Source organism: Rhinoderma darwinii, chromosome 1, assembly GCF_050947455.1.
Source record: "Rhinoderma darwinii isolate aRhiDar2 chromosome 1, aRhiDar2.hap1, whole genome shotgun sequence".
In the NCBI taxonomy this organism is placed as follows: Eukaryota; Metazoa; Chordata; class Amphibia; order Anura; family Rhinodermatidae; genus Rhinoderma; species Rhinoderma darwinii.
The window spans coordinates 1,559,153-1,672,783 of NC_134687.1; the positions used below are offsets into that span (position 1 = coordinate 1,559,153).

Here is a 113,631-nt window from a genome sequence, read left to right on the forward strand (position 1 = left end):
GCTGCCTTCACACAGTATAATGCCCCCATAGCTGCCACCACACAGTATAATGTCCCCATAGCTGCCTCCACACAGTATAATGTCCCCATAGCTGCCTCCACACAGTATAATGCCCCCTTAGCTGCCTCCACACAGTATAATGCCCTCATAGTGCCCCCATACAGTATAATGTCCCCATAGCTGCCTTCACACAGTATAATGCCCCCATAGCTGCCTCCACACATTATAATGTCCCCATAGCTGCCTCCACACAGTATAATGTCCCCATAGCTGCCCCACACAGTATAATGTCCCCATAGCTGCCCCCACAAAGTATAATGTCCCATAACTACCCCCACACAGTATAATGCCCCCATAGCTGTCTCCACACAGTATAATGTCCCCATAGCTGCCTCCACACAGTATAATGTCCCCATAGCTGCCTCCACACAGTATAATGCCACCATATCTGCCTCCACACAGTATAATGTCCCCATAGCTGCCTTCACACAGTATAATGCCCCCATAGATGCCTCCACACAGTATAATGTCCCAATAACTGCCTCCACACAGTATAATGCCCCATATCTGCCTCCACACAGTATAATGTCCCCATAGCTGCCACCACACAGTATAATGTCCCCATAGCTGCCTCCACAGAGTATAATGTCCTCATAGCTGCCTCCCACACAGTATAATGTCCCAATAGCTGCCTCCACACATTATAATGCCCCCATATCTGCCTCCACACAGTATAATGTCCCCATAGTTTCCTCCACACAGTATAATGTCCCCATAGCTGCCTCCACACAGTATAATGTCCCCATAGTTTCCTCCACACAGTATAATGTCCCCATAGCTGCCTCCACACAGTATAATGCCCCCATAGCTGCCTCCACACAGTATAATGCCCCCATAGTGCCCCACACAGTATAATGTCCCCATAGCTGCCTCCACACAGTATAATGCCCCCATAGCTGCCTCCACACAGTATAATGTCCCCATAGCTGCCTCCACACAGTATAATGTCCCCATAGCTGCCTCCACACAGTATAACGTCCCCATAGTTTCCTCCACACAGTATAATGTCCCCATTGCTGCCTCCACACAGTATAATGCCCCCATAGCTGCCTCCACACAGTATAATGCCCCCATAGTGCCCCCACACAGTATAATGTCCCCATAGCTGCCTCCACACAGTATAATGCCCCCATAGCTGCCTCCACACAGTATAATGTCCCCATAGCTGCCTCCACACAGTATAATGTCCCCATTGCTGCCTCCACACAGTATAATGTCCCCATAGCTGCCCCCACGCAGTATAATGTCCCCATAGCTGCCACCACACAGTATAATGTCCCCATAGCTGCCTCCACACAGTATAATGCCCCCATAGCGGCCTCCACACAGTATAATGTCCCCATAGCTGCCTCCACACACTATAATGTCCTCATAGCTGCCTCCCACACAGTATAATGTCCCCATAGCTGCCTCCACACAGTATAATGTCCCCATAGCTGCCTCCACACAGTATAATGTCCCCATAGCTGCCCCCACACAGTATAATGCCCCCATAACTGCCCCCACACAGCATAATGTCCCCATAGCTGCCCCCACACAGTATAATGTCCCCATAGCTGCCTCCACACATTATAATGCCCCCATATCTGCCTCCACACAGTATAATGTCCCCATAGCTACCTTCACACAGTATTATGTCCCCATAACTACCCACACACAGTATAATGCCCCCATAGCTGCCTCCACACAGTATAATGTCCCCATAGCGGCCTCCACACAGTATAATGTCCCCATAGCTGTCTCCACACAGTATAATGCCCCCATAGCTGCCTCCACACAGTATAATGCCCCCATTGTGCCCCCACACAGTATAATGTCCCCATAGCTGCCTCCACACAGTATAATGCCCCCATAGCTGCCTCCACACAGTATAATGTCCCCATAGCTGCCTCCACACAGTATAATGTCCCCATAGCTGCCTCCACACAGTATAATGTCCCCATAGCTGCCCCCTCACAGTATAATGTCCCCATAGCTGCCTCCACACAGTATAATGTCCCCATAGCTGCCTCCACACAGTATAATGCCCCCATAGCTGCCTCCACATAGTATAATGTCCCCATAGCTGCCTCCACACAGTATAATGTACCCATAGCTGCCCCCACACAGTATAATGCCCCCATAACTGCCCCCACACAGCATAATGTCCCCATAGCTGCCCCCACACAGTATAATGTCCCCATAGCTGCCTCCACACATTATAATGCCCCCATATCTGCCTCCACACAGTATAATGTCCCCATAGCTACCTTCACACAGTATTATGTCCCCATAACTACCCCCACACAGTATAATGCCCCCATAGCTGCCTCCACACAGTATAATGTCCCCATAGCTGCCTCCACACAGTATAATGTCCCCATAGCTGTCTCCACACAGTATAATGCCCCCATAGCTGCCTCCACACAGTATAATGCCCCCATTGTGCCCCCACACAGTATAATGTCCCCATAGCTGCCTCCACACAGTATAATGCCCCCATAGCTGCCTCCACACAGTATAATGTCCCCATAGCTGCCTCCACACAGTATAATGCCCCCATAGCTGCCTCCACACAGTATAATGTCCCCATAGCTGCCTCCACACAGTATAATGTCCCCATAGCTGCCTCCACACAGTATAATGTCCCCATAGCTGCCCCCACACAGTATAATGTCCCCATATCTGCCCCCCCACAGTATAATGTCCCCATAGCTGCCCCCACACAGTATAATGTCCCCATAGCTGCCACCACACAGTATAATGTCCCCATAGCTGCCACCACACAGTATAATGCCCCCATAGCTGCCTCCACACATTATAATGTCCCCATAGCTGCCTCCACACAGTATAATGTCCCCATAGCTGCCTCCACACAGTATAATGTCCCCATAGCTGCCCCCACACAGTATAATGTCCCCATAGCTGCCCCCCCCCACAGTATAATGTCCCCATAGCTGCCCCCACACAGTATAATGTCCCCATAGCTGCCACCACACAGTATAATGTCCCCATAGCTGCCACCACACAGTATAATGTCCCCATAGCTGCCTCCACATAGTATAATGTCCCCATAGTTGCCTCCACACAGTATAATGTCCCCATAGCTGCCTCCACACAGTATAATGCCCCCATAGCTGCCTCCACACAGTATAATGTCCCCATAGCTGCCTCCACACAGTATAATGTCCCCATAGCTGCCTCCACACAGTATAATGTCCCCATAGCTGCCCCCACACAGTATAATGTCCCCATAGCTGCCCCCACACAGTATAATGTCCCCATAGCTGCCCCCACACAGTATAATGTCCCCATAGCTGCCACCACACAGTATAATGTCCCCATAGCTGCCACCACACAGTATAATGTCCCCATAGCTGCCTCCACACAGTATAATGCCCCCATACCTGCCTCCACATAGTATAATGTCCCCATAGCTGCCTCCACACAGTATAATGTCCTCATAGCTGCCTCCCACACAGTATAATGTCCCCATAGCTGCCTCCACACAGTATAATGTCCCGATAGCTGCCCCCACACAGTATAATGCCCCCATAACTGCCCCCACACAGTATAATGCCCCCATAACTGCCCCCACACAGTATAATGCCCCCATAACTGCCCCCACACAGTATAATGTCCCCATAGCTGCCCCCACACAGTATAATGTCCCCATAGCTGCCTCCACACATTATAATTCCCCCATATCTGCCTCCACACAGTATAATGTCCCCATAGCTACCTTCACACAGTATTATGTCCCCATAACTACCCCCACACAGTATAATGCCCCCATAGCTGCCTCCACACAGTATAATGTCCCCATAGCTGCCTTCACACAGTATAATGCCCCCATAGCTGCCTCCACACAGTATAATGTCCCCATAGCTGCCTCCACACAGTATAATGTCCCCATAGCTGCCTCCACACAGTATAATGTCCTCATAGCTGCCTCCCACACAGTATAATGTCCCCATAGCTGCCTCCACACAGTATAATGCCCCCATATGTGCCTCCACACAGTATAATGTCCCCATAGCTACCTTCACACAGTATAATGTCCCCATAGCTGCCTCCACACAGTATAATGTCCCCATAGCTGCCTCCACACAGTATAATGTCCCCATAGCTGCCTCCACACAGTATAATGCCCCCATCGTGCCCCCACACAGTATAATGTCCCCATAGCTGCCTCCAAACAGTATAATGTCCCCATAGCTGCCCCCACACAGTATAATGTCCTCATAGCTGCCCCCACACAGTATAATGTCCCCATAGCTGCCACCACACAGTATAATGCCCCCTATAGTTGCCTCCCACACAGTATAATGCCCCCTATAGTTGCCTCTACACAGTATAATGCCCCCTATAGTTGCCTCTACACAGTATAATGCCCCCTATAGTTGCCTCCCACACAGTATAATGCCCCCTATAGTTGCCTCCCACACAGTATAATGCCCTCTATAGTTGCCTCCCACACAGTATAATGCCCCCTATAGTTGCCTCTCACACAGTATAATGTCCCCTATATGTGCCTCCCACACAGTATAATGCCCCCTATAGCTGCCTCCCACACAGTGTAATGCCCTCTATAGCTGCCTCCCACACAGTATAATGCGCCCTATAGTTGCCTCCACACCGTATAATGCCCCCCATAGCTGCCTCCCACACATTATAATGCCCTTTTAGCTGCCTCCCACACAGTATAATGCCGCAATACTCCTGTAGATAATCCCCATATAGATGGTGCCAGTGCCCACTGTAGATAGTGCCCATATATTGCCACATCCCCCCTGTAGATAGCACCATTGGGGCTCCCTCTGGTAGTAAAATCCTCAGCCAGAGCATCAGCCATGCTATGGCTGGGGACTCCATAGTTGAATGCTGAAGCAGGAAGCTGAAGGCACCTTGCTTCAGTATTGCATTCAATTGTATCTGCGTCCTGATGACGCAAATACAGTTGACAGCGGGACACTGCCCGCAATCCGGGACTGTCCAGCCGACTCAAGGACGGTTGGGAGGTATGCAATCCCTTTGTAATATCACACATGTAATACAGACGCTCCCAGTGTCATATCAGGCATGTAATACAGACGCTCCCAGTGTCATATCAGGCATGTAATACAGACCCTTCTCGTGTAATATCAATATGTAATTCAGACGTTGCTTCCCGTGTAATATCAGACATGTAATAAATTCGCTCCCCGTGTAATATCACACATGTAATAAAGACTCTCCCTGTTTGTATTATACATGTAACATCAGACACTTTCCGTGTAATATCACATGTTTAATACATACATTCCCCCATGTAATATCACCCGTCCCTCTTGCAGTGATTAAGTAGACATATAACATGCCATATCCTGCCGTCAGGCTTGTAGAGGGCGGTGTTGTGTGGGGGCGGCACTGGAGGCTCCTCCCTGTATAAATATAATGTGCCTACATGCACCCCATACACATGGAGAGAGGGTGGACGGGCAGGTACGAGGTGAGTCCCGTGGGGAGGAGAATTGAAAGTCACAGGCTTGAGGAGGGGGCGGCAGCCGACGTCCCTGCACGGAGCTCCGAAGCTGTAATCCCTTCAGGAATTCCCGGGAATATCGTACACAAGTTTGGATACTGAACGTCCCTCGTCCTGGGTCACATCATGTTCTGTCGCAATCACCGCAGTCGTGTTACGGTGGCGCGATGCTCTGCGCTGGAGATGGAGATCCGGAGGGGGCGGTTTCGGAGGAGCATGCTGGTCGACACCCCACAGGTAAGTGCTCAGAAGTCTGCGGTGCCCATGATCGGTACCACCAATATGGGCGCTCGTGGCGATTATCTCCAAAGCGCAAACATATCGACTCGGTGACCGGATCAATCAGTGGGGGGGGGCGACTTTATAACAGTGTAACGCACCGGAACGTTAACCCTTACACTGCATCAAAGTATACAGGATAGAATTAACCCCTCCACTGCTGAGTCGTCATCCACTGCTCCAGAAACGTATAATGTGATCCGAGGAACAATCCCAGGGTCTGTGCAGGAAGCGGCTCTCACCCTCAGGGGTCTGCGGGATTCTCCCCGGTCACGGTGCATGAAGCGTACAATGACTTTCACATGACTCATACTTAACATGTGACGTCCATCACCCCCACACAAGTCCCAGATGGCTTCTACCAGAGTGTATACAGCGGCTTAGATACAGTGGCTCAGCAGACAGTATCACACGTGATTGGATTAGATACAGTGGCTCAGCAGACAGTATCACACATGATTGGATTAGATACAGTGGCTCAGCAGACTATCACACGTGATAGGATTAGATACACCGCTCAGCAGACAGTATCACACGTGAGAGGATTAGATACAGTGGCTCAGCAGACAGTATCACACATGATTGGATTAGATACAGTGGCTCAGCAGACAGTATCACACATGATTGGATTAGATACAGTGGCTCAGCAGACAGTATCACACATGATAGGATTAGATACACCGCTCAGCAGACAGTATCACACGTGAGAGGATTAGATACAGTGGCTCAGCAGACAGTATCACACATGATTGGATTAGATACAGTGGCCCAGCAGACAGTATCACACATGATAGGATTAGATACACAGCTCAGCAGACAGTATCACACATGATTGGATTAGATACAGTGGCCCAGCAGACAGTATCACACATGATAGGATTAGATACAGTGGCTCAGCAGACAGTATCACACGTGATAGGATTAGATACACAGCTCAGCAGACAGTATCACACGTGAGAGGATTAGATGCACAGCTCAGCAGACAGTATCACACATGATTGGATTAGATACAGTGGCTCAGCAGACAGTATCACACGTGATAGGATTAGATACACCGCTCAGCAGACAGTATCACACGTGAGAGGATTAGATACAGTGGCTCAGCAGACAGTATCACACATGATTGGATTAGATACAGTGGCCCAGCAGACAGTATCACACATGATAGGATTAGATACACAGCTCAGCAGACAGTATCACACATGATTGGATTAGATACAGTGGCCCAGCAGACAGTATCACACATGATAGGATTAGATACAGTGGCTCAGCAGACAGTATCACACGTGATAGGATTAGATACACAGCTCAGCAGACAGTATCACACGTGAGAGGATTAGATACAGTGGCTCAGCAGACAGTATCACACATGATTGGATTAGATACAGTGGCCCAGCAGACAGTATCACACATGATAGGATTAGATACACAACTCAGCAGACAGTATCACACATGATTGGATTAGATACAGTGGCCCAGCAGACAGTATCACACATGATAGGATTAGATACACAGCTCAGCAGACAGTATCACACATGAGAGGATTAGATACAGCGGCTCAGCAGACAGTATCACACATGATTGGATTAGATACAGTGGCTCAGCAGACGGTATCACACATGATTGGATTAGATACAGTGGCCCAGCAGACAGTATCACACATGAGAGGATTAGATACAGTGGCTCAGCAGACAGTATCACACATGATTGAATTAGATACAGTGGCTCAGCAGACAGTATCACATACGATAGGATTAGATACACAGCTCAAAAGGCTGTATCACACACAATAGTATTAGATACACAGCTCAGAAGACTGTATCACACACAATAATATTAGATACAGCTTGTGTGTGTGTTATTAAATTCTGTATCAATGTCCTGAATGTGTCCGTCGTGTAATATAATACAGTGATACAGCAGTGTGGTGCGGGCTACTATAATCTGCTCCATCTCCGCTCCCGGCTGATACATGATGTATAATTGCAGGTATATGCCTGAGGGTGGAGTAATAGTTACTAATAATACCACCTAATAATTATAGCAGAGAGTTTATAAGAATACGAAGCAGTAATTAGCCCATGGCCGGCAGCACCAGGAATCTGGGGGATTATGGAAAGGATCACACGCCCAAAATTACAACACCTCTCACTGGATATTATAGAATGTGCACATAAATCATACACAATCGCCAGAAAGGACCTGCAAAGACACCAGGGATGTAATGTATGAACATGATAGACAGCAGGGATGTAATATGTGAACACGCCAGACACCAGGGATGTCATGTATGAACCAACCAGACACCAGGGATGTAATGTATGAACCCACCAGACACCAGGGATGTAATGTATGAACCAACCAGACACCAGGGATGTAATGTATGAACCCACCAGACACCAGGGATGTAATGTATGAACATGATAGACAGCAGGGATGTAATATGTGAACACGCCAGACACCAGGGATGTCATGTATGAACCAACCAGACACCAGGGATGTAATGTATGAACCCACCAGACACCAGGGATGTAATGTATGAACCCACCAGACACCAGGGACGTAATGTTTGAACCCGACCAGACACCAGGGATGTAATGTATGAACATGATAGACAGCAGGGATGTAATATGTGAACACGCCAGACTCCAGGGATGTAATGTATGAACCTGCCAGACACCAGGGATGTAATGTATGAACCAACCAGACACCAGGGATGTAATGTATGAACCAACCAGACACCAGGGATGTAATGTATGAACCCACCAGACACCAGGGATGTAATGTATGAACCCGCCAGACACCAGGGACGTAATGTATGAACCCGACCAGACACCAGGGATGTAATGTATGAACATGTTAGACACCAGGGATGTAATGTATGAACATGATAGACACCAGGGATGTAATGTATGAACATGATAGACACCAGGGATGTAATATGTGAACACGCCAGACTCCAGGGATGTAATGTATGAACCTGCCAGACACCAGGGATGTAATATGTGAACCCGCCGTACACCAAGGATGTCATGTATGAACCCACCAGACACCAACAATGTAATGTATGAACCCGCCAGAGACCAGGGACGTAATATATGAACCCACCAGACACCAGGGATTAATGTATTAACCCGCCAGACGCCAGGGATGTAATGTATGAACCCACTAGACAACAGGGATGTAATGTGTGAACCTACTAGACACCAGGGATGTAATGTATGAACCCGCCAGACGCCAGGGATGTAATATATGAACCCGCCAGAGACCAGGGATGTAATGTATGAACCCACCAGACACTAGGGATGTAATGTATGAACCCACCAGACGCCAGGGATGTAATGTATGAACCCACCAGACGCCAGGGATGTTATGTGTGAACCCACCAGACGCCAGGGATGTTATGTGTGAACCCACCAGACACCAGGGACGTAATGTTTGAACCCGACCAGACACCAGGGATGTAATGTATGAACATGATAGACACCAGGGATGTAATGTATGAACATGATAGACAGCAGGGATGTAATATGTGAACACGCCAGACTCCAGGGATGTAATGTATGAACCTGCCAGACTCCAGGGATGTAATGTATGAACCTGCCAGACACCAGGGATGTAATGTATGAACCAACCAGACACCAGGGATGTAATGTATGAACCCACCAGACACCAGGGATGTAATGTATGAACCCACCAGACGCCAGGGATGTAATGTATGAACCCACCAGACGCCAGGGATGTTATGTGTGAACCCACCAGACACCAGGGATGTTATGTGTGAACATGATAGACACCAGGGATGTAATGTATGAACCAACCAGACACCAGGGATGTAATGTATGAACCCACCAGACACCAGGGATGTAATGTATGAACCCGCCAGACACCAGGGACGTAATGTTTGAACCCGACCAGACACCAGGGATGTAATGTATGAACATGATAGACAGCAGGGATGTAATATGTGAACACGCCAGACTCCAGGGATGTAATGTATGAACCTGCCAGACACCAGGGATGTAATGTATGAACCAACCAGACACCAGGGATGTAATGTATGAACCAACCAGACACCAGGGATGTAATGTATGAACCCACCAGACACCAGGGATGTAATGTATGAACCCACCAGACACCAGGGATGTAATGTATGAACCAACCAGACACCAGGGATGTAATGTATGAACCAACCAGACACCAGGGATGTAATGTATGAACCAACCAGACACCAGGGATGTAATATATGAACATGATAGACAGCAGGAATGTAATGTATGAACCAACCAGACACCAGGGATGTAATGTATGAACATGATAGACAGCAGGGATGTAATATGTGAACACGCCACACACCAGGGATGTAATGTATGAACCAACCAGAGACCAGGGATGTAATGTATGAACCCACCAGACACCAGGGATGTAATGTATGAACATGATAGACAGCAGGGATGTAATATGTGAACACGCCAGACACCAGGGATGTAATGTGTGAACCCACCAGACACCAGGGATGTAATGTGTGAACCAACCAGACACCAGGGATGTAATGTATGAACCAACCAGACACCAGGGATGTAATGTATGAACCCACCAGACACCAGGGATGTAATGTATGAACCCGTCAGACACCAGGGATTTAATGTATGAACCAACCAGACACCAGGGATGTAATGTATGAACCCGACCAGACACCAGCGATGTAATGTATGAACTTGCCAAACATCAGGGATGTAATGTGTGAACCCACTAGACCCTGGAGATGTACTGTATGAACTTATCAGAGACCAGGGATGTAATGTGTAAACCCGCCAGACGCCAGGGATGTAATATGTGAACCCGCCGTACACCAAGGATGTCATGTATGAACCCACCAGACACCAACAATGTAATGTATGAACCCGCCAGAAACCAGGGACGTAATGTATGAACCCACCAGACACCAGGGATTAATGTATTAACCCGCCAGACGCCAGGGATGTAATGTATGAACCCACCAGACACCAGGGATGTAATGTGTGAACTTACTAGACACCAGGGATGTAATGTATGAACCAACCAGACACCAGGGATGTAATGTGTGAACCTACTAGACACCAGGGATGTAATGTATGAACCCGCCAGACGCCAGGGATGTAATATATGAACCCGCCAGAGACCAGGGATGTAATGTATGAACCCACCAGACACTAGGGATGTAATGTATGAACCGACCAGACGCCAGGGATGTAATGTATGAACCCACCAGACGCCAGGGATGTTATGTGTGAACCCGCCGTACACCAATGATGTAATGTATGAACCCACCAGACACCAGCAATGTAATGTATGAACCTGCCAGACACCAGGCATGTAATGTATGAACCCACCAGACACCAGGGATGTAATGTGTGAACCTACTAGACACCAGGGATGTAATGTATGAACCCATCAGACACCAGGGATGTAATGTATGAACCCACCAGACGCCAGGGATGTTATATGTGAACCCGCCGTACACCAAGGATGTAATGTATGAACTCACCAGACACCAGCAATGTAATGTATGAACCCGCCAGAGACCAGGGATGTAATGTATGAGCCCACCAGACACTAGAGATGTACAGTATGAATCCACCAGACACCAGGGATGTAATGTATTAACCCGCCAGATGCCAGGGATGTAATGTATTAACCCGCCAGACACCAGGTATGTAATGTATCCCTGGTCTTTCCTAGTCGATGGACATGTGTCTTTTTTTTCAACTATACTAACTATGTAACTATGTATGAACCCACCAGACACGAGGGATGTAATGTGTGAACCCACTAGACACGAGGGATGTAATGTGTGAACACACTAGACACCGGGGATGTACTGTATGAACTTACCAGAGACCAGGGATTTAATGTTTGAACCCACCAGACACCAGGGATGTAATGCTTGAACCCACCAGACACCAGCGATGTAATGTATGAACACAGCAGACACCAGGGATGTAATGTATGAACCTGCCAGACACCAGGGATGTAATCTGTGAACCCTTATACACCAGGGATGTAATGTATGAACCCACCAGACACCAGGAATGTAATGTGTGAACCCACCAGACACCAGGGATGTAATGTATGAACCCACCAGAGACCAGTGATGTAATGTATAAACCCACCACATACCAGGGATGTAATGTATGAACCCGCCAGACACCAGGGATGTAATGTGTGAACCCGCCAGACACCAGGGATGTAATGTGTTATCCAACCAGACTCCGGGGACATAATGTGTGAACCCACCATACACCGGGGATATAATTTGTGAACTCGCCAGACGCTAGGGATGTAATGTGTGAACCCTTAAGAAACCAGGGATTTAATGTGTGAACCCGCCAGATGCCAGGGATGTAATGTATGAACCCACCAGACACCAGGGATGTAATATATGAACCCACCAGCAATGTAATGTATGAACCCGCCAGACGCCAGGGATATAATGTATGAACCCACCAGACACCAGGGATGTAATGTGTGAACCTACTAGACACCAGGGATGTAATGTGTGAACCTACTAGACACCAGTGATGTAATGTATGAACCCATCAGACACCAGGGATGTATCGTATGAACCCGCCAGACGACAGAGATGTAATGTATGAACCCACCAGACACCAGGGATGTAATGTGTGAACCCGCCAGACGCCAGGGATGTAATTTGTGAACCCGCCATACACCAAGGATGTAATGTATGAACCCACCAGGCATCAGTAATGTAATGTATGAACCCACCAGGCATCAGTAATGTAATGTATGAACCCACCAGACACCAGCAATGTAATGTGTGAACCCGCCAGAGACCAGGGATGTAATGTATGAACCCACCAGACACCAGGGATGTAATGTATGAACACGCCAAACACCAGGGATGTAATCTATGAACCCACCAGACGCCAGGGATGTAATGTGTGAACCCGCCAGATGGCAGGGATGTAATGTATGAACCCGCCAGACTTCAGGGATGTAATGTATGAACCAACCAGACACCACGGATGTAATGTATGAACCCACCAGACACCAGGGATGTAATGTGTGAACCCACCAGACACCAGGGATGTAATGTGTGAACCCACCAGACACCAGGGATGTAATGTGTGAACCTACTAGACACCAGGGATGTAATGTATGAACCCACCAGACACCAGGAATGTAATGTATGAACCCACCAGACACCAGGGATGTAATATATGAACCCACCAGACACATGGATGTAATGTATGAACCCACCAGACACCAGGGATGTAATGTATGAACCTGACAGACACCAGGGATGTAATGTATGAACCCACCAGACACCAGGGATGTAATGTATGAACCCACTAGACACCAGGGATGTAATGTGTGAACCCACCAGACACCAGGGATGTAATGTATGATCCCACCAGACACCAGGGATGTAATGTATGAACCCACCAGACACCAGGGATGTACTGTATGAACCTGCCAGACACCAGGGATGTACTGTATGAACCTGCCAGACACCAGGGATGTACTGTATGAACCTGCCAGACACCAGGGATGTACTGTATGAACCTGCCAGACACCAGGGATGTACTGTATGAACCTGCCAGACACCAGGGATGTACTGTATGAACCTGCCAGACACCAGGGATGTAATGTATGAACCCACTAGACACCAGGGATGTTATGTATGAACCCACTAGACACCAGGGATGTTATGTATGTACCCACTAGACATTAGGGATATTATTTCTGAATTTTGTATTTTCCGTGGATTTTATTAATTAACCCCCCCCCCACTCTCCAGGGATGGTATTTATCAACCAGACGGACTGTATATTAGTTTAATCATTCCCAGCATCTCCTGGCATAGAGTATATAAGAGATGATGTCCTGCCATATAACAGTAGGGATACAATGTGACATAATCCGCATATGTGTAGATGTCTTGTATGGGGGGAGCTGCTCGCTGGTGTATCTTGTCACTTTTATGTCTCTCTTTATTCTGGAGCACAGGGAATGAGTGAGGAGCTGAAGGACATTGGAGGAGATTTCTCATAACTGGTGCAAAGGAAAAGTGGAGTACTTGCTCATGGCAACCAATCAGAATCCACCTTTCGTTTTTCAGAATCTTTTTTGAAAATGAAAGCAGCAACCTGATTGGATGCAAATCATTTCCTTTGCATCAGTTATGATAAATCTCCCCCATTATAATGTCCGACTACTCCCATGTGCCTCCGTATGGAATCGTAGGGATACGGAGCAGTTGTCTGGGGCCGTAATATGGTAGTGTGTATGAGCCCCATATCTGGACAGTTCCTGAAGTCAGGGTTGTAATGCTGCGCATGGACACTAGTTGGCGCTGTGCTTCAGACATTGTGCTGCTTGCTGCCTCTAGACTTTGGTTAGCGCTGTTGTTCATCAGTGTACTGCGAGTTTTTATCCCCTTCCTGCACAACGCTGTAAATGTACGGCGCAGGCGTCATTGCCTTCAACGCACCATTAGCAGCAGGCTGTAATAACCATTCATGGAATATTGGGCCGGATGATGGAATATAGGGGCAGGTGATGTTATATAGGGACGGATGATGGAATATAGGGCCGGATGATGGAATATAGGGCCGGATGATGGAATATAGGGGCTGATGATGTTTTAAGAGGGCTGGATGATGGAATATAGGGGTGAATCATGGAATATTGGGCCGAATGTTGGAATATAGGGGCAGGTGATGTTATATAGGGACGGATGATGGAATATTGAGCCGGATGATGGAATATAGGGGCAGGTGATGTTATATAGGGACGGATGATGGAATATTGGGCCGGATGATGGAATATAGGGCCGGATGATGGAATATAGGGGCTGATGATGTTTTAAGAGGGCTGGATGATGGAATATAGGGGTGAATCATGGAATATTGGGCCGAATGTTGGAATATAGGGGCAGGTGATGTTATATAGGGACGGATGATGGAATATTGAGCCGGATGATAGAATATAGGGGCAGGTGATGTTATATAGGGACGGATGATGGAATATTGAGCCGGATGATAGAATATAGGGGCAGGTGATGTTATATAGGGATGGATGATGGAATATTGGGCCGGATGATGGAATATCATCCTACACGTTACCCAAACACTGGAACTAGACTTCAGTTTGTGTGATTCTTCTGGTACTGTGCTGACAATGTAGTCATTAAACTCTCTATAATCTGCCTTACTATCCACATTTCTTATATGAATATACTACTATCAATCATACTTGGTATTTGCTTCAGGTTCCCCCCAGGCTACAGCTTGGTAAGCGACATAGCGGCGGTTTGAATATTTTGATCACTTATAAGTCACTGCGTTTCTTTATGAGTCACTTTGATAGCCACTGACTCTGAATGCCTGGTCTCTACTAAGCCCGATGAGTGTAATATCTCATACCTTTTATCTATCCATAGATATTTTTGTATTATTCTGTATACTACTTATATCGCTGTCTGACATAAATGGCATTCTTACTATGCCGTTCTGGTACACCTTTGCGCGTATATCTCTGGTATTTCAGCGTGTATACTTCTATACTCATTTGCAATGCCTATCATGAATCTGCTCATTTTGATTTACCCTAGTTTATTAGCGCATTGATCTATTAGTCCACTGATAACCTTCCCAGATCACAGTAACATCTTTTGTGCTGCTTACAGTAATTGTAACATCACCTTTAATCACCTCACAGCGCCAGCGTGTTAAATTGTATTATTATTGTATCACTCTGTTCACATTGTGCGTTTGTGCACCGTTTTACAAACTCTCCAGTAAACCCTTTTTTTTTGCACAATCACAGTGTCCCGATACTGTGTATAGCGATTATCTTGCTGTCCGGCATATACGGCGTTCTGATTCAGTCATGCCAGTACACCAGTGTGTCTGTCTCCGTGTGTAGACTCGTACACTTATCTACACTGTCCGTGATAACTCTGCCTATTATGTCTACCCTATAAACGTATTGATCTATAAGCCCACTAATAACTTCTTTAGATCATAGTAATATTGTTGTGCCGCTCACATCAACTATAATATCGTCTATAATCAGGGCACAGCGTTTGTACCTAGAATGGCACTATCACTAATCCCATCCGTTACTATCCCATCACTTTCCTCACTTTGTGCCTCGGTGCACTTATCTATAAACTCATCGGTGACCTCTTTCTTGTATTATAGTAATGTTATAATTCTATGTACAGCGATTACCATCAAGCAGCCTGGTGTGCTCGAGTGCTGTTCATTGGTGGCATCTAACTAGTAAGTGATTGGTGGCAGAATCTGTCAATCACCGGAGGAGGAGGAGGCTCGGTCCTCTATGACTGATTGTGGACACATGTTCAGCTAGTTGCAGTGAATACTTAGACTGCCCCTGCCGCTCGCTGTCATTGGCCCCGATACCCCTGAGGACGCTACATCGTAGCGAAACATGTCGGGGGGGGCTTCTACCTTTAAGGTTCACTGAAATGACAACTGAGTAAAAGGATATCTTTAATAGTAACTAGTTTAAAAACAGGGGTAACACACCACTGTGACATAAGCCCCACCGTGAAAATTAAAAAATGTATTAAACAAAAAAACACTGAGTAATTATGATACCTATATCTCTGTGTTTAAACGATATTTGTAGGAATCAGCATATACCCAGGGCACAACAGTAGTACAAGCCCTAGTTGAAGCATAGGTGTCCGACAAAATCGGATCTCCTAACGCTGGGTGTAACACAATATAATTGTCCCCAATGCACACATTCCATAGACATTAAACGACCCTACGCGTTTCAGATACTCATCCTCAGGGGTCCGTATCTTGGTAACTCTGGCCTCATCACCAGCGATATTAGTATTCAACAGCGGATATTCCGCTGTGCGTCACGGGAAGATGCACGTATCGATGTCAACGGCATACTTCATTGCAGGCGCTAGGTTACTATAAACGCTAAACTCCACCCATCGTATTCGGCGGCAACACATGAATTGACCAATCACAACACCCTCTCGATTCGTGACACCTGCCCATGTGACCCCCCGCCGTCAGCTGACAGCCAGGGGTCATCATCGGCCGCATCATACCGAACGCGCAGGCGCAGTGGAAGCCAAGGACGTATCGCCCGAACTGCCAAACACGAGGAGGTAAGCGCTAAAAGATAATGTGTTATAAGTATATCTTGCGGGACAGTATAACACCGCAAGTGGGCTACCTTTATTTTAATAATTGTCCTATTGACATCTTTGAATCTAACTAATAACTAACTGCATGTAGCGCTCTGTGGTTGTGGTACTTAACCCTTTCCAGACAGAGCTCCCACGTCTGCCACTGCGCTGATCGCTGTCAGAAATGGACATTAACTTTTACATTTCATGTGGTCTGTCCTTGTTGCAAATTGAATAAAGACTTTTTGGAATTTAACTGTTGCACGCCCACCAACTATTGAGGTCCGCTCCATTGTATTTTTTGGATGATGGAATATAGGGGCAGATGATGTTATATAGGGACGGATGATGGAATATAGGGACATTTGGCAATACTGAATTGAGAAGCTGCTGAAACTGCGCTTGATTCCCCTTTTATGAATATTTTTGCCTCCACAGCTCCAGTTATTTTTAATAAGGGTATGTTCACACGGCGGGGGTCCGTTACGGTTGAAATTACGGGGATGTTTCAGCCTGAAAACATCCCCGTAATTTCAGCCGTAGCGGCATGTGCAGGCGCTTGAACGCCGCGTCAATTACGGCCGTAATTAGCGCTGCTATTCATTGGAGTCAATGAATAGCGGCTCCAATTACGGCCAAAGAAGTGACAGGTCACTTCTTCTATGCGGGCGTCTATTTACGCGCCGTCATTTGACAGCGGCGCGTAAATATACGCCTCGTGTGAACAGACAAACGTCTGCCCATTGCTTTCAATGGGCAGATGTTTGTCAGCGCTATTGAGGCGCTATTTTCGGGCGTAATTCGGGGCAAAAACGCCCGATTTACGTCCGTAAATAGGCCGTGTGAACATACCCTAAGGCAGATCCTTTCCTTGGGTTACAGTAGACATGCGGGGGCACCGCCACTATTAAGCCAATTCTATTCATTAGAGCAGCTCATGGACATTAGAGGAACCTCTGTGGCTCTCAGACAGCCAGTCATTCATACAACACCCCAAGAACATGTCAGACTGGGGTGTCCTACAAAGACACTTTGACCAAAACAGGTCACAGTCCCCAAGAAAATTAGACAGACAAGAACGACCCTGCAGATGCATTCTCGGCAGTTCACTGTTGATTGTCAGCCTTTGGAACAAGCTCGTCATAATTTCACCTACATATTAAATGTAATGGTTAAAACTGTCCATTCAGCAGCTCGTCATGTCTATGGCGGCTTCATGAAGAGTCTCCTGACGTCTCCACATTCCTTACATCGCTGCTATCCATAACTGTCCCCACTAAATAACCATCAGGATTGATCATGTGACCTCTATAGCCTGACCAAGACCATTCATGAAAGGTTCTCCATAGTCCAGTAAAGCATGACCTGTATAGAACAGACCATTATAATCTATATTGTACTGATCATTGGGTCCCTCCCATGTGATTATCCAGTGGTAGGAATCTACCTTCCCTTTCCCTATAAATCCTAACAATGAAGCATTCATGTAGCCGCTCCCGCTCAGGGAGATTCCAGATAAGTCTGCTCCAGTTGGTGCTTGTCTCAGAGATAGGGCACAAATTCTCCATAGTAGTTGGACCTGCTCCAGCTTGCAACCCACACAGGTAACAGTCAGGTTCTACCTGTCTTTTCTCCCCCCCTCAACCTGTTGCCCCACACCTGTGTACACAATCGTTCTCCTTCCCATCAACCCAACATCACTGGAATTCTCCAACAATGAGGTCACCCCCTCCCGAGAGAGACCACAACTGCACTACTCACTCTGCACCCAGAGGTGGCTGGCCCCGCTACTCACTCTTCATCACTCTACAGTCCACATCTATCCCTCTCCTCCTCCACATCGTTACTCTCCTCCTACACGTCTGAACCCCCCTACTTCACTGTCCACGTCTGTCCCTCGACACTGTCCGCGTCGATCCCTCTGCACCGTCCGCGTCGACCCCTCTCCACCGTCCGCGTCGATCCCTCTCCAGCCCGCGTCGATCACTCTCCACCGTCCGCGTCGATCACTCTCCACCGACCGCGTCGCTCCCTCTCCACCGTCCGCGTCGATCCCTCTCCACCGTCCGCGTCGATCCCTCTCCACCGTCCGCGTCGATCCCTCTCCACCGTCCGCGTCGATCCCTCTCCACCGTCCGCGTCGATCCCTCTCCACCGTCCGCGTCGATCCCTCTCCACCGTCCGCGTCGATCCCTCTCCACCGTCCGCGTCGATCCCTCTCCACCGTTCCCGTCTACCACTCTCTTCCTCCACCGTTCCCGTCTACCCCTCTCCTCCACTGTCTCCGTCTACCCCTCTCCTCCACTGTCTCCGTCTACCCCTCTCCTCCACCGTTCCCGTCTACCCCTCTCCTCCACCGTTCCCGTCTACCCCTCTCCTCCACCGTTCCCGTCTACCCCTCTCCTCCACCGTTCCCGTCTACCCCTCTCCTCCACCGTTCCCGTCTACCCCTCTCCTCCACCGTTCCCGTCTACCCCTCTCCTCCACCGTTCCCGTCTACCCCTCTCCTCCACCGTTCCCGTCTACCCCTCTCCTCCACCCTCCCCGTCTAGCCTTCTCCTCTACTGTCCCTGTCTATCCCTCTCCTCTACCGTCCCCGTCTATCCCTCTCCTCCACCGTCCCCGTCTATCCCTCTCCTCCACCGTCCCCGTCTATCCCTCTCCTCCACCGTCCCCGTCTATCCCTCTCCTCCACCGTCCCCGTCTATCCCTCTCCTCCACCGTCCCCGTCTATCCCTCTCCACCGTCCCTGTCTATCCCTCTCCTCCTCCTTCACCGTCCCTGTCTATCCCTCTCCTCGTCCACCGTCTCCGTCTATCCCACTCCTCCACCGTTCCCGTCTATACCGTTCCTCCTCCACCGTCCCCGTCTATCCCTCTCCACCGTCCCTGTCTATCCCTCTCCTCCTCCTTCACCGTCCCTGTCTATCCCTCTCCTCCACCGTCCCCGTCTATCCCTCTCCTCCACCGTCCCCGTCTATCCCTCTCCTCCACCGTCCCCGTCTATCCCTCTCCACCGTCCCTGTCTATCCCTCTCCTCCTCCTTCACCGTCCCTGTCTATCCCTCTCCTCGTCCACCGTCTCCGTCTATCCCACTCCTCCACCGTTCCCGTCTATACCGTTCCTCCTCCACCGTCCCCGTCTATCCCTCTCCACCGTCCCTGTATATCCCTCTCCTCCTCCTTCACCGTCCCTGTCTATCCATCTCCTCGTCCACCGTCTCCGTCTATCCCACTCCTCCACCATCTCCATCTATCCCTCTCCTCCTCCACCGTTCCCGTCTATACCGTTTCTCCTCCACCATCCCCGTCTATCCCTCTCCACCGTCCCTGTCTATCCCTCTCCTCCTCCTTCACCGTCCCTGTCTATCCCTCTCCTCGTCCACCGTCTCCGTCTATCCCACTCCTCCACCATCTCCATCTATCCCTCTCCTCCTCCACGGTTCCCGTCTATACCGTTCCTCCTCCACCGTCCCCGTCTATCCCTCTCATCCTCCTCTACTGTATCCGTCTATCCCTCTCCTCCTTCACCGTCCATCCCTCTCTACCACAACATCTATCCCTCTACTCCTCCAACGTCAACGTCTATCCCTCTACTTCTCCAATGTCCACATCTAACCCTCTACACCACTGTCCACGTTTATCCCTCTACCTCTCCGCAGTTCACGTTTACTCCTTTCCTTCCCACCATCCACTTCTATCCCCCTACTTCTCCACCATCCACCTTTATCCCTCTACTTCTCCAAAGTTTACCTTTACCTCTTTCCTTCTCCACCGTCCACGTCGATCCCTAGACTCTTCCTCCATCGTCTATCCCTCTCCTCCACCGTCCACGTCTATCTCCTCTACGTCTATCTCTCTCCTCCACCATCCACGTCTATCCCTCTTCTCCACCGTCCACGTCTATCCCTCTATTTCTCCACCGTCCACGTCTATCCCTCTACTTCACCACTGTCTACTTTTATCCCTCTAATTCTCCACTATCTAGGTTTATCACTCTCCTCCACGTCTGTCCCTATACTCTTCCGCCATAGTCTATCCCTCTCCTCCACCGTCCCCGTCTATCCCTTTACTTCTCCACCATCCACGTTTATCCCTCTGTTCCTCCTCCATCCATGTCTATCCCTAGATTCTTCCTCCATCGTCTGTCTCTTCTCTACCGTCCACATCTATCCTTATGATCTTTTTCCAACGTCTATTCCTTTCTTCCTCCTCAGTCCACGTCTTTCTCTCTCCTCAACCGTCCACGTCTATCCCTATACTCTTCCTCCATCGTCTATCCTTCTCCACCATCCACATCTATCCCTTTACTTGTCCATGCTTATCCCTCTCCTCTTTCACCATCCACAGCAATGCCTATAAGCCTCCACGTCTATCCCTTTACTTCTGAACGACCACGTCTATCCCTACACTCTTCCTCCATCATCTATCCCTCTCCTCCGCCACCGTTCACATCTATCGCTCCACTCCACAGTGTACATCTATCCCCCTCCTCCAACTCAATCACTCTCCTCCAATGTTCACGGTGAGATGTGCGTTATCTCCAAGCCTGATTCCACAGAACTCTCTTTGAGGCTTCACAAAGAAGGTTCTAGATGCCGAAGAGTCTAGCGATGGATTTATAAAGATACCAAACAATTGTCATCAAACCTTTAACTGTCCCAAAAATAATCTACAGGTGGAGGAGATGTCAAATAAATTCTCTAGCCATCCCAACAAGATCAGTCGCAGAGCAGAAGTTGTTGGAAGACATCTCTAAGAAGCCCAAAACTTTATCCAAGAGCGTAGAGGAAGATCTCACCACTACGGAGCGGGCCAACCATTAGAGAAAGGCTGCACACATTACATCAACGTGGGAGGTGACAGGAGGAGCTCATCAATGTCCAGGAAGAACATCACGACTAAAGATTACCTAAGAACACCTGGGACACAGCAGGACTACTTGACATCGTGCTCTGGACAAATAAGGCAGAGCTAGATTTATATGTCCACAGAACCAGAAGAACCTGATGCCTACAGTGTAAAAGGAGGGTGGAGATGTTCTGGTTTGGGGCTAGGCAGCTCACTATCACATAGGAATTCTTCATTGGACCAGAGACGGATGGAGAAGAATGTGGGACTGTCTATCAGAAGATTGAAGCTCATCAGAAAGGGGACATTTTAACATGACAATGACCCTCAACATCCAAGCGAATCCACCCAGGAATGGCTAAAAATAAGAAATGGAGTGTCCCTGATTATCAGGGCCTAATATACTTCCCAATGAGATACTGTGCGGATGGGAAACGGGTCATACGTGGAAAATCCCCCTCAAACATCATACATAGAGAACAAGAGAAGTGGTACTGTGCAGGGCCATACATAGAGAACAAGAGAAGTGGTACTGTGCAGGGCCATACATAGAGAACAAGAGAAGTGGTACTGTGCAGGGTCATACATAGAGAACAAGAGAAGTGGTACTGTGCAGGGCCATACATAGAGAACAAGAGAAGTGGTACTGTGCAGGGTCATACATAGAGAACAAGAGAAGTGGTACTGTGCAGGGTCATACATAGAGAACAAGAGAAGTGGTACTGTGCAGGGTCATACATAGAGAACAAGAGAAGTGGTACTGTGCAGGGTCATACATAGAGAACAAGAGAAGTGGTACTGTGCAGGGTCATACATAGAGAACAAGAGAAGTGGTACTGTGCAGGGCCATACATAGAGAACAAGAGAAGTGGTACTGTGCAGGGTCATACATAGAGAACAAGAGAAGTGGTACTGTGCAGGGTCATACATAGAGAACAAGAGAAGTCGTACTGTGCAGGGCCATACATAGAGAACAAGAGAAGTGGTACTGTGCAGGGTCATACATAGAGAACAAGAGAAGTGGTACTGTGCAGGGCCATACATAGAGAACAAGAGAAGTGGTACTGTGCAGGGTCATACATAGAGAACAAGAGAAGTGGTACTGTGCAGGGTCATACATAGAGAACAAGAGAAGTGGTACTGTGCAGGGTCATACATAGAGAACAAGAGAAGTGGTACTGTGCAGGGTCATACATAGAGAACAAGAGAAGTGGTACTGTGCAGGGTCATACATAGAGAACAAGAGAAGTGGTACTGTGCAGGGTCATACATAGAGAACAAGAGAAGTGGTACTGTGCAGGGTCATACATAGAGAACAAGAGAAGTGGTACTGTGCAGGGTCATACATAGAGAACAAGAGAAGTGGTACTGTGCAGGGCCATACATAGAGTACAAGAGAAGTGGTACTGTGCAGGGTCATACATAGAGAACAAGAGAAGTGGTACTGTGCAGGGTCATACATAGAGAACAAGAGAAGTGGTACTGTGCAGGGCCATACATAGAGAACAAGAGAAGTGGTACTGTGCAGGGTCATACATAGAGAACAAGAGAAGTGGTACTGTGCAGGGTCATACATAGAGAACAAGAGAAGTGGTACTGTGCAGGGTCATACATAGAGAACAAGAGAAGTGGTACTGTGCAGGGCCATACATAGAGAACAAGAGAAGTGGTACTGTGCAGGGTCATACATAGAGAACAAGAGAAGTGGTACTGTGCAGGGCCATACATAGAGAACAAGAGAAGTCGTACTGTGCAGGGCCATACATAGAGAACAAGAGAAGTGGTACTGTGCAGGGTCATACATAGAGAACAAGAGAAGTGGTACTGTGCAGGGCCATACATAGAGAACAAGAGAAGTGGTACTGTGCAGGGTCATACATAGAGAACAAGAGAAGTGGTACTGTGCAGGGCCATACATAGAGAACAAGAGAAGTGGTACTGTGCAGGGCCATACATAGAGAACAAGAGAAGTGGTACTGTGCAGGGTCATACATAGAGAACAAGAGAAGTGGTACTGTGCAGGGTCATACATAGAGAACAAGAGAAGTGGTACTGTGCAGGGTCATACATAGAGAACAAGAGAAGTGGTACGGTGCAGGGTCATACATAGAGAACAAGAGAAGTGGTACTGTGCAGGGCCATACATAGAGAACAAGAGAAGTGGTACTGTGCAGGGTCATACATAGAGAACAAGAGAAGTGGTACTGTGCAGGGCCATACATAGAGAACAAGAGAAGTCGTACTGTGCAGGGCCATACATAGAGAACAAGAGAAGTGGTACTGTGCGGGGTCATACATAGAGAACAAGAGAAGTGGTACTGTGCAGGGCCATACATAGAGAACAAGAGAAGTCGTACTGTGCAGGGCCATACATAGAGAACAAGAGAAGTGGTACTGTGCAGGGTCATACATAGAGAACAAGAGAAGTGGTACTGTGCAGGGCCATACATAGAGAACAAGAGAAGTGGTACTGTGCAGGGCCATACATAGAGAACAAGAGAAGTCGTACTGTGCAGGGCCATACATAGAGAACAAGAGAAGTGGTACTGTGCGGGGTCATACATAGAGAACAAGAGAAGTGGTACTGTGCAGGGCCATACATAGAGAACAAGAGAAGTCGTACTGTGCAGGGTCATACATAGAGAACAAGAGAAGTGGTACTGTGCAGGGTCATACATAGAGAACAAGAGAAGTGGTACTGTGCAGGGCCATACATAGAGAACAAGAGAAGTGGTACTGTGCAGGGTCATACATAGAGAACAAGAGAAGTGGTACTGTGCAGGGTCATACATAGAGAACAAGAGAAGTGGTACTGTGCAGGGTCATACATAGAGAACAAGAGAAGTGGTACTGTGCAGGGCCATACATAGAGAACAAGAGAAGTGGTACTGTGCAGGGCCATACATAGAGAACAAGAGAAGTGGTACTGTGCAGGGTCATACATAGAGAACAAGAGAAGTGGTACTGTGCAGGGTCATACATAGAGAACAAGAGAAGTGGTACTGTGCAGGGTCATACATAGAGAACAAGAGAAGTGGTACTGTGCAGGGCCATACATAGAGAACAAGAGAAGTGGTACTGTGCAGGGTCATACATAGAGAACAAGAGAAGTGGTACTGTGCAGGGTCATACATAGAGAACAAGAGAAGTGGTACTGTGCAGGGCCATACATAGAGAACAAGAGAAGTGGTACTGTGCAGGGCCATATATAGAGAACAAGAGAAGTGGTACTGTGCAGGGTCATACATAGAGAACAAGAGAAGTGGTACTGTGCAGGGCCATACATAGAGAACAAGAGAAGTGGTACTGTGCAGGGCCATACATAGAGTACAAGAGAAGTGGTACTGTGCAGGGTCATACATAGAGAACAAGAGAAGTGGTACTGTGCAGGGCCATACATAGAGAACAAGAGAAGTCGTACTGTGCAGGGTCATACATAGAGAACAAGAGAAGTGGTACTGTGCAGGGCCATATATAGAGAACAAGAGAAGTGGTACTGTGCAGGGCCATATATAGAGAACAAGAGAAGTCGTACTGTGCAGGGTCATACATAGAGAACAAGAGAAGTGGTACTGTGCAGGGTCATACATAGAGAACAAGAGAAGTGGTACTGTGCAGGGTCATACATAGAGAACAAGAGAAGTGGTACTGTGCAGGGTCATACATAGAGAACAAGAGAAGTGGTACTGTGCAGGGTCATACATAGAGAACAAGAGAAGTGGTACTGTGCAGGGTCATACATAGAGAACAAGAGAAGTGGTACTGTGCAGGGTCATACATAGAGAACAAGAGAAGTGGTACTGTGCAGGGTCATACATAGAGAACAAGAGAAGTGGTACTGTGCAGGGCCATACATAGAGAACAAGAGAAGTGGTACTGTGCAGGGTCATACATAGAGAACAAGAGAAGTGGTACTGTGCAGGGTCATACATAGAGAACAAGAGAAGTGGTACTGTGCAGGGTCATACATAGAGAACAAGAGAAGTGGTACTGTGCAGGGTCATACATAGAGAACAAGAGAAGTGGTACTGTGCAGGGTCATACATAGAGAACAAGAGAAGTGGTACTGTGCAGGGTCATACATAGAGAACAAGAGAAGTGGTACTGTGCAGGGCCATATATAGAGAACAAGAGAAGTGGTACTGTGCAGGGCCATATATAGAGAACAAGAGAAGTCGTACTGTGCAGGGTCATACATAGAGAACAAGAGAAGTGGTACTGTGCAGGGCCATACATAGAGAACAAGAGAAGTGGTACTGTGCAGGGTCATACATAGAGAACAAGAGAAGTGGTACTGTGCAGGGTCATACATAGAGAACAAGAGAAGTGGTACTGTGCAGGGTCATACATAGAGAACAAGAGAAGTGGTACTGTGCAGGGTCATACATAGAGAACAAGAGAAGTGGTACTGTGCAGGGTCATACATAGAGAACAAGAGAAGTGGTACTGTGCAGGGTCATACATAGAGAACAAGAGAAGTCGTACTGTGCAGGGTCATACATAGAGAACAAGAGAAGTCGTACTGTGCAGGGTCATACATAGAGAACAAGAGAAGTGGTACTGTGCAGGGTCATACATAGAGAACAAGAGAAGTGGTACTGTGCAGGGCCATACATAGAGAACAAGAGAAGTGGTACTGTGCAGGGTCATACATAGAGAACAAGAGAAGTGGTACTGTGCAGGGTCATACATAGAGAACAAGAGAAGTCGTACTGTGCAGGGTCATACATAGAGAACAAGAGAAGTGGTACTGTGCAGGGTCATACATAGAGAACAAGAGAAGTGGTACTGTGCAGGGTCATACATAGAGAACAAGAGAAGTGGTACTGTGCAGGGCCATACATAGAGAACAAGAGAAGTGGTACTGTGCAGGGTCATACATAGAGAACAAGAGAAGTGGTACTGTGCAGGGTCATACATAGAGAACAAGAGAAGTGGTACTGTGCAGGGTCATACATAGAGAACAAGAGAAGTGGTACTGTGCAGGGCCATACATAGAGAACAAGAGAAGTGGTACTGTGCAGGATCATACATAGAGAACAAGAGAAGTGGTACTGTGCAGGGCCATACATAGAGAACAAGAGAAGTGGTACTGTGCAGGGTCATACATAGAGAACAAGAGAAGTGGTACTGTGCAGGGTCATACATAGAGAACAAGAGAAGTGGTACTGTGCAGGGTCATACATAGAGAACAAGAGAAGTGGTACTGTGCAGGGTCATACATAGAGAACAAGAGAAGTGGTACTGTGCAGGGCCATACATAGAGAACAAGAGAAGTGGTACTGTGCATACATATATGGGAGGCAGAAACACTAATAGTGACCACAGGCTGCACTACTGTCTATGGGAGGTAGAAACACTAATAGTGACCACAGGCTGCACTACTGTCTATGGGAGGTAGAAACACTAATAGTGACCACAGGCTGCACTACTGTCTATGGGAGGTAGAAACACTAATAGTGACCACAGGCTGCACTACTGTCTATGGGAGGCAGAAACACTAATAGTGACCACAGGCTGCACTACTGTCTATGGGAGGTAGAAACACTAATAGTGACCACAGGCTGCACTGCTGTTTATGAGAGGCAGAAACACTAATAGTGACCACAGGCTGCACTACTGTCTATGAGAGGAAGAAACACTAATAGTGACCACAGGCTGCACTACTGTCTATGGGAGGCAGAAACATTAGTAGTGACCACAGGCTGCACTACTGTCTATGAGAGGCAGAAACATTAGTAGTGACCACAGGCTGCACTGCTGTCTACGGGAGGCAGTTATACTAATAATGATCACAGGCTACACTACTGTCTATGGGAGACAGAAACACTAATAGTGACCACAGGCTGCACTACTGTCTATGTGAGGCAGAAACACTAATAGTGACCACAGGCTGCACTACTGTCTATGGGAGGCAGAAACACTAATACTGACCACAGGCTGCACTACTGTCTATGGGAGGTAGAAACACTAATAGTGACCGCAGGCTGCACTACTATCTATGGGGGACAGAAACACTAATAGTGACCACAGGCTGCACTGCTGTCTATGGGAGGCAGAAACACAAATAATGACCACAGGCTGCACTACTGTCTATGAGAGGCAGAAACACTAATAGTGACCACAGGCTGCACTACTGTCTATGGGAGACAGAAACACTAATAGTGACCACAGGCTGCACTACTGTCTATGGGAGGTAGAAATACTTATAGTGACCACAGGCTGCACTACTGTCTATGGGAGGTAGAAACATTAATAGTGACCACAGCCTGCACTACTGTCTATGGGAGGTAGAAACACTAATAGTGACCACAGACTGCACTACTGTCTATGGGAGGTAGAAACACTAATAGAGACCACAGGCTGCACTGTTATCTATGAGAGGCAGTAACACAAATAGTGATCACAGGCTGCACTGCTGTCTATGGGAGGTAGAAACACTAATAGTGACCTTAGGCTGCACTGCTGTCTATGGGAGGTAGAAACACTAATAGTGACCACAGGCTGCACTACTGTCTATGTGAGGCAGAAACACTAATAGTGACCACAGGCTGCACTACTGTCTATGGGAGGCAGAAACACTAATACTGACCACAGGCTGCACTACTGTCTATGGGAGGTAGAAACACTAATAGTGACCGCAGGCTGCACTACTGTCTATGGGGGATAGAAACACTAATAGTGACCACAGGCTGCACTGCTGTCTATGGGAGGCAGAAACACAAATAATGACCACAGGCTGCACTACTGTCTATGAGAGGCAGAAACACTAATAGTGACCACAGGCTGCACTACTGTCTATGGGAGACAGAAACACTAATAGTGACCACAGGCTGCACTACTGTCTATGGGAGGTAGAAATACTTATAGTGACCACAGGCTGCACTACTGTCTATGGGAGGTAGAAACACTAATAGTGACCACAGCCTGCACTACTGTCTATGGGAGGTAGAAACACTAATAGTGACCACAGACTGCACTACTGTCTATGGGAGGTAGAAACACTAATAGAGACCACAGGCTGCACTGTTATCTATGAGAGGCAGTAACACAAATAGTGATCACAGGCTGCACTGCTGTCTATGGGAGGTAGAAACACTAATAGTGACCTTAGGCTGCACTGCTGTCTATGGGAGGTAGAAACACTAATAGTGACCACAGGCTGCACTACTGTCTATGTGAGGCAGAAACACTAATAGTGACCACAGGCTGCACTACTGTCTATGGGAGGCAGAAACACTAATACTGACCACAGGCTGCACTACTGTCTATAGGAGGTAGAAACACTAATAGTGACCGCATGCTGCACTACTGTCTATGGGGGACAGAAACACTAATAGTGACCACAGGCTGCACTGCTGTCTATGGGAGGCAGAAACACTAATAGTGACCACAGGCTGCACTACTGTGTATGGGAGGTAGAAACACTAATAGTGACCTTAGGCTGCACTGCTGTCTATGGGAGGTAGAAACACTAATAGTGACCACAGGCTGCACTACTGTCTATGGGAGGTAGAAATACTAATAGTGACCACAGGCTGCACTACTGTCTATGGGAGGTAGAAAGCCTAATAATGACCACAGGCTGCACTGCTATCTATAGGAGGTAGAAACACTAATAGTGACCACAGGCTGCACTACTGTCTATGGGAGGCAGAAACACTAATAGTGACCACAGGCTGCACTGCTGTCTATGGGAGGAAGAAACACTAATAGTGACCACAGGCTGCACTACTGTGTATGGGTGGTAGAAACACTAATAGTGACCACAGGCTGCACTACTGCCTATGGGAGGCAGAAACACTAATAGTAACCACAGGCTGCACTGCTGTCTGTGGGAGACAGAAACACTTAGGGTATGTTCACACGATAGCAGGCATTTACGGCTCATATGACAGCCTGTTTTCAGAATACTAATAGTGACCACAGGCTGCACTACTGTCTATGGGAGGTAGAAACACTAATAGTGACCACAGGCTGCACTACTGCCTATGGGAGGTAGAAATACTAAGAGTGACCACAGGCTGCACTGCTGTCTATGGGAGGTAGAATCACTAATAGTGACCACAGGCTGCACTACTGCCTATGGGAGGTAGAAATACTAATAGTGACCACAGGCTGCACTGCTGTCTATGGGAGGTAGAATCACTAATAGTGACCACAGGCTGCACTACTGTCTATGGGAGGCAGAAACACTAATAGTGACCACAGGCTGCACCTGTGTCTATGAGAGGCAGAACCACTAATAGTGACCACAGGCTGCACTACTGTGTATGGGAGGTAGAAACACTAATAGTGACCACAGGCTGCACTGCTGTCTATGGGAGGGAGAAACACTAATAGTGACCACAGGCTGCACTACTGTCTATGGGAGGTAGAAACACTAATAGTGACCACAGGCTGCACTGCTGTCTATGGGAGGCAGAAACACTAATAGTGACCACAGGCTGCACTACTGTCTATGGGAGACAGAAACACTAATAGTGACCACAGGCTGCACTACTGTCTATGAGAGGCAGAAACACTAATAGTGACCACAGGTGGCATATAACCTCTAATTACTCCATATAACACCTTCTATTACTCCATATAACCCCTTACTACTCCGTGTAACGCCTCCCATTACTCCATATAACCTGTCTTATTACTCCATATAAACCTCCTATTACTCCATATAACCCCTCCCATTTTTCATATAACTCATCCCATCACTCCATATAATTCCTCCTATTACTCCATGTAACCCTCCTATTACTCCATATAACTCCTCCTATTACTTCATATAACCCTCCTATTACTCCATATGACCCCTCTCATTACTCATATAACTCCTCCTATTACTCCATATAGCTCCTTACATTACTCATATAATTCCTCCTATTACTCCATATAACCCCTCCCATTACTCCAGATAACTCCTCCCATTACTCCATATAACATACTTAATCCATATAACCCACCTATTACTCCACACAACCCCTCCCATTACTCCATATAGCTCCTCCTATTACTCATATAACCCTCTTATTACTCCATATAACTCCTCCTAGGCATAACGTGGCACCCTGCGACCCTATTGCCAAAGAGCCCACGTAAACCTGGAGCCGACCTTGCTCCAGGCACACGTATGTTCCACAACTATTACTAAACCCACAACCATAATCATGTGATTAGTAGATAAATATAACCTACTAGTACTGCAAATAATTACTCCATATAGCTCCTCCTATTACTCCATATAGCTCCTCCCATTACTTCATATAACTCTTGCTACTTTTCCATATAACCCCTCGTATTACTCCATATAACCCCTTATTACTCCATATAACCCCTTATTAATCCATATAACGCCTCCTATTACTCATATAACCCCTCCTATTACTCCATATAACCCCTTATTACTCCATATAACACCCATATCGCCATATAACTCCTCCTATTACTCCATATAACTCCTCCTATTACTCCATATAACCCCTTATTACTCCATATAACTCCCATATCTCCATATAACTCCTCCTATTACTCATATAACTCCGCCTATTACTCCATATAGCCCCTCCCATTACTCCATATAACCCCTCCCATTACTCTATATAACTCCTCTCATTACTCCATATAACTCCTCCCATTACTCCAAATAATCCCTTATTACTCCATATAACCCCTCATATTACTCCATATAACACCTTATTACTCCATATAACTACTCCCATTACTCCATATAACTCCTCCTATTTCCTCATATAACTCCTCCTATTACTCCATATAACTCCTCCCAATTCTCCAGATAGCTCCTCCCATTACTTCATATTACTCCCTTAAACTCCTCCTATTACTCCATATAACTCCTCCTATTACTCCATATAACTCCTCCTATTTCCTCATAACTTCTCCCATTACTCCATATAACTCCTCCTATTACTTCATATAACTCCTCCTATTACTCTATATAACTCCTCCCATTACTCCATATAGCTCCTCCTATTACTCATATAACCCTCTTATTACTCCATATAACTCCTCCTAGGCATAAGGTAGCCCCCTGTGACCCTATTGCTCAAGAGCCCACATAAACCTGGAGCCGACCTTGCTCCAGGCACACGTATGTCCCACAACCATAATCATGTGATCTGTAGATAAATATAACCTACTAGTACTGCAAATGATTACTCCATATAGCTCCTCCTATTACTCCATATAGCTCCTCCCATTACTTCATATAACTCCTCCTATTACTCCATATAACCCCTCCTATTACTCCATATAACTCCTCCTATTACTCCATATAACCCTCCTATTACTCCATATAACCCCTTATTACTCCATATAACCCCTTATTACTCCATATAACTCCTCCTATTACTCATATAACCCCTCCTATTACTCCATATAACCCCTTATTACTCCATATAACTCCCATATCGCCATATAACTCCTATTACTCCATATAGCCCCTCCCATTACTCCACATAACTCCTCCTATTACTCCATATAACTCCTCCTATTACTCCATATAACCCCTCCTATTACTCCATATAACCCCTTATTACTCCATATAACCCTCCTATTACTCTATATAACTCCTCCCATTACTCCATATAGCCCCTCCCATTACTCCACATAACTCCTCTCATTACTCCATATAACTCCTCCCATAACTCCAAATAACCCCTTATTACTCCATATTACTCCATATAACCCCTTATTACTCTCCTATTACTCCATATAGCTCCTCCCATTACTCAATATAACTCTTTTAATGCTCCATATAACTCCCCCCATTACTCATATAACTCCTCCCATTACTCATAGAACTCCTCCCATTACTCCATATAACCCCTCCTATTTCCTCATATAACTCCTCCTATTTCCTCATATAACTCCTCCCATTACTCCATATAACTCCTCCTATTTCCTCATATAACTCCTATTTCCTCATATAACTCCTCCCATTACTCCATATAACCCCTCCCATTACTCCATATAACTCCTCCTATTTCCTCATATAACTCCTCCTATTACTCATATAACTCCTCCTATTTCCTCATATAACTCCTCCCATTACTCCATATAACTCCTCCTATTTCCCTATATAATTCCTCCCATTACTCATATAACTGCTCCTATTACTTCATATAACTCCTCCTATTACTCCATATAACTCCTCCTATTTCCTCATATAACTCCTCTTTTTACCTCATATAACTCCTACCATTACTCATATAACTCCTCCTATTTCCCTATATAACTCCTCCTATTACTCCATATATCTCCTCCTATTTCCTCATATATCTCCTCATATTACTCCATAATACTCCTCCCATTACTCCATATAACTCCTCCTATTACTTCATATAACTCCTCCTATTACTTCATATAACTCCTCCTATTTCCCCATTTAACTCCTCCTATTACTCCATATAACTCCTCCTATTTCCTCCTATAACTTCTCCCATTACTCCATATAACTCCTCCTATTACTCCATATAACTCCTCCTATTACTCCGTATAACCCCTCCTATTACTCATATAACTCCTCCTATTACTCCATATATCTCTCCCATTACTCCATATAACTCCTCCTATTACTCCATATAACTCCTCCTGTTACTCCATATAATTCCTCCTATTTCCTCATATAACTCCTCCCATTTCCTCATATAACTCCTCCCATTACTCCATATAACTCCTCCTACTACTCCATATAACTCCTCCGATTACTTTATATAACTCCTCCTATTTCCTCATATAAGCCCTCCTATTACTCCATATAACTCCTCCTATTACTCCATATAACTCCTCCTATTTCCTCATATAACTCCTCCTATTACTCCATATAACTCCTCCTATTTCCTCATATAACACACCTGTTACTCCATATAACTCCTCCTATTTCCTCATATAACTCCTCCTATTTCCTCATATAACTCCTCCTGTCACACTGTATGACCGTTCTTGTCCCATCATTTTTCTGGGATGTCTCTGAGAAGTTGATTCTCCTGGGAGCAGTGATATCATCTGTGACTAACGATCTTTGTACACGGCTGATGATCAAGTGAACGAGCGTCTGTGCGAAGACTCGCTCCCGCTCCTGGCCCATATAAATATGGCAGCGGTCAGTTGAGGTCCGTCGTCTGATCGCTCTTCTACGCCGCCATAATAATGGTTGTTTGTAGGCCGGACATCTCCCCGTGTAAACAGCGGCTGTTCTGCCGACAATATGTAAACTGTATGGGGACGAGCGATCACTGCTGCGTGTAAATGGAGGAATCAGACGCCGGATGTCGGCAATGACGCATATTGTATGTGGAGGAGCGATCTCCTACATCCCCGTCCAGCACATTCATTTCTCCGTGTAAACGAGCGCCAATCCATGTGCTAAAATTTTGTATAGGGACCGTAGGCGGACTGTCGTGTAAAGTAGCCGGCATGTGAGGGGTTAATGAGGGAGCTGGGGGAGGGGAGGCTGGCAATGAATGGAGGTCTTTGAGCAGGAGGGACAGGCAGGAGGCGGAAGGAAAGTGCTGGAGAGGAAGAGGGAGAAGGAGAAGGACGTGGACACCGAGACAGCAGCAAGCGGCAGCCTATATGTGTGTATATAGGGGACCCCCCAGTCCTTAACACCCCCATAATACTACCCCAAGCCAAAGATCTGTACAATGTCACCCCCTCCTAGTCATAATAACCACAACCTCCCATTATAAAATCTTCTGCGCCCAGTATAACCCTGTATATAATACTCTGCTCCCGGTATATCCCAGTATATAATACTCTGCTCCCAGTATAACCCTGTATATAATACCATGAGCCCAGTATAACCCTGTATATAATACTCTGCTCCCAGTATAACCCTGTATATAATAGCATGTGCCCAGTATAACCCTGTATATAATACTCTGCTCCCAGTATAACCCTGTATATAATACTCTGCTCCCAGTATAACCCTGTATATAATACTCTGCTCCCGGTATATCCCAGTATATAATACTCTGCTCCCACTATAACCCAGTATATAATACTCTGCGCCCAGTATATCCCAGTATATAATACTCTGCTCCCAGTATATCCCAGTATATAATACCATGCGCCCAGTATAACCCTGTATATAATACTCTGCTCCCAGTATATCCCAGTATATAATACTCTGCTCCCAGTATATCCCAGTATATAATACTCTGCTCCCAGTATAACCCTGTATATAATACTCTGCTCCCGGTATATCCCAGTATATAATACTCTGCTCCCAGTATATCCCAGTATATAATACTCTGCTCCCAGTATAACCCTGTATATAATACCATGAGCCCAGTATAACCCTGTATATAATACTCTGCTCCCAGTATAACCCTGTATATAATAGCATGTGCCCAGTATAACCCTGTATATAATACTCTGCTCCCAGTATAACCCTGTATATAATACTCTGCTCCCAGTATAACCCTGTATATAATACTCTGCTCCCGGTATATCCCAGTATATAATACTCTGCTCCCACTATAACCCAGTATATAATACTCTGCTCCCAGTATATCCCAGTATATAATACTCTGCTCCCAGTATATCCCAGTATATAATACTCTGCTCCCAGTATAACCCTGTATATAATACTCTGCTCCCAGTATATCCCAGTATATAATACCATGAGCCCAGTATAACCCTGTATATAATACTCTGCTCCCAGTATATCCCAGTATATAATACCATGAGCCCAGTATAACCCTGTATATAATACTCTGCTCCCAGTATAACCCTGTATATAATACTCTGCTCCCAGTATATCCCAGTATATAATACTCTGCTCCCAGTATATCCCAGTATATAATACTCTGCTCCCAGTATATCCCAGTATATAATACTCTGCTCCCAGTATATCCCAGTATATAATACTCTGCTCCCAGTATATCCCAGTATATAATACTCTGCTCCCAGTAAACGCGTAGGCTCCTAAAAATCCCGCACATCTCTCCTAAGCACCTCAGGACATCGTCTGGATTGCTCCTGAATCTTTTTAAGAAAATTGCCCATTAAACTTGGAACAAGTTCCGTTTTATCTACAGCTCCGCTGGATCCACATCGTCCTTGTCTCCCATCCTGTATATAATACTCTGCTCCCAGTATATCCCAGTATATAATACTCTGCTCCCGGTATATCCCAGTATATAATACTCTGCTCCCAGTATATCCCAGTATATAATACTCTGCTCCCAGTATATCCCAGTATATAATACTCTGCTCCCACTATAACCCAGTATATAATACTCTGCGCCCAGTATATCCCAGTATATAATACTCTGCTCCCAGTATATCCCAGTATATAATACTCTGCTCCCAGTATATCCCAGTATATAATACTCTGCTCCCAGTATATCCCAGTATATAATACTCTGCTCCCAGTATATCCCAGTATATAATACTCTGCTCCCAGTATAACCCTGTATATAATACTCTGCTCCCAGTATATCCCAGTATATAATACTCTGCTCCCAGTATATCCCTGTATATAATACTCTGCTCCCAGTATATCCCAGTATATAATACTCTGCGCCCAGTATAACCCTGTATATAATAGCATGTGCCCAGTATAACCCTGTATATAATACTCTGCTCCCAGTATAACCTTGTATATAATACTCTGCTCCCAGTATATCCCAGTATATAATACTCTGCTCCCAGTATAACCCTGTATATAATACTCTGCTCCCAGTATATAATAGCATGTGCCCAGTATAACCCTGTATATAATACTCTGCTCCCGGTATATCCCAGTATATAATACTCTGCGCCCAGTATATCCCAGTATATAATACTCTGCTCCCAGTATATCCCAGTATATAATACTCTGCGCCCAGTATAACCCTGTATATAAAACTCTGCTCCCAGTATATCCCAGTATATAATACTCTGCTCCCAGTATAACCCTGTATATAATACTCTGCTCCCAGTATATAATAGCATGTGCCCAGTATAACCCTGTATATAAAACTCTGCGCCCAGTATTACCCTGTATATAATACTCTGCCTCTATTATAACACTATAATTCCCTGCTCTCTATATAATATCCGGGTAACAGAGGCTGCCCGGCTCCATGGGGTGCCGGAGACTGTTTTGGGGTAAGATATTCAGGTTTTGACTGGTGTTAGGTTGCAGGGGCTCAGGGTATGGTGATGGCGCAGGACAAGGGACGACCTTGGGAGCCCCCGGACTTGTGGTCTGACATGGAGGAGAAGCTGTGGATCCTACAAGACATGAACATGTTATACATCCGTCAGATCGCCCTCAGCCTGCAGGTAATCTCTAGTTTTTCACAATGTGCAGGTAAAATATTCCAGTCTGCAGTCCAATCTTCACTAAGCACTGTCTGGACTGAACAGAAGCACATCAGCTGTGTGAGCAGGACTAGGTCAGGGCAGGATTTCAGCCTCTGAACTCATAGACTGGACAGAACTTGAATCTGCTCAGCTGAGGTAAATAGTCATTGATTCACTAATCGTTCATTTCCACCGCCGTGGTGATGTGGACAGACATTGGGTTGATGATATTTACAATGTGACACCTACATGGCACTGGACGTCATAGAAGAGCCAACATTGTGGTGGGGACGGCTATCTTCTATGCTGGACATTGTCATCTGACGATTAAGCCTTCCAAGGTAGAAGTTGCCATCAAGATTTTATGAATACTTGTCCATGCTGGGATGTCTTACACCACAAACGACCGTAAAGAAAGACCTACATGACAACATCACCTATAGGACCAAGAAAGTGTTATCACCCTGTTGTGGATAGTAAATGTTTTCTCTAATCTAAGGAAAAATTGCAAAGACATAAAGACGTAACAGACATTAGAAACAATAGAGAAAAAGACATGAGCCACTGTAGATGTAACAGACACGAGCCACTGTAGATGTAACAGACATGATCCACTGTAGATGTAACAGACATGAGCCACTGTAGATGTAACAGACACGATCCACTGTAGATGTAACAGACATGATCCACTGTAGATGTAACAGACATGATCCACTGTAGATGTAACAGACATGATCCACTGTAGATGTAACAGACATGAGCCACTGTAGATGTAACAGACATGATCCACTGTAGATGTAACAGACATGATCCACTGTAGATGTAACAGACATGATCCACTGTAGATGTAACAGACATGATCCACTGTAGATGTAACAGACATGATCCACTGTAGATGTAACAGACATGATCCACTGTAGATGTAACAGACATGATCCACTGTAGATGTAACAGACATGATCCACTGTAGATGTAACAGACATGAGCCACTGTAGATGTAACAGACATGAGCCACTGTAGATGTAACAGACATGATCCACTGTAGATGTAACAGACATGATCCACTGTAGATGTAACAGACATGATCCACTGTAGATGTAACAGACATGATCCACTGTAGATGTAACAGACATGATCCACTGTAGATGTAACAGACATGAGCCACTGTAGATGTAACAGACATGATCCACTGTAGATGTAACAGACATGATCCACTGTAGATGTAACAGACACGATCCACTGTAGATGTAACAGACACGATCCACTGTAGATGTAACAGACACGATCCACTGTAGATGTAACAGACACGATCCACTGTAGATGTAACAGACACGATCCACTGTAGATGTAACAGACATGATCCACTGTAGATGTAACAGACATGATCCACTGTAGATGTAACAGACATGAGCCACTGTAGATGTAACAGACATGAGCCACTGTAGATGTAACAGACATGAGCCACTGTAGATGTAACAGACATGAGCCACTGTAGATGTAACAGACATGAGCCACTGTAGATGTAACAGACATGATCCACTGTAGATGTAACAGACATGAGCCACTGTAGATGTAACAGACATGAGCCACTGTAGATGTAACAGACATGATCCACTGTAGATGTAACAGACATGATCCACTGTAGATGTAACAGACATGATCCACTGTAGATGTAACAGACATGAGCCACCGTAGATGTAACAGACATGATCCGCCGTAGATGTAACAGACATGATCCGCCGTAGATGTAACAGACATGATCCACTGTAGATGTAACAGACATGATCCACTGTAGATGTAACAGACATGATCCGCTGTAGATGTAACAGACATGATCCACTGTAGATGTAACAGACATGATCCACTGTAGATGTAACAGACATGAGCCACTGTAGATGTAACAGACATGATCCACTGTAGATGTAACAGACATGATCCACTGTAGATGTAACAGACATGATCCACCGTAGATGTAACAGACATGATCCGCCGTAGATGTAACAGACATGAGCCGCCGTAGATGTAACAGACATGAGCCACCGTAGATGTAACAGACATGATCCACTGTAGATGTAACAGACATGATCCACTGTAGATGTAACAGACATGATCCACTGTAGATGTAACAGACATGATCCACTGTAGATGTAACAGACATGATCCACTGTAGATGTAACAGACACGATCCACTGTAGATGTAACAGACATGATCCACTGTAGATGTAACAGACATGATCCACTGTAGATGTAACAGACATGATCCACTGTAGATGTAACAGACATGATCCACTGTAGATGTAACAGACATGATCCACTGTAGATGTAACAGACATGATCCACTGTAGATGTAACAGACATGATCCACTGTAGATGTAACAGACATGATCCACTGTAGATGTAACAGACATGATCCACTGTAGATGTAACAGACATGAGCCACAGTAGATGTAACAGACATGATCCACTGTAGATGTAACAGACATGATCCACTGTAGATGTAACAGACATGATCCACTGTAGATGTAACAGACATGAGCCACTGTAGATGTAACAGACATGAGCCACTGTAGATGTAACAGACATGATCCACTGTAGATGTAACAGACATGATCCACTGTAGATGTAACAGACATGATCCACCGTAGATGTAACAGACATGATCCACTGTAGATGTAACAGACATGATCCACTGTAGATGTAACAGACATGATCCACTGTAGATGTAACAGACATGAGCCACTGTAGATGTAACAGACATGATCCACTGTAGATGTAACAGACATGAGCCACTGTAGATGTAACAGACATGATCCACTGTAGATGTAACAGACATGATCCACTGTAGATGTAACAGACATGATCCGCTGTAGATGTAACAGACATGATCCACTGTAGATGTAACAGACATGATCCACTGTAGATGTAACAGACATGAGCCACTGTAGATGTAACAGACATGATCCACTGTAGATGTAACAGACATGATCCACTGTAGATGTAACAGACATGATCCACCGTAGATGTAACAGACATGATCCGCCGTAGATGTAACAGACATGAGCCGCCGTAGATGTAACAGACATGAGCCACCGTAGATGTAACAGACATGATCCACTGTAGATGTAACAGACATGATCCACTGTAGATGTAACAGACATGATCCACTGTAGATGTAACAGACATGATCCACTGTAGATGTAACAGACATGATCCACTGTAGATGTAACAGACACGATCCACTGTAGATGTAACAGACATGATCCACTGTAGATGTAACAGACATGATCCACTGTAGATGTAACAGACATGATCCACTGTAGATGTAACAGACATGATCCACTGTAGATGTAACAGACATGATCCACTGTAGATGTAACAGACATGATCCACTGTAGATGTAACAGACATGATCCACTGTAGATGTAACAGACATGATCCACTGTAGATGTAACAGACATGATCCACTGTAGATGTAACAGACATGAGCCACAGTAGATGTAACAGACATGATCCACTGTAGATGTAACAGACATGATCCACTGTAGATGTAACAGACATGATCCACTGTAGATGTAACAGACATGAGCCACTGTAGATGTAACAGACATGAGCCACTGTAGATGTAACAGACATGATCCACTGTAGATGTAACAGACATGATCCACTGTAGATGTAACAGACATGATCCACCGTAGATGTAACAGACATGATCCACTGTAGATGTAACAGACATGATCCACTGTAGATGTAACAGACATGATCCACTGTAGATGTAACAGACATGAGCCACTGTAGATGTAACAGACATGATCCACTGTAGATGTAACAGACATGAGCCACTGTAGATGTAACAGACATGATCCACTGTAGATGTAACAGACATGATCCACTGTAGATGTAACAGACATGAGCCACTGTAGATGTAACAGACACGATCCACTGTAGATGTAACAGACACGATCCACTGTAGATGTAACAGACATGATCCACTGTAGATGTAACAGACATGATCCACTGTAGATGTAACAGACATGATCCACTGTAGATGTAACAGACATGATCCGCTGTAGATGTAACAGACACGATCCACTGTAGATGTAACAGACATGATCCACTGTAGATGTAACAGACATGATCCACTGTAGATGTAACAGACATGATCCACTGTAGATGTAACTGTTTGTGGAGATCAGTGATGAGCCACCTGATATTTCTTGGAGTCTCCACCAACCTTGATCTATTACCGTGAGATTTATATTATATGTTCAGTATAAGAGATCTGCTTATCCCGCTGACACCCAGGCTTGGTCTGAGATGCCGATCACACAATGATTTCTGTGTCTCTCATTGTGTCCTGACATTTAGAGAGGACATTGGGGTCTGCCTTGCCCCCACGCTGCTAACGTCCGAAGCTTAACCCTTTCATAGTTTCTAATTGGGACCAGAGAGGGGGATGGCGTTGTCACAGAGTAGGGTGGTAGAGGGACACAATGTCACGATGTCTGCAGTTCTGTACAATCAGGTTACACAGTGATGCCCTTACATTATATTTAGCGTTGCCATTGTCCAGTGACCCGATGCATATTTATGTAGAAAAGCTTCCACAACGTTCTAGAAGAGGTGAAGACGTTTTTTATCTGGACACTTCTGATGCTTGTGTTGGACCAGAGCTCTACTGAATTGTAATAAATAATTTTTTTTAACTGTAAGGGTAAGTTCACACGTAGCGCAAATGCGGCGGATTTTCCACAACGTATTTTGTTTCAGAAAGTCCGCCGCATAATACAGTAGCAGCAGAGTGGATGAATGAAATTTGAACAAATCCCCTCCACGTGCTGCACAAATAAGTGGGAAAAAAACGCTCAGAAATTGTCAATTGTATTTGCTTTTTTGTTGCGGGTTTTCCCCATTGAATTTAACGGGGAGGTAAAACAAATAGCAGATGTTGCAAATTTTGCAGCGGAAAAGACGCAAAAATTGCAACTCAGAAAAAAATCTTATACTTACACAGAATTCTGTTACTTTGTATAGGCCGGCCTCCTGGGATGACATTTCATTTTATGTGACAGCTGCAGCCAATCACAGACTGCAGCGGTCACATGGGATGAAACGTCATCCTAGGAGGACGGTCTGCAGGGCGCCAGAGGGTAAGTCTGGTATGACTGATGATGGAGGTGCAACACAGGAGAAGTCTTGGAGAAGATAGTAAGACAATGTTATGACTAATGATGGAGGTGCAGCACAGGAGAAGACCTGGGGGAGATAGTGAGAATGATATGGCTGATGATGGAGGTGCAGCACAGGAGAAGTCTTGGAGAAGATAGTGAGACAATGTTATGACTGATGATGGAGGTGCAGCACAGGAGAAGACCTGGAGGAGATAGTGAGACAATGGTATGACTGATGATGGAGGTGCAACACAGGGGAAGACTTGGAGAAGATAGTGAGACAATGGTATGACTAATGATGGAGGTGCAACACAGGAGAAACCTTGGAGGAGATAGTGAGACAATGTTATGGCTGATGATGGAGGTGCAACACAGGAGAAGACTTGGAGAGGATAGTGAGACAATGGTATGACTAATGATGGAGGTGCAGCACAGGAGAAGACCTGGAGGAGATGGTGAGACGATGGAATGACTGATGATGGAGGTGCAGCACAGGAGAAGCCTTGGAGAAGATAGTGAGACAATGGTATGACTGATGATAGAGGTGCAGCACAGGAGAAGACCTGGGGGAGATAGTGAGACAACGGTATGACTGATGATGGAGGTGCAGCACAGGAGAAGCCTTGGAGAAGATAGTGAGACAATGGTATGACTGTTGATGGAGGTGCAGCACAGGAGAAGACCTGGGGGAGATGGTGAGACAATGGTATGACTGATGATGGAGGTGCAGCACAGGAGAAGACCTGGGGGAGATAGTGAGAATGGTATGACTGATGATGGAGGTGCAGCACAGGAGAAGCCTTGGAGAAGATAGTGAGACAATGGTATGACTGATGATGGAGGTGCAGCACAGGAGAAGCCTTGGAGAAGATAGTGAGACAATGGTATGACTGATGATGGAGGTGCAGCACAGGAGAAGACCTGGGGGAGATAGTGAGACAATGGTATGACTGATGATGGAGGTGCAGCACAGGAGAAGCCTTGGAGAGGATAGTGAGACAATGTTAAACAGTAGCTACCAAAGTAGTTAATACGGGTTGTGAAGTCAGTGGGGGATGCACAAGAAGCCCCTGACACTAATATATAGGGCTCTGGTTCAGGCTTCACACACTCGTTAGTGTCAGTTCACATGGCAGATTTTGCTTGGCAGGACCTGCTGCATTAATCTTGCTATCGGCAGGAGGATTCCTTCTCCCATTGACTTAAATGTGAGTTTTGGGAGGAAACCACACAAAGATCGGGCAGAACGCTTCTTTTTCCCGCTAGCTTGAAAAGAAGCTTTCGACTTCCATTGAAACATTAATGAAAGGCGGAATTTTGTGGCGGAATCCGCGGTGGGTTCTGCCGCAAAAATTCCACCACTGTGTGAACAGGGCCTTAGGGGTTTTTGGCCTGAAGACAAATGAATTAAATAGAATGTGAATGACGCATCTTTATAGGGTGGTCTGCTATGCTGATCGATGCTGATCTGGTACGTATGTGTATAGTGTGTGTGTGTGTGTGTGTGTGTGTGTGTAGTGTATAGTGTGTAGTGTATGTGTATAGTGTGTGTTTGTATAGTGTATGTGTATAGTGTGTATGTGTATGTGTATAGTGTGTTTGTATGTGTATAGTGTGTGTATGTGTATAGTGTGTGTGTGTGTATAGTGTGTGTATGTGAATAGTTGTTGTAATGCCGGGGAAGGGAGACAGACAGGTGAGCCCTAATCTAACCGCCACTCAGTCCCTGCCTACTTGCAACGGCCCGTCCTAGGCGACGGCGTACAACTGGGCGACGGTCCCTACGCTCAATAAGTACACGACAGACAAGGGTACACAGAAGCCAAGGGAAATGGGGCAGTTGCCCACGGGAACACCGTGAGCAACAAGAGTAGTGAAGGAGCCGTGTCAAACCAGGAGTCTACGAGGTACAAAACGCAGAGAAGGAGAGTAGTGAACGAGCCGAGTCAAACCAGGAGTGTACGAGGTACCAAGCACAGAGCAGGAGAGTAGTCAGTAAGTCAGGGTCAATATGAAGCAGGGACAAATAGTTCAAGCAGCAGCAGCAGAGCCAGGAATCAGGCAGAGTCACAGGCAAAGGAGGAGCAGGAAATGCAGGTATAAATAGAGGGAGGGCGGGAGCTAGCTCCGTCTGGCCAGGCTGTGATAGGCTCTCCCACTCCTAAGCCTGCCAGCCTGAGTGATAGAAGATGGAGTCACTCTCTCAGACTTAGGAGCAGGTGCAGACAAATTACCCACGGGCGTCGACACAGAAGCTGTGTCTGGCAGATCCTTTACAGTTGTGTATATACACACTATATACACGCACACACACGTCATGTCACATTTCAGTGGGTATATATACGGGGTGCGATAGTCTGATCACATATCAATCGTTGTTGTCATGGGTAACGGGCGATTTATCAGAGTTGCTATAGGGGCTGATTATTGGCTTTTGGGCCAGGGAGACGGTATTTATCACACAGCGCAGTTTGGGGACTGTTCGCGTGCTGCTGTGGTGACAGTGTATCATGAGTGGACAAATGTGGGAAAATAACTGACATAGAAACTGCAAAGCACCACGTGCCATTGATGTGAGAGGTGAACGTCGGCTATGAAGGTGCGCGAGGGCCGAACGACCCATTACAGTGGAGCAGCTCACCGTGAAAATCAACCAGGAGGCGACCAGACGTGGGTCTAATACAACAGCGAACCCGACTGCGTATGGGGCTCCGAAGCCGACGGATGGTCACCGCTCCTATGTAACAAAGGTGCAGCGCAAAAAAGTCTTCAATTTGCACAGCAGTATCGGAATTGGACCATCGATGATTGGTAAAGGGTCGTCTTCTCCGATGGATGATTGGTAAAGGATTGTCTTCTCCAATGGATGATTGGTAAAGGATAGTCTTCTCCGATGGATCATTGGTGAAGGATCGTCTTCTCCGATGGATGATTGGCAAAAGGTTGTCTTCTCCGATGGATGATTGGCAAATGATCGTCTTCTTCGATGGATAATTGGTAAAGGATCGTCTTCTCCGATGGATTATTGGTGAAAGATGGTCTTCTCCGATGGATGATTGGTGAAAGATCGTCTTCTCCGATGGATGATTGGTGAAGGATCGTCTTCTCCGATGGATGATTGGTGAAAGATCGTCTTCTCCGATGGATGATTGGTGAAAGATCGTCTTCTCCGATGGATGATTGGTGAAAGATCATCTTCTCCGATGGATGATTGGCAAACGATCGTCTTCTTCGATAGATGATTGATAAAGGGTCGTCTTCTCCGATGGATAATTGGTAAAGGGTCGTCTTCTCCAATGGATGATTGGTGAAGGATCGTCTTCTCCAATGGATGATTGGTGAAAGATCGTCTTCTCCGATGGATGATTGGTGAAGGATCGTCTTCTCCGATGGATGATTGGTGAAAGATCGTCTTCTCCGATGGATGATTGGTGAAAGATCGTCTTCTCCGATGGATGATTGGCAAATGATCGTCTTCTTCGATGGATGATTGATAAAGGGTCGTCTTCTCCGATGGATAATTGGTAGAGGGTCGTCTTCTCCGATGGATGATTGGTGAAGGATCATCTTCTCCGATGGATGATTGGTGAAGGATCGTCTTCTCCGATGGATGAATGGTGAAAGATCGTCTTCTCTGATGGATGATTGGTGAAGGATCGTCTTCTCCGATGGACGATTGGTGAAGGATCGTCTTCTCCGATGGATGATTGGTGAAAAATCGTCTTCTCCGATGGATGATTGGCAAATGATCGTCTTCTTCGATGGATGATTGATAAAGGGTTGTCTTCTCCGATGGATAATTGGTAAAGGGTCGTCTTCTCCGATGGACGATTGGTGAAGGATCGTCTTCTCCGATGGATGATTGGTGAAAGATCGTCTTCTCCAATGGATGATTGGTGAAAGATCGTCTTCTCCGATGGATGATTGGTGAAAGATCGTCTTCTCCGATGGATGATTGGCAAATGATCGTCTTCTTCGATGGATGATTGATAAAGGGTCGTCTTCTCCGATGGACGATTGGTGAAGGATCGTCTTCTCCGATGGATGATTGGTGAAGGATCGTCTTCTCCGATGGATGATTGGTGAAAGATCGTCTTCTCCGATGGATGATTGGTGAAAGATCGTCTTCTCCGATGGATGATTGGTGAAAGATCGTCTTCTCCGATGGATGATTGATAAAGGGTCGTCTTCTCCGATGGATAATTGGTAAAGGGTCGTCTTCTCCGATGGATAATTGGTAAAGGGTCGTCTTCTCCGATGGATAATTGGTAGAGGGTCGTCTTCTCCGATGGATGATTGGTGAAGGATCATCTTCTCCGATGGATGATTGGTGAAGGATCGTCTTCTCCGATGGATGAATGGTGAAAGATCGTCTTCTCTGATGGATGGTTGGTGAAGGATCGTCTTCTCCGATGGATGATTGGTGAAAGATCATCTTCTCCGATGGATGATTGGCAAATGATCGTCTTCTTCGATGGATGATTGATAAAGGGTCGTCTTCTCCGATGGATAATTGGTAAAGGGTCGTCTTCTCCGATGGATGATTGGTGAAGGATCGTCTTCTCCGATGGATGATTGGTGAAAGATCGTCTTCTCCAATGGATGATTGGTGAAATATCGTCTTCTCTGATGGATGATTGGTGAAAGATCGTCTTCTCTGATGGATGATTGGTGAAGGATCGTCTTCTCCGATGGACGATTGGTGAAGGATGGTCTTCTCCGATGGATGATTGGCAAAGGGTCGTCTTCTCCGATGAGTCACGTTTTCTGCTTCATGGAACGGATGGATGTTGGCGTCAGGCGAGAAACATCCGAGAACAAACCCCCGGCAGCCATTGCTGGTTGAACACGAGCCGGTGACGGCAGCGTTCTGGTCGGGGGATTATTTCATGGCATTCTCTAGGCCACTCATCAATGTGGACGGCTCTGAAGAGATCTAGGTATGAATCCATTGTGTCAGATCACGTCCCCCCTGCGGCAGGTGGAATCTTCCAGCGAGACAATGCGACATGTCACACGGCTGGAAATGTCCGACAGGAAGAGCCCAACCAAGACTTCCAAGTACTTCCCCGGCCCCTAATTCTCCAGACCTGAACCCAATGGTGCATCTCTGGGACCTCGATCGTCTTGTTGGCTCTATGGACCCTCCCCCCACGCACCCTTCAGGAAATGTGAGATATTCTGCAGTCAGCACAGCGCCATATACCTGAGACAACCGACCAGCACCTTATTGATCACTACCTGCCCGTCTACTGCTGTCAGTGCTGCACGCGGCGGTTACTCTGGATATTACCTGCTGCCAGTGCTGCACACTCCGGTTACTCTGGATATTAGCTGCTGTCCATAATAGTGGGACTCCACTGTGTATATATAGTGTATATACTGTGTGTCCGTGTACATATATTGTCTATGTATGTATATATATATATATATATATATATGAGTCTTGAGAAAAACAAGTGTGCCCTCTTTGAACTCTATGGTTTTAGGTATCCGGACATAATAAAACATCTGGTCCTTAGAAGGTCTTAATATTAGGTAAATAAAACCCCAGATGAACAACACTTGATACAAATGACACCGTGTCATCATTTATTTACAAATAACTATTCCAAAATCGAAAAGTCATGTGTGGAGAACTAAGTACACCCTTACTGCTTCTGATTGACCATCATCAGAGTGACCTCTATAAAAGCAGAAGTTTTGACAGTTTTCTGGTCTGGAGGATTCTGGTGTGTGTCACCACAATGCTATATCTCCCAATCGTTTTGACTAGTACTTATATTCGCTTCTTTTGGACACAGCCGGGTGAGCTGGGAGAGCATGGTGTGTTGTTGTTTGGCTTAGCAAGCAGGGTAGCCCGCTCTATGAATTATCAAGGCGTCACAAATAGGCTTCTACCTGGCTATACACGTTGCGCCTCATGACGTACACACTATCCCTCCATGTTTCACACACTTGCACCCCATTATTATTATTTTTTTTGAGGCACTTTACTCATTACTGCCCCCTATATTTCACTTACATCATTACACTTGCACATACACTATTCATTTATTATTTCTTACTACACATCCCATGCACCACACGCCCCTCCCCTCAAGACTAGTGGGAGTGGCTATTATTATTTAAGCACCTGCTCACTCGCCTTCATCAGCGTTTCTGACCTGGCTGTGTCCATTTGTAAGTATGGCCTTTTTCTGTGTTTTTGTATATGTCCCCTTGTTTTTATCTGTTCAATCGTTTTGACTCCAGCGGGACAGTCCCAGACTCTGGGCGGTGTTCTGCTGTCCCGGATGGCCGGGGTATGTCCCAGTTTCAACTACATCTGCATCCTCATATACAGTTGAATCCAATGGGGCAGCAGGGAGCCGGCAATTCCCTGCTCCACCATTCACTACAGATACCGACTGTGAGCGGTTCGGTGCAGACAGGCGTGATGTAGTGATGTCATCAAGCCACTCATAGCACAGACCGGAGGAACAGAGGTACCTCATCCACTAGTCGTGGGACCTGGCTTAGGGAGGCCACTTTGGGGGCATTATACTGTATGGGGCAGCTATGGGGGCATTATACTGTGTGGAGGCAGCTATGGGGGCATCATACTGTGTGGAGGCAGCTATGGGGACATTATAAGGTATGGGGCAGCTAGGGGGCATTATACTGTGTGGAGGCAGCTATGGGGGCATCATACTGTGTGGAGGCAGCTATGGGGACATTATACTGTGTGGAGGCAGTTATGGGAGCATTATACTGTGTGGAAGCAGCTATGGGGGCATTATACTGTGTGGAGGCAGCTATGGGGACATTATACTGTGTGGAGGCAGCTATGGGGACATTATAATGTATGGGGCAGCTATGGGGGCATTATACTGTGTGGAGGCAGTTATGGGAGCATTATACTGTGTGGAAGCAGCTATGGGGGCATTATACTGTGTGGAGGCAGCTATGGGGACATTATACTGTGTGGAGGCAGCTATGGGGGCATTATACTGTGTGGAGGCAGCTATGGGGGCATTATACTGTGTGGAGGCAGCTATGGGGGCATCATACTGTGTGGAGGCAGCTATGGGGGGCATTATACTGTGGAGGCAGCTATGAGGACATTATACTGTGTGGAGGCAGCTATGGGGGCATTATACTGTGTGGAGGCAGCTATGGGGACATTATACTGTGTGGGGGCAGCTATGGGGACATTATACTGTGGGGGCAGCTATGGGGACATTATACTGTGTGGGGGCAGCTATGGGGGCATTATACTGTGTGGAGGCAGCTATGGGGGCATTATACTGTGTGGAGGCAGCTATGGGGACATTATACTGTGTGGAGGCAGCTATGGGAGCATTATACTGTGTGGAAGCAGCTATGGGGGCATTATACTGTGTGGAGGCAGCTATGGGGACATTATACTGTGTGGAGGCAGCTATGGGGACATTATAATGTATGGGGCAGCTATGGGGCATTATACTGTGTGGGAGGCAGCTATGGGGACATTATACTGTGTGGAGGCAGCTATGGGGGCATTATACTGTGTGGAGGCAGCTATGGGGGCATTATACTGTGTGGAGGCAGCTATGGGGACATTATACTGTGTGGAGGCAGCTATGGGAGCATTATACTGTGTGGAAGCAGCTATGGGGGCATTATACTGTGTGGAGGCAGCTATGGGGACATTATACTGTGTGGAGGCAGCTATGGGGACATTATAATGTATGGGGCAGCTATGGGGCATTATACTGTGTGGGAGGCAGCTATGGGGACATTATACTGTGTGGAGGCAGCTATGGGGGCATTATACTGTGTGGGGCAGCTATGGGGGCATTATACTGTGTGGAGGCAGCTATGGGGGCATTATACTGTGTGGTGGCAGCTATGGGGACATTATACTGTGTGGGGGCAGCTATGGGGCATTATACTGCGCGGATGCAGCTATGGGGGCATTATACTGTGTGGGGGCAGCTATGGGGGCAGCATTATACTGTGTGGAGGCAGCTATGGGGGCAACATTATACTGTGTGGGGGCAGCTATGGGGGCATTATACTGTGTGGGGGCAGCTATGGGGACATTATACTGTGTGGAGGCAGCTTATGAGGCATTATAATGCGTGGGGGCACTGTGGTGGCTTTATTTTGTGTGGGAGCTACTATAGGGACTTAATACTATATGGGGCAGCTATGGGTGCATTATACTGTTTGGAGGCCAATGTGGGGCATTATACTGTGTGAGGGGCACTATGGGGGCACGGTACTGCGTAGGCTGAACTGGGTGTATATGGGCGGGGATTGGGCATGGTTAGAGGCGTGGCTTAACAGAGAAAAAATGTGTTCCTCTTTGCAATACTTCTTCTGGTTGGGAGGAATGCAATGCCGAGGAGGAAAGACTTCAGCGATGATCTTAGAGAAGCAGCTGTCGCTGCCCATCAATCTGGGACGGGTGATTTCCAAACAATTTTAAGTTCATCCCTCTACAGGGAGGAAGATTATTCACACGTGGAAAACATTCCAGACAGTTGACAATCTGCCCAGGAGTGGACGTCCCAACAGATTCACCACGAGGTCAAACCTTGCAATGCCCAGAGGGACTGCAAATATCCAAGAGCTGCATCTCCACCGGCCTCAACAGGTTAGCCTAGTCCTGTTGTCCGTCCCGGCCACGGCGACTCCTGTGTGTGTCTTATCTTGCAGTATTGTTCTTAGTGCATGCGCTCCGGCCACCTCTTAAAGGGCCAGCGCTCACTCGCAATTCAAACACTCCTCTGCCACTTCCTGATTGCTCCTGGACTATTTAAGGCACCTCCACTGTTCACCTGGTTCCTGAGCAACTTTGGTTCAATCTAGTTGTGTCCTGCAAAGGTTCCTGTTTGCATCGTGATTCCAGTCCTCACCCGCTATCTGTTATTAGTTGTATCCAGCTATCCTCTACCAGTCTGTATCCAGCTATCCGCTACCAGTCTGTATCCAGCTATCCGCTACCAGTCTGTATCCCGCTATCCGCTACCAGTCTGTATCCAGCTATCCGCTACCAGTCTGTATCCAGCTATCCGCTACCAGTCTGTATCCAGCTATCCGCTACCAGTCTGTATCCAGCTATCCGCTACCAGTCTGTATCCAGTTATCCTCTACCAGCCTGTATCCATCTATCCGCTACCAGTCTGTATCCATCTATCCAGTACTAATCTGTATCCAGCTATCCGCTACCAGTCTGTATCCATCAATCCAGTACTAATCTGTATCCAGCTATCCTCTACCAGTCTGTATCCATCTATCCGGTACCAGTCTATATCCAGCTATCCGCTACCAGTCTGTATCCAGCTATCCTCTACCAGCCTGTATCCATCTATCCGCTACCAGTCTGTATCCATCTATCCAGTACTAATCTGTATGCAGCTATCCGCTACCAGTCTGTATCCATCAATCCAGTACCAGTCTGTATCCAGCTATCCTCTACCAGCCTGCGTCCAGCTACCCGCTACCAGTGTATATCCAGCTATCCCCTACCAGTCTGTATCCATCCATCCGGTACCAGTCTGTATCCATCTTTCCGGTACCAGTCTGTATCCAGCTATCCTCTACCAGTCTGTATCCAACTATCCGCTACCAGTCTGTATCCAGCTATCATCTACCAGCCTGTATCCAGCTATCCTCTACCAGCCTGTATCCAGCTATCCTCTACAAGCCTGTATCCACCTATCCTCTACCAGCCTGTATCCATTTATCCGGTACCAGTCTGTATCCATCTATCCGGTACCAGTCTGTATCCATCTATCCGGTACCAGTCTGTATCCATCTATCCTCTACCAGTCTGTATCCAGCTATCCGCTACGAGTCTGTATCCAGCTATCCGCTGCTAGTATGTATCCAGATATCCGGTGTGAGTCTGTATCCAGCTATCCGCTACTAGTCTGTATCCAGATATCCGGTACCAGCCTATATCCAGCCATCCGCTACCAGTCTGTATCCAGCTATCCGCTACTAGTCTGTATCCAGATATCCGGTACGAGTCTGTATCCAGCTATCCTCTACCAGCCTGTATCCAGCTATCCCCTACCAGCCTGTATCCAGCTATCTGCTACCAGCCTGTATCCAGCTATCCTCTACCAGCCTGTATCCAGCTATCCTCTACCAGCCTGTATCCAGCTATCCTCTACCAGCCTGTATCCAGCTATCCTCTACCAGCCTGTATCCAGCTATCCTCTACCAGCCTGTATCCAGCTATCCTCTACCAGCCTGTATCCAGCTATCCGCTACCAGCCTGTATCCAGCTCTCTGCTACCAGCCTGTGTCCAGCTATCTGCTACCAGCCAGTGTCCAGCTATCTGCTACCAGCCAGTGTCCAGCTATCATCTACCAGCCTGTATACAGCTATCGTCTACCAGCCTGTATCCAGCTATCGTCTACCAGCCTGTATCCATCCATTCGGCACCATCCTCTGTTCAGCTATCCGCTACCGGCCTGTATCTAGCTATCATCTACCAGCCTGTATCCAGCTATCGTCTACCAGCCTGTATCCAGCTATCCTCTACCAGCCTGTATCCAGCTATCATCTACCAGCCTGTATACAGCTATCGTCTACCAGCCTGTATCCAGCTATCGTCTACCAGCCTGTATCCATCCATTCGGCACCATCCTCTGTTCAGCTATCCGCTACCAGCCTGTATCCAGCTATCCTTTACCAGCCTCTATCCAGCTATCGTCTACCAGCCTGTATCCAGCTATCGTCTACCAGCCTGTATCCAGCTATCCGATACCAGCCTGTATCCAGCTATCATCTACCAGCCTGTATCCAGCTATCGTCTACCAGCCTGTATCCAGCTGTCTTCTACCAGCCTGTATCCAGCTATCATCTACCAGCCTGTATCCAGCTATCGTCTACCAGCCTGTATCCCTCTATCATCTACCAGCCTGTATCCAGCTATCGTCTACCAGCCTGTATCCAGCTATCGTCTACCAGCCTGTATCCCTCCATCCGGCACCATCCTCTGTTCAGCTACCTGCTGCCAGTTTGTATCCTGTTGTCCACCATCAGTCTGCATCCCGTTGTCTCTGGCCAGTCTGTATCCAACTACCTGAGACGATCCTGAAGCTTTCTGCCTATTATGAACTGTGTCGTCTTATCCACATCCATCTGCTAAGGTATTATCTGCCTGTGCCATTAATGTGTTACACCGTTGTATCCTGGTCAGCTGGGTCAGCCGCTACTCTCACTGGGACCACCTCAAGAGGTAACAACTTGGCAGTCTCCCCGCAGTGAAGTCCAGATCCCTGTACGGGGGTTAAAGGGGGAAGGCCAGAGAGGTTACTTAGATAACACCCTTAGAGATGGGTCTAAGTCAAACTGGTGGAGTAGCCCACTAGGTCCACACCCCGCTGGTTGTAATACAGTACAATTAGAAAAAGACTGAATGAGTATGACTTGTGTGGGAGGGTTGCCAGCAGAAAACCTCTTCTTTCTAAAAATGACACGGGCAGCATGGCTTATGTGGAAGGTTTGTCAGGAGAAAGCCTCTAATGTCTAGAAACAAGATGGCAGCACGGCTGAAGTTTGGAAAGTTTCATCTGAACAACCACACGACTTCTGGAACATTGTCCTCCAGACCGACGTGACCAGAGTGGAGATGTTTGGTCGTAATGCCCAGTGCCACGTGTGGAGGTAACCCAACCCAGAATATCAGCACAAGCCCCTCATACAATTGTCCAGTATGGGGTGGAGGGCGATGATTAGGGCATTTTGCAGCAACAGGACTTGGGCACCTTGCAGTTAATGAGTCGACCATGAACTCCTCTGTATACCAAAGTATTCTAGAGTCAGATGTGAGGCCGTCTATCCAACTGCTAAAGCTCGGCCAAAACTGGGTCATCCAAGAGGACAAGGATCCCAAGTACAGCAGAAACTGAAGAATGGAGGTTCTGAAATGTCCCAGTCCAGACCTCAACCCAATGGAAACGCTGTGGCCAGACCTGAAGAGAGCCGAGCAGAAACAAACGCCAGAAACCTCAATCATCTGAAGCCGCGTCGTAAAGTCCCAAATGCCAAAATCCCCCTAAGAGCCTGAGAAAGTCGCACAGAAATCCAGCGCTGCTGAAGGAGCTTCCACAAACTCATGGGGTGTACTTAGTTTTTCACACATGGCTTTTCCATTTTAGCCTAGTTTTTGGAAAATGGGTAATTTGTCATGTTGTTGTTCACCTGAGGTTGGATTTACCACATTTTATGACCTTCTAATGATGTTTTGTTTTTATGTCCTGATATGTAAAACCATAGATTTCAATGTATGTGGTGTGTGTGTGTGTGTGTGTGTGTGTATATCTATGGTGTTTGTGCGTGTATACTGTGTTTGCGTGTGTATAGTGTGTATATTTGGTGTGTTTGTGTATATAGTGTATATATTTGGTGTGTGTGTGTGTGTGTGTGTGTGTATAGTGTGTATATATGGTGTGTGTGTGTGTATAGTGTGTATATATGGTGTGTGTGTGTGTGTATAGCGTGTATATATGATGTTTGTGTCTGTATATATGGTGTGTGTGTGTGTGTAGTTTATATATGGCGTGTGTGTATAGTGTGTATATAAGGTGTTTATGTGTATATATGGTGTGTGTATATATGGAGTGTGTATAGTGTGTATATATGTTGTGTGTATAGTGTGTGTATATATGGTGTTTCTGTGTGTGTGTCGTGTGTATATGTGTGTGTATATGGTGTATGTGTGTATAGTAAGTGTATATATGGTGTTTCTGTGTATAGTGTGTATGTGTATATATATATATATGCTGTTTGTGTGTGTATTGTGTGTATATATGGAGTGTGTATAGTGTGTATATATGTTGTGTGTGTATAGTGTGTGTATATATGGTGTTTGTGTGTGTGTGTGTGTAGTTTATATATGGCGTGTGTGTATAGTGTGTATATAAGGTGTTTATGTGTATATATGGTGTGTGTATATATGGAGTGTGTATAGTGTGTATATATGTTGTGTGTATAGTGTGTGTATATATGGTGTTTGTGTGTGTGTATAGTTTATATATGGCGTGTGTGTATAGTGTGTATATATATGGTGTGTGTATATATGGTGTGTGTGTGTGTGTGTGTATAGTGTGTATATAAGGTGTTTGTGTATATATATGGTGTGTGTATATGTATAGTATGTATATATGGTGTGTTTGTATATATATGGTGTGTGTGTGTGTGTGTATAGTGTGTATATATGGTGTGTGTATAGTGTGTATATATGTTGTGTGTGTGTATAGTGTGTGTATATATCGTGTTTGTGAGTGTGTATAGTTTATATATGGTGTGTGTGTGTATAGTGTATATATATGGTGTGTGTGTGTATAGTGTGTATATAAGGTGTTTGTGTGTATATATGGTGTGTGTGTATATGTATAGTATGTATATATGGTGTGTGTGTATATATATGGTGTTTGTGTGTACAGTGTGTATATAAGGTTTTTGAGTATATAGTGTGTATATAGGGTGTGTGTGTATATGGTGTTTGTGTGTATATAGTGTGTGTATATATGGTGTGTATATAGTGTGTGTGTATATATGGTGTTTGTGTATGTATAGTGGGTGTGTATATATGGTGTGTGTAGTGTGTGTGTATATATATATGGTGTGTGTGTGTGTAGTGTGTGTATATATGGTGTGTGTGTAGTATGTGTATATATGGTATGTGTGTGTGTGTGTGTAGTATGTGTATATATGGTGTGTGTGTATAGCGTGTATATATGGTGTGTGTATAGCGTGTATGTATGGTGTGTGTGTGTGTATAGCGTGTATATATGGTGTGTGTGTGAGTGTGTATAGTGTGTATATATGGTGTGTGTGTGTGTGTGTGTGTATAGTTTGTATATATGGTGTGTGTGTATAGTGTGCATATATTGTGTATAGTGTGTATATATGGTGTGTGTATAGTGTGTATATATGGTGTGTGTGTGTGTATAGTGTGTATGTATGGTGTGTATAGTGTGTATATATGGTGTGTGTGTGTGTATAGTGTGTATGTATGGTGTGTATAGTGTGTATATATGGTGTGTGTGTGTGTGTGTGTATAGTGTGTGTGTATATATGGTGTGTGTGTGTATAGTGTGTATATATGGTGTGTGTATAGTGTGTATATATGGTGTGTGTGTGTGTGTGTGTGTGTGTGTATATATGGTGTGTGTGTGTGTATAGTGTGTATATATGGTGTGTGTGTGTGTGTGTGTGTGTGTGTATAGTGTGTATATATGGTGTGTGTGTGTATAGTGTGTATATATGGTGTGTGTGTGTGTATAGTGTGTGTATATGGTGTGTGTGTATAGTGTGTATATATGGTGTGTGTGTGTGTGTGTGTGTGTGTATAGTGTGTATATATGGTGTGTGTGTGTGTCTAGTGTGTATATATGGTGTGTGTGTATAGTGTGTATATATGGTGTGTGTGTGTATAGTGTGTATATATGGTGTGTGTGTCTAGTGTGTATATATGGTGTGTGTGTGTGTGTATGTGTATAGTGTGTATATATGGTGTGTCTGTATAGTGTGTATATATGGTGTCTGTGTATGCATAGTGTGTGTATGTGTGTGTGTATGTGTGTGTATGTGTGTGTGTGTGTATAGTATATATATATATATATATATATATATATATGGTGTTTGTGTTACTGTGGATGTTCAGTGGTGACAAGTTGTTGTGCAGATGTCTGCAGCGTGTGGCATTGATGACCCCAGTGTGGGGGTCGGTGTCAGCTGCAGGGGGTCTTCTGCTACCGGTTGTATTTATAGCTCATGCATCTGTGTCTTCACTGTGTGCCCCCCCCCCCACAAAATCTCTGATAGTGACCACCCACAGCCTGTGCCCCCCCCCCACAAAATCTCTGACAGTGACCACTTACAGCCTGTGCCCCCCCCACAAAATCTCTGACAGTGACCACTTACAGCCTGTGCCCCCTCCTCTGACAGTGACCACCCAGCCTGTGCCCCCTCCTCTGACAGTGACCACTTACAGCCTGTGCCCCCTCCTCTGACAGTGACCACTTACAGCCTGTGCCCCCTCCTCTCTGACAGTGACCACCCACAGCCTGTGCCCCCTCCTCTGACAGTGACCACCCACAGCCTGTGCCCCCTCCTCTGACAGTGACCACCCACAGCCTGTGCCCCCTCCTCTCTGACAGTGACCACCCACAGCCTGTGCCCCTCCCCTCTGACAGTGACCACTTACAGCCTGTACCCCCTCCTCTCTGACAGTGACCACCCACAGCCTGTGCCCCCTCCTCTGACAGTGACCACCCACAGCCTGTGCCCCCTCCTCTCTGACAGTGACCACCCACAGCCTGTGCCCCCTCCTCTCTGACAGTGACCACCCACAGCCTGTGCCCCCTCCTGTCTGACAGTGACCACCCACAGCCTGTGCCCCCTCCTCTCTGACAGTGACCACCCACAGCCTGTGCCCCCTCCTCTGACAGTGACCACCCACAGCCTGTGCCCCCTCCTCTCTGACAGTGACCACCCACAGCCTGTGCCCCCTCCTCTGACAGTGACCACCCACAGCCTGTGCCCCCTCCTCTCTGACAGTGACCACCACAGCCTGTGCCCCCTCCTCTCTGACAGTGACCACTTACAGCCTGTGCCCCCTCCTCTGACAGTGACCACCCACAGCCTGTGCCCCCTCCTCTCTGACAGTGACCACTTACAGCCTGTGCCCCCTCCTCTCTGATAGTGACCACCCACAGCCTGTGCCCCCTCATCTCTGACAGTGACCACCCACAGCCTGTGCCCCCTCCTCTCTGACAGTGACCACTTACAGCCTGTGCCCCCTCCTCTCTGATAGTGACCACTTACAGCCTGTGCCCCCTCCTCTGACAGTGACCACCCACAGCCTGTGCCCCCTCCTCTCTGACAGTGACCACTTACAGCCTGTGCCCCCTCCTCTCTGATAGTGACCACTTACAGCTTGTGCCCCTCCTCTGACAGTGACCAGCCACAGCCTGTGCCCCCTCCTCTCTGACAGTGACCGCCCACAGCCTGTGCCCACTCATCTCTGACAGTGACCACCCACAGCCTGTGCCCCCTCCTCTCTGACAGTGACCACACACAGCCTGTGCCCCCTCCTCTCTGAAAGTGACCACTGCCAAGTATACAGTATATTTGCTGTTCTCTTTCTGATGCCTGGTATATATTCTGTGCTGTCCACCTGGTGTCAGTTATATATAAAAAAATTATCTGTCTGGTGTGAATTATATAATCTGGTCCCGTTTATATATTCTATGTACTTTGCCTAGTGCTTGGTATTTATCATGCGTTCTTTGTCTGGTGTCTGGTATATATTCTGGGTTGTTTGCCTGGTGCCAGGCTTATATTTTTGGTTGTCTGCCTTTTGCCTGGTGTATATTCTGGGTTGTCTGTCTGGTACCAAGTATATATTCTTCATTGACTGTCTGGTGCCAGGTATATATTCTGGATTGTCTGCCTGGTGTCAGGGGAATATTTATCTGCCTGGTGCCGAGTATATATTCTGGGTTATCTGTCCGGTATTAAGTATATATTCTGGGTTAAATGCCTGGTGCCAAGTTTATATTCTGTGTTATCTGCCTGGTGACTGGTTTATATTCTGGGTTATCTGCCCGGTGACTGGTTTATATTCTGGTTATCTGCCCGTTATTGAGTATATATTCTAGGTTATCTGTCTGGTGACTGGTTTATATTCTGGTTACCTGTCCGGTATTGAGTATATATTCTGGGTTATCTGTCTGGTGACTGGTTTATATTCTGGGTTATCTGCCTGGTGACTGGTTTATATTCTGGTTATCTGTCCGGTATTGAGTGTATATTCTGGGTTATCTGCCTGGTGCTGAGTATATATTCTGGGTTATCTGCCTGGTGCCAAGTTTATATTCTGTGTTATCTGCCTGGTGACTGGTTTATATTCTGGTTATCTGTCCGGTATTGAGTATATATTCTAGGTTATCTGTCTGGTGACTGGTTTATATTTTGGGTTATCTGCCTGGTGACTGGTTTATATTCTGGTTACCTGTCCGGTATTGAGTATATATTCTGGGTTATCTGCCTGGTGCTGAGTATATATTCTGGGTTATCTGTCTGGTGACTGGTTTATATTCTCGTTATCTGTCCGGTATTGAGTATATATTCTGGTTTATTTGCCTGGTGCCGAGTATATATTCTAGGTTATCTGTCTGGTGACTGGTTTATATTCTGGTTATCTGTCCGGTATTGAGTATATATTCTAGGTTATCTGTCTGGTGCCGAGTATATATTCTAGGTTATCTGTCTGGTGACTGGTTTATATTCTCGTTATCTGTCCGGTACTGAGTATATATTCTGGTTTATTTGCCTGGTGCCGAGTATATATTCTAGGTTATCTGTCTGGTGACTGGTTTATATTCTGGGTTATCTGCCCGGTATTGAGTATATATTCTGGGTTATCTGCCTGGTGACTGGTTTATATTCTGGTTATCTGTCCGGTATTGAGTGTATATTCTGGGTTATCTGCCTGGTGCCGAGTATATATTCTGGGTTATCTGCCTGGTGCCAGATAGTAAGTAAGGTTAATGATAGACCCAAATTGAACTCCTGTCCTGCAGAATTAGTCTAGAGGAAGGAAAACAACCCCCAATAAGGCAGAATCCAATTGTCCTCATGGGGGGACCTTAGATCACCAGCTCACCCCCGACATCTAGTACACAAAGCAGAATATGTTTGTTTGCCTTCTGCCAGGTATATTTCTCAGTCTGACTCCCGGCATCTTTTCTTGCAGGATACGGACATCCAGAAACGTATTGACCATGAGGTTCGGATACGGGAGGGGGCGGTCAAGCTTCTGGGAGCATGTACACAGAAAGGACAGGCGTTGGAAGCAGCAAAAAGTCTTCTGGTGTGCAATAGTCGCATCATGACATATATGTCTGAATTACAGCACCGAAAGGAGGAGCAGGTTCTCCAGCACAGCACACGCAGGTATGAGGGACACAGACATCACAAGACGACTTACATGTCAGCTGCATGGGAAGGAGATCATGGGATACATTATATTAAGAAATGGACTTGTTGTTTGAAGACCACATTGTACAGCAGAGAGAGGGACATGATATATGTAACTCCTGCACCTCCGTATAATAAGGTGGTGGCTGGACAGACAGTAATCTGTATACAGTGAGAGGCAGGAGAGACATGATATGTTACTCCTGCACCTCCGTATCATAAGGTGGTAACAGGACAGTCAGTAATCTGTATACAGTGAGAGGCAGGAGAGACATGATATGTGTTACTCCTGCACCTCCGTATCATAAGGTGATAACAGGACAGTCAGTAATCTGTATACAGTGAGAGGCAGGAGAGACATGATATGTGTTACTCCTGCACCTCAGTATCATAAGGTGGTGGCTGGACAGTCAGTAACCTCTATACAGTGAGAGGCAGGAGAGACAGGATATGTGTAACTCCTGCACCTCCGTATAATAAGGTGGTGGCTGGACAGACAGTAATCTGTATACAGTGAGAGGCAGGAGAGACATGATATGTTACTCCTGCACCTCCGTATCATAAGGTGGTAACAGGACAGTCAGTAATCTGTATACAGTGAGAGGCAGGAGAGACATGATATGTGTTACTCCTGCACCTCCGTATCATAAGGTGGTAACAGGACAGTCAGTAATCTGTATACAGTGAGAGGCAGGAGAGACATGATATGTGTTACTCCTGCACCTCCGTATCATAAGGTGATAACAGGACAGTCAGTAATCTGTATACAGTGAGAGGCAGGAGAGACATGATATGTGTTACTCCTGCACCTCAGTATCATAAGGTGGTGGCTGGACAGTCAGTAACCTCTATACAGTGAGAGGCAGGAGAGACAGGATATGTGTAACTCCTGCACCTCAGTATAATAAGGTGGTGGCTGGACAGTCAGTAATCTGTATACAGTGAGAGGCAGGAGAGACATGATATGTTACTCCTGCACCTCCGTATCATAAGGTGGTAACAGGACAGTCAGTAACCTCTATACAGTGAGAGGCAGGAGAGACAGGATATGTGTAACTCCTGCACCTCCGTATCATAAGGTGGTGGCTGGACCGTCCGTAATCTGTATACAGTGAGAGGCAGGAGAGACAGGATATGTGTAACTCCTGCACCTCAGTATCATATGGTGGTGGCTGGACAGTCAGTAATCTGTATACAGTGAGAGGCAGGAGAGACATGATATGTGTAACTCCTGCACCTCAGTATCATAAGGTGGTGGCTGGACAGTCAGTAACCTCTATACAGTGAGAGGCAGGAGAGACAGGATATGTGTAACTCCTGCACCTCAGTATAATAAGGTGGTGGCTGGACAGTCAGTAATCTGTATACAGTGAGAGGCAGGAGAGACAGGATATGTGTAACTCCTGCACCTCCGTATCATAAGGTGGTGGCTGGACAGTCAGTAATCTGTATAAAGTGAGAGGCTGGAGAGACATGATATGTGTTACTCCTGCTCCTCAGTATCATAAGGTGGTGGCTGGACAGTCAGTAATCTGTATACAGTGAGAGGCAAGAGAGACATGATATGTGTTACTCCTGCTCCTCAGTATCATAAGGTGGTGGCTGGACAGTCAGTAATCTGTATACAGTGAGAGGCAGGAGAGGCATGATATATGAAAGTCCTAAACCTCAGTATCATAAGGTGGTGGCTGGACAGCCAGTAATCTGTATACAGTGAGAGGCTGGGGAGACATGATGTGTTACTCCTGCACCTCAGTATCATAAGGTGGTGTCTGGACAGTCAGTAATCTGTATACAGTGAGAGGCAGGAGAGACATGATATGTGTAACTCCTGCACCTCAGTATCATAAGGTGGTGGCTGGACAGTCAGTAATCTGTATACAGTGAGAGGCAGGAGAGACAGGATATGTGTAACTCCTGCACCTCAGTATCATATGGTGGTGGCTGGACAGTCAGTAATCTGTATACAGTGAGAGGCAGGAGAGACATGATATGTGTAACTCCTGCACCTCAGTATCATAAGGTGGTGGCTGGACAGTCAGTAATCTGTATACAGTGAGAGGCAGGAGAGACAGGATATGTGTAACTCCTGCACCTCAGTATCATATGGTGGTGGCTGGACAGTCAGTAATCTGTATACAGTGAGAGGCAGGAGAGACATGATATGTGTTACTCCTGCACCTCAGTATCATAAGGTGGTGGCAGGCAGTGGCGTAGCTATAGGGGTCGCAGCGGTCGCAGTTGCGACCGGGCCCCTAAGCCTGAGGGGCCCACGGGCCCCCCTCGCCACACTTAGTGTCCGTATCATTGCTTCTTAGATAAAAATCGATCTTTACACAGCGCATGAGCAGTAGCTTGTGTGTATCAGCGTGTGTACTCCCCCTCCCTTCTTGTGCTCTGAGGCACTGGATTGGAGGAGACAGGGGAGGAGGAGCCTAGATACACACACTGCCGCACGCTGTGTAAGGAAAAAGCTCATGTCTCATCCCTGCTCGTTTCCCCGCATCCATGTGAGGTCTGGACAGGCATCTCTTGTAATTACATTGTCTCTCTTTAGTGGTTTTTCCCTATACTGTTTGATCTTTGCTGTCTCTCTCTCTCTGTTCTTTCCATCCTGCAAATAGAGGACAGAACGGGAGGATTCAGCAGTGAGAGCAGCGCAGACAGGACACTGATAAGAGGTTACTGAGGGTCATAATTCATCACAGGACAGCTCAGCCTCCAGTTATCGGGAAGACACTGATAAGGGGGCTAGAGGTTACTGTGGGTCATGATTGCACATTACTGGAGGTCTGGAGCTGTGCTGTAATGTGAAGCACACAGCTCTGCTATGCCAGTGTCCATTAGGAAACTATAAAAAATAAAGAGGCTGCTCCTAAAGGTTTATAAAGTTGTTTTTTTTGCCAGAATCATAAATTATCACCTATCCTTAGTGATCATTTTGTTTTCGCTCGGACACCCACCAATCATGAGAACTGGGGCTCCAAACCCCCCCCATTCCTCCTCACTGTAAGCAGGACATTGAATGGAGCAGTGATCGTGCATGCACTCTACATTGCTCCATTCAAAGTCTATTTACGTCATTGTCATAGACCGTGAATGGTGCGGCGGGCGTATGCTCAACAGCCGCTCCATTCAAGCTCCTCTTTACTGCAGGGGTGCAGTGAGGAGGCTCAGAGGGTTTGGGACCCCTGGTCTCTCGATCGCCTCCAGCAATAAGAGAATGATCAAATATACTGTGGGGGGCAAAAAAGTTGGTATTGTGGCTGTATAAGGCACAAAGGAGGGTATTACTGTGGGGCACAAAAAAGGCATTCTGATTTTGTGGTGGGGGCACTATTACTTTGTAGGGAACAAAAGGGGGCACTAGTACAGTTTGGGGCACAAATGGGGCCACTATTAGGGCGGGTTCACACATAGCGGAATTTCACTTAAATTCCGCTGCGGACACTCCGCAGCGTTAATCCGCAGCGGAGCCGTTTCTCCATTGACTTTCACTTTAATTTAGCAGTGTTCGTTTAGACGCTGCGTACAATTCCGCTGCGGAGCATAGGCTGCGGAGCGGAATGTGGTGTCCGCAGCATGCTCTGTCTGTTGCGGAGCAGTGGCGGACTGGTTGCGGACTCATGGCGGAATTTCTCCATTGACTTCAATGGAGAGTCAAAATTCCGCAATGAAGTCCGCAGATCTTATGTGTGCTGCGGAGCGTATTGTTTTTACTACCATGACATTTCTTCATTCTGGCTGGACCTATGTATTTCTAGGTCTACAGCCAGACTGAGGAAGTCAATGGGGCTCCCGTAATGACGGGAGCGTTGCTAGGAGACGTCTGTAAATAGTCACTGTCCAGGGTGCTGAAAGAGTTACGCGATCGGCAGTAACTGTTTCTGCACCCGGGACAGTGACTACCGATCTCAATATACATGTATCTGTAAAAAAACATATAAGTTCATACTTACCGAGAACTCCCTGCTTCTTTCTCCAGTCCGGCCTCCCAGGATGACGTTTCAGTGTAAGTGACGGCTGCAGCCAATCACAGGCCAAGCACAGGCTGCAGCGGTCACATGGACTGGAGCGTCATCCAGGGAGGTCGGGCCGGATGCCGAAAGAAGGACGCGTCACCAAGACAACGGGCGGTAAGTATGAAATTCTTTGACTTTCACTAGGGAAAGTGCTGTCCCTTCTCTCTATCCTGCACTGAATAGGGAGAAGAGAAGCACTTTTCCTGCAGTCCGCAGCGGCCAGTCCGCATCAATTTTCTGCACATTTTGTGCAGATCCGCTGCAGAATCTGCAACGCAGATTCTGTGCGGCATTGATGCGGACAGTTGCGGAGGAATTCCGCCATGTGTGGTCATGCCCTTAAGGTGGAGAGGGCACTAAGAGGGCTATTGGGGCTAACAGCATAATTTGTAGTTTGTGTGAAGAGACAAGTGGTGGCTGGAAGAAGTCATGCCGGTCTGGCATGGATAGAGTAGAAAAGGGAAATCGGGATACAACTGTAGTGTATTAATTTTTCACTGTGTAGAGCTGGTATATGACCTTTATTTGGTGACTTCATTATTTAGGTATACGATCATACATAGAACTGCGCCACTGTAAGCCTGCCGTGTTATAAAAGTTGTTTTATTCGTCTCTGATGTATATATTTTTGTTTTGAGGGGTTACTTTAGAGACCCAGTAATGCAGCTGAAAGTTAGAGAGAAGATGCGTAGGGGGGCCCAAACTCAAAGTTTGCACCTGGGCCCATGAGCCTTTAGCTACGCCCCTGGTGGCAGGACAGTCAGTAATCTGTATATAGTGAGAGGCAGGAGAGACATGATATGTGTAACTCCTGCACCTCAGTATAATAAGGTGGTGGCTGGACAGTCAGTAATCTGTATACAGTGAGAGGCAGGAGAGACAGGATATGTGTAACTCCTGCACCTCAGTATCATAAGGTGGTGGCTGGACAGTCAGTAATCTGTATACAGTGAGAGGCAGGAGAGACAGGATATGTGTAACTCCTACACCTCAGTATCATAAGGTGGTGGCTGGACAGTCAGTAATCTGTATACAGTGAGAGGCAGGAGAGACAGGATATGTGTAACTCCTACACCTCAGTATCATAAGGTGGTGGCTGGACAGTCAGTAATCTGTATACAGTGAGAGGCAAGAGAGACATGATATGTGTTACTCCTGCTCCTCAGTATCATAAGGTGGTGGCTGGACAGTCAGTGATCTGTATACAGTGAGAGGCAAGAGAGACATGATATGTGTTACTCCTGCTCCTCAGTATCATAAGGTGGTGGCTGGACAGTCAGTAATCTGTATACAGTGAGAGGCAAGAGAGACATGATATGTGTTACTCCTGCTCCTCAGTATAATAAGGTGGTGGCTGGACAGTCAGTAATCTGTATAAAGTGAGAGGCTGGAGAGACATGATATGTGTTACTCCTGCTCCTCAGTATCATAAGGTGGTGGCTGGACAGTCAGTAATCTGTATACAGTGAGAGGCAGGAGAGACAGGATATGTGTAACTCCTGCACCTCAGTATAATAAGGTGGTGGCTGGACAGTCAGTAATCTGTATACAGTGAGAGGCAAGAGAGACATGATATGTGTTACTCCTGCTCCTCAGTATAATAAGGTGGTGGCTGGACAGTCAGTAATCTGTATACAGTGAGAGGCTGGAGAGACATGATATGTGTAACTCCTGCACCTCAGTATCATAAGGTGGTAACAGAACAGTCAGTAATCTGTATACAGTGAGAGGCAGGAGAGACATGATGTGTAACTCCTGCTCCTCAGTATCATATGGTGGTGGCAGGACAGTCAGTAATCTGTATACAGTGAGAGGCAGGAGAGACATGATATGTGTAACTCCTGCTCCTCAGTATCATAAGGTGGTGGCAGGACAGTCAGTAATCTGTATATAGTGAGAGGCAGGAGAGACAGGATATGTGTAACTCCTGCACCTCAGTATAATAAGGTGGTGGCTGGACAGTCAGTAATCTGTATACAGTGAGAGGCAAGAGAGACATGATATGTGTTACTCCTGCTCCTCAGTATAATAAGGTGGTGGCAGGACAGTCAGTAATCTGTATACAGTGAGAGGCAAGAGAGACATGATATGTGTTACTCCTGCTCCTCAGTATAATAAGGTGGTGGCTGGACAGTCAGTAATCTGTATATAGTGAGAGGCTGGAGAGACATGATATGTGTTACTCCTGCTCCTCAGTATCATAAGGTGGTGGCTGGACAGTCAGTAATCTGTATACAGTGAGAGGCAGGAGAGACAGGATATGTGTAACTCCTGCACCTCAGTATAATAAGGTGGTGGCTGGACAGTCAGTAATCTGTATACAGTGAGAGGCTGGAGAGACATGATATGTGTAACTCCTGCACCTCAGTATCATAAGGTGGTAACAGAACAGTCAGTAATCTGTATACAGTGAGAGGCAGGAGAGACATGATGTGTAACTCCTGCTCCTCAGTATCATATGGTGGTGGCAGGACAGTCAGTAATCTGTATACAGTGAGAGGCAGGAGAGACATGATATGTGTAACTCCTGCTCCTCAGTATAATAAGGTGGTGGCTGGACAGTCAGTAATCTGTATATAGTGAGAGGCAGGAGAGACAGGATATGTGTAACTCCTGCACCTCAGTATAATAAGGTGGTGGCTGGACAGTCAGTAATCTGTATACAGTGAGAGGCAGGAGAGACAGGATATGTGTAACTCCTGCACCTCCGTATCATAAGGTGGTGGCAGGACAGTCAGTAATCTGTATACAGTGAGAGGCGTTTGCTTAGATCGTTACTCAATGATAATTAGTCTATATTTTTTTTTTGCTTTACACATGAAACTCCTCACTGTTCGATGTATTTTCCAGGCCTTTAGATGGGGGCTGTGTGGATGAACGTCTCCCTTGCAAAGGAAAATTGTCCATCTCAGGTAGGTGACTCTGAATTGTTATAGGTGGGTCTAATGATAGATGAATGGCTGCGGATCTGGGGTAGAAATGCCAGTGGTGTGTCAGTTGATATAGATTCTTGTGTTATGTGTCTCGTGTAATATAGATAAGCGGAGTATATGTCTGAACAGGATATATGTCTAGAGTATTATAGATTAGCGGGGGGTGTCTGGGGTGTTATAGATGAGCAGGGTGTGTTTCTGGGGTGTTATAGATGAGCGGGGGGTGTCTGGGGTACTATAGATGAGCGGGGGGTGTATGGGGTGTTATAGATGAGCGGGGGGTGTATGGGGTGTTATAGATGAGCGTGGTGTGTGTCTGGGGTATTATAGATGAGCGTGGTGTGTGTCTGGGGTGTTATAGATGAGCGGGGTGTGTGTCTGGGGTATTATAGATGAGCGTGGTGTGTCTCTGGGGTATTATAGATGAGCGTGGTGTGTGTCTGGGGTATTATAGATGAGCAGGGTGTGTGTCTGGGGTGTTATAGATGAGCGGGGGGTGTCTGGGGTATTATAGATAAGCGGGGGGTGTCTGGAGTATTATAGATGAGCGGGGGTGTCTGGGGTATTATAGATGAGCGGGGGGTGTGTCTGGGGTATTATAGATGAGCGGGGGTGTCTGGGGTGTTATAGATGAGCGGGGGTTGTCTGGGGTATTATAGATGAGCGGGGGGTGTCTGGGGTATTATAGATGAGCGGGGGTGTCTGGGGTGTTATAGATGAGCGGGGGTTGTCTGGGGTATTATAGATGAGCGGGGGGTGTCTGGGGTATTATAGATGAGCGGGGTGGTGTCTGAGGTATTATAGATGAGCGGGGGGTGTCTGGGTTGTTATAGATGAGCGGAGGGTGTCTGGGGTATTATAGATGAGCAGGGTGTGTGTCTGGGGTATTATAGATGAGCGGGGGGGTGTCTGGGGTGTTATAGATGAGCGGGGGGTGTCTGGGGTGTTATAGATGAGCGGGGGGGTGTCTGGGGTGTTATAGATGAGCGGGGGTGTGTCTCTGGGGTGTTATAGATGAGCGGGGGTTGTGTCTGGGGTATTATAGATGAGCGAGGGGGTGTGTCTGGGGTGTTATAGATGAGCAGGGTGGGTGTATGGGGTATTATAGATGAGCGGGGGTGTCTGGGGTGTTATAGATGAGCGGGGGGTGTCTGGGGTGTTATAGATGAGCGGGGGGTGTCTGGGGTATTATAGATGAGCGGGGTGGTGTCTGAGGTATTATAGATGAGCGGGGGGTGTCTGGGTTGTTATAGATGAGCGGAGGGTGTCTGGGGTATTATAGATGAGCAGGGTGTGTGTCTGGGGTATTATAGATGAGCGGGGGGGGTGTCTGGGGTGTTATAGATGAGCGGGGGGTGTCTGGGGTGTTATAGATGAGCGGGGGGGGTGTCTGGGGTGTTATAGATGAGCGGGGGTGTGTCTCTGGGGTGTTATAGATGAGCGGGGGTTGTGTCTGGGGTATTATAGATGAGCGAGGGGGTGTGTCTGGGGTGTTATAGATGAGCAGGGTGGGTGTATGGGGTATTATAGATGAGCAGGGGGTGTGTCTGGAGTATTATAGATGAGCGGGGTGTGTGTCTGGGGTGTTATAGATGAGCAGGGTGTGTGTCTGGGGTATTATAGATGAGCAGGGGGTGTGTCTGGAGTATTATAGATGAGCGGGGTGTGTGTCTGGGGTATTATAGATCAGCAGGGTGTGTCTCTGGGGTATTATAGATGAGCAGGGTGTGTCTCTGGGGTATTATAGATGAGCAGGGTGTGTCTCTGGGGTGTTATAGATGAGCGGGGTGTGTCTGGGGTATTATAGATGAGCGGAGGGGGGTGTCTGGGGTGTTATAGATGAGCGGGGTGTGTCTCTGGGGTGTTATAGATGAGCGGGGGGGGTGTCTGGGGTATTATAGATGAGCGTGGGTGTCTGGGGTATTATAGATGAGCAGGGTGTGTCTCTGGGGTGTTATAGATGAGCGGGGTGTGTCTGGGGTATTATAGATGAGCGGAGGGGGGTGTCTGGGGTGTTATAGATGAGCGGGGTGTGTCTCTGGGGTGTTATAGATGAGCGGGGGGGGGTGTCTGGGGTATTATAGATGAGCGTGGGTGTCTGGGGTATTATAGATGAGCAGGGTGTGTCTCTGGGGTATTATAGATAAGCGGGGGTTGTCTGGGGTGTTATAGATGAGCGGAGGGGGGTGTCTGGGGTGTTATAGATGAGCGGAGGGGGGTGTCTGGGGTGTTATAGATGAGCGGGGGGTGTCTCTGGGGTGTTATAGATGAGCGGAGAGGGGTGTCTGGGGTGTTATAGATGAGCGGAGGGGGGTGTCTGGGGTGTTATAGATGAGCGGGGGGTGTCTCTGGGGTGTTATAGATGAGCGGAGGGGGGTGTCTGGGGTGTTATAGATGAGCGGAGAGGGGTGTCTGGGGTGTTATAGATGAGCGGGGGGTGTCTGGGGTGTTGTTGTTCCTGTTTTGCTGGTCGATAGCTTTTACATTTCGGCGTCTCTTTTCTCAGATCTCCGGATCCCTCTGATGTGGAAAGACAGTGAATATTTTAAGAATAAAGGAGGTGAATATATTCAGTGTTTATTCTTCTGGTCACCAGGGACTGCGGATGACGGGTGGGGACCCCCTGGCCGGGTTTTGGGGTGTGGTTTGGGGCGTGTCTTTACAGAGTGACGCTATCATTAGAAGCCGTGATATGGCTGCATCTTCTTGTTTTACGCCCGTGTCACCCGGTTTTTCTGTGGGTCTACTGAACTGGAGTGATCACCCAATAGTTTAGAACCCTAGAGTGATGCAAGTTCAGTTTGGGGTGTCCCTGCTCCAGGTCATGCGACTTTTCTATGGACGCTGAAATGGAGCCATAATGTGACCACGAAAAAACAGCATAAGGCGCAAGTGTAAGTTACACCTTTTTTTACCGGGCATACTCACAGCATACATACATAAAACACGCAGATGACATGCATGAAAGCATGCACATAACTTACACACACATAAACACACTTATTACATGTATAAAGCCATGCTCATAACATACAGACGTAGGATACGCTCACTACATCCATGAAAGCTTGCTCACAACATACATACATACATACATACATACATAGAGCATGCTCACTACATCCATGAAAGCTTGCTCACAACATACATACATACATAGAGCATGCTCACTACATGCCTGAAAGCTTGCTCACAACTTACATACATACATTCATACATAGAGCATGCTCACTACATGCCTGAAAGCTTGCTCACAACATACATACATACATACATACATACATACATACAGCATGCTCACAACATACCACACGCCCACTAAATATAGGCACACAATTCCATGTATATTTGGGTGCACAGTGCAATATTGGGTGAGTGGCACCCCAGCCTTGGCCTTTATATTATTACCTTCTATTTCTAGTTATGTACAATCCAGACCCCCTCATTCCACCTCCTGAGCCGCGAGTCATCACTTCTAATGGAGACCTTGTTTATCTGGATTATAAAATTTCTAAGCAGAAAGTATGTGAACCCCTCTGGTAATCATCTGGCCCATAGATTTACTGTATAGTATTTGGACTTTGTCCTTGTTCCTCATAAACTCCTAATAGGTTTATTATGGTCCATTCATTTGTAGTTAGGCCAACGTCTGCCTCCAAGTGTCCGGAGAGGAGCGGTCAATGATTGATGATCTGGAGGCTCCAAGGTTATAATCTGTAGATAAATTACCAAACATTGGCCAAGACACAGTCCACCGAAGGCCCGGCCCACGTGTCCTCAGTGTATCCTCCTAATCTACGGGCCTGGAATGTCTTACGGAGTCCTTGTTCGTCCAGGTAGTGACACTGGAGCCAAGCAGTCCCCAAAAGTCCCTGAGAATTCAGATAGATCCCATAGACCTGCAGAGGTTCACATACTTTCTGAATATAAATGTCTCTTCTGTACTCTTCGTTGTTACCCCTGTCCCCTGTATCGCAGAGCTCCATCGCTGCGCCGTGTTCTGCGCCCTGCAGATCCGGGGAGAGGTTTACGACACTGAGATGGTCTTCGTGGATCGGACGTCCACCGACATCTTCTTCCATAACGCCATTGTCTTGTGAGTATCTGCGTCACGATGAACTCCATATCACGGCCCGTGTTACCTATAGCCGGGGTATTTTATATTATGACCCATGTTTCCTATAGCCGGGGTATTTTATATTATGGCCCATGTTTCCTATAGCCGGGGTATTTTATATTATGACCCATGTTTCCTATAGCCGGGGTATTTTATATTATGGTCCATGTTTCCTATAGCCGGGGTATTTTATATTATGTCCCATGTTTCCTATAGCCGGGGTATTTTATATTATGACCCATGTTTCCTATAGCCGGGGTATTTTATATTATGGTCCATGTTTCCTATAGCCGGGGTATTTTATATTATGACCCATGTTTCCTATAGCCGGGGTATTTTATATTATGTCCCATGTTTCCTATAGCCGGAGTATTTTATATTATGACCCATGTTTCCTATAGCCGGGGTATTTTATATTATGGCCCATGTTTCCTATAGCCGGGGTATTTTATATTATGACCCATGTTTCCTATAGCCGGGGTATTTTATATTATGTCCCATGTTTCCTATAGCCGGGGTATTTTATATTATGGCCCATGTTTCCTATAGCGGGGGTATTTTATATTATGTCCCATGTTTCCTATAGCCGGGGTATTTTATATTATGGCCCATGTTTCCTATAGCCGGGGTATTTTATATTATGGCCCATGTTTCCTATAGCCGGGGTATTTTATATTATGACCCATGTTTCCTATAGCCGGGGTATTTTATATTATGTCCCATGTTTCCTATAGCCGGGGTATTTTATATTATGGCTCATGTTTCCTATAGCCGGGGTATTTTATATTATGTCCCATGTTTCCTATAGCCGGGGTATTTTATATTATGGTCCATGTTTCCTATAGCCGGGGTATTTTATATTATGACCCATGTTTCCTATAGCCGGGGTATTTTATATTATGTCCCATGTTTCCTATAGCCGGGGTATTTTATATTATGTCCCATGTTTCCTATAGCCGGGGTATTTTATATTATGACCCATGTTTCCTATAGCCGGGGTATTTTATATTATGGCCCATGTTTCCTATAGCCGGGGTATTTTATATTATGTCCCATGTTTCCTATAGCCGGGGTATTTTATATTATGGCCCATGTTTCCTATAGCCGGGGTATTTTATATTATGGCCCATGTTTCCTATAGCCGGGGTATTTTATATTATGTCCCATGTTTCCTATAGCCGGGGTATTTTATATTATGTCCCATGTTTCCTATAGCCGGGGTATTTTATATTATGTCCCATGTTTCCTATAGCCGGGGTATTTTATATTATGACCCATGTTTCCTATAGCCGGGGTATTTTATATTATGGTCCATGTTTCCTATAGCCGGGGTATTTTATATTATGTCCCATGTTTCCTATAGCCGGGGTATTTTATATTATGTCCCATGTTTCCTATAGCCGGGGTATTTTATATTATGTCCCATGTTTCCTATAGCCGGGGTATTTTATATTATGTCCCATGTTTCCTATAGCCGGGGTATTTTATATTATGTCCCATGTTTCCTATAGCCGGGGTATTTTATATTATGTCCCATGTTTCCTATAGCCGGGGTATTTTATATTATGTCCCATGTTTCCTATAGCCGGAGTATTTTATATTATGTCCCATGTTTCCTATATCCGGGGTATTTTATATTATGTCCCATGTTTCCTATAGCCGGGGTATTTTATATTATGTCCCATGTTTCCTATAGCCGGGGTATTTTATATTATGTCCCATGTTTCCTATAGCCGGGGTATTTTATATTATGTCCCATGTTTCCTATAGCCGGGGTATTTTATATTATGACCCATGTTTCCTATAGCCGGGGTATTTTATACTATGTCCCATGTTTCCTATAGCCGGAGTATTTTATATTATGACCCATGTTTCCTATAGCCGGGGTATTTTATATTATGGCCCATGTTTCCTATAGCCGGGGTATTTTATACTATGTCCCATGTTTCCTATAGCCGGAGTATTTTATATTATGACCCATGTTTCCTATAGCCGGGGTATTTTATATTATGACCCATGTTTCCTATAGCCGGGGTATTTTATATTATGACCCATGTTTCCTATAGCCGGGGTATTTTATATTATGACCCATGTTTCCTATAGCCGGGGTATTTTATATTATGGCCCATGTTTCCTATAGCCGGGGTATTTTATATTATGGCCCATGTTTCCTATAGCCGGGGTATTTTATATTATGACCCATGTTTCCTATAGCCGGGGTATTTTATATTATGACCCATGTTTCCTATAGCCGGGGTATTTTATATTATGACCCATGTTTCCTATAGCCGGGGTATTTTATATTATGTCCCATGTTTCCTATAGCCGGGGTATTTTATATTATGTCCCATGTTTCCTATAGCCGGGGTATTTTATATTATGACCCATGTTTCCTATAGCCGGGGTATTTTATATTATGTCCCATGTTTCCTATAGCCGGGGTATTTTATATTATGTCCCATGTTTCCTATAGCCGGGGTATTTTATATTATGACCCATGTTTCCTATAGCCGGGGTATTTTATATTATGTCCCATGTTTCCTATAGCCGGGGTATTTTATATTATGTCCCATGTTTCCTATAGCCGGGGTATTTTATATTATGACCCATGTTTCCTATAGCCGGGGTATTTTATATTATGGCCCGTGTTTCCTATAGCCGGGGTATTTTATATTATGGTCCATGTTTCCTATAGCCGGGGTATTTTATATTATGTCCCATGTTTCCTATAGCCGGAGTATTTTATATTATGTCCCATGTTTCCTATAGCCGGGGTATTTTATATTATGTCCCATGTTTCCTATATCCGGGGTATTTTATATTATGTCCCATGTTTCCTATAGCCGGGGTATTTTATATTATGTCCCATGTTTCCTATAGCCGGGGTATTTTATATTATGTCCCATGTTTCCTATAGCCGGAGTATTTTATATTATGGCCCATGTTTCCTATAGCCGGGGTATTTTATATTATGTCCCATGTTTCCTATAGCCGGGGTATTTTATATTACGGCCCATGTTTCCTATAGCCGGGGTATTTTATATTATGACCCATGTTTCCTATATCCGGGGTATTTTATATTATGGCCCATGTTTCCTATAGCCGGGGTATTTTATATTATGACCCATGTTTCCTATAGCCGGGGTATTTTATATTATGACCCATGTTTCCTATAGCCGGGGTATTTTATATTATGTCCCATGTTTCCTATAGCCGGGGTATTTTATATTATGTCCCATGTTTCCTATAGCCGGGGTATTTTATATTATGGCCCATGTTTCCTATAGCCGGGGTATTTTATATTATGTCCCATGTTTCCTATATCCGGGGTATTTTATATTATGTCCCATGTTTCCTATAGCCGGGGTATTTTATATTATGGCCCATGTTTCCTATAGCCGGGGTATTTTATATTATGACCCATGTTTCCTATATCCGGGGTATTTTATATTATGTCCCATGTTTCCTATAGCCGGAGTATTTTATATTATGTCCCATGTTTCCTATAGCCGGGGTATTTTATATTATGACCCATGTTTCCTATAGCCGGGGTATTTTATACTATGTCCCATGTTTCCTATAGCCGGGGTATTTTATATTATGTCTCATGTTTCCTATAGCCGGGGTATTTTATATTATGGCCCATGTTCTCTATAGCCGGGGTATTTTATATTATGACCCATGTTTCCTATAGCCGGGGTATTTTATATTATGACCCATGTTTCCTATAGCCGGGGTATTTTATACTATGTCCCATGTTTCCTATAGCCGGGGTATTTTATATTATGTCTCATGTTTCCTATAGCCGGGGTATTTTATATTATGGCCCATGTTCTCTATAGCCGGGGTATTTTATATTATGTCCCATGTTTCCTATAGCCGGGGTATTTTATATTATGTCCCATGTTTCCTATAGCCGGGGTATTTTATACTATGGCCCATGTTTCCTATAGCCGGGGTATTTTATATTATGGCCCATGTTTCCTATAGCCGGGGTATTTTATATTATGACCCATGTTTCCTATAGCCGGGGTATTTTATATTATGACCCATGTTTCCTATAGCCGGGGTATTTTATATTATGTCCCATGTTTCCTATAGCCGGGGTATTTTATATTATGTCCCATGTTTCCTATAGCCGGGGTATTTTATATTATGTCCCATGTTTCCTATAGCCGGGGTATTTTATACTATGGCCCATGTTTCCTATAGCCGGGGTATTTTATATTATGGCCCATGTTTCCTATAGCCGGGGTATTTTATATTATGACCCATGTTTCCTATAGCCGGGGTATTTTATATTATGTCCCATGTTTCCTATAGCCGGGGTATTTTATATTATGTCCCATGTTTCCTATAGCCGGGGTATTTTATATTATGTCCCATGTTTCCTATAGCCGGGGTATTTTATATTATGACCCATGTTTCCTATAGCCGGGGTATTTTATATTATGGCCCATGTTTCCTATAGCCGGGGTATTTTATATTATGGCCCATGTTTCCTATAGCGGGGGTATTTTATATTATGTCCCATGTTTCCTATAGCCGGGGTATTTTATATTATGGTCCATGTTTCCTATAGCCGGGGTATTTTATATTATGACCCATGTTTCCTATAGCCGGGGTATTTTATATTATGTCCCATGTTTCCTATAGCCGGGGTATTTTATATTATGTCCCATGTTTCCTATAGCCGGGGTATTTTATATTATGACCCATGTTTCCTATAGCCGGGGTATTTTATATTATGTCCCATGTTTCCTATAGCCGGGGTATTTTATATTATGGCCCATGTTTCCTATAGCCGGGGTATTTTATATTATGGCCCATGTTTCCTATAGCCGGGGTATTTTATATTATGTCCCATGTTTCCTATAGCCGGGGTATTTTATATTATGTCCCATGTTTCCTATAGCGGGGGTATTTTATATTATGTCCCATGTTTCCTATAGCCGGGGTATTTTATATTATGGTCCATGTTTCCTATAGCCGGGGTATTTTATATTATGACCCATGTTTCCTATAGCCGGGGTATTTTATATTATGTCCCATGTTTCCTATAGCCGGGGTATTTTATATTATGTCCCATGTTTCCTATAGCCGGGGTATTTTATATTATGACCCATGTTTCCTATAGCCGGGGTATTTTATATTATGTCCCATGTTTCCTATAGCCGGGGTATTTTATATTATGGCCCATGTTTCCTATAGCCGGGGTATTTTATATTATGGCCCATGTTTCCTATAGCCGGGGTATTTTATATTATGTCCCATGTTTCCTATAGCCGGGGTATTTTATATTATGTCCCATGTTTCCTATAGCCGGGGTATTTTATATTATGTCCCATGTTTCCTATAGCCGGGGTATTTTATATTATGGCCCATGTTTCCTATAGCCGGGGTATTTTATATTATGGCCCATGTTTCCTATAGCCGGGGTATTTTATATTATGGCCCATGTTTCCTATATCCGGGGTATTTTATATTATGTCCCATGTTTCCTATAGCCGGGGTATTTTATATTATGGCCCATGTTTCCTATAGCCGGGGTATTTTATATTATGTCCCATGTTTCCTATAGCCGGGGTATTTTATATTATGGCCCATGTTTCCTATAGCCGGGGTATTTTATATTATGTCCCATGTTTCCTATAGCCGGGGTATTTTATATTATGACCCATGTTTCCTATAGCCGGGGTATTTTATATTATGTCCCATGTTTCCTATAGCCGGGGTATTTTATATTATGACCCATGTTTCCTATAGCCGGGGTATTTTATATTATGACCCATGTTTCCTATATCCGGGGTATTTTATATTATGTCCCATGTTTCCTATAGCCGGGGTATTTTATATTATGACCCATGTTTCCTATAGCCGGGGTATTTTATATTATGGCCCATGTTTCCTATAGCCGGGGTATTTTATATTATGTCCCATGTTTCCTATAGCCGGGGTATTTTATATTATGTCTCATGTTTCCTATAGCCGGGGTATTTTATATTATGTCCCATGTTTCCTATATCCGGGGTATTTTATATTATGTCCCATGTTTCCTATAGCCGGGGTATTTTATATTATGTCCCATGTTTCCTATAGCCGGGGTATTTTATATTATGACCCATGTTTCCTATAGCCGGGGTATTTTATATTATGACCCATGTTTCCTATAGCCGGGGTATTTTATATTATGTCCCATGTTTCCTATAGCCGGGGTATTTTATATTATGTCCCATGTTTCCTATAGCCGGGGTATTTTATATTATGGCCCATGTTTCCTATAGCCGGGGTATTTTATATTATGTCCCATGTTTCCTATAGCCGGGGTATTTTATATTATGTCCCATGTTTCCTATAGCCGGGGTATTTTATATTATGTCCCATGTTTCCTATAGCCGGGGTATTTTATATTATGTCCCATGTTTCCTATAGCCGGGGTATTTTATATTATGACCCATGTTTCCTATAGCCGGGGTATTTTATATTATGTCCCATGTTTCCTATAGCCGGGGTATTTTATATTATGGCCCATGTTTCCTATAGCCGGGGTATTTTATATTATGTCCCATGTTTCCTATATCCGGGGTATTTTATATTATGGCCCATGTTTCCTATAGCCGGGGTATTTTATATTATGACCCATGTTTCCTATATCCGGGGTATTTTATATTATGTCCCATGTTTCCTATATCCGGGGTATTTTATATTATGGCCCATGTTTCCTATAGCCGGGGTATTTTATATTATGTCCCATGTTTCCTATAGCCGGGGTATTTTATATTATGTCCCATGTTTCCTATAGCCGGAGTATTTTATATTATGTCCCATGTTTCCTATAGCCGGGGTATTTTATATTATGTCCCATGTTTCCTATAGCCGGGGTATTTTATATTATGACCCATGTTTCCTATAGCCGGGGTATTTTATATTATGGCTCATGTTTCCTATAGCCGGGGTATTTTATATTATGACCCATGTTTCCTATAGCCGGGGTATTTTATATTATGACCCATGTTTCCTATAGCCGGGGTATTTTATATTATGTCCCATGTTTCCTATAGCCGGGGTATTTTATATTATGACCCATGTTTCCTATAGCCGGGGTATTTTATATTATGTCCCATGTTTCCTATAGCCGGGGTATTTTATATTATGACCCATGTTTCCTATAGCCGGGGTATTTTATATTATGTCCCATGTTTCCTATAGCCGGGGTATTTTATATTATGTCCCATGTTTCCTATAGCCGGGGTATTTTATATTATGGCCCATGTTTCCTATAGCCGGGGTATTTTATATTATGTCCCATGTTTCCTATAGCCGGGGTATTTTATATTATGGCTCATGTTTCCTATAGCCGGGGTATTTTATATTATGACCCATGTTTCCTATAGCCGGGGTATTTTATATTACGGCCCATGTTTCCTATAGCCGGGGTATTTTATATTATGGCCCATGTTTCCTATAGCCGGGGTATTTTATATTATGTCCCATGTTTCCTATAGCGGGGGTATTTTATATTATGGCCCATGTTTCCTATAGCCGGGGTATTTTATATTATGACCCATGTTTCCTATAGCCGGGGTATTTTATATTATGGCTCATGTTTCCTATAGCCGGGGTATTTTATATTATGACCCATGTTTCCTATAGCCGGGGTATTTTATATTATGACCCATGTTTCCTATAGCCGGGGTATTTTATATTATGTCCCATGTTTCCTATAGCGGGGTATTTTATATTATGGCCCATGTTTCCTATAGCCGGGGTATTTTATATTATGTCCCATGTTTCCTATAGCCGGGGTATTTTATATTATGTCCCATGTTTCCTATAGCCGGGGTATTTTATATTATGTCCCATGTTTCCTATAGCCGGGGTATTTTATATTATGTCCCATGTTTCCTATAGCCGGGGTATTTTATATTATGTCCCATGTTTCCTATAGCCGGAGTATTTTATATTATGGTCCATGTTTCCTATAGCCGGGGTATTTTATATTATGACCCATGTTTCCTATAGCCGGAGTATTTTATATTATGTCCCATGTTTCCTATATCCGGGGTATTTTATATTATGACCCATGTTTCCTATAGCCGGGGTATTTTATATTATGTCCCATGTTTCCTATAGCCGGAGTATTTTATATTATGTCCCATGTTTCCTATAGCCGGGGTATTTTATATTATGTCCCATGTTTCCTATAGCCGGGGTATTTTATATTATGTCCCATGTTTCCTATAGCCGGGGTATTTTATATTATGTCCCATGTTTCCTATAGCCGGGGTATTTTATATTATGTCCCATGTTTCCTATATCCGGGGTATTTTATATTATGGCCCATGTTTCCTATAGCCGGGGTATTTTATATTATGTCCCATGTTTCCTATAGCCGGGGTATTTTATATTATGTCCCATGTTTCCTATAGCCGGGGTATTTTATATTACGGCCCATGTTTCCTATAGCCGGGGGTATTTTATATTATGGCCCATGTTTCCTATAGCCGGGGTATTTTATATTATGTCCCATGTTTCCTATAGCCGGGGTATTTTATATTATGACCCATGTTTCCTATATCCGGGGTATTTTATATTATGTCCCATGTTTCCTATAGCCGGGGTATTTTATATTATGGCCCATGTTTCCTATAGCCGGGGTATTTTATATTATGGCTCATGTTCTCTATAGCCGGGGTATTTTATATTATGACCCATGTTTCCTATAGCCGGGGTATTTTATATTATGACCCATGTTTCCTATAGCCGGGGTATTTTATATTATGTCCCATGTTTCCTATAGCCGGGGTATTTTATATTATGACCCATGTTTCCTATAGCCGGGGTATTTTATATTATGTCCCATGTTTCCTATAGCCGGGGTATTTTATATTATGTCCCATGTTTCCTATAGCCGGGGTATTTTATATTATGTCCCATGTTTCCTATAGCCGGGGTATTTTATATTATGACCCATGTTTCCTATAGCCGGGGTATTTTATATTATGTCCCATGTTTCCTATAGCCGGGGTATTTTATATTATGTCCCATGTTTCCTATAGCCGGGGTATTTTATATTATGACCCATGTTTCCTATAGCCGGGGTATTTTATATTATGACCCATGTTTCCTATAGCCGGAGTATTTTATATTATGTCCCATGTTTCCTATAGCCGGGGTATTTTATATTATGTCCCATGTTTCCTATAGCCGGGGTATTTTATATTATGGCCCATGTTTCCTATAGCCGGGGTATTTTATATTATGTCCCATGTTTCCTATAGCGGGGGTATTTTATATTATGTCCCATGTTTCCTATAGCCGGGGTATTTTATATTATGTCCCATGTTTCCTATAGCCGGGGTATTTTATATTATGTCCCATGTTTCCTATAGCCGGGGTATTTTATATTATGTCCCATGTTTCCTATAGCCGGGGTATTTTATATTATGACCCATGTTTCCTATAGCCGGGGTATTTTATATTATGACCCATGTTTCCTATAGCCGGGGTATTTTATATTATGTCCCATGTTTCCTATAGCCGGGGTATTTTATATTATGTCCCATGTTTCCTATAGCCGGGGTATTTTATATTATGTCCCATGTTTCCTATAGCCGGGGTATTTTATATTATGACCCATGTTTCCTATAGCCGGGGTATTTTATACTATGACCCATGTTTCCTATAGCCGGGGTATTTTATATTATGTCCCATGTTTCCTATAGCCGGGGTATTTTATATTATGTCCCATGTTTCCTATAGCCGGGGTATTTTATATTATGGCCCATGTTTCCTATAGCCGGGGTATTTTATATTATGACCCATGTTTCCTATAGCCGGGGTATTTTATATTATGTCCCATGTTTCCTATAGCCGGGGTATTTTATATTATGACCCATGTTTCCTATAGCCGGGGTATTTTATATTATGGCCCATGTTTCCTATAGCCGGGGTATTTTATATTATGACCCATGTTTCCTATAGCCGGGGTATTTTATATTATGACCCATGTTTCCTATAGCCGGGGTATTTTATATTATGACCCATGTTTCCTATAGCCGGGGTATTTTATATTATGACCCATGTTTCCTATAGCCGGGGTATTTTATATTATGTCCCATGTTTCCTATAGCCGGGGTATTTTATATTATGTCCCATGTTTCCTATAGCCGGGGTATTTTATATTATGACCCATGTTTCCTATAGCCGGGGTATTTTATATTATGACCCATGTTTCCTATAGCCGGGGTATTTTATATTATGTCCCATGTTTCCTATAGCCGGGGTATTTTATATTATGTCCCATGTTTCCTATAGCCGGGGTATTTTATATTATGGCCCATGTTTCCTATAGCCGGGGTATTTTATATTATGTCCCATGTTTCCTATAGCCGGGGTATTTTATATTATGGCCCATGTTTCCTATAGCCGGGGTATTTTATATTATGTCCCATGTTTCCTATAGCCGGGGTATTTTATATTATGTCCCATGTTTCCTATAGCCGGGGTATTTTATATTATGTCCCATGTTTCCTATAGCCGGGGTATTTTATATTATGACCCATGTTTCCTATAGCCGGGGTATTTTATATTATGTCCCATGTTTCCTATAGCCGGGGTATTTTATATTATGGTCCATGTTTCCTATAGCCGGGGTATTTTATATTATGGCCCATGTTTCCTATAGCCGGGGTATTTTATATTATGTCCCATGTTTCCTATAGCCGGAGTATTTTATATTATGGCCCATGTTTCCTATAGCGGGGGTATTTTATATTATGTCCCATGTTTCCTATAGCCGGGGTATTTTATATTATGACCCATGTTTCCTATAGCCGGAGTATTTTATATTATGGCCCATGTTTCCTATAGCCGGGGTATTTTATATTATGTCCCATGTTTCCTATAGCCGGGGTATTTTATATTATGGCCCATGTTTCCTATAGCCGGGGTATTTTATATTATGTCCCATGTTTCCTATAGCCGGGGTATTTTATATTATGGCCCATGTTTCCTATAGCCGGGGTATTTTATATTATGTCCCATGTTTCCTATAGCCGGGGTATTTTATATTATGGCCCATGTTTCCTATAGCCGGAGTATTTTATATTATGGCCCATGTTTCCTATAGCCGGGGTATTTTATATTATGGCCCATGTTTCCTATAGCCGGGGTATTTTATATTATGGTCCATGTTTCCTATAGCCGGGGTATTTTATATTATGGTCCATGTTTCCTATAGCCGGGGTATTTTATATTATGGTCCATGTTTCCTATAGCCGGGGTATTTTATATTATGGCCCATGTTTCCTATAGCGGGGGTATTTTATATTATGTCCCATGTTTCCTATAGCCGGGGTATTTTATATTATGACCCATGTTTCCTATAGCCGGGGTATTTTATATTATGTCCCATGTTTCCTATAGCCGGGGTATTTTATATTATGACCCATGTTTCCTATAGCCGGGGTATTTTATATTATGGTCCATGTTTCCTATAGCGGGGGTATTTTATATTATGGCCCATGTTTCCTATAGCCGGGGTATTTTATATTATGGCCCATGTTTCCTATAGCCGGGGTATTTTATATTATGTCCCATGTTTCCTATAGCCGGGGTATTTTATATTATGGCCCATGTTTCCTATAGCCGGGGTATTTTATATTATGTCCCATGTTTCCTATAGCCGGGGTATTTTATATTATGACCCATGTTTCCTATAGCCGGGGTATTTTATATTATGGCCCATGTTTCCTATAGCCGGGGTATTTTATATTATGTCCCATGTTTCCTATAGCCGGGGTATTTTATATTATGTCCCATGTTTCCTATAGCCGGGGTATTTTATATTATGGCCCATGTTTCCTATAGCCGGGGTATTTTATATTATGACCCATGTTTCCTATAGCCGGGGTATTTTATATTATGACCCATGTTTCCTATAGCCGGGGTATTTTATATTATGTCCCATGTTTCCTATAGCCGGGGTATTTTATATTATGACCCATGTTTCCTATAGCGGGGGTATTTTATATTATGTCCCATGTTTCCTATAGCCGGGGTATTTTATATTATGACCCATGTTTCCTATAGCCGGGGTATTTTATATTATGTCTCATGTTTCCTATAGCCGGGGTATTTTATATTATGGCTCATGTTTCCTATAGCCGGGGTATTTTATATTATGGCCCATGTTTCCTATAGCCGGGGTATTTTATATTATGGCCCATGTTTCCTATAGCCGGGGTATTTTATATTATGTCCCATGTTTCCTATAGCCGGGGTATTTTATATTATGTCCCATGTTTCCTATAGCGGGGGTATTTTATATTATGTCCCATGTTTCCTATAGCCGGGGTATTTTATATTATGTCCCATGTTTCCTATAGCCGGGGTATTTTATATTATGTCCCATGTTTCCTATAGCCGGAGTATTTTATATTATGACCCATGTTTCCTATAGCCGGGGTATTTTATATTATGTCCCATGTTTCCTATAGCCGGGGTATTTTATATTATGACCCATGTTTCCTATAGCCGGGGTATTTTATATTATGGCCCATGTTTCCTATAGCCGGGGTATTTTATATTATGTCCCATGTTTCCTATAGCCGGGGTATTTTATATTATGGCCCATGTTTCCTATAGCCGGGGTATTTTATATTATGTCCCATGTTTCCTATAGCCGGGGTATTTTATATTATGGCCCATGTTTCCTATAGCCGGGGTATTTTATATTATGTCCCATGTTTCCTGTAGCCGGGGTATTTTATATTATGTCCCATGTTTCCTATAGCCGGGGTATTTTATATTATGACCCATGTTTCCTATAGCCGGGGTATTTTATATTATGACCCATGTTTCCTATAGCCGGGGTATTTTATATTATGACCCATGTTTCCTATAGCCGGGGTATTTTATATTATGACCCATGTTTCCTATAGCCGGGGTATTTTATATTATGACCCATGTTTCCTATAGCCGGGGTATTTTATATTATGACCCATGTTTCCTATAGCCGGGGTATTTTATATTATGACCCATGTTTCCTATAGCCGGGGTATTTTATATTATGACCCATGTTTCCTGTAGCCGGGGTATTTTATATTATGACCCATGTTTCCTATAGCCGGGGTATTTTATATTATGACCCATGTTTCCTATAGCCGGGGTATTTTATATTATGACCCATGTTTCCTATAGCCGGGGTATTTTATATTATGACCCATGTTTCCTATAGCCGGGGTATTTTATATTATGTCCCATGTTTCCTATAGCCGGGGTATTTTATATTACGGCCCATGTTCTCTATAGCCGGGGTATTTTATATTATGGCCCATGTTCTCTATAGCCGGGGTATTTTATATTATGACCCATGTTTCCTATAGCCGGGGTATTTTATATTATGTCCCATGTTTCCTATAGCCGGGGTATTTTATATTATGACCCATGTTTCCTATAGCCGGGGTATTTTATATTATGGCCCATGTTTCCTATAGCCGGGGTATTTTATATTATGGCCCATGTTTCCTATAGCCGGGGTATTTTATATTATGTCCCATGTTTCCTATAGCCGGGGTATTTTATATTATGACCCATGTTTCCTATAGCCGGGGTATTTTATATTATGGCCCATGTTTCCTATAGCGGGGGTATTTTATATTATGTCCCATGTTTCCTATAGCCGGGGTATTTTATATTATGTCCCATGTTTCCTATAGCCGGGGTATTTTATATTATGGCCCATGTTTCCTATAGCGGGGGTATTTTATATTATGGCCCATGTTTCCTATAGCCGGGGTATTTTATATTATGGCCCATGTTTCCTATAGCCGGGGTATTTTATATTATGTCCCATGTTTCCTATAGCCGGGGTATTTTATATTATGTCCCATGTTTCCTATAGCCGGGGTATTTTATATTATGGTCCATGTTTCCTATAGCCGGGGTATTTTATATTATGTCCCATGTTTCCTATAGCGGGGGTATTTTATATTATGGCCCATGTTTCCTATAGCCGGGGTATTTTATATTATGGCCCATGTTTCCTATAGCCGGGGTATTTTATATTATGGCCCATGTTTCCTATAGCCGGGGTATTTTATATTATGTCCCATGTTTCCTATAGCCGGGGTATTTTATATTATGTCCCATGTTTCCTATAGCCGGGGTATTTTATATTATGGCCCATGTTTCCTATAGCCGGGGTATTTTATATTATGGCCCATGTTTCCTATAGCCGGGGTATTTTATATTATGTCCCATGTTTCCTATAGCCGGGGTATTTTATATTATGTCCCATGTTTCCTATAGCCGGGGTATTTTATATTATGACCCATGTTTCCTATAGCCGGGGTATTTTATATTATGTCCCATGTTTCCTATAGCCGGGGTATTTTATATTATGTCCCATGTTTCCTATAGCCGGGGTATTTTATATTATGTCCCATGTTTCCTATAGCCGGAGTATTTTATATTATGTCCCATGTTTCCTATAGCCGGGGTATTTTATATTATGTCCCATGTTTCCTATAGCCGGGGTATTTTATATTATGGCCCATGTTTCCTATAGCCGGGGTATTTTATACTATGTCCCATGTTTCCTATAGCCGGGGTATTTTATATTATGACCCATGTTTCCTATAGCCGGGGTATTTTATATTATGTCCCATGTTTCCTATAGCGGGGGTATTTTATATTATGTCCCATGTTTCCTATAGCCGGGGTATTTTATATTATGACCCATGTTTCCTATAGCCGGGGTATTTTATATTATGTCCCATGTTTCCTATAGCCGGGGTATTTTATATTATGACCCATGTTTCCTATAGCCGGGGTATTTTATATTATGACCCATGTTTCCTATAGCCGGGGTATTTTATATTATGACCCATGTTTCCTATAGCCGGGGTATTTTATATTATGTCCCATGTTTCCTATAGCCGGGGTATTTTATATTATGACCCATGTTTCCTATAGCCGGGGTATTTTATATTATGACCCATGTTTCCTATAGCCGGGGTATTTTATATTATGTCCCATGTTTCCTATAGCCGGGGTATTTTATATTATGTCCCATGTTTCCTATAGCCGGGGTATTTTATATTATGGCTCATGTTTCCTATAGCCGGGGTATTTTATATTATGACCCATGTTTCCTATAGCCGGGGTATTTTATATTATGACCCATGTTTCCTATAGCCGGGGTATTTTATATTATGTCCCATGTTTCCTATAGCCGGGGTATTTTATATTATGTCCCATGTTTCCTATAGCCGGGGTATTTTATATTATGTCCCATGTTTCCTATAGCCGGGGTATTTTATATTATGACCCATGTTTCCTATAGCCGGGGTATTTTATATTATGTCCCATGTTTCCTATAGCCGGGGTATTTTATATTATGTCCCATGTTTCCTATAGCCGGGGTATTTTATATTATGACCCATGTTTCCTATAGCCGGGGTATTTTATATTATGACCCATGTTTCCTATAGCCGGGGTATTTTATATTATGACCCATGTTTCCTATAGCCGGGGTATTTTATATTATGGCCCATGTTTCCTATAGCCGGGGTATTTTATATTATGGCCCATGTTTCCTATAGCCGGGGTATTTTATATTATGGCCCATGTTTCCTATAGCCGGGGTATTTTATATTATGACCCATGTTTCCTATAGCCGGGGTATTTTATATTATGTCCCATGTTTCCTATAGCCGGGGTATTTTATATTATGGCCCATGTTTCCTATAGCCGGGGTATTTTATATTATGACCCATGTTTCCTATAGCCGGGGTATTTTATATTATGGCCCATGTTTCCTATAGCCGGGGTATTTTATATTATGTCCCATGTTTCCTATAGCCGGGGTATTTTATATTATGACCCGTGTTTCCTATAGCCGGGGTATTTTATATTATGTCCCATGTTTCCTATAGCCGGGGTATTTTATATTATGGCCCATGTTTCCTATAGCCGGGGTATTTTATATTATGACCCATGTTTCCTATAGCCGGGGTATTTTATATTATGGCCCATGTTTCCTATAGCCGGGGTATTTTATATTATGTCCCATGTTTCCTATAGCCGGGGTATTTTATATTATGTCCCATGTTTCCTATAGCGGGGGTATTTTATATTATGTCCCATGTTTCCTATAGCCGGGGTATTTTATATTATGGCCCATGTTTCCTATAGCCGGGGTATTTTATATTATGTCCCATGTTTCCTATAGCCGGGGTATTTTATATTATGTCCCATGTTTCCTATAGCCGGGGTATTTTATATTATGACCCATGTTTCCTATAGCCGGGGTATTTTATATTATGTCCCATGTTTCCTATAGCCGGGGTATTTTATATTATGGCCCATGTTTCCTATAGCCGGGGTATTTTATATTATCACCCATGTTTCCTATAGCCGGGGTATTTTATATTATGTCCCATGTTTCCTATAGCCGGGGTATTTTATATTATGGCCCATGTTTCCTATAGCCGGGGTATTTTATATTATGTCCCATGTTTCCTATAGCCGGGGTATTTTATATTATGACCCATGTTTCCTATAGCCGGGGTATTTTATATTATGTCCCATGTTTCCTATAGCCGGGGTATTTTATATTATGGCCCATGTTTCCTATAGCCGGGGTATTTTATATTATGTCCCATGTTTCCTATAGCCGGGGTATTTTATATTATGGCCCATGTTTCCTATAGCCGGGGTATTTTATATTATCACCCATGTTTCCTATAGCCGGGGTATTTTATATTATGACCCATGTTTCCTATAGCCGGGGTATTTTATATTATGTCCCATGTTTCCTATAGCCGGGGTATTTTATATTATGTCCCATGTTTCCTATAGCCGGGGTATTTTATATTATGACCCATGTTTCCTATAGCCGGGGTATTTTATATTATGACCCATGTTTCCTATAGCCGGGGTATTTTATATTATGTCCCATGTTTCCTATAGCCGGGGTATTTTATATTATGTCCCATGTTTCCTATAGCCGGGGTATTTTATATTATGGCCCATGTTTCCTATAGCCGGGGTATTTTATATTATGTCCCATGTTTCCTATAGCCGGGGTATTTTATATTATGACCCATGTTTCCTATAGCCGGGGTATTTTATATTATGTCCCATGTTACCTATAGCCGGGGTATTTTATATTATGGCCCATGTTTCCTATAGCCGGGGTATTTTATATTATGTCCCATGTTTCCTATAGCCGGGGTATTTTATATTATGTCCCATGTTTCCTATAGCCGGGGTATTTTATATTATGACCCATGTTTCCTATAGCCGGGGTATTTTATATTATGTCCCATGTTTCCTATAGCCGGGGTATTTTATATTATGTCCCATGTTTCCTATAGCCGGGGTATTTTATATTATGTCCCATGTTTCCTATAGCCGGGGTATTTTATATTATGTCCCATGTTTCCTATAGCCGGGGTATTTTATATTATGTCCCATGTTTCCTATAGCCGGGGTATTTTATATTATGGCCCATGTTTCCTATAGCCGGGGTATTTTATATTATGGCCCATGTTTCCTATAGCCGGGGTATTTTATATTATGGCCCATGTTTCCTATAGCCGGGGTATTTTATATTATGACCCATGTTTCCTATAGCCGGGGTATTTTATATTATGGCCCATGTTTCCTATAGCCGGGGTATTTTATATTATGACCCATGTTTCCTATAGCCGGGGTATTTTATATTATGACCCATGTTTCCTATAGCCGGGGTATTTTATATTATGTCCCATGTTTCCTATAGCCGGGGTATTTTATATTATGACCCATGTTTCCTATAGCCGGGGTATTTTATATTATGGCCCATGTTTCCTATAGCCGGGGTATTTTATATTATGGCCCATGTTTCCTATAGCGGGGGTATTTTATATTATGACCCATGTTTCCTATAGCCGGGGTATTTTATATTATGGCCCATGTTTCCTATAGCGGGGGTATTTTATATTATGACCCATGTTTCCTATAGTCGGGGTATTTTATATTATGACCCATGTTTCCTATAGTCGGGGTATTTTATATTATGACCCATGTTTCCTATAGTCGGGGTATTTTATATTATGGCCCATGTTTCCTATAGCCGGGGTATTTTATATTATGACCCATGTTTCCTATAGTCGGGGTATTTTATATTATGACCCATGTTTCCTATAGCCGGGGTATTTTATATTATGACCCATGTTTCCTATAGCCGGGGTATTTTATATTATGACCCATGTTTCCTATAGCCGGGGTATTTTATATTATGTCCCATGTTTCCTATAGCCGGGGTATTTTATATTATGTCCCATGTTTCCTATAGCCGGGGTATTTTATATTATGGCCCATGTTTCCTATAGCCGGGGTATTTTATATTATGTCCCATGTTTCCTATAGCCGGGGTATTTTATATTATGGCCCATGTTTCCTATAGCAGAATTCTTTCATATTTCGGCCCATATTTGCTATGACAGTGTTCGTTCATTTTATTGCCTATATTTCCTATTACCGGTTCTTTTCATATTATGGGCCATATTTCCTTCACGGCCAGTATATTCTCTAACAGAGGTCCTTTCGTATTACGGCCCACATTTGCTAGGGCATTAGTCCTTTCTCACAGGTGTAATCTGATCTAGTTATTGCCAATTAACCTTTGGTGTTTCCTCCAGCTCCGATGTGGACCCCGGCTTTGAGCTCAGTCTGCAGCTGTACAGTTGCGCAGTGGATGAAGATTTCTCCCTCTCTGGAACACCAAGAAGATTATCCACCAGACTGAGCAATTCGTTGGGGAGATCTTCTGGGCGCAGATTACGAGCTGCCATGGATGGGGGCGGCAGCAATGGAGGAGGGAGCCCCATCTTGCTGCCACCTCCCAGTGTCCCGTGAGTGCCATCCATGACTCTTCAATCTCCAGTTTAGGTCACGCTTGCTGTGCAGATCTGGAATAAATAGTTCTATAATAGTCTCTTCTTGATAACATTGTCTGGTTTCTGTGTTTGTTTCTTATATTTCAGGGGGCCTAAATTCCAACTGTTGGCCCATACCAAGCTGACCTTGGCCCAAGTGCAGGATGGCTTCAGGACTCACGATCTCGCCATCAGCAGCTCTGGTAAAGAAACTTTCTGTCATTGCATAGAAAGGGACAAGACCTTCGAAAGGTTGATTTTCCTGGAGGGTCTGTGTGTGCTCTCTAAGTCTTTTGTGTGTTCGGCTTTATCCTTCGTACCATCCTTAGCACAACTGCTGGAATGGCAATAAATTAAGCTAGTGGTGATGTTACAGCTCTGGATATGGGGACAGAGCAGACAACAATATTTGATTTAAAGGGAATCTGTGGGCAATTTCCTCTTCTGCAAAAATGTTCTTATCTGAGGAAAGAGTGTAGTGGCAGAATCCCAGCGTTTTTCCTGCTATGGCGGGTTCATTATCTATATGTATAATAAAGTCCCTGCTGGGGGTCCTGTAATAAAAAGTTATACAGCTGAAACAGAAAAGGCATTATGGCGGACCCCATTGCGGGACCCTAGTAACAAAGGGTTTGTAAGTGGAGAGATCGGCCCATCTCCAACCAATAAAATGAATCTTTACTTCATTCTCCTATATTTTTAGCACTATAGACTTGTATCTGCATGGTGACAAGGATAAGTGAACATTTGTTGTTGAGTTCTGGCTGTTGTGCTTCCAGATGAGAGTTCATGTTGGCTGCCATTATATGGAAGCGTGTGTTGCCGCCTTACTGCACAGCCGGACTGTATGAATCAGGATATGATGTCCGGAGTTCTGCACATCCAGGTAATCAGTCAGTTAATGTTCGGTCACGCTCAGGTGTTCTGTAATACCCTGTAACATGGCTGTAGGACGTGACATGAGCACCGCATGTAATATGTTGATCCAAATAGGTACGAGGACAGAAGAGTTGGCAGCACATGTTCTGTGTGTTACGTGGATGTCAGCTGCTTTGTAACAGAGAACAATGTCATCTGGGGTCTTCAACCGAACCTGACCTGACTGTCTCTGTTAATAAGGTAAGATTGCCTATATTACATGTGTGATATTACATAGGGACCACTGTATAACGTGTATTATAATACACAGGGAGCATCTATATTACATGTGTGATATTACATGGGCAGTGTCTGTATTATATATGTGAGTGTCTGTATTACATGTGTGATATTACACGGGAGCGTCAGTGTTACATGTGTGATATTACTTAGACACGTCTGTATTACATGTGTGATATTACATGGAAAAGTGTCTGTATTACATGTGTAATGTTACATGCGGAGCATCTGTATTACATGTGATATTACATGGGGAATCATCTGTATTACATGGGGAGCATCTGTATTATTTGTGTAATATTACATGGGTAGCATCTGTATTATATGTGTGATATTACACAGGGAGCATCTGTATTACATGTGTAATGTTACAAAGGGAGCGCCTGTATTATGTGTGATAATACATGAGGAATGTCTGTATTATATGTGTGACTTACAGGGGGAGTGCCTGTATCACATGTGTAATATTACACGGGAGCTTTGGTGTTGCATGTGATATTACAAGGAAAAGCATCTATTACATGTGTGATATTACATAGGGAGCGTCTGTATTACATGTGTGATATTACATAGGGAGCGTCTGTATTACATCTGTGATATTACATAGGGAGCATCTGTATTACATGTGTGATATTACAAGGAAAAGCGTCTATTACATGTGTGATGTTACACGGGGAGACTGTCTGTATTATACGTGTGTGATATTACACGGGGAGACTTCTCTGTATTACACGGGTAATGTTACACAGGGTGCATCTATATTATGTGTGATAATACATGGGGATGTCTGTAATATATGTGATATTACAAAGGAAATATCTGCATTACATGTATGATATTACACGGGGAGCGTTTGTACTACATGTGTGATGTTACACTGGGAGCGTCTGTATTACATGTGTGATATTACACGGGGAGCGTCTGTATTACATGTGTGATATTACACGGGGAAGTGTCTGTATTACATGTGTGATATTACACGGGGAGCGTCTGTATTACATGTGTGATATTACACGGGAAGCGTCTGTATTACATGTGTGATATTACACGGGAAGCGTCTGTATTACATATGTGATATTACATGGGGAGTGTCTGTATTACATGTGTGATATTACATGGGAAGCATTTGTACTACATGTGTGATGTTACACGGGGAGCGTCTGTATTACATGTGTGATATTACATGGGGAGCGTCTGTATTACATGTGTGATATTACACGGGGAGAGTCTGTATTACATGTGTGATATTACACGGGGAGTGTCTGCATTACATGTATGATATTTACACGGGGAAAGTCTGTATTACATGTATGATATTTACACGGGGAGAGTCTGTATTACATGTGTGATATTACACGGGGAGCGTCTGTATTACATGTGTGATATTACACGGGGAGAGTCTGTATTACATGTGTGATATTACACGGGGAGCGTCTGTATTACATGTGTGATATTACACAGGAGAGTGTCTGTATTACATGTGTGATATTACATGGGGAAGCGTCTGTATTACATGTGTGATATTACACGGGAGAACGTCTGTATTACATGTGTGATATTACACGGGGAGAGTCTGTATTACATGTGTGATATTACACGGGGAGCGTCTGTATTACATGTGTGATATTACACGGGGAGAGTCTGTATTACATGTGTGATATTACACGGGGAGCGTCTGTATTACATGTGTGATATTACACGGGGAGCGTCTGTATTACATGTGTGATATTACACGGGGAGCGTCTGTATTACATGTGTGATATTACACGGGGAGCGTCTGTATTACATGTGTGATATTACACGGGGAGAGTCTGTATTACATGTGTGATATTACACGGGGAGGGTCTGTATTACATGTGTGATATTACACGGGGAGCGTCTGTATTACATGTGTGATATTACACGGGGAGTGTCTGTATTACATGTGTGATATTACACGGGGAGCGTCTGTATTACATGTGTGGTATTACACGGGGAGTGTCTGTATTACATGTGTGATATTACACAGGGAGCGTCTGTATTACATGTGTGATATTACACAGGAGAGTGTCTGTATTACATGTGTGATATTACATGGGGAAGCGTCTGTATTACATGTGTGATATTACACGGGAGAACGTCTGTATTACATGTGTGATATTACACGGGGAGAGTCTGTATTACATGTGTGATATTACACGGGGAGCGTCTGTATTACATGTGTGATATTACACGGGGAGAGTCTGTATTACATGTGTGATATTACACGGGGAGCGTCTGTATTACATGTGTGATATTACACGGGGAGAGTCTGTATTACATGTGTGATATTACACGGGGAGCGTCTGTATTACATGTGTGATATTACACGGGGAGAGTCTGTATTACATGTGTGATATTACACGGGGAGAGTCTGTATTACATGTGTGATATTACACAGGGGAAGTGCATGGGTGAATAAACAGCATTTCGTATTATTCTAACTTGGAGCGATGTCTTAACTTCTCTTCGTTGACATTGGTATTAATGGAATCAGGACTCTGGATTCCGTAGTGACGTGTGCCCAAACTGGATCCCCTTATGCTTAGTGCTGTTGGACCCTTGTCTCGTTATAGCCTGTTTTACATGGGAAGAGTCTGTATTACATGTGTGATGTTACACGGAGAATGTCTGTACAGTTATCATATTACATGGGGGAGCGTCTGTATTACATGTGTGATATTATACGAGAAGCATCTGTATTGCATGTGTGATATTACATGGGGGAGCGTCTATAGTACATGTCTAATATTACACAGGAGAGTGTCTGTATTACATGTGTGATATTACATGGGGAGCATCTGTATTACATGTGTGATATTACATGGGGAGCATCTGTATTACATGTGTGATATTACATGGGCAGTGTCTGTATTACATGTGTGATATTACATGGGCAGTGTCTGTATTACATGTGTGATATTACATGGGCAGTGTCTGTATTACGTGTGTGATATTACACGGGGAGCATCTGTATTACATGTGTGATATTACATGGGCAGTGTCTGTATTACATGTGTGAAATTACATGGAGGAGCGTCTGTAGTACATGTGTAATATTACACAGGAGAGTGTCTGTATTACATGTGTGATATTACATGGGGAGCATCTATAGTACATGTATAATACTTGGGGAGTGTCTGTGTTACATGTATGATATTACACGGGAGAGTCTGTAGTACATGTGTGATATTAAATGGGGAGCGGCTATAGTAAATATTTGATATTACATGGTGGAGCGTCTGTGTTACATGTGTTATATTACACGGGGATAGTCTGTATTACATGTGTAATATTACACGGGGAGCGTTTGTGCTACATGTGTGATGTTACACGGGGGGACTGTTTGTATTGCATGTGTAATGTTACACAGGGTGCAACTGTGTTATGTGTGATATTACAAGGGAAATGTCTGTATAGCATATGTGATATTACACGGGGAGTGTCTGCATTACATGTATGATATTTACACGGGGAGCGTCTTTATTACATGTGTGATATTACACGGGGAGCGTCTGTATTACATGTGTGATATTACACGGGGAGCGTCTGTATTACATGTGTGATATTACACGGGGAGAGTCTGTATTACATGTGTGATATTACACGGGGAGAGTCTATATTACATGTGTGATATTACACGGGAAGCGTCTGTATTACATGTGTGATATTACACGGGGAGCGTCTGTATTACATGTGTGATATTACACGGGGAGAGTCTGTATTACATGTGTGATATTACACAGGGGAAGTGCATGGGTGAATAAACAGCATTTCGTATTATTCTAACTTGGAGCGATGTCTCAACTTCTCTTCGTTGACATTGGTATTAATGGAATCAGGACTCTGGATTCCGTAGTGACGTGTGCCCAAACTGGATCCCCTTATGCTTAGTGCTGTTGGACCCTTGTCTCGTTATAGCCTGTTTTACATGGGAAGGGTCTGTATTACATGTGTGATGTTACACGGGGGGGGGGGGTGTGGGATCGTCTGTATTACATGTCTGATGTTACGCGGAGAATGTCTGTACAGTTATCATATTACATGGGGGAGCGTCTGTATTACATGTGTGATATTATACGAGAAGCATCTGTATTACATGTGTGATATTACATGGGGGAGCGTCTATAGTACATGTCTAATATTACACAGGAGAGTGTCTGTATTACATGTGTGATATTACATGGGGAGCATCTGTATTACATGTGTGATATTACATGGGGAGCATCTGTATTACATGTGTGATATTACATGGGCAGTGTCTGTATTACATGTGTGATATTACATGGGGAGCATCTGTATTACATGTGTGATATTACATGGGCAGTGTCTGTATTACATGTGTGAAATTACATGGAGGAGCGTCTATAGTACATGTGTAATATTACACAGGAGAGTGTCTGTATTACATGTGTGATATTACATGGGGAGCATCTATAGTACATGTATAATACTTGGGAAGTGTCTGTGTTACATGTATGATATTACACGGGAGAGTCTGTAGTACATGTGTGATATTAAATGGGGAGAGGCTATAGTAAATATTTGATATTACATGGTGGAGTGTCTGTATTACATGTGTGATATTACACGGGGAGCATCTGTATTACATGTGTGATATTACATGGGGAGCATCTGTATTACATGTGTGATATTACATAGGGAGCATCTGTATTACATGTGTGATATTACACGGGGAGAGTCTGTATTACATGTGTGATATTACACGGGGAGAGTCTATATTACATGTGTGATATTACACGGGGAGAGTCTATATTACATGTGTGATATTACACGGGGAGTGTCTGTATTACATGTGTGATATTACACGAGGAGGGTCTGTATTACATGTGTGATATTACACGGGGAGAGTCTGTATTACATGTGTGATATTACACGGGGAGAGTCTGTATTACATGTGTGATATTACACGGGGAGCGTCTGTATTACATGTGTGATATTACACGGGGAGCATCTGTATTACATGTGTGATATTACACGGGGAGAGTCTGTATTACATGTGTGATATTACACGGGGAGCGTCTGTATTACATGTGTGATATTATATGGGGGAGCGTCTATAGTACATGTATGATATTACTTGGGGGAGCGTCTGTTACATGTATGATATTACACGGAGGAACATCTATAGTACATGTGTGATATTACATGGGAGACGTCTTTAGTACATGTGTAATATTACACGGGGAGCGTTTGTATAACATGTGTAATATTATGAGAATCATCTGTATTACATGTTTGATATTACATGAGCAGTGTCAGTATTACATGTGTGATATTACATGGGGGGAGCGTCTATATTACATGTGTGATATTACATGGGGGGAGCGTCTATATTACATGTGTGATATTACATGGGGGGAGCATCTGCATTACATGTGTGATATTACATGGGGGAGCGTCTATATTACATGTGTGATATTACATGGGGGGAGCATCTGTAGTACATCTGTGATATTACACGGGAGAACGTTTGTATTACATCTGTGATATTACATGGGGGGAGCGTCTGTATTACATGTGTGATATTACATGGGGGGAGCGTCTATATTACATGTGTGATATTACATGGGGGGAGCATCTGTAGTACATCTGTGATATTACACGGGAGAACGTTTGTATTACATCTGTGATATTACATGGGGGGAGCGTCTGTATTACATGTGTGATATTACATGGGGGGAGCGTCTATATTACATGTGTGATATTACATGGGGGGAGCATCTGTATTACATGTGTGATATTACACGGGAGAACGTTTGTATTACATCTGTGATATTACATGGGGGGAGTGTCTGTATTACATGTGTGATATTACATGGGGGAGCGTCTGTATTACATGTGTGATATTACATGGGGGGAGCGTCTGTATTACATGTGTGATATTACACGGGAGAACGTTTGTATTACATCTGTGATATTACATGGGGGGGAGTCTGTTTTACATGTGTGATATTACATTGGGGGAGCATCTGTAGTACATCTGTGATATTACACGGGAGAACGTTTGTATTACATGCGTGATATTACATGGGGAGCGTCTGTATTACATGTGTGATATTACATTGGGGAGCATCTGTATTACATGTGTGATATTACACGGGAGAACGTTTGTATTACATGTGTGATATTACATGGGGGGAGCATCTGTATTACATGTGTGATATTACATTGGGGGAGCATCTGTAGTACATCTGTGATATTACACGGGAGAACGTTTGTATTACATGTGTGATATTACATGGGGGGAGCATCTGTATTACATGTGTGATATTACATTGGGGGAGCATCTGTAGTACATCTGTGATATTACACGGGAGAACGTTTGTATTACATGTGTGATATTACATGGGGGGAGCGTCTGTATTACATGTGTGATATTACATGGGGCTTTCTATGGGGAAATCAGAAAGTATTTATCATTTCCTATGTCATCCCCAGGAGACCAAAATCCGGTGTTCAGATCGTGAAGGTCAAAGCCAGTTACACACCTTGTCCATCACTAACTGGTATGGCTGTGAAGAAGTGACTCACACCGCCAAAGCCGAGAACCGAGAAGATCTGCGCCGCTGGATGGAGGCCTTCTGGCAGCATTTCTATGACATGAGTATGTAGGGACCCTGCCATTAATGCTTTGTCTTGGATTTCCTCCTCATCCTCGTCTTGTGTGTGTAATATCACACATGTAATACAGACCCTCCTTGTGTTATATCACACATGTAATACAGACCCTCCCTGTGTTATATCACACATGTAATACATGTAAGGGTATGTGCACACACACTAATTACGTCCGTAATTGACGGACGTATTTCGGCCGCAAGTCCCGGACCGAACACAGTGCAGGGAGCCGGGCTCCTAGCATCTTAGTTATGTACGATGCTAGAAGTCCCTGCCTCACTGCAGGACAACTGTCCCATACTGAAAACATTATTACAGTACGGGACAGTTGTCCTGCAGCGAGGCAGGGACTCCTAGCGTCGTACATAAGTATGATGCTAGGAGCCCGGCTCCCTGCAGTGTGTTCGGTCCGGTGCTTGCGGCCGAATTACGTCCGTCAATTACGGACGTAATTAGTGTGTGTGCACATACCCTAATACTGCTTGTCCATGGTCTGGTCCTTCTTTCTGTACTTATTTCGCTCTGTCTGGAGTCTGATCCAGTCACTGCTGGGATTGTCTACTTCATTGTCACATTGGTTCTGCAGGTGAGTGGAAGCAATGCTGCGATGACTTGATGAAAATAGAAACCCCACCGCCCAAGAGACCAGCGGCAGCTCTCGCCAAACAAGGCTCCCTCTATCATGAAATGGGTGAGGAATTGTTACCTCTGCACACATTACATTATAACACTGGCAGTCATCAGGGGAATAATGGGCAGCCATGACATAAGTGAGAAGAAAGGGCAGCGGGAAGAGAGAGATGATGGGGAAAAAGTCAAATAGCATGATGAATAAAAGAAAGCTTGGATGAGATGTGTGATGGGGATGATGATGACAATTTTTGGATGAGATGTGTGAAGGGGATGATAATGATGATGATGATGATGATGACAATGGTTGGATGAGATGTGTGATGGGGATGATGATGACAATGGTTGGATGAGCTGTGTGATGGGGATGATGATGACAATGGTTGGATGAGATGTGTGATGGGGATGATGATGACAATGGTTGGATGAGATGTGTGATGGGGATGATGATGATGACAATGGTTGGATGAGATGTGTGATGGGGATGATGATGACAATGGTTGGATGAGATGTGTGATGGGGATGATGATGATGACAATGGTTGGATGAGATGTGTGATGGGGATGATGATGACAATGGTTGGATGAGATGTGTGATGGGGATGATGATGATGACAATGGTTGGATGAGATGTGTGATGGGATGATGACAATGGTTGGATGAGATGTGTGATGGGGATGATGATGACAATGGTTGGATGAGATGTGTGATGGGATGATGATGATGATGACAATGGTTGAATGAGATGTGTGATGGGGATGATGATAATGGTTGGATGAGATGTGTGATGGGGTGATGATGATGATGATGACGACACTGGTTGGATGAGATGTGAGATGGGGATGATGATGACAATGGTTGGATGATATGTTTGATGGGGTTGATGATGATGACAATGGTTGGATGAAAAGGGTGATGGGGTTGATGATGATGACAATGGTTGGATGAGATGTGTGATGGGGTTGATGATGATGACAATGGTTGGATGAGAAGGGTGATGGGGTTGATGATGATGACAATGGTTGGATGAGAAGGGTGATGGGGTTGATGATGATGACAATGGTTGGATGAGAAGGGTGATGGGGTTGATGATGATAATGGTTGGATGAGATGTGTGATGGGGTTGATGATGATGACAATGGTTGGATGAGAAGGGTGATGGGGTTGATGATGATGACAATGGTTGGATGAGAAGGGTGATGGGGTTGATGATGACAATGGTTGGATGAGATGTGTGATGGGGATGATGATGATGATAATGGTTGGATGAGATGTGTGATGGGGATGATGATGATGACAATGGTTGGATGAGAAGGGTGATGGGGATGATGATGATGACAATGGTTGGATGAGATGTGTGGTGGGGTTGATGATGATGACAATGGTTGGATGAGATGTATGATAGGGATGATGATCATGATGACAATGGTTGGATGAGATGTGTGATGGGTTTGATGACAATGGTTGGATGAGATGTGTGATGGGGTTGTTGATGATGACAATGGTTGGATGAGAAGGGTGATGGGGTTGTTGATGTTGATGATGATGATGACGACAATGGTTGGATAAGATGTGTGATGGGGTTGATGATGATGACAATGGTTGGATGAAAAGGGTGATGGGGTTGATGTTGATGATGATGATGACGACAATGGTTGGATAAGATGTGTGATGGGGTTGATGATGATGACAATGGTTGGATGAAAAGGGTGATGGGGTTGATGATGATGACAATGGTTGGATGAGAAGGGTAATGGGGTTGATGATGATGACAATGGTTGGATGAGAAGGGTGATGGGGTTGATGATGATGACAATGGTTGGATGAGATGTGTGATGGGGTTGATGATGATGACAATGGTTGGATGAGAAGGGTGATGGGGTTGATGATGATGCCAATGACAATGGTTGGATGAGAAGGGTGATGGGGTTGATGATGATGACAATGGTTGGATGAGAAGGGTGATGGGGTTGATGATGATGACAATGGTTGGATGAGATGTGTGATGGGGTTGATGATGATGACAATGGTTGGATGAGAAGGGTGATGGGGTTGTTGGTGAAATATGTGGATGGAAAGGGTCACAGAGATAATCAGGAGAATTGCTTAATGAGAAGGGAGACTGTGAGGATAAAGGTGATCGGTTGGATGAGATGGGTGATAAGGGATGAAGCAGATAAAAGTTGGATGAGAAGGATGATGAGTTGGTTGCATAAGATTGATGGGAATATTGCAAACAATGGTTGGGTAAGACATGACATGAGACAAAGGAAAGAATGATTGGATAGGAGACGATGATGATAAGGAGACTGGTAAGTTAAAAATGATGAAGAGAAATAGCCCAATAATTGTATAAGAATGATAATAAAAGGTCAGGAGAAGGTATAGACAAAAAGCGTGGACCAGGGAAGAAGAGAAGAGTGATTGTATGAAAAGAAATTGAGAGAAAAGGGATGACAATAGTGGAAGAAATGATGAGCAGAAGAGTTGAGAAAGAAGGAATAAAGGAAACAAGCAGGAGATTAGTTGGATGAGAAGACTGATAGGGATTCAGAAGAGAATGCTTCACGAGTTGGGAAAACAAGTGGGAGAACGGTAAAGGTGGAAAAGATCATGGCAGATAAAAAGTATTATGTAAAGTAAAGAAGAGAAGCATGATGAGAAGTAAGAGAGATGAGGAGCAGTATGATGAGAGGAGAGATGAGGAGCAGTATGATGAGAAGTAAGAGAGATGAGGAGCAGTATGATGAGAGGAGAGATGAGGAGCAGTATGATGAGAAGAGAGATGAGGAGCAGTATGATGAGAGGAGAGATGAGGAGCAGTATGATGAGAAGGGAGATGAGGAGCAGTATGATGAGAAGGGAGATGAGGAGCAGTATGATGAGAAGGGAGATGAGGAGCAGTATGATGAGAAGAGAGATGAGGAGCAGTATGATGAGAAGAGAGATGAGGAGCAGTATGATGAGAAGACAGATGAGGAGCAGTATGATGAGAAGAGAGATGAGGAGCAGTATGATGAGAAGAGAGATGAGGAGCAGTATGATGAGAAGGGAGATGAGGAGCAGTATGATGAGAAGGGAGATGAGGAGCAGTATGATGAGAAGGGAGATGAGGAGCAGTATGGTGAGAAGGGAGATGAGGAGCAGTATGATGAGGAGAGATGAGGAGCAGTATGATGAGAAGAGAGATGAGGAGCAGTATGATGAGAGGAGAGATGAGGAGCAGTATGATGAGAAGAGAGATGAGGAGCAGTATGATGAGAAGAGAGATGAGGAGCAGTATGATGAGAAGAGAGATGAGGAGCAGTATGATGAGAAGAGAGATGAGGAGCAGTATGATGAGAAGAGAGATGAGGAGCAGTATGATGAGAAGGGAGATGAGGAGCAGTATGATGAGAAGAGAGATGAGGAGCAGTATGATGAGAGGAGAGATGAGGAGCAGTATGATGAGAAGAGAGATGAGGAGCAGTATGATGAGAAGAGAGATGAGGAGCAGTATGATGAGAAGGGAGATGAGGAGCAGTATGATGAGAAGGGAGATGAGGAGCAGTATGATGAGAAGGGAGATGAGGAGAGGTATGATGAGAAGAGAGATGAGGAGCGGTATGATGAGAAGAGAGATGAGGAGCGGTATGATGATAAGAGAGATGAGGAGCAGTATGATGAGAAGGGAGATGAGGAGCAGTATGATGAGAAGGGAGATGAGGAGCAGTATGATGAGAGGAGAGATGAGGAGCAGTATGATGAGAAGAGAGATGAGGAGCAGTATGATGAGAAGAGAGATGAGGAGCAGTATGATGAGAAGGGAGATGAGGAGCAGTATGATGAGAGGAGAGATGAGGAGCAGTATGATGAGAAGAGAGATGAGGAGCAGTATGATGAGAAGAGAGATGAGGAGCAGTATGATGAGAAGAGAGATGAGGAGCAGTATGATGAGAAGAGAGATGAGGAGCAGTATGATGAGAAGAGAGATGAGGAGCAGTATGATGATAAGAGAGATGAGGAGCAGTATGATGAGAAGGGAGATGAGGAGCAGTATGATGAGAAGGGAGATGAGGAGCAGTATGATGAGAAGGGAGATGAGGAGCAGTATGATGAGAAGAGAGATGAGGAGCGGTATGATGAGAAGGGAGATGAGGAGCAGTATGATGAGAAGGGAGATGAGGAGCAGTATGATGAGAAGGGAGATGAGGAGCAGTATGATGAGAAGAGAGATGAGGAGCAGTATGATGAGAAGAGAGATGAGGAGCAGTATGATGAGAAGGGAGATGAGGAGCAGTATGATGAGAAGGGAGATGAGGAGCAGTATGATGAGAAGAGAGATGAGGAGCAGTATGATGAGAAGAGAGATGAGGAGCAGTATGATGAGAAGAGAGATGAGGAGCAGTATGATGAGAAGAGAGATGAGGAGCAGTATGATGAGAAGAGAGATGAGGAGCAGTATGATGAGAAGAGAGATGAGGAGCAGTATGATGAGAAGGGAGATGAGGAGCAGTATGATGAGAAGAGAGATGAGGAGCAGTATGATGAGAAGAGAGATGAGGAGCAGTATGATGAGAAGAGAGATGAGGAGCAGTATGATGAGGAGGGAGATGAGGAGCAGTATGATGAGAAGGGAGATGAGGAGCAGTATGATGAGAAGAGAGATGAGGAGCAGTATGATGAGAAGAGAGATGAGGAGCAGTATGATGAGGAGGGAGATGAGGAGCAGTATGATGAGAAGAGAGATGAGGAGCAGTATGATGAGAAGAGAGATGAGGAGCAGTATGATGAGGAGCAGTATGATGAGAAGAGAGATGAGGAGCAGTATGATGAGAAGAGAGATGAGGAGCAGTATGATGAGAAGAGAGATGAGGAGTTGTATGATGAGAAGAGAGATGAGGAGCAGTATGATGAGGAGGGAGATGAGGAGCAGTATGATGAGAAGAGAGATGAGGAGCAGTATGATGAGAAGAGAGATGAGGAGCAGTATGATGAGAAGGGAGATGAGGAGCAGTACGATGAGAAGAGAGATGAGGAGCGGTATGATGAGAAGGGAGATGAGGAGCGGTATGATGAGAAGGGAGATGAGGAGCAGTACGATGAGAGTAGAGATGAGGAGCAGTATGATGAGGAGGGAGATGAGGAGCAGTATGATGAGAAGGGAGATGAGGAGCAGTATGATGAGAAGAGAGATGAGGAGCAGTATGATGAGAAGAGAGATGAGGAGCAGTATGATGAGAAGGGAGATGAGGAGCAGTACGATGAGAAGAGAGATGAGGAGCGGTATGATGAGAAGGGAGATGAGGAGCGGTATGATGAGAAGGGAGATGAGGAGCAGTACGATGAGAAGGGAGATGAGGAGCAGTATGATGAGGAGAGAGATGAGGAGCAGTATGATGAGAAGAGAGATGAGGAGCAGTATGATGAGAAGGGAGATGAGGAGCAGTATGATGAGAAGGGAGATGAGGAGCAGTCTGATGAGAAGAGAGATGAGGAGCAGTATGATTAGAAGAGAGATGAGGAGCAGTATGATGAGAAGAGAGATGAGGAGCAGTATGATGAGAAGGGAGATGAGGAGCAGTATGATGAGAAGAGAGATGAGGAGCAGTATGATGAGGAGGGAGATGAGGAGCAGTATGATGAGAAGAGAGATGAGGAGCAGTATGATGAGAAGAGAGATGAGGAGCAGTATGATGAGAAGGGAGATGAGGAGCAGTATGATGAGAGGAGAGATGAGGAGCAGTATGATGAGAAGAGAGATGAGGAGCAGTATGATGAGAAGAGAGATGAGGAGCAGTATGATGAGAGGAGAGATGAGGAGCAGTATGATGAGAAGAGAGATGAGGAGCAGTATGATGAGAAGAGAGATGAGGAGCAGTATGATGAGGAGGGAGATGAGGAGCAGTATGATGAGAAGGGAGATGAGGAGCAGTATGATGAGAAGGGAGATGAGGAGCAGTATGATGAGGAGGGAGATGAGGAGCAGTATGATGAGAAGGGAGATGAGGAGCGGTATGATGAGGAGAGAGATGAGGAGCAGTATGATGAGAAGAGAGATGAGGAGCAGTATGATGAGAAGAGAGATGAGGAGCAGTATGATGAGAAGGGAGATGAGGAGCAGTATGATGAGAAGAGAGATGAGGAGCAGTCTGATGAGAAGAGAGATGAGGAGCAGTATGATTAGAAGAGAGATGAGGAGCAGTATGATGAGAAGAGAGATGAGGAGCAGTATGATGAGAAGGGAGATGAGGAGCAGTATGATGAGAAGAGAGATGAGGAGCAGTATGATGAGGAGGGAGATGAGGAGCAGTATGATGAGAAGAGAGATGAGGAGCAGTATGATGAGAAGAGAGATGAGGAGCAGTATGATGAGAAGGGAGATGAGGAGCAGTATGATGAGAAGAGAGATGAGGAGCAGTATGATGAGAAGAGAGATGAGGAGCAGTATGATGAGAAGAGAGATGAGGAGCAGTATGATGAGAAGAGAGATGAGGAGCAGTATCATGAGAAGTAAGAGAGATGAGAAGAGAGATGAGGAGCAGTATGATGAGAAGAGAGATGAGGAGCAGTATGATGAGAAGAGAGATGAGGAGCAGTATGATGAGAAGAGAGATGAGGAGCAGTATGATGAGAAGTAAGAGAGATGAGAAGAGAGATGAGGAGCAGTATGATGAGAAGAGAGATGAGAAGAGAGATGAGGAGCAGTATGATGAGAAGAGAGATGAGGAGCAGTATGATGAGGAGCAGTATGATGAGGAGCAGTATGATGAGAAGGGAGATGAGGAGCAGTATGATGAGAAGAGAGATGAGGAGCAGTATGATGAGAAGGGAGATGAGGAGCAGTATGATGAGAAGAGAGATGAGGAGCAGTATGATGAGAAGAGAGATGAGGAGCAGTATGATGAGAAGGGAGATGAGGAGCAGTATGATGAGAAGAGAGATGAGGAGCAGTATGATGAGAAGAGAGATGAGGAGCAGTATGATGAGAAGGGAGATGAGGAGCAGTATGATGAGGAGAGAGATGAGGAGCAGTATGATGAGAAGAGAGATGAGGAGCAGTATGAAGAGAAGAGAGATGATGAGCAGTATGATGAGAAGAGAGATGAGGAGCAGTATGATGAGAAGAAAGATGAGGAGCAGTATGATGAGAAGGGAGATGAGGAGCAGTATGATGAGAAGAGAGATGAGGAGCAGTATGATGAGAAGAGAGATGAGGAGCAGTATGATGAGAAGAGAGATGAGGAGCAGTATGATGAGAAGAGAGATGAGGAGCAGTATGATGAGAAGGGAGATGAGGAGCAGTATGATGAGAAGAGAGATGAGGAGCAGTATTATGAGAAGGGAGATGAGGAGCAGTATGATGAGAAGAGAGATGAGGAGCAGTATGATGAGAAGGGAGATGAGGAGCAGTATGATGAGAAGGGAGATGAGGAGCAGTACGATGAGAAGAGAGATGAGGAGCAGTACGATGAGAAGGGAGATGAGGAGCAGTACGATGAGAAGAGAGATGAGGAGCAGTATGATGAGAAGGGAGATGAGGAGCAGTATGATGAGAAGGGAGATGAGGAGCAGTATGATGAGAAGGGAGATGAGGAGCAGTATGATGAGAAGGGAGATGAGGAGCAGTATGATGAGAAGAGAGATGAGGAGCAGTATGAGAAGGGAGATGAGGAGCAGTATGATGAGAAGGGAGATGAGGAGCAGTATGATGAGAAGAGAGATGAGGAGCAGTATGATGAGAAGGGAGATGAGGAGCAGTATGATGAGAAGAGAGATGAGGAGCAGTAAGATGAGAAGAGAGATGAGGAGCAGTATGATGAGGAGGGAGATGAGGAGCAGTATGATGAGAAGGGAGATGAGGAGCAGTATGATGAGAAGAGAGATGAGGAGCAGTATGATGAGAAGAGAGATGAGGAGCAGTATGATGAGAGGAGAGATGAGGAGCAGTATGATGAGAAGAGAGATGAGGAGCAGTATGATGAGAAGAGAGATGAGGAGCAGTATGATGAGAAGAGAGATGAGGAGCAGTATGATAAGAAGGGAGATGAGGAGCAGTATGATGAGAAGAGAGATGAGGAGCAGTATGATTAGAAGAGAGATGAGGAGCAGTATGATGAGAAGAGAGATGAGGAGCAGTATGATGAGAAGGGAGATGAGGAGCAGTATGATGAGGAGAGAGATGAGGAGCAGTATGATGAGAAGAGAGATGAGGAGCAGTATGATGAGAAGAGAGATGAGGAGCAGTATGATGAGAGGAGAGATGAGGAGCAGTATGATGAGAAGGGAGATGAGGAGCAGTATGATGAGAAGAGAGATGAGGAGCAGTATGATGAGGAGCAGTATGATGAGAAGGGAGATGAGGAGCAGTATGATGAGAAGAGAGATGAGGAGCAGTATGATGAGAAGAGAGATGAGGAGCAGTATGATGAGAAGGGAGATGAGGAGCAGTATGATGAGAAGAGAGATGAGGAGCAGTATGATGAGGAGGGAGATGAGGAGCAGTATGATGAGAAGAGAGATGAGGAGCAGTATGATGAGAAGGGAGATTAGGAGCAGTATGATGAGAAGAGAGATGAGGAGCAGTCTGATGAGAAGAGAGATGAGGAGCAGTATGATGAGAAGAGAGATGAGGAGCAGTATGATGAGAAGGGAGATGAGGAGCAGTATGATGAGAAGAGAGATGAGGAGCAGTATGATGAGAAGAGAGATGAGGAGCAGTATGATGAGAGTAGAGATGAGGAGCAGTATGATGAGAAGGGAGATTAGGAGCAGTATGATGAGAAGAGAGATGAGGAGCAGTCTGATGAGAAGAGAGATGAGGAGCAGTATGATGAGAAGAGAGATGAGGAGCAGTATGATGAGAAGGGAGATGAGGAGCAGTATGATGAGGAGGGAGATGAGGAGCAGTATGATGAGAGTAGAGATGAGGAGCAGTATGATGAGAGGAGAGATGAGGAGCAGTATGATGAGGAGGGAGATGAGGAGCAGTATGATGAGAAGAGAGATGAGGAGCAGTATGATGAGAAGGGAGATGAGGAGCAGTATGATGAGAAGAGAGATGAGGAGCAGTATGATGAGAAGGGAGATGAGGAGCAGTATGATGAGGAGGGAGATGAGGAGCAGTATGATGAGAAGAGAGATGAGGAGCAGTATGATGAGAAGGGAGATGAGGAGCAGTATGATGAGAAGGGAGATGAGGAGCAGTATGATGAGAAGGGAGATGAGGAGCAGTATGATGAGAAGGGAGATGAGGAGCAGTATGATGAGAAGAGAGATGAGGAGCAGTATGATGAGAAGAGAGATGAGGAGCAGTATGATGAGGAGGGAGATGAGGAGCAGTATGATGAGAAGAGAGATGAGGAGCAGTATGATGAGGAGGGAGATGAGGAGCAGTATGATGAGAAGAGAGATGAGGAGCAGTATGATGAGGAGGGAGATGAGGAGCAGTATGATGAGGAGGGAGATGAGGAGCAGTATGATGAGAAGGGAGATGAGGAGCAGTATGATGAGAAGAGAGATGAGGAGCAGTATGATGAGAAGAGAGATGAGGAGCAGTATGATGAGAAGAGAGATGAGGAGCAGTATGATGAGAAGAGAGATGAGGAGCAGTATGATGAGAAGAGAGATGAGGAGCAGTATGATGAGGAGGGAGATGAGGAGCAGTATGATGAGAAGGGAGATGAGGAGCAGTATGATGAGAAGGGAGATGAGGAGCAGTATGATGAGGAGGGAGATGAGGAGCAGTATGATGAGAAGGGAGATGAGGAGCAGTATGATGAGAAGAGAGATGAGGAGCAGTATGATGAGAAGGGAGATGAGGAGCAGTATGATGAGAAGAGAGATGAGGAGCAGTATGATGAGAAGAGAGATGAGGAGCAGTATGATGAGAAGAGAGATGAGGAGCAGTATGATGAGAAGAGAGATGAGGAGCAGTATGATGAGGAGGGAGATGAGGAGCAGTATGATGAGAAGGGAGATGAGGAGCAGTATGATGAGAAGAGAGATGAGGAGCAGTATGATGAGAAGGGAGATGAGGAGCAGTATGATGAGGAGGGAGATGAGGAGCAGTATGATGAGAAGAGAGATGAGGAGCAGTATGATGAGGAGGGAGATGAGGAGCAGTATGATGAGAAGAGAGATGAGGAGCAGTATGATGAGAAGAGAGATGAGGAGCAGTATGATGAGAAGAGAGATGAGGAGCAGTATGATGAGAAGGGAGATGAGGAGCAGTATGATGAGAAGAGAGATGAGGAGCAGTATGATGAGAAGAGAGATGAGGAGCAGTATGATGAGGAGCAGTATGATGAGGAGCAGTATGATGAGAAGGGAGATGAGGAGCAGTATGATGAGAAGGGAGATGAGGAGCAGTATGATGAGAAGAGAGATGAGGAGCAGTATGATGAGAAGAGAGATGAGGAGCAGTATGATGAGAAGAGAGATGAGGAGCAGTATGATGAGAAGGGAGATGAGGAGCAGTATGATGAGAAGAGAGATGAGGAGCAGTATGATGAGAAGAGAGATGAGGAGCAGTATGATGAGAAGAGAGATGAGGAGCAGTATGATGAGAAGAGAGATGAGGAGCAGTATGATGAGAAGGGAGATGAGGAGCAGTATGATGAGAAGAGAGATGAGGAGCAGTATGATGAGAAGAGAGATGAGGAGCAGTATGATGAGAAGGGAGATGAGGAGCAGTATGATGAGAAGAGAGATGAGGAGCAGTATGATGAGAAGAGAGATGAGGAGCAGTATGATGAGAAGGGAGATGAGGAGCAGTATGATGAGAAGAGAGATGAGGAGCAGTATGATGAGGAGAGATGAGGAGCAGTATGATGAGAAGGGAGATGAGGAGCAGTATGATGAGGAGGGAGATGAGGAGCAGTATGATGAGAAGAGAGATGAGGAGCAGTATGATGAGAAGGGAGATGAGGAGCAGTATGATGAGAAGAGAGATGAGGAGCAGTATGATGAGAAGGGAGATGATTGATTGATGATGGAGAATGTTTTCTCCTTCTCTTATATAATATCCCACTTCTATGACCTCTGTAATGGATGATGATCATGTGTCCTCTGTCATCGCTACTAACCTTACAGTTGTCTGTCTCTTACATTCAGAATAACACTCTCTTTTTCTCTCTCCTGTGTCTGCATGCATTGCATGGCTCCCTCCCTCCTCTGTCCCTGCTCTTCTCCTTTTGCATGGTACATGCCCTTCCTTCTGCTCAGCGGTCTCAGCTCCCCCCACACCCAGTGATGAGGGGTTGTTGCTGCAGGATAATGCAGTGTCTGCGGAAATCCGATCACTGCTGTGCACCTATTACACTGAAAGGTTTGTAAGACGTGAGCCATTCCTCCGCACATGTGACTCCCCGGCACCTCTCAGACCGTCAAAGGGCTGTATGTGCCGCTAGAACTCTGGGTGTAGTGGTTCATCTGGGATGAGAATGCCTCCCCCAACAAACATGTCATTGGGGGGCTTAATGTTATGCTCTTAGTCAAAAGTGAAGGCAGAACAGCACCCATCCTCTGCACCCCAAGAGGGGTCTTCTTACTACTGAGGTCTTGGTCTTCACTGGTGTAGATTTCTCACTGATTATGGACTTTCAATATCTCCTGAGACTTGTAAATTTTCATGATGTGTTGTAGGCTGCGTATATACTGATGTCTACAGTGGTTGTGCCCATCAGTGGAGTGTTATAGGTTGTCCTATATTAGGGTTCCTTATTATGGCTGCCATTCTTTATGCAGGGACATATTTCCTAACATTGTCTATCTGCTCCTACAGCTATTGAAGGCCTGGGCCCCATTCCTGACCTTCTTTCCCAGAGGATGAAGGAATTTGAGCTCCAGAGGGGTCTTGATCCACCACCGTGGACAACTTTCTTCCACACCCCTTCCACCGGGCGTCCTTCTTGTTCTTACTCCTCTGAAAGTGACAGTCCTCCAGCCCAAACCTCCAAACACAGACCTAGAACACTTTCCCTGGATGCTAAACTAACCTCCCTGAAGAGCCGCGGTCTGAAAATGGCAGGGAATCTGTCTGGTAACGGATCTGGTACCAGTAGAGATGACAATCCTCGTCCGGAAGTAGGAGATAGCAGCAGCGGCAGCAGCACACCTGACTCAGAAAGGGGTTGTCACACCCGCAAGAACATTAAGAGCCTGAAAACCAAACTGGACCCTCGTAACTGGCTCCAAAGCCAAGTGTGAGCTGTTTACTAACATGTCCAACAGCAATAAGGAGAAGAGAGGCCAATGGTGGCCATGCCTTATGTCAACATGGCTGCTGGAGTGAGCTGCGGACTCTTAGGCTGGGTGTGTGTTGGAGCTTCCCCTCCCCCCGAGTTGAGGCCGGCATTTTACCGTAAAGCTTCTGATATGTAATAAGCATGCATGAGATTAACACCGGGTTTGCTCTCACCACATCCCAGTGACACCGGAAGAGGACAATTCCTCTGTCCCACCTCAGGGTATTGACCATCCCCAGTCACAATGACTTTAACTTATAGGAGACACAGAGGGACAGCTAAATAATGAGCGTCGCAGAGAACAGGACGGAGCCAGGTGCCCTCCCACTGCCTGTGCCATACTATGAAACACGGCAACCATCACCACCACAGCAGGTGCCAGGGTGGCACAATAAAGAGATGTGATACAAATGAACCTGGTTTCCCATACATTGTCCCACTGCAGAGTAACCCGACCCGACTGAAAGCTCTAAAGCATGGCAATGATTTATATACAGTATATCTACTAATTCTTTACTGCACTGTAGGATGGCACAGACAGGAGGGACGAGTGAGGTATGAAGTCAGCTCCTCCCACTGCAGGCTGACAGGAGGGACGAGTGAGGTATGAAGTAAGCTCCTCCCCCTACATGCTGACAGGAGGGAGGTGTGAGGCATGAAGTCAGCTCCTCCCATTATAGGCTGACAGGAGGGAGGTGTGAGGCACGCAGTTGGCTACTTCCATTATAGGCTGACAGGAAGGAGGTGTGAGGCCTGCAGTTGGCTCCTTCCATTATAGGCTGACAGGAGGGAGGTGTGAGGCCTGCAGTTGGCTCCTTCCATTATAGGCTGACAGGAGGGAGGTGTGAGGCATGCAGTTGGCTCCTTCAATTATAGGCTGACAGGAGGGAAGTGTGAGGCACGCAGTTGGCTCCTTTCATTATAGGCTGACAGGAGGGAGGTGTGAGGCCTGCAGTTGGCTCCTTCCATTATAGGCTGACAGGAGGGAGGTGTGAGGCACGCAGTTGGCTTCTCCCATTATAGGCTGACAGGAGGGAGGTGTGAGGCCTGCAGTTGGCTTCTCCCATTATAGGCTGACAGGAGGGAGGTGTGAGGCACGCAGTTGGCTTCTCCCATTATAGGCTGACAGGAGGGAGGTGTGTGGCCTGCAGTTGGCTCCTTCCATTATAGGCTGACAGGAGGGAGGTATAAGGCATGCAGTTGGCTACTTCCATTATAGGCTGACAGGAGGGAGGTATGAGGCATGTAGTTGGCTACTTCCATTATAGGCTGACAGGAGGGAGGTGGGTGGCCTGCAATTGGCTCCTTCCATTATAGGCTGACAGGAGGGAGGTATGAGGCATGCAGTTGGCTACTTCCATTATAGGCTGACAGGAGGGAGGTATGTGGCCTGCAATTGGCTCCTTCCATTATAGGCTGACAGGGGGGAGGTGTGAGGCCTGCAGTTGGCTCCTTCCATTATAGGCTGACAGGAGGGAAGTGTGAGGCCTGCAGTTGGCTCCTTCCATTATAGGCTGACAGGAGGGAGGTGTGAGGTCTGCAGTTGGCTCCTTCCATTATAGGCTGACTGGAGGGAGGTGTGAGGCACGCAGCTGGCTTCCATTATAGGCTGACAGGAGGGAGGTGTGAGGCCTGCAGTTGGCTCCTTCCATTATAGGCTGACAGGAGGGAGGTGTGAGGCCTGCAGTTGGCTCCTTCCATTATAGGCTGACAGGAGGGAGGTGTGAGGCATGCAGTTGGCTCCTTCAATTATAGGCTGACAGGAGGGAAGTGTGAGGCACGCAGTTGGCTCCTTTCATTATAGGCTGACAGGAGGGAGGTGTGAGGCCTGCAGTTGGCTCCTTCCATTATAGGCTGACAGGAGGGAGGTGTGAGGCACACAGTTGGCTTCTCCCATTATAGGCTGACAGGAGGGAGGTGTGTGGCCTGCAGTTGGCTCCTTCCATTAAATGCTGACAGGAGGGAGGTATAAGGCATGCAGTTGGCTACTTCCATTATAGGCTGACAGGAGGGAGGTATGAGGCATGTAGTTGGCTACTTCCATTATAGGCTGACAGGAGGGAGGTGGGTGGCCTGCAATTGGCTCCTTCCATTATAGGCTGACAGGAGGGAGGTGTGAGGCACGCATTTGGCTCCTTCCATTATAGGCTGACAGGAGGGAGGTGTGAGGCACGCAGTTGGCTTTGCCCATGCCGTGACTCCGGATGCTGCTCATCTGTACCTTCATGCGGTTATTGGACCCGGTGTTTTGGCATTAGGGTCCTGGCAGTGAGAAGATGAAAGCTTTATGATTATAAACAGCCTAACCAAAAAACGACTAACAGGATATTATTATATGTCAATAAATGGTTAAGCGTGAAGGCGTGTAGCGGCAATTTTTGGTCTATGGCCTCCGGTTGGCTACAGAACAGACTCCCCACCGGTAGGCACTGACCCAGAGGCCTATGGCCGTCCAGTATCCCACCTCAGGTGTTCAGTGTTGTCCTGCCATATTTATGTCTCCCCCTTACACTACGTCCTATCACTCATGGTCTTCCTCAGCTTGTCCCTCATCATTTCTGGGGTCCTATCCACCAACAAGGCCTCATAAGAAGACTGATATCTGACCAAAAACATCATACGACGGATG

General features: G+C 44.9%; 1 protein-coding gene across 5 annotated transcripts; it reads left to right on the forward strand.

Moving 5' to 3' along the window:
- The first annotated feature begins 5,471 nt into the window (after positions 1-5,471).
- RTKN (rhotekin) lies at positions 5,472-111,413 on the forward strand. Of its 5 annotated transcripts, XM_075855316.1 has the most exons (14): positions 34,343-34,466; positions 37,018-37,164; positions 60,104-60,303; positions 67,200-67,261; positions 69,789-69,842; positions 71,261-71,378; positions 90,092-90,304; positions 90,437-90,531; positions 91,108-91,214; positions 91,322-91,447; positions 97,967-98,132; positions 98,733-98,837; positions 109,981-110,083; positions 110,540-110,625. In XM_075855316.1, the coding sequence occupies exons 1-14, from the start codon at positions 34,353-34,355 to the stop codon at positions 110,544-110,546; spliced, it is 1,617 nt and encodes a 538-aa protein (XP_075711431.1). In that variant the 5' UTR covers positions 34,343-34,352; the 3' UTR covers positions 110,547-110,625. The 5 variants fall into 5 exon arrangements, with proteins under 5 accessions (XP_075711424.1, XP_075711431.1, XP_075711402.1 ...); XM_075855287.1 differs by lacking the exon at positions 109,981-110,083 and having other exon boundaries at positions 110,540-111,413; XM_075855294.1 differs by lacking the exon at positions 109,981-110,083 and having other exon boundaries at positions 34,393-34,466; positions 37,025-37,164; positions 110,540-111,413.
- The last annotated feature ends 2,218 nt before the right edge of the window (positions 111,414-113,631 follow it).

Bases quoted from the DNA above. Each gene is read 5' to 3' on its own strand.
- RTKN (XM_075855287.1), top strand. From the start codon at position 34,353: ATGGAGGTCTTTGAGCAGGAGGGACAGGCAGGAGGCGGAAGGAAAGTG. The intron at 90,532-91,107 runs GTAAAGAAACTT...TTGTGCTTCCAG, and splicing joins TCTCGCCATCAGCAGCTCTG to ATGAGAGTTCATGTTGGCTG. The intron at 98,133-98,732 runs GTATGTAGGGAC...TTGGTTCTGCAG, and splicing joins GCAGCATTTCTATGACATGA to GTGAGTGGAAGCAATGCTGC.